Source organism: Mastigoproctus giganteus, chromosome 3 (genome assembly GCF_048544385.1).
Source record: "Mastigoproctus giganteus isolate SK-2022 chromosome 3, ASM4854438v1, whole genome shotgun sequence".
Classification (NCBI taxonomy): Eukaryota; Metazoa; Arthropoda; class Arachnida; order Uropygi; family Thelyphonidae; genus Mastigoproctus; species Mastigoproctus giganteus.
The window spans coordinates 191,838,874-191,983,052 of NC_143577.1; the positions used below are offsets into that span (position 1 = coordinate 191,838,874).

A 144,179-nucleotide genomic window follows, 5' to 3' on the forward strand; every position below is an offset into this window, starting at 1 on the left:
GTATCCCTATCAAAAACATGTAGAGGGGAGGGGCCGTTGATTATTATCAGGCCCCACACAAGAACACCGTCTCCACCGTGTGTCCCTTTCTTTGATATTGGAGGAATGGACCGCATTCCTCCTTGTTTCCAGATGAAATGACGTCTAGCATCTGTTTGTAGGCTAAAACGGGACTTATCAGAGAACAGAACAGATGATTGAGCCTTCTTAACACGGTCCTATTGAAAATGTTTTCACCTGTGGCCACCGCAACCTCAATAGACAGTTGATGACAGGACATCGTAGGTTCTGTCTTGCTTTTTGAACCAGATAGTGGTTTGTTCTGCTTGACGTAGCCCTCGGGCCACTTTGACCAGCTCTTCTTTTAATGGATCCTCTCTCCTGAAACTGCATGTGCAGTGCCGAGACGACAATGCATGATACATTAAGCCAACATGCCACTTTCCCAATTTCGCCTGCGATTTCCGGGCTCTAAATCGTCGATCACCTGCCATTTCAAAAAGAATCATCTAAATGACGATGAATTGTCAACTGGAGGTGTGGCTGTCCCACACAGCAAGTCAAAAACTGGAATGACGTGATGTGATCGCAACCCGTGTTTTTATAAGCATGAGTAACTTGCGGCTCTGTAGGGTAGTAGATCGATTTCTAATTGATGCTTAGAATTTGCATGCCAGGATGCCTATTATATCAGATATTCGCCTTCGGTGACTGTTCACAATAAAATATTACTGAAAAACATTTTGTTCTGTTAATTTTGTCGAGCAGCGTATTTGAATTCTATTAAAATCAGTATAAAGAATAAGTAAAAAGAATTACAAAAATGCAGACTGCATGCTACGATATACGATACGTATTACTATTTGCTTATTTTATTAAATCACAAAGGGTCCGGGAAACACGTGTTGCATTTAAATTTTTATTAAAAATCCAGGAAATAAGTAAAGAGTTACAAAAAGGTGAGTGAGTATTACATTGTGCGTTGCTGCTCCCTCTCCTGAGGATGCAGAATAAATACAAACCAGTACAGGGTAAGATAGCACCCGAATAGCTTGATGTGAGTAGAATAGAGCAGAAATCACTAGAAGTCCCAAGCCAAAATGGCTCTCATTTGCAAGGTACCTTTGGATTGCAATCCTTCATTGTTTCCCTGGTCTGAGTGGGCTCCCAGTTTAGGGCAAATCCCTATTTCTTCTTTCCAACCTCTTCGCTCCGCCGGAGAATGCCTCCTTTCCTCATTCTCCTCTCCTTTCCCACTTTTACTATTTCCCCCCACTCAGTCTCCTTTTTTTTCTCTCTTTTTTTTTTTTTTTTTTTTTTTTTTTAATACTTGGTCTGTGCCTGGAAGCTGAGGCGACCGTGGCGGAAACTAGCCGGAGAAAAATGGGCGGCTTGGTTCATCCACTAGGGCCCCTGCGGCCAGGCTGCCAGAGACCAAAAGAACAAAACACTATACAAACAAGATACACTTTTTCTGGCTTTTGCAGTAGTACTGCATTTCATCACAGAGTACATATAGTGCAGATATGGGAAACCACCAGTGGCGCTTGACACCTAATACTACACTTACTATGTGCAATAGTGCAGTGCAGCCAAATTAGTTATTTTTGTACAACAAAACTATAAAAATCAGGCACATTTTATATTAAGACAGCAATTCGACAGTCTTATCAACGATCGCATTTGTCTTTAAGAATACATGCAAAAAAAAAAAAAAAAAACTATTTCTTTATAAACTTTGCAGGATTATCTTGATTATAATTTTTAAAATAAAAGCATCTCACAGATAATGCAATTGTCTTAATTGTCACAGATCAATAAATTTGTCTTAGTATTGCACTACTTTCAGTTGGCCTCTATGAAAGGTTAAATGGCCATTCATTTAACAGATGAAACGGCTATGACAGCCTGCTTCAGGTTGGTCATTCATCAGATGTTCTCTAAAAAAAACATTATCTGAATCCTATCGCCTCAAAACTATAAAGAAATGTTTATAGGAATATTAAATTTTAGAAATATTTTTCTTACCTGAGATTTTTCCAGGAATAACTGCATTCAGGTAAGATGTAATTAGAATAGTATTGAAAGATCTGCCTAAAGATAAATGAACTTTGTAAGAGGACGAAGGAATGGAAGAAAGCTTTAACCCCCAAAGCCATGCATGGCGAATAATTGGAAGTATAAAGGGGGAAATAATTCCCGAAACTTTATGGGGGCTTTTCGTTTATACCATCTTCAAAAGGGAAGTAAACACGTGTTGAAGGCCGTATTTATAGCCCGAGCACGTTCCATTTCCGTATTTCAAAAGCGTGGTGGGGGGTTTGAGTAGGCGAAAGAAAGAGAAGAATAGAAGGGAAATTCCTGCTCCCTCGTATTTCGTTAATAGTTTGGGAATTTGAAAATTTAGAGATTTAGAACAGCTCAAAAGTTTTTTTTGGAGGAAAGAATATGAAAGTTTCCACTCGGAAATCCGGTGAGCGACTACCTGTCCCCGTTAGCAGAGGAACAGGATGTGGGGAGGGGGATTGTTATGTTTTGTTATTAAATTTGAACTTGTATGATATTTTTTTTTAGATCCCACTCCTCAGAAATTATTATTGGTCTATTTACGAATCTCGACTACACAAGTTCTGTCCAACATGTCCAGATCCAACATCCAGACAAAACAGGTGTTAAGAACTGTTCCACTTTTCGCTCGTATAGGAACTCAGTTTTCAAAGTTGTAATAACAGAGGTAGAGAATCTGTTTGGTTTGGTTTGGTTTGGGGTTTATTGGCGCATCAGCAACTGAGGCTATAATGCGCCAAATACCGGTCATATATAAAAAGTGAAAATATTCAGTGACCTAAGTAGTTAGGCCACCATGTCAAGATATAAAAGGAGTAAAAGTACAAAACATATGAGCAAAGGAATGCCAAATGAATTTTAAATTCGATTAAAAAGGTTTACTGATTTTAAAAAGTTAAAAACAGCAGACACATTGTCATTGTCGGATAAAATCTGACTGAGTGTATAAGGCTCAGCCAGAGGACTAAAAGCGGTAAAATAAAAATCACGTTCGTGTCTAAAACGTGGACACTCGGTTAAAATGTGGCGTATACTTAAATAGGTGTCACAATTCTCACACATAGGACAGTCATCTGCCCTCAGCAAAAAAGCATGTGTAAGATGACTGTGTCCTATGCGGAGCCGAGCTAAAACAACTTCCTCTCTGCGATTCCTGCGCAGACTAGACTGCCAATGTCGGATTACAGGCTTTATCTGATAGAGCTTGTTTGTGACTTGCTCATGCCAGGATTGTTGCCATTGGGACAGTAATTTATCGTGTATTAACTGCCTGTAGTCTGTATAGGGGATTAACAGGCAATAACTGTTTTGGGGTTAGGGTGACCTGGCCGCAGCATCTGCCAGTTCATTTCCCACTATCCCAATGTGGCTTGGAATCCAGCAGAAACGAATGTCAAATGAACACTCAAACAAGGAATGCAACGTCTGCTGAATCCAGGTCACAAATGGATGAGGATTATACCTCCTACCCGATAAAGCCTGCAGTGAACTTAGAGAATCAGTGTACACCATACACTTTTGGTACCTATGGGTTTTAATGTGGTCCAAGGCTAACTCTATAGCATACAACTCAGCTGTATATATGCTGCATTGTTGGGGAATCTTTCCAGATATAGAAAGACCTGGAAAGATAGCAGCACATCCAACAGACAACTCCGACTTCGAGCCATCAGTGAAGATAGGCAAGAAGTCGGAATATTCGGTCCGGTGGGCAGCGTAGAGTTGGTGGTAGACAGAAGATGGAGTTGTGGACTTTCCCCAATTTTTAAGGGAGAAGTCGCATGATGGAATGCGAGCATGCCAGGGTGGAAGTGATTGCCTTGGTGACTGGGCAACATTGTCTACCGTGATGTCGAGCTCTCTGAGCAGATCTTGGACACGGATACCAAAAGGCCGATTGGCAGTCTGACGAGTGTTATATAAGTTTTCCCATTGTGGCTTGAAAACGGACGTCCACGTAGGGTTGTCTGGCAGGGATTTTAATTTAACAGTATATTTTAAAGACAATTGCTTTTGTCGCAATGACAGTGGTGGTTCAGATGCCTCAACATATAAACTCTGGACAGGGGATGTTCTAAATGCTCCAGTAGCAATTCGGATGGCTTGGTGGTGGACTGGGTCCAGCCATCTAAGTACGCTGTTTCTAGCCGATGTGTACACTTGGGACCCATAGTCTAGTTTAGATCGGACAAGTGCACGATAGAGGCTGAGCAAAGTGGAGCGGTCTGCTCCCCATTTATTGGAGGAAATAGAGCGTAGGAGATTCAGCCCTCTTGTGCACCTTGTCCGAAGTTGACGAATGTAAGGTAAAAATGTCAACTTCTTGTCGAAAATGAGCCCCAAGAATTTTGTCTCAGGTGCTACTGGAATGATGTCTTGTCCGAGTTTAAGTTCTGGTTCAGGGTGAAGGTTCCGTTTGCGACAAAAGTGTACGCAAACGGTCTTCTGTGGCGAGAACCTAAAACCATTAGTCACTGCCCAAGAGTTGACGTGGTCTATGGCATGCTGCAATTGTCTTTCGATGACCCTCATATTGCATGACTGCAAAAAGATGCTAAAGTCATCTACAAAGAGGGCACTGTTTACGGTAGGAGGAAGTTGTTCGGTTATAGAGTTAACTTTGATTGCAAAAAAGCGTAACGCTTAAAACTGATCCCTGTAGAACTCCCTCTTCTTGGCAGAATGGTCGGGAGAGGGTGGATCCCACACGAACTTGGAAAGACCGGTCTGTAAGGAAGTTTTTGATAAAGAGGGCAATGTGTCCTCTAAGACCAAAGTTATATATATCTTTTAAAATTCCATATCTCCAAGCCGTGTCATACGCTTTTTCCATATCAAAGAAAACTGACACCTGGTGCTCACGTTTTAGGAAAGCATCACGTATAGATGTTTCCAAGCGGATTAAATGGTCAAGTGTTGACCGATTCCTTCGGAAGCCACACTGTATCCTGGAAAGGAGGTCATTAGCTTCTAAATACCACAAGAGACGAGCATTGACCATTCTTTCCAGGATCTTGCACAAGCAGCTCGTCAGAGCAATAGGACGGTAATTGTTTGGTGTTTTTGGATCCTTTCCTGGTTTCGGAAAGGGAAGGATAGTTGCCACATGCCACGAGTCCGGAAATGTCTCTTCAATATAGATTCTATTATAGAGACAGAGCAAACGATCCATGGATTCCGATGAAAGATGTTTAATCATCTCATAATGGATGTCGTCTGGCCCAACAGCACTCGCCTTGGAGAGTAAGAGTGCTGCTTTCAGCTCCCACTGTGTAAAGGGCTGATTGTATTCCTCGCGATTGTTAGAGGACAGCTTTAGGTGATGTTTTTCTGCTCTCTGCTTGTGTGCGAGGAACTCTGGGGGGTAAGCTGTTTCTGAAGACGCTTTAGCAAATGTCTCCCCTAGAGTATTTGCAATTGCAGTTAGATCTGCAATTGTACATCCATTATGTTCCAGGATCGATGAAGGGTGTGAGTTGTATTTGCCCTTCATTTTCCGAACTTTGTCCCAGATGGCTTTGGGATTGGCGGCCCGTGTAAGGGAAGATGTAAATTTGATCCAAGATTCCTTTTGGCTCTGACGTCTAATGTACCGTGCTTTGGCACATGCACGTTTAAAGGCTATTAAATTATCTGTGGTGGGGTAACGGCGAAATATTCCCCATGCTTTGTTTTGAGCCTTCCTAGCCGCTGTGCATTCTCCATTCCACCATGGTTTTGGAAAACGTGGAAAACGGGACGATGTCCTGGGAATTGCAACTGCTGCTGCCTGGACTATACTTTCTGTGACGAATTTTACTGCCTCATTAATTGGCTCCTGGCTGACTATGGTGGTATTAAACGTTGCCAGATGACGAAAGGCATTCCAGTCGGCATGATCGATCTTCCAACGTGGTATCCTCGACTGGTGACATTGTCTCCCATTTGAAATGGTGGATAACACGGGGAAGTGATCACTACCATAAAGGTTATCTTCAACCTCCCATGTACTCAGAGGCAGGAGGGAAGAGGAGCAGATGGAAAGATCAATAGCAGTAAATGTACGGGTAGCCGTGTGGAAAAAGGTGTTAGATCCCATATTTAGAAGGGCCAGATCATTGTTTTCAAGCAATCGCTCGATAATCCGACCCCTTCTGTTGATGTCAGAACTACCCCACAGCGGATTATGTCCATTAAAATCCCCTAATAATAGGAAAGGGGGTGGCAGTTGCTTAATGAGATCATCAAGGTCTGCCTGGGCGGTGTCGTTCCCAGGTGGCAAATAAATGGAGCAAACAGTTAGTAGGAACCCTACTGTAAGACGAACTGCTACAGCCTCTAGATTAGTGGTAAGAATCACAGCTTGAAAGGGGGTGTGGTTACCCACAAGGATAGAAACTCCTCCGTGGGCAGGTCCATCCCCAGCTCTGTCTCTGCGAATAACTGAGCAGTTACGTAAGTAAGGATCTTCATTTGCCGTTAAATATGTCTCCTGTAAGCAAAAGCAAGTTGGTTCATGCTTACTCAGGAGGGCCTTGATGTCATCTCTATTTCTACGAAATCCACGGCAATTCCATTGGAGAAATTTAAATGTACCCATTATTTTGATTTACTGGGTCCGTCTGGTGGCTTCCGAAGGGCTGAGGGCTTCATTTTCTCAGTCCTGGGTTTATCTCTCTTTGGAAAGACTGGACGTTGGTCTGTATCCATTTCTTCTTCGTCTTTCGCAAAGAGTTCCAGGACAGGGTCGTCCTGTACCTCCTTATTTTCGACATCCATTGTCTCTTGAATTGTAGATGCCTGCTCCCCTTTCTTCTTGGTTTCTTTAGTACTCTGTTTTGGAAGTGGTGGAGCACTAGGAGGTACGGATATAGCAGTGGCGGCTGACTGTGATTTTTGGGTGGGCTTTTCGGAACTTAATAAATAGCGCGCAATGGGGGTAAAAGACTCCCTTGGTGGAATACTCATATCAGTCTGAGTACCAATGGTACTTTTCCCAGAAGCTTTCTGGGCATATGAGGGCTTGGCGCTATTTATAGGTTGGATGCGTCTTCTGGCCTCCTGATAGGAGATGTTTAGCTCTGTTTTTAGTTTCTGAATTTCCTTCTCCTCTTTCCACCGCTGGCATGCTCGAGAGTATGCAGGGTGTTCCCCTTGGCAGTTTGTACAACTTGGCTTAGAAGCTAAACATTCCTTGCTCTCGTGGTCTTTAGCACCACAGCGAGCACAGGCGGGGTTGCCACGACAAGCTGTTTGGGAGTGGCCATACTTTTGGCATTTAAAGCACCTCAGTGGGTTGGGGATATAAACCCTCACTGGGCAGTTTAAATAGCCTGCTTTTATGGAACTTGGAGGCCGTGGGGTGTTAAACGTTACGATGAGAACTCGGGTAGGGACGAGATTCCCATCCTTCCGCATCGATATTCTTTTGACAGCCGTCACTCCTTGCTCTTTAAGTTCAGAGCAGATCTCTTCTTCAGAAACATGAAGAAGATCCCACTCTGATATGACACCGCGTGAGAAATTCAAGGTTTTATGGGGAGTAACGATGATCGGTAATCCCCCTAAAGATGTGGCTTTCAGTAGTTGCTGTGCATGTTTTTGGCTTGCAGCCTCAACTAAAATGTCTCCAGAACGTAGCCTTTTGACAGATTTTGGGGATCCTGTCAACCCTTCTAATCCTTTCTGGATGAAAAAGGGTGACATTTTCCCGAGTGCCTGCTCTCCGGTGGAATGGAGAATGAGGAAAAGCGGTGTGATAGATGGTGGTGTATCCTCAGTTCTGGCTCTTTTTGCACAAGTATTTTCTGTGGTTTCGTCTCGATTAGGTAGGGGCCTTGTTGGGGCCCCAGAAGAAATAGAATTTAAATTACTCATAAGAGTAAAGAAAAAGTGTCTGATGCCTAAGTACCTCACCCACCACGGAGCCCTACGAGGGGGCGCCCACTCGTGAACTAGCAGGTACTGCGTACACGAATGGGACGCCGAGTTCGCTTAGAACACCATACCCACGTTTCCAATAAGTCTTTATCCCGTCCCAGGACCAAAGGGAGGGAGACTTATTGGAACGCAGTTGACCCTAGCAGTGTAATACCACCCGCCGATTGATCCCAGTCGGGCCGGTCCGGGACCACCCGTCTCGTCGAAGCAGGGGCCAAAGTGGTGTATTAAGGCTGGGCCCCTCAACCACCAGGATCCCCCTTTCCGCTTCCACGGGTCGCGGCGCACGGCTGCACACGCCGGATTCCAATGGTGTAACCCTGGAACCAAGGTATGGGCGTTGGATCCCAGTGATGCTAATCTGGAAAACCAGCAGCGTCACTGGGAGGTCCCCTCACCACGTACAGGTGCCCACGTTGAGGGGGAGAGAATCTGTTGAAAGTAGTTCAATATCATGGAAACTTAGTGTAATGGAAAAGTTTGTTCTACTGTGTAAATTAAGACTATCACTTTATTCATGCTGTTGCAGTTTAAATTTTGTTGCCCACAAAAACGCAATGAAAGGACAAGATCGTAATACTAGTTGTATACAGCCAGATGCAAATTAGTTGTTGTTGTTTAATATTTATTGAAATATGTCCTCTTAAACTGCCCAATCACTAGGTATACTATAACTCTCTAAACTCTGACAATTCTCGATCCCTGGATTTTAAAGAGTTTATTATTAGTTAATTATTAGTATATTATTCATTAATCAATTCGTAACAAAGTAATTAGCTACTTACTTTTCACGTCTATTAATCACAGAAAAAAATAATTAAGAGGTAACTACCTACATACCAACTGATACACTATTACACCGCGAATATTACCTTTGTTATTAGTATCACGTTCCGCAACTTCTGCCAATACCATGCAGAACCCCCTCCTGCAATCATGGGACTGGCAGTTCTGGGTATTACCATATCCAATTATCATAGTAAAGGGGTGGCATGGCGACCAGGTTTTTGAGTGCTTTTTCAGATAGACCTAAGAACTCTTATATGCATGGTTAAGTGGGGCATAATCCCCCTCTGCTCCGCCTGAATACGCCCCTGGTTCTGGCAACGTGTTGCTATTAAAAAAAAGTGATAAACCCGCGAAATAAACGACTCTTTTTAAGTCATGATTACGAAAAATTCAATTAGTTTAAGAAATAAAAATCGAACGCGCCTGAAGCGTAATACCGGTCTCACAACTAAGCGGCCGGTCTGGGTTTCCTTCCCTATCAGCCATTAGAGACACTGAATACACACACACGTCCCTAATTAAGTTAGATAATCATTCTATATGCCCATGATCCAAGTAATCTTCTCCTAGACTTCTTCATAGAAATGATCTAAAGTGAGCTTACGATAAATATTAAGCGTTGCTATATAAATATATCCTAATAATGAAAAATGAAATAACAGACGTCTTCCATTTTAAGTTCGGACAATAAATTTTATCATATTATTACCAGCGTACGTTTTAGAAATAATAAATATCAATAGTTCGTACAGCTGTAATACCGTTCGGAAATGAAATGGATAGCAGATGTTTTTGGAAGACTACCTCTGAAACTTCGGCCAAGCCCTGAGAAAAGAAAACAAACAATTCCAGAAACTTTCTAATTGAATTAAGTGCAGCGATTATAATTGGATTCCGGAATTTGGTAATTTAAAATGTCTCGGCACAGGAATTATACTGACTAGAAACGTCTAACGGTAGCGTCGAAGAGATTTTAAAACCATAGAAAAATGTAATTCCAACTGGAGGATCAATTTTAATTTTGCAGAGTTTGCGGTCATTCGTGTTAATACAATCGAAAAATTAAACCATTTTGTTTAAAATCTTTGGTTACAAAGCAAACATTTTATTTAAAAGAGTGGTATTTCATTCGTGGAATGAAATAAAAGTTTCAGGGTTTTTTTGTTTTTTATGACATGTCCATGAATGATCTAAAAGCTGGAATTCAGAGTAAAGTCGTTATCATTAGTCATCGCGATGCAAAATTTAGGTTCTGTAAGGTTCTTCAGTAATAGCCCTGTGACACTTTTCACTTATCAGTCCTCGTTTTATTGGACTTGGTGTTTCCTAATCAGTCAGGAAAGCTGCTGAGAGCAACTGAAGCAAGAGTCCAATATAGCGGAGTGATCAACAAAAACATCAATGGCTAAAGGAAATAGTTCAGTTAAATGTCTACTGCTAGCAGAGAAAGAATGAGGAGCCATACGCAAAGCCTCATGCAAGCTACGCTAGTACATTCAGGATTAATAAGCACTCCATTAATGAGGTGCTTTTTTTTAATTTCTGATTTATAAAAGATATCGAAATATTTAAACTTAGCTTAAACTATCGTTGAAATTTATTTATAACTATTAACTTCAGAAAACAAAATATTAAACCTTAAAAAATATGGGTAACTGTTTCACGACTTATAATCCTAGTGTTTTATGAATTTATGTTTTATCCTAGTGTTTTAGGAATTTATGAATCTTTATTCATAAATTAATTTCAACAAAATATCTCAGCTTACTTCATTCATGATTCTTATTGAAGATAAATTTAGTTTTGTGTTCTGTTTTATCCGAGTGCTTTGTCGAACGTCTAAAATAAGAGAATCCTATCAATATTCTAGAACTTCAATTTGGTATTCTTGCGGTCAACGACTAAACGAGAAATAAAGATTAAGAAAGTCATAAAAGATAGTATGTCACTCTGCATTAACTTAAAATTTAACACCAACAATACCAAACATTAAGGAATAAACTCTGCCATATATAAAGTAATCAGAATAATTGGAACAGGAAATTTCCAAAATATCAATGAGACAGTAGGTCTCCTTTCAGGCATAAAGTCATCACAAATGAAGTATACAAATGGAGAGGAAGAAATTTCATAAACTCTGGAAAGCCAGAGAAATGATAAGTCTCCTTTATTGGTATGAAGCTATCAACAAGCTGAAATGATTTTAGAAATAAAATAAAACAGTCAGCCAAATGGAACAAGGATGGAAGTTGTGCATCGTAAATGGAAATTGGAAGAAACCAAGAGAAAAATTCTGCCACCGATGCCCTACAATTTCAGGGAAAGCTAGAAGACATTCCAGCGGGCAAAGGAAGAACGTATTGTTTCAGTAACTCCCCAACTCAGCAAGGTCTGAGAAGGGCAACTACAGTCCCTACATTACAGTAAGAATTTAAAAACACATATTTATACCTCGTTAAAACCGTGTACGCTCAACGATGAGACCGGTTTCAGGGGAAATGATAGATGGCTGTCACCAGGAGAAAATGTTTACTAACAGAAGTCAGAGTGCCTTGAAACAGCTGGTTGCCTCACCTCACCGCGAGACTGTATAAAATCTGAGTTTGCAGCTGCAAGCCCACACAGACAAACCGCAAGTGTTTCCAAGACACGTAGAGAACTGCATGCCACAAATACTGCACAGCCTCCAGGCCTTTATTTAAATATATATATAATAATAATAATAATAAATGCATACTATCGACTGGCATGGTGCAACGCACGCTGCCCGATCTGTGGATCAATGGAAATCGCTTGTAAGATGTAAAATCTTACAAATATAATATTTTGTGGAAGAGGGAGATTTATTTAAAGTAAAACTTATAATAAAGCAATATGGGGGAGCGAAACCATACGTCAAGAATATTACTAAGATCACTGGCAAGGATTAAATTAGACAACGTTTATGAAGGTCAGCGTTAAGCTTGACAAAGGCTAATGGCAAGGAAGGGGTGTACTTCGGTTCCCAGCGCACAGGAGCATCCAAAACAATGGAAACTGGTTGCAACTGTTATGAGTAAAAGGTGTCAACTCTGGTAAACAATAGAGCGGTGGACAATGTGCTGTCGGGACATTTCTTTAATCAATGACACCTGGATAGTAAAAACGGAAACAATGCTGGGAATTAGATGGAAGTCTGGCTCTGGCCGACAGTGATGGTAAGTTTTATAGATCGTGGAAAATTAGTCTGCTACAGTATAACTATAAGCGGCTGACTTCAAAGGTACTGACAGCCTGAGAAATTTTACAAATTTCTTAAATAAGAAGTTAGATCGGGCAATAAGGAAACAGCGTGAGAAAGATAAAAATTAGCGAATAAGAAGAGAGAGGAAGTTGATAAAATGAGTAAGATTGGTTAAACAGAAAACTAGGGCGTATTTGACATATGTAGGCGGTACAGAAAAGGAGATGAACAAAAAGTGAGTGGACAGGGAGAGAAAACACAGATGAGTTAGACTCAGTCACAGAGTTGAGTTTTATGTGTGTGTTTATGGAAATGAGTTAGAAGACACAGAGTTGAGAATTTGGGAGTGTTTTGCGAAGATGAGTTAGTGACAGATCCCCGAGTTGAGTTATGTGGGTGTTTAGGAAAATGGGTTAGTGGGATTCTAAGTTGAGTTTTTTTTTGTTGGTGCTAGGAAAAATGAAATAGTCAGCGGACACAGCAGTCGAGAATTTCGTCGATATAAGTAAAAAAACATGAGTTAGTAACATGGACAGTTGAGGGTTCTGTTGTGGTAGGAAATATGTGTCAGTTAACAGTGGAGTGTTTGGTCGTGGTGGGAAAAGAGAAGGGTAGCGCCCTGAGAAGTTTTCTTCTTGAAAGAGTTCTTAATAGGTGGAGCGGTAAAACGAGGGTAGCACCCTATGAGTTTTTCCTTGTGATAAGTTTTAATAAAGTGGAGTGGAGAAGGAGATAGTGTGAGATGCCCTATGAGTTTTCCTTGTGATAAGTGAATGGATGGTAGCCCGAATAAGGTGGAGAAAGAACGCCAGTCCCATGCAGCAAAGAGTTCCTAAAAACTACCTGTAGCAAATTCAGGTGTAGCAGATGAAGGAGATCCTCAGAGAGCCAAAAATGGAAGGTTGAAACCGCCCCGGAAAGCAAAGGAAAGAAGAAAAAAGATAATAGTAAGTACTGTAAGTTAACAAGGACAGTTAGTGAAACAGTATAGTGATTAATTAATGAAAAACAGAGATAGCACTAGAAGTAACTTGATAGATAAATTATCTCTTAAGTAAATTATATATATACTAACAGAGTTTAATTAATTCAAAAGGATTATTGTAAAATGCAAGAGAAACGAAAGATAAGTAATAGATTAAATTGTTGTTCAAATGAGAGAAACGAAAGATAAGTAATATACTAAATTGTTGTTCAAATGATTATAATATGTTAGAAGGATTTGTAATAAAGTTTATAGTGAGAATCTTGGAATGTTCTAAAGATAGATAATTGAATATAGTAAATTTTATATGAGAATATTTGAATGTTCTAAGGATAGATAATTGAATATAGTGAGAATATCTGAATGTTCTAAGGATAGATAATTGAATATAGTGAGAATATCTGAATGTTCTAAGGATAGATAATTGAATATAGTGAGAATATCTGAATGTTCTAAGGATAGATAATTGAATATAGTGTTTGTATTAATGGAGAATTGTTGATCTAACTGAAAGACTAATAACAAATAGAGACTTTAGGAAAGTTAAGATTAGTCTTCAGTTATTGTAACAGAATGGCGAGAACACAGATTATAATGATGAAACACAGATTATAATGATTATAATGATGAAAATAGCATATTGATGGTTAATATAAGAATAATTTATGCAAGGTATCCTTGACTTAACCTTGTATGCACATTACATGTTTTTTTATTCAATTGTATATTTTGTTGTATATATATATATATATATGTAAATAAACTTTGTTGTTATATATTAATGTGCGTATTGTTTGTCATACTGAACACTCAGCCTTTCCGAAGGGAATTATAAATAATAGAGAAGTTCCCTTGAATCTGGAATTCTCCTAGGAAGTAAAGTCAGATGAGTAAGTGGGGGAAATAAGAATAAAGTGGACAAACACATAATAGGGAACAAAACGAAATAAGAACAATAAAACAATAAATATATATAAACGAATCATCTTGTTTTCCACCCCCCCCCCTCATCACTCCACAGAAGCGTGTGGGGGGGGTGGAAAACAAGATGATTCGTTTATATATATTTATTGTTTTATTGTTCTTATTTCGTTTTGTTCCCTATTATGTGTTTGTCCACTTTATTCTTATTTCCCCCACTTACTCATCTGACTTTACTTCCTAGGAGAATTCCAGATTCAAGGGAACTTCTCTATTATTTATAATTCCCTTCGGAAAGGCTGAGTGTTCAGTATGACAAACAATACGCACATTAATATATAACAACAAAGTTTATTTACATATATATATATATATATATATACAACAAAATATACAATTGAATAAAAAAACATGTAATGTGCATACAAGGTTAAGTCAAGGATACCTTGCATAAATTCACTCTTCCAGCGTCATAAACTGCTTGATGCCCAGACACCGTTTGCTAGCAACCATACCTTTGTTATCCTAACTGTGAAGCTGGGAGGTGGGATTATGGTTTGAGTATGTTTTTGCGGGCAGACAAAGAAATAATAATTTCCAGATTTCTATTGGACTGATTTTAATGAAATTTGGAACTGCTCGCAAAATTTTCCAAAAGAGCAAAATATAAATTTTCACGCATATCCATCCACTGAAAGTTGAATTATTACATGCGGACCAACATGGTAAAGACAACAGGGTTTTACTGCATATTATGCTAATACGTCCAAAAATAGTGATGTTAGTGGGGGCGTTTTAAACAGAATCGCTATGACTTACAGTAGCATCACCATTTCATGGTCTGAATTACCTTTGTGACAATATTAATAATCCAAACCAGTAAAATCTTGCATTCAACTGGCTTTCAACTTTACATTAATGACTTTCTCTTGCATACTTTCGAACCGTCAGCGTCGATTTTGACCTCTGCCCATGCAAAAATCCAAAAGGTACCCCTCCCCCATTAGTACTACTTTAAATTGTACAAGTGCATATTTTTGAATTCATTTCAAGCAGTAAAGAGAGGCCATCGCGGTTTTTCATTAGAATAGTTATGCCACTACAGTTGTTGCAACGTAAAACACCACAATGCTGATTGGGTTTTTGCTCAAATGAGTCTCAACATGCAAGCTCGAAAGGCGACTCCGTAGCCAGGTGGGAAGGAGCAGCAGTGCATAGCACACGCTTCTTGATTAGACCGGGGTTCAATGAGTTTTCCTTGTGATAAGTGAATGGATGGTAGCCCGAATAAGGTGGAGAAAGAACGCCAGTCCCATGCAGCAAAGAGTTCCTAAAAACTACCTGTAGCAAATTCAGGTGTAGCAGATGAAGGAGATCCTCAGAGAGCCAAAAATGGAAGGTTGAAACCGCCCCGGAAAGCAAAGGAAAGAAGAAAAAAGATAATAGTAAGTACTGTAAGTTAACAAGGACAGTTAGTGAAACAGTATAGTGATTAATTAATGAAAAACAGAGATAGCACTAGAAGTAACTTGATAGATAAATTATCTCTTAAGTAAATTATATATATACTAACAGAGTTTAATTAATTCAAAAGGATTATTGTAAAATGCAAGAGAAACGAAAGATAAGTAATAGATTAAATTGTTGTTCAAATGAGAGAAACGAAAGATAAGTAATATACTAAATTGTTGTTCAAATGATTATAATATGTTAGAAGGATTTGTAATAAAGTTTATAGTGAGAATCTTGGAATGTTCTAAAGATAGATAATTGAATATAGTAAATTTTATATGAGAATATTTGAATGTTCTAAGGATAGATAATTGAATATAGTGAGAATATCTGAATGTTCTAAGGATAGATAATTGAATATAGTGAGAATATCTGAATGTTCTAAGGATAGATAATTGAATATAGTGAGAATATCTGAATGTTCTAAGGATAGATAATTGAATATAGTGTTTGTATTAATGGAGAATTGTTGATCTAACTGAAAGACTAATAACAAATAGAGACTTTAGGAAAGTTAAGATTAGTCTTCAGTTATTGTAACAGAATGGCGAGAACACAGATTATAATGATGAAACACAGATTATAATGATTATAATGATGAAAATAGCATATTGATGGTTAATATAAGAATAATTTATGCAAGGTATCCTTGACTTAACCTTGTATGCACATTACATGTTTTTTTATTCAATTGTATATTTTGTTGTATATATATATATATATGTAAATAAACTTTGTTGTTATATATTAATGTGCGTATTGTTTGTCATACTGAACACTCAGCCTTTCCGAAGGGAATTATAAATAATAGAGAAGTTCCCTTGAATCTGGAATTCTCCTAGGAAGTAAAGTCAGATGAGTAAGTGGGGGAAATAAGAATAAAGTGGACAAACACATAATAGGGAACAAAACGAAATAAGAACAATAAATATATATAAACGAATCATCTTGTTTTCCACCCCCCCCTCATCACTCCACAGAAGCGTGTGGGGGGGGGGTGGAAAACAAGATGATTCGTTTATATATATTTATTGTTTTATTGTTCTTATTTCGTTTTGTTCCCTATTATGTGTTTGTCCACTTTATTCTTATTTCCCCCACTTACTCATCTGACTTTACTTCCTAGGAGAATTCCAGATTCAAGGGAACTTCTCTATTATTTATAATTCCCTTCGGAAAGGCTGAGTGTTCAGTATGACAAACAATACGCACATTAATATATAACAACAAAGTTTATTTACATATATATATATATATATACAACAAAATATACAATTGAATAAAAAAACATGTAATGTGCATACAAGGTTAAGTCAAGGATACCTTGCATAAATTCACTCTTCCAGCGTCATAAACTGCTTGATGCCCAGACACCGTTTGCTAGCAACCATACCTTTGTTATCCTAACTGTGAAGCTGGGAGGTGGGATTATGGTTTGAGTATGTTTTTGCGGGCAGACAAAGAAATAATAATTTCCAGATTTCTATTGGACTGATTTTAATGAAATTTGGAACTGCTCGCAAAATTTTCCAAAAGAGCAAAATATAAATTTTCACGCATATCCATCCACTGAAAGTTGAATTATTACATGCGGACCAACATGGTAAAGACAACAGGGTTTTACTGCATATTATGCTAATACGTCCAAAAATAGTGATGTTAGTGGGGGCGTTTTAAACAGAATCGCTATGACTTACAGTAGCATCACCATTTCATGGTCTGAATTACCTTTGTGACAATATTAATAATCCAAACCAGTAAAATCTTGCATTCAACTGGCTTTCAACTTTACATTAATGACTTTCTCTTGCATACTTTCGAACCGTCAGCGTCGATTTTGACCTCTGCCCATGCAAAAATCCAAAAGGTACCCCTCCCCCATTAGTACTACTTTAAATTGTACAAGTGCATATTTTTGAATTCATTTCAAGCAGTAAAGAGAGGCCATCGCGGTTTTTCATTAGAATAGTTATGCCACTACAGTTGTTGCAACGTAAAACACCACAATGCTGATTGGGTTTTTGCTCAAATGAGTCTCAACATGCAAGCTCGAAAGGCGACTCCGTAGCCAGGTGGGAAGGAGCAGCAGTGCATAGCACACGCTTCTTGATTAGACCGGGGTTCAAGCCCGTCACCACCAAATACGGAGGATGCGGAAAGGTCAGGGAAATGACCACCGCATATCCCGGAGCAATATGGCCTTAGTTGCTAATGCTCCTAAAAACCAAATAACAAACAAACAAACAAACAAACAAGCTCGAAAATTCGTACTGGAGGGTGGGGGATTAAAATGTTAACCTCTCGATAAGTCTGAGAATATATAGAGAAAGAAATTAATGAAATATAATGTAAAGTATAAAGCACATTGAGCGTAAGAACTTACTTAGAAAACTATATGAACTTATAAGTGTACTTTTATGCAAAAAAGGAAAGGGCAAGATAAAAAAAGACCAGGACAAGAACCGGAGTTCTTGTCCCGGTCGCCTACTTTACGCCCAAAGTACAAGAAATAGGCCTTTTTTTTTAATGGCTCGAGTTAAGTGACGCTTTCTTGAACCTATCGTGATTTCTCCACATAACAGAAATAGATAAGTCATCCGGACTATTCACACAATTACGGGGCATATTAATCTTACACGACACAAATACTGCGCAAAAAGCAGGAATCTCACAGAGAACAACCGTTAACTAAGAACAGATCACACAGTACCTAGCTATATTCGAGGATTAGTGTGGAGCAAATTGGAGCAGTGTGGCATTGGAGGCAAATTGCTGCTATGGATAAAGGGGTGGTTGAGGGGGAGAAGACAGAGAGTGGTAATCAATGGACACTGCTCATCGTGGACTAATGTTATTAGTGGAGTCCCTCAGGGTTCAGTATTGGGTGCTATATTGTTCTCTGTATTTATAAATGATATTGATGATGGTATATCAAGCTTAATGTCCAAGTTTGCAGACGATACGAAGGTTGGCAGGGTTGTCAAGGACACTACTGACACTATGCTGCTGCAACAGAAGCTGGAAAGGTTGAGCAGATGGGCTGAGAGGTGGCAAATGAAGTTTAACATTGACAAATGTAAAGTACTACATATGGGAAACAGCAACCCCAGAGCAACGTATCAACTCTGTGATACTACACTGACAGTGGTAGAGAATGAAAGGGACATGGGGGTGGTTGTGCAGGCAGATATGAAGTTCTCTGAGCAGTGCAGACGGGCTGCAAGAGTAGCTCATGGTGTATTGTCAATGATATATAGGAATTTTTCTAGCAGGGATAAGGAGGTGATTATTCCCTTGTACAAGGCAATGGTCAGGCCACACCTAGAGTACTGTATACAGGCCTGGAGGCCTCATTCCAAGAAGGATGTAGAGCTGCTGGAACGAGTACAGAGAAGAGCAACAAGATTAGTGAATGGAACAAAGGGGTGCTCTTACGAAGAAAGGCTTAAGTTTTGCGAATTACAGTGTCTGGAGACTAGGCACCAGCGAGGTGATCTGATAGAGGTGTACAAAGCCTTGAATGGTTTGAGCATGCTCAATGCTGATGGGATTCTTCCTCTTGCTCAGAATAATCACCTGAGAGGGCATAAGTTCAAATTGAGGAAAGACAGATGTAGGATAGATGTGCGGAAATTTGCCTTTAGCCAGCGGGTGGTTGGTAGGTGGAACAGACTTCCATCCCTTGTCGTGGAAGTTGATAGCCTAAATAAGTTTAAGGCTCAGCTGGACAGGTATTTCGAACGAACAGAGGGGTGAAGTGGAAGTGGTTATTTTTTATTTATTTATTTTACTTCATTTTTTTTTGGCTGATGCTGCATAAGCTTGCTTTCTTGCATCAAATGCCTCTACTAATGCTAATGCTAATTACTGCACCAGAGTTGAAGATGCATTTGAGGTGACAACTTATCACATGATGCAGAGACGACAGTTGCCGATCACGTGATAAGGCATGGTGGTACTGAAACTGCGGCGTTGCCATGCATTTTGCCGAGAACTGTAGTTGATAATGTAGAGTAACTTGCTAATATGAGACCCTAACTGTAATTCAAAAATAAAAACCAATCGCCAAATTTTAATGCGATTTTCATGTTCAGCAGCACAAAATTACTATTTTCGTTTACATTTTACGTGTTGACTAGTGTAATTGCCTTCAACTCTTATGTTACGTTCATGTAATTATCGGTGGCTTATAATTTCATATCACAATTGCCTATTCGTTTGGTTCCTTTTCCTTGCTTCATTAACTTGAATACATTATTTTGCGAGTCATATCAAAAAGGGCAGTCATCCTGATGGAAGTGTCCTAAAATAATTTCGGAATACATTAAAAATTACATTTATAAAAAATACGATTACCATTTCAACATTCTAAAATATATATATATATATATATATATTTTTTTTTTTTTTTTTCCGTGCGAAACAAGACCAATAAATTCGAATTGAGGAAAGACAGTTGTACGACAGATTTATGCGGAAATTGGCCTTCAGCCAGCGAGTAGTTGATTCCTGGAACAAACTTCCATCTGTCATTGTGGAAGTGGATAGCTTAAATAAATTCAAGGAAGAACTGGACAAACTTTTATTGCAAATGGAGTGTGAAATGGGATTTTTTTTTTTTTTTTTTTTTTGGCTGATGCTGTATAAGCTTGCTTTCTTGCATCATATGCTTCTGCTAATTCTAATAACAATAACTTGAGCTACACGTTCTAAGTAATAAAACAATTCGCTTCATCTACATTTTAAAAGAATAGTCCCCCCTTGTTTACACAAGGGGGGACTATTCTGATTACCAGACAGAATTTCTGATTACTATACAGAATTAAATTAATCTGTCTGGTAATCAGAAATATGCATGGCTCTAGATTACATTCTAAATTCAAAGGAAATTCCTTCTAAATGGCTTTGCAAAAAAAAAAAAAAAAAAAAAAGCCAGAAGTAAAAACTTTTTTGTCATTTTTTAGTAAATGTACGTTCGAAAATGAATGCATATCTATTTTTTTTGCTTGGCACATAAATAGCAGACTAAAGAAATAGTAAGAAGTTGAAATTAAATTTAAAGCACCACAAATGCACTATCACTAAAAATAGCATGAATTTGAAAGAAATTTCTATGTACATAGTGTTATGTAAAATTTACTTGACTTTATTATTTACATAATGGCAAGGGATTTCATCAATTCCCAAATATATTTAATAATGAAATAGACGGTTGTCAACCATAAACAGTGCTCCTCTCTAAAGAAAAAAAGTACATAAAAGGCCACTGATAGTAATACAGTGTATGTATATATAAACCTTTCTTCCTACTTAACTTTGTTTTTATAATACAAATTAATCAACAAATAACGAAATGATGCGGCTACTTGGACGCGCTGCAAACAAGGAGCAGAAAAATAGTAATAAGAAATAAAAGTTAAATAATTTGGAAGTCTTTACACTAATAAGAATGACAAGAAAAGCGGTTGTTGTTGTTATTTGGTTTTTAGGAGCATTAGCAACTAAGGCAATATTGCTCCCGGGATATACGGTGGTCATTCCCTGACCTTTCCGCATCCTCCGTATTTGGTGGTCACAGGCTCGAACCCCGGTCTAATGCTGCTCCTGCCCACCTGGCTACGGAGGCGCCAAGATAAGCGGTGAACGAAATGCTAACTGGTCATCGACTTCAAAAAACTGAGTAATTAAAAACAAGTTGAAAATAACACTCTTTACTAGAATTTTGTAGACAATATAAACAAGCAAGAAATATCATAAAATATCACATTTATTGTTACGTTACTTTACCTGAATATTTACAAATGAAAATTTGAATATCTCTTTAATGTTTAATAAAACTAAGTGAATTGGCAATGCTCTACTGCACATCAGACGTTGCCTTCACGTATTTTGCTTGAATTAAATATAGATAACAGCTTTCCTCTTTATAGAGTTCAAAGGAAACTCATTCGCTAACATCAAATCCATCAAGTCCCGTATGTCTTACGAGACTCCGTTTCTCTGATCGACTACGCGAGAAAGAGGAGAGGGGGGGGCGAGAAAGAGAGAGATAAGGCACACAAAACTGAACCACGCACTAGGTTAAGTTAATTCAGATATCTGGGACCCAGTGGTGAATTTTTAATAACAGTTATATCTGCAGCCTTTTATCCACTACTCAATCGAAGTTATTATTCGCGAATACCATAAAGGTCAATGATCTCAGTCAGGTGCACCTACAGCAAGCACCCTTGCTAGCCAAGGAAGGAACAACATTAAAGATGCAGGTGTTATTATCATGTAAATGACAGCATAGTTGCTGTGCCGTTACTGCTTTTCGAGTTTATTTCAAAACTTCGTCTCAAGTTATTTATATGTGCATAAAAAGGAGACAACTTCATATCAAGCAGCTAAGATAAGGTGTAAACTCCGTTGGGACGTGAATGATTGACGATTTTCTAACTCGAACCTTCAATACAGTGGTAAAATTCTATCCTCCAGAGAAAGTAGCTGTCAAAAGAAACGCAGTTCAAGCATTTGCGCCTTTAGGGGGAAACAAATGAAGATGTATTTTGTGGAAAATAAGAAATAGAACATAATTAGCGCAAGACTGCTTATTTTCTCAAAAGCTTTGACTTTTATGAGCCACACTTAAAACAGGATAATAAATTCATTATTTTGAAATTCATTATTTCAAATTATTTTGGAATAGTCCATTTTCTAAGGAGAGCAAGACAAGGATTTGCATACTGTACTGGATTATTTTAAAATTCGTGACACAAATCTCGTAGAAAAGGTAAATTTTTTAAACCGAGCAACTACTTGCCAAGGTTATAGAAGCTCCCAAAATAAAGAATGAAATGCAACACAGATCATATATGCATATGTAATAATAATGTTTCTTTTATAAGAAATTTGGTGTTAAATCGATTTTCTAAAAGATAATCCTCAGAAACTAGTGAAAGTTTCTCCCAATTCTCTTCCAAACCTCATGAATACTGGACTTATTTTGAGAGGTTATCAATCAGTTACCTGAAACAATCACTTAATATAACTTACAAGATGCTGTATTAAATAAATTATATATATCCCAAAATTAGCCTTTAACTACAAACCTACAGGCAAGAGAGATGTTGGTCGACCAAGACAATGATGGTGAGATCAAGACCACCTCCAAGAGATATATACATTAGTATAAATGTCAGTGGAAATAACTTTCATATTAATTAGTGTAGGTAGATTTTTGTTCTTGTAAAAAAAGGATATACACAAGCACATTCAAATGCTGTATTGCTAACAAAGAATTCTAGTTAAAATATAATTTTAAGTAGGAATTTAAAATATATGTCAGTTATGGATGGCCATGCCAAGCCATTTTACTACCTGAGGAAAGAATGAAAAATTGCACCCTCCCTAAAATATTTTAGGAGAGGGCGCAATTTTTTTTAATAACCATGGTGGCACCCCAGATAGCGCTGGCACATAGAACTCGGTATCTGTACAGTGGTGCGACAAAGATTTTCGTCTTTGCAAAAGCAAGATGATAAAGGATTGGAATAATCAAAACATAAAATCGAAAATGTTGGCAAATATTTAATCTTTCTTTTGGCACCCCTTTCGGCTTTTAACCTGAGGCAAATGCCTCATTCACCTCACTCTCGACATGGCTCTCAAGCTAAGTACGTAAGTATAGTAGGCTGGCGTGTTCACTGTGCAGGATGCCAAACTAAAGGAAAAAAAGTAAACTAGAAATATAAGAAAAGATTTGGAAAGCAAAAAGGAAATTAGTTAGTTAGTTAGTTATTTGTTTTTTAGGAGCATTAGCAACTAAGGCCATATTGCTCCAGGGATATGTGGTGGTCATTCCCTGACCTTTCCGCATCCCCCGTATTTGGTGGTGACGGGCTCGAACCCCGGTCTAATCAAGAAGCGTGTGCTTCTTGATTAGACCGGGGTACGCACTGCTGCTTCTTCCCACTTGGCTACGGAGGCACCTGCAAAAAGGAAGTGAAATAACAATAATTCTAACAATGTATATATAATCAAAATGAAAAAAATATGTCTTCAATATTAGACATTATCTGCATTGATGCTTAAGTTTTTTTAGTTTTTTTTTTTTTTTTTTTTTTTTTTTAGCAAACAATGCTAAAATTATTAAATATGTATGACCAAGGAAAGGTGTAAAATGAATTCAAAACACTGATACTTAAAGATGTATTTTCTTTCCTTCTATTTCTACTTTCTTTTCCTTACTTCCTTTAGGCTGGCATCTTGCACATAAACATTTCAGCCTACTATACTTACTTAATACTTTATTTCTTACTTACAATTATACATATATATATATATATATATATATATATATATGGGAGATATAAATTTTGACTATTTTAGAACACACAATGTATCAGAAGAATAATTTTTCTGGGTTCTAATCTCATTTTCAAAATACTTTATTAAAATTAAAATAAAATACCTGAGTCTAGTTTTTTTTTTTTCTTTCAAAATACTTGGGTATTTTGTCAAAGTAGTCATAAAAGAGGAAGATTATATACTTCTATCTGAAACAATTTTACTCAATCCTCTATATGTTTTCGTACTTCAGAATTTTTGACTTGACATTGCTGGTAATGCAATGGATAATGTCACTATTTTCTCAAAAAATGCAGTAAAGCTTGGATTTCATTCTCACCACTGGCAAAAGTTCAAAATACTACCCAACAAGAAACATTCTTGGACTTCCTTAACCAATTTATGCCTAACTTCCTTTATATAGTCTGCCTAAAAAAATATTCATAGAAAATGGAAAACTACTATGCCCATATATTCTAGGAGTCTTTAGAGAAAATATACTCAGCGTTGTTTGTGACTTTTAAATTATAGGTTTTTTTGTTGCCGCTTTTCACACATATCCTATTCACACAGGTAAGTGTTTCAGTATTTGTCAGTTCTCAAATTATCATTTTTTAATGTTTATTTTAATCAAAAAAAGCATTAAATTTTAACCAGTATAAGTTTTAAGTTTACCAACTAAAATCTGCTTGAGTTATATGCATTTACAAATCAGTGTCCTATATTTCGGATGCAAGGTATTTGCATAGAAAAAATGATGGCAAGGATATTACAACCTTATGATTCTTTCGGTTTACACATGAATTTTTTAACCTGGATCCAGGGTCCTTGTATAGTGGAAGCCTGGGGTGACCTATGCCCCCATTCTCTGGACATCAGGATTAGTATACACAGTATGGAAGCATAGGCCACCTCAGGCTTCCACTACACAAGGACCCCAGATCCAGGATAAAAACTTGGTACCAGCAGCATGGTCTGATGATAGGTATCGGTAAGATCCTAAACCTGCTTCCACTACACAAGGACCCCAGATCCAGGATAAAAACTTGGTACCAGCAGCATGGTCTGATGATAGGTATCGGTAAGATCCTAAACCTGCCTGCACACTAACCCTGATGCCCACAGTACGAGAGCAAAGACCACTCCAGGCTTCCACTACAGAAGAACCCCAGATGTAGGATAAAAACTTGGCACTATTCTATTGGCTAATGGAGTTAACCCCTCGCCTATAAATTAACTGCTGGAAGCGGCTCTTGCTTGTATGAACATTCAAGTTTCTGGGAGCATCAGCAAGAAATCTTCAGTCTGTCTGTCATCAGACTTCAAGAAATCTTCAAATCTAATCTTTGTATTTACCTAAGATTTCCTATTTTCTATTGTAATGGCAATTCAAAACTTAATACTTTTTATATATGATAATAGCCTTTATGGAAAACAACCAGATAGCATCCTTCCCTAACTATAATACATTCTTACATTTTTTTTAGCAGAACAGACCCTAAACAGTTCTACAGCAGATCCAAAATTCCCTCAAAACTAAATGACATTTTGGATTCAACTGAAGATGGCTTTCTACCCGATAAAGAAAAAGAATTTTTTATTACTATATTATCACTGAAGAATGCAACTGGGAATATTACTGATGAAGATTCTGGTGAAGAAGATGGTCCAGGAATAACAAATACTGTAATTTGTCTGGAAGCATGCTTAATGCTCAAGCTGCTTTAGATAATTCTTCAATTGAAGATGAGGAATCTATATCCCCTCCAAAGAAAAAAAAAAAGAAAGGAGTGGGAGGAGTAGACCGAATGGACAAGAATATATCAAAATACAGAACTGGTATTCAAGGAAAAATATGGTATTCTAGCTTTATTACATATTTGATCGATGTAGCTGTGAATAACGCCTGGCAGCAACATAGAATATGCAATGGACCTATTAGGTTTTCGTAGAACTATAGATTTTATTTAGCAAGGAAGACCACAGTATAACTTGAATGTAAGTCGATTTGACATGCATGCACATTGGGTTATTCCCCAAGAAAATCAAACACGATGTGCGCACTGTCACATGAAAACAATAACAAGATGTGAGAATGTAATAGAGGGTTACATGTAAAATGTTTCAAGGCTTACCATATTCAGTAACACTAAAATAAAATAATTTGTTTTTGTAAGGTATTTTCCTAACATCCTATATATAGGACACCTTGTATTTTGATGAATAAAACTGCATTTCTCATGTCATTAGGTTCTAATTACCTGGGGTGAATGGGATCTATCCAGTTACATTAAAGGAGGCAGCAAAGATAGTAAGCAAACACTTATCCATAATTATGAGAGCTTCCTTGGACTCAGGGGAGGTCCCGATGGACTGAAGGTGTGCAAATGTATCACCAATTCACAGAGGGGGTTCAAAAGGCAACACAAGTAACTATAGACCAGTTAGTTTAACTTGTGTTCCAGTGAAAATAATGGAATCACTGGTTAAAGAAGCATTGCAGGATCATCTAGACAAGACTGCAGTAATAGTTAAGACACAGCATGGGTTTATCAAAGGGAGGTCTTGTCTAACCAATTTTATTGGATACTATGATGTGGTCACAAAGGAACTGAATGCCAAAAATAATTTTGATATCATATACTTGGATTTCAGGAAAGCTTTTGATACTGTTGCACATGGAAGGCTGCTATACAAATTGAAGAGGTAAGGCATTAAGGGTAAGTTGCTACAATGGATAAAGAGATGGTTGAGTGGGAGACGACAGAGAGTGTTAATCAATGTACACTGCTCTTCGTGGACAAATGTTATTAGTGGAGTTCCCCAGGGTTCGCTGTTGGGCCCATTGTTGTTTTGTATATTTATCAGTGATATTGATGAAGGTATATCAGGTTTAATGTCCAAGTTTGCAGATGATACAAAGGTTGGCAGGGTTGTTAATGACAGTAAAGACAGTATGCTACTCCAACTGGATCTAGGTAAGTGGCAAATGGGCTGAGAAGTGGCAACTGAATTTAACATTGACAAATGCAAAGTACTGCATATGGGTAGCAATAATCACAGAGAAACCTACCAACTGTGTGGTACTACACTCAGGGAAGTGGAAAAGAACTGGGGGTAACTGTGCAGTCAAATATGAAGTTCGCTGAGCAGTGCAGACAGGCTGCCAGGGCAGGTCATGGAATCTTGTCAATGATATATAGGAATTTTGCTAGCATGGACAGGTATGTGATTATCCCATTATACATGGCAGTGGTCAGGACACACCTAGAGTACTGTGTACAGGTCTGGAGGCTTCATTTTAGGAAGGATCTAGAGCTGCCAGAACAAGTACAAAGAAGGGCAACAAGATTGGTGAGGAGAACAAAGGGGTGCACTTACGAAGAAAGGCTTAAGTTCTGCAAACTGCAGCACCTGCGAGGTGATCTGATTGAGATGTATAAGGCTTTGAATGGTTTGAGTAAGCTGAATGCTGATGGGATTCTTCCTCTTGCTCAGATTAAGAACCTGAAGGGGCACAGATTGAAATCAAGGAAAGACAGTTGTAGAATAGATGTGCGGAAATTTGCCTTTAGCCAGCAGATAGTTGATTGGTGGAACAGACTTCCATCTATTGTTGTGGAAGTTGATAGCCTAAATAAATTTAAGGCTGAGCTGAGCTGGACAGGCATTTGGAACAAATGGAAGGGTTTTTTTTTGGCTGATGCTGCATAAGCTTGCTTTCTTGCATCGTATGCCTCTACTAATGCTAATGGTCCTTATTTCTCACATAAATTTAAAATTCATAAAAAATCCTGACTTTAGGCATAAATGGATTAAATAAATAAGTTTTCTGTTTTATGCTTCAGGATGGCCACATAGGTCAGAGAAATTTACAAGATAGAAAAAAATACAAGAACATTATTGTATTCAGCAGTCATGTGGGCTAGAACCACAGTCAATTCAAATGTTCTTCAGTGCATGCTCACACCTGACTTCAGGGCTCATGCACTCCTAAAAAGCCTCATAGGGCTGTACCAGCCCTGGGATTTTTTTTGGGGGTGATCCCTAAAGCATTGTTCTTGGGGAATCATTAAGTTTAATCATGTAGCATTAAAAAATGCACATTATTTTGATCATAAGTAGGGCTATAGCCCCTACAAATAAGAAAATGAAATCTGATCAGGAATGCTCAGTGCCACATTAGTCACAAGAAGTGATATTATAGTACACATTTCTAGGTGCCTAATTTGCTTGTTGCTGAGCTTATTTTTATTCTTATATCATATTGAATTACAACAGGAGATCAAATTTTTTTGCAAAAATTACACAATTACATTTAAAAAGATGATTAAACATATAGCTTCTGGACACGAGCGTTAGGATTTCTTATTTTCATTAACGGAAGTATAAATTTCAATTTATTTTACATATGCTAATTTTCCATGATTTAATAAATAACACATAGAAAATGTATGTATAATGCAAAGCTTTCCCTATATTTATCAGTATTTATATATTACAATTGCATAATTCTTACTTTTTTCTAAAAATTATAATGAATGTACAGATACTACTGCAACTTCATGTGTAGCATCTGCTCCTACTGCCACATAAAGTGTAAAGTGTGTTAGTTGTCTGACGGCACCAGGGGTTTCCCCCATCTCCGCATTGTATTCTTTGTGAGTGACACAGAACTCTCTGGAGGCCAGAGATTTAAAAAGTGTGTGGGGAGTGGTCTGTTGTGTAGCATTATGTTCTGTTGTTTCTCTGACCATTTAGCCATTAGGCCCATATTGGGACCCACCGTTGCCCACACTTTGCCACAAGGAGGCAGGTCAGGTACCCAGTAGATTATTTAAGTACTCTTTAAGTACTCCACCACCTAATTTCCAAGGATTTCAGTGGAAAGCCGAGGGGAAAAAAGGTGTGGGGTACACTAGAATTTGGCCGAAAGAGATTTACAAGAAAGCGGTAGAATTTAAGCACTGATTAGAATTTGGTGGCATTGTTAAGGGGCATACCCAGTCGGTCTAGTTAGAGAGAGGGGGGGAGGCTGAAGACCGGAGGGAAAAACAGATAGAAGAATAGGGACGATAGAGTAGGCATCCCCAAAGAGGTCAGTGGAGACGAGTTCCACCAGGCAAAGTACAGGGGGAGGCAGGGAAGGGAGGAGACAGAGACCCATCTCCTCCCTCCCCTGCCTGGGGATGGGGTTTTAAAAGGGAATCAGGTTAGAGTACCCAGTTCAGATCGCCAAATGGAGTGTCAGCAGCAAAGCCGCAGTATGTCTTCATCGGTGATGGTTATCAGGTCCATGTAGTGTCGAATCCAGTAGGAAGGTCAAACTGCCCATCCCGCTCTGGGGGTGAGACGTTAACCGGCAGTGGGGAACCCACCAAGTGAAGAGGTGGGAGAGAGACACATTTACTTCATTCACAATATGCATTCTCATTCATTTTTTTAATACTTTTTTCTTATATTTTATAAATTTTTTTCTAAGTTTATATATATATATATATATTTTTTTTTTTTTTCACTCACACTCATTCATCTCCTCCTCACACACCAGGGGGAGGATGCAATGATGTGTAGTGTAAATTTAAATACTAGTCAAAACTAGGGTTAGTATGTACTTAACTGTAGCATTTATGGTTTGTGTTCTTTTTATCACACTCTTACAATTTCATTCATTCTTCTGGCTTTCATTTCATTTATTCAACTCTTGCCCCTTGCACCACACTCCCCGGGCACCCGAACCCACTGCAATTCCTCAGTGGTGGCGCAGGTCCAGCTGCAAGTCCCCTGCAGGCCAGGGGAGAATGTTTGTTAGTATATATAAAGTAATGTAAGTTATTCCCAACTCTGTATTCCCTCGACCAACCACATTTGCTCTTCCACTCATTCCCATTCACTCTCTCTTTCCCTCATGCTAGGTCAATCTTTCTTCCACCAAAACTGTCATTTATTCCCTTTTACCATAATGCCTAGTTCACTCAGTGCCCAGCCTATTCATTCTCATTCATTCATTCATTGCATCCCCTTGCTACTAGCTTCCTGATATTTTTCAGCTAATCTACTTCCCTGGCTGCCTGTACGTCTCCCTCCCCTACATGGTTACTTATTTCTTGTGGGGTTCCTACACATGGCAGGGTAGTCCTGAGGAGTTTTGTCATGTCAAGTTTCTGTCAGAGCACAGAATACTGCTATCCTGACAGTTTTTAAGTCATCGTCTGGGCGTGGTGGGAGACTTAGGCAATTTTAATTATTGATTATTGTTTAATTGCTGAGGGGCTGAATTGCCATTCTTTGGATAGTTCTCCACATTTAGAATACTTTCTGTGTAAAAGATGTAAAGGCTTTATAATTTTCCTCTTCTATGATGAACAGATGTTCTTCTCCCCTGGGAAGGGGGCCAACCTGTGCTGTTAGCTCTTTTCTGGGGATGTCATATATTATACATTCATATAGAATGTATGCCCAGTCTTCACTCTTGCCACAGGTGCAGTTTGGGTTATCAGTCAGGCCTAAGGAGGTTAGTTTTGCCTTTAAGGAGCCATGATCTGTCAATATAAATGTTGCAAAAAGTCCAGGGGCATACCACAGGTTGTTTTGGGCTAACAATTGCCACCCATGGCAGAAACCTTTTGGTAACCAGACCTACTGCCACATAGTGAAGTTTCTATATAAGAACAGAATCTATCATTACATGATTCAGCATACCGGTATGCCATGTAAAGAAAGGGCCAGACACATGAACTGAGTTCTAATGGGAAATGATTGCTGGAGCCAGATCAACATGGACATAGCTAGCTTTGTCTAACATTCTTATACATCTATCCGTCTTGCATGTTCCAAGTACTGTGGAAGAACTGCTATCAGAGGTCCTATGAGGGCAAGCTTATTGAACAAAAGAGCAAGGGGAGATTCCAATGTGCTGTTCAGCAAAACAGATGTACCAGTGGAGAAAATTACCATTCAGTAAAATGATGATGGGATGAATTCGGATGGGTGATATGACCCATCTCAACGAGGACCGTGTATCAGACTAGCACTGTTGAGCTACCATAATCAACGCCAAACCCAAGTACATGTCTCTGCTTCAAATGTGATGGGCTATCAGAAAATGACACAGGGAAAGATGGAACCACTGGATGACTGGTCTGATGAACTGTATTTCCAAATGTAACATAGAGGTGCAGTTACAGCACATTAAGCTAACTCTACTGCACAAAAGGAGCCTACAGGCCAGTGACAGCAGTGTAATAGTCTGGTGCATATTTGGGATACCCCCCCAAACAGGTCCATTTCTGTTTCTGACCATGTGCAACCACTTATGGTGACCACTTTCTTGGACCATGAAGGCAACTTTTTACAACTGTCCTCTCTCTCTATCACAGGGATGCAATACTGACTGGTTCAACAAAAGTTCCAGTGAGTTCTCACTATAATGTTCATTAAATCAGGGAAGTTTACAAACTTGTCTAATCTCAGCGCAACTGAGCATGCGTGCGACATCATGAATTAAGCCATTTGAAACCTGGGTATCGTCAAATACTCGGAAACTGTTGTATGCTGTGTGATCAGCATGGGTTACCAATCTATGGATATCCTCTGGTACCTCATGGAATCAATGCCACAAAGCATCAATGCCATGGTGCATACTACAGGTAGTATACCTTGTAGCACGCAGTGTGCTACAATGTATACAAGGTACCTCCAAACCTTGTGCTCATGTAAATCACTGATCCTTGTTTTTGTTTTTTGTGCTGTGAATTGATGCCACAGTCCTTGACCGAGATTATGGTACTGGGTACCTGTTCCTACTGCAAAGCTATCTCATTGTATGTATCATAACTTTACTATGTAAATAAAAACACGTTATTTGATATGAAAGCAGGAAGGTGATTATTTATATAATCACCTTCCTGCTTTCATATCAATTTCCTCTATGGTGATTATTTATATAATCACCATAGAGGAAAGGAGAGTTTATAAATTTCAATGACACTGCATGTGTGCAGTGTCATTGCAGTTCATGATGAAACAGAAAACTTATCTGATCATAAGTTTTCTGTTTCACCATCTCACCATTTTTTCCCCCATGTCATCCGGTAAACCAATATAACCAACTGCATTATACAACTTTCTTGTGGTTGTGTAAGGTTTGTGTATTCTGTCTGGATAGTTAAAAAGAATTTCCTTACCCCATTGTTGTGTCTCTGAGATTAGCATCTTTGCTTAGCCAGATGTGCACATTTTATTGGTATTATGTGTGTCATGTCACAATGGTATGGTATGGTGCATACCTGGGCACTCTGCAGCCGGAAACCTGATATCACCTGAATTTGGGGTAACCCTAGCCCCTACCTGGCAAGGCTTGTGAGGGGGGTCACAGAGTGGAGGCAAGATGGAGTTCTTTCACCACCTCCAAACCTTGTGCTCATGTAAATCACTGATTCTTGCTTTTGTTTTTTGTGCTGTGAATTGATGCCACGAGCTTGTGGTACAATCCAGTGAACAACACAGCTGCAAAAGCAAGAAGAACAGTGCGCACACACACACACACCAGCCCCAAGCAGCATGAACTGCTAACAGGGCTTGATGCCAACAGGTGGCATACTACATGAACCCCAATATATGTTAAATTCCAAGACACTATTGTATGTTATTAACTAACCTCTTCGGCACGATTTACATGGAAAGTACTTTATAATATATCTATTCTCCACACAATGATGTTATTGGTGTTCATTCACATTAGCAACTTAGACCATATTGCACCATTGCGTATTATGTCTGTACAAGTGTGTGCATTTGTTCACAGGTTGATATACATATCATGTGGGCTGAAAAACTTGGAATAACTCACACCACCTGAGATCAGCTAATTACAGCCCTGACTGACGAGGTCTTCAAAAATTTCTTCCAGTCTGTGACAGAACTCAAACCCATACCTCGCCAAATGAATGAGGTAGGCTTGACATAGCAAAGTGGTCATGAGCAAGAGTGCAGTAGCACACAATCTTTTTGAGTGGACCGTTGTTCAAGCCTGTGACTGCTAAATATGATCAGAAATTGTATTCATGATTTACTGTAAGCTTCTCTGACCTGGTGGTCATGCTGCAGTATAAATAAGAACATTTTTTTTAATGATGTTACTATGCTGTCATGGAGGACTTCCAAACAATAAAGAGTAAACTGTCATATAATATGATCTTTGTAACCTCAGTTGAGTGGGTGTAAAAAATAAATGTTAAGTGTAAAGTTAAGGTGATATGTGAAATTAAGAACAATTTAAGTCTGCTGTAAGTCTCATTTTAAACTTATTGTATTGTACCAGTATTTTATTGAATTACCACCATTCAATAAAATACTGAGTGGTATGACCCATCTCAATGAGGACCATGCATTAGACTAGCACTGTTGAGCTACAATAATCAAAGGCAAACCCAACATGTCTCTAGTTCAAACGTGATGGGCTATCAGCAAATGACACATGGAAAGATGGAGCCACTGGATGACTGGTGCATACAATTTCAAAAAAGCAAAAGCAAGTTTGTATACATCAGTGATGATTAGGGTACACAATACTGGTCAGAATGCAAACAGCAGAAGATCACCAAAGGCATATCAAGCTTAACACATCGCTGCCACTTATATTTGAGAGGGTCCCTTATTTGTTCCTTGCGTGCTCCTGTGGGACACTAGAACAAGTGGGCAGTGCTTTTTAGTAAACAGATTTCATCTGTGAAGAATCATCACTCCAAGTCTGGCATCTGTTGTTTGTAGCATTTTAACATCAACAGATGCATTTAAATGAGATTTAGAATCTGCATCACTTGAACAGAATTCTATTTCAGTATTAGATGGCATAGTATAAAGAGCTGATTCAACATAATCAGCTTAAACATACTGTCCATACCTGTTCATTTTAAGTCCCTATGTCCCAGGCTGTGGATCCATTATAACAAACTTTTAAGGTAAAATTTATGAGAAAACACTTTTTATAGAAAATTTTATCAGCAGACACACACTAAGGATGATGTTTTGCTTTTCACAAACTAAAGAATTAAAATTGAGCAAGCATAATCTTCAAAAAATTTTATCTTTTCTTCTTGTGGAAAACACAAAACTAGATAACTTCAACATAAGCAAAGAACATACGAAACTGTGAAACAAATATACAGCTCGCACAGTGCTCTCTAGACAGTGCAATTGACACTAAGCAAAATCCAAGCCATAATGCAATAGCCTGTGGTTCAAGCGGTGTGCCAATATCACTCAGTTGTTCATTTCATGTACCTTTCCTTTTACAGCACTCATTTATTGACTGCAATTGAATGGACACATATTTGTGTTAAGGCACAAAAATTGCAGTTTGTTTTTATGCAAGTTTGCATTCTGGCAGCGAATCTAAGTTTTCAGATGATAACTATGTTGACAGGGTGGTTAAGACTTGATTTTTGTCATAAAGATGTAAAAAAATTCGTTGTCATTAAAATCTATGCAACAAGACCTAGAAAAATTAGACATATTAGCTGAGAAGTTGCAACTGTAACATTGATAAATGTAAGGTACTGCATACTGGTCAGAGTAATCCCAGAATAATAATAACTGTGTGGTCCACACTCAATTGCCATTATTTTGTTCTCCACCATCTTGAGTAGTGAAAAACAAAAAAGAGCTAGGAGTAATTGTCCAGCCTGACATGGTCTGTCTCTGCTGCTCAGAGAACTGAGCAGCACAGACAGACCATGCCATTTGTTTATCAAGGCAACGTTTAGAGAGATATTACATCAGTTTATACCTATGATAAACAATCCCTGTAAATTAATGTTTACTTAATTCTCTGAAATATTAAAAACTTTTTAATGCTTATAATAATGGAAAAAATCATTACAATAAGCATTTTAAAAAAAAAGTAAGAAAAAAAAAAGACAACCTACCTTATTTAAACAAAAACTGTTTCAGTCATAGTAAAATATATTTGGCAATTGGTCCCATAACTAACATTATAACTGAGTTTAACAATAAAAATCGATTCGAAAGAACAAGAACTGAAGCTCCTGGTCAAAGGAATTAGCTTTCATCAGAAGTAAGTGAATGAAACAATTTTTTTTTCCCCTTCAACTATGTTTGTTTATCAACCAATTTTTAAATATATTAATGGACTTCAGAGTATAAAATACTTAGAAATGCTCTGTATCTTTGTGTTAGTTATTTTTAAATAATTAAACACTATACTACAGAGAAAAGGCAACTGTAAACTTTTATACAATTATATTACACGTTTGCTGCAGTATTTCAATTTAGCATTTCTCAGCTCTGCTTCTTCTTTTTAAGTTTTTTCCCTACAAAAAAAATTTACAATAAAATTAATATTCAATATAAGAGTTACTTATTTAACTAATTACACAGAAATCACTATATTATTCAATATTTTATTTGTTGTTTGTTTGTTCATTTATTGGCTAAATTATACTTACCTATCCACCATTCGGTAAGAGCCTTTAATTACAGTGGTCAGCAAAAAAACAAACATTTTTTTTTGCTCCCTGTTAAAATTTAGGATTCTTGCAGATTTGACGTTACTAAATTTAAATATGGCAATCATATTACCATAACACCCACCAATTTTAAGGAAGAAGGGATTAAACTCAAAAACTAAGTTTCTAGTAAAAAACAATTTCATATATTTTAAGAAAATATTACATTCAATACTAAATATTGAACAATGGGTCCATTAACCAAAAATGTTTATCTGAAAACAAAACACTTATTTTGTCAATTTTTCTGTTTATAATCATCCAGTGAAATCTCCCATATGAGATTTCAACAGTAGTCTGCCAAAATATTTGGACTCCATTTTCACTGGTATTTTTTTTTTTTTTTTTTTTTTTCTATTTGAGAAATTCTATTATCTTTCACCATATTCATCAGAGACCGCTCCCTGAAAAAAGTCTAAACAGGAATGTAGGAAATGAAGCATTAACGACATATTGCATCCCAATTTTCTGTACACTAAAATTAGCTCATCTACAATTTCACTGTAATTTTGTGATTTTTCCTTGCCTAAAAAAGTTCTACCAGACATTTTTGAATGCCTTCCAGGTGCTTATTTCTGTAGCATTTAATTTTTTAGTGAATTCCTTCATCTTGGAATAACAGTTTGATTTGAGGACCCACAAAAATTCCCTCTTTTATCTTGGCCTCATTGATTCAAGAGAACATTTGCCTCAAACAGAAAGATCCTTCTTTTTTTTTTTTGTCCAATGCTTTCACAAATATTTTTATCAAACCTAGCTTGATGTGCAATAGAGGTAAATAAATTTAAGCCAACACGAGAACCACAGGAAACTTCGGGAAATTTACTGGTCAAAAGCATTTCCCGGTACAGCAGCTTCTCCCTGCATCCTGGTAAACAGATGGTGCGTGTTATCGGTAGTGGCAGTAGAAGTCGATAATAATGTATTGATTAGTTTTTTCTTATTATTAAAAGCAGATTATCGGAGTTCATGAGTGGGCTGAAATTTACTCATGGGTACACCCTCCAGACTGCCTCAGTATTACAGTGTTTATTCCCCTCTTCCCGCTGTTTTAACCTGATATGAAAACGACTTTTACAAACGGTTCGTGTTATCAGTAGTTGCAGTAGAAGTCATTTTCCTATCGGGTTAAAACAGCAGGAAGAGGGGATAAACATAAGACTGAGGTAGTCTGGAAGGTGTACCCGTAAGTAAATTTCAGCCGCGAAGGCATTACACTCATAAACTCCAATAATCTACTTTTAATAATGAGAAAAAAACCAATCAATACATCGTTATCGACTTCTACCGCCATTACTGATAACATGTACCATCTGTTTACCGAGAACGCAGGGAGAAGCTGCGGTACCGGGAAACACGTTTGACAGTTAAAAGTTTCCTGAAGTTTCTGATACTGATGCCGACCAGTGTTTTCAGGTCCAATAGACACAAAATTATATAAGTGAATCTTTTAGTACATAACATCGATATATGATCTTTCAGTATATAAAAACCTATTGTATCACATTTGTCATATAGCATAATAAATTAATTAAAAAATGAATCACAATATATCACATATTAGAGTGATCCTTTAGAGATAGCCTTCAACTTTTTTCTTTAAGAGAGCAAAAATCATATTTTTGTATACTATGGGGGAGGAGTTGTCTGCAATGTACTATGAAATTTTTGGTAATTTTTACGGTTAACTCACTCAGTATTTTCTTTTTTTAATGATCAAATTACAAGCATATATTACTGTAACCATTAAAATACAACCTTTTGGCAAATTTTGTTGTTGAATTTTTAACAAAAATTCAATGCTACAATTCAGTTTTCAGTGGCAAACTGTTTGGCATCTATCTCACTATTCCAAAAGTGAAAAATGTTTTTAAACATGCATCAAGAAAGCCCTCTCAATGTTTCTCTACAACTAGCATAGGGGTTACATCCCTTTCTGTACTGTCATTTACCATTCGGATTATTGCTTACATAGCAAATCTGTAATAATCAGCGATTCCATGTCTCTTGATCAGGCTGTAGAGCCTCTTGGGATGCTCTAATCATGGATAATAGCCATTATATCTTGAAATCACTATATTTTATTTATAAAATATTGATAATATAGTGTTCATGATTTTGATAATATATTGATGAAATCTCTGATTTTTATATTACCATATTTTGCAGAATTCAGTTGTATATGCAGTGGAAACAAAGTTTGTTTGTTTGTTTGTTATTTGGTTTTTAGGAGCATTAACAACTAAGGCCATATTGCTCCGGGGATATGCGGTGGTCATTCCCCGACCTTTCCACATCCTCCGTATTTGGTGTTCATGGGCTCGAACCCCGGTCTAATCAAGAAGCATGTGCTACGCACTGCTGCTCCTACCCACCTGGTTACGGAGGCGCCTGGAAACTTTATGAAAAGTCCTCTTTTCATAAAGGACCTTCAGCACTGCTTGATCCTTTGGAGTCTACTTGATCGATATACCTTGATAAAAAAAAAAAAGACAGTCAAGAAGGGGGAAAAAAAGTGTCAAAAAAGACAGTCATTAAACCAGTCCCACATGGAGATAACCTGCTGATTCCATGCCCTGTCAACTGTTTGGCAGGGTTGTTAATGACAGTAATGGCAGTGTGCTACTGCAACAGGATCTAGATAATTTGGGCAGATGGGCTAAGAAGTGGCAACTGAAGTTTAACCTTGACAAATGCAAAGTACTGCATATGGGTAGAAGTAACCCCAGAGAAACGTACCAACTGTGTGGTACTACACTTAAGGTGGTAGAAAATGAAAAAGACCTGGGAGTAATTGTGCAGTCAGATATGAAGTTCTCTGAGCAATGTAGACAGGCTGCCAGGGCAGGTCATGGGGTTTTGTCAATGATATATAGGAATTTTGCTAGCAGGGAAAAGGAGGTGATTATCCCTCTGTATAAGGCAATGGTCAGGCCACGCCTTGAGTACTGCGTACAGGTCTGGAGGTCTCATTTTAGGAAGGACGTAGATTTACTTGAGCGTGTACAGAGAAGGGCAACAAGATTGGTGAGGGGAATGAAGGGATCCTCTTACCAAGAGAGGCTTAAGTTCTGCAAATTGCAGTGGCTGGAGACTAGGCACCTGCGCGGTGATCTGATTGAGGTATATAAGGCCTTGAATGGGTTGAGCACGCTGAATTCTGATGGGATCCTTCCACTTGTTCAGATTACGAACCTAAGGGGACATAAATTCAAATTAAGAAAAGACAGATGTAGAATAGATGTGCGGAAATTTGCCTTTAGCCAGCAGGTGGTTAATTGCTGGAACAAACTTCCATCTGTCGTTGTGGAAGTTGATAGGTTGAATAAATTTAAGGAGGAACTGGACAGGCATTTGGAGGGAATGGTGTGATTTTTTTTTTTTTTTTTGGCTGATGCTGCATAAGCTCATACATTTGCTTTCTTGCATCACATGCCACTACTACTACTACTACTACTACTACTACTACTACCTGTTAAGAGATTTAACTTGACCATAAGATTCTGCAGAACTCCTTGATTGAACTCTTCTAAACTTAAGTCAAACAAAAGTCCTCTACTTTTCTTAGGGAAATTCTATGGTTTTTTCAGTAATACAAATGACTAAATGAACTATACACAGTGGAGACTTTTTATTTGGCTCATCAAAGAGAGGTCTCAAAGGTGTGTTGCTCCACAATGGAAATAAATATGGATCAATTCCAGTAGCTCACTCTGCATTTGAAAGAAACATATGAGAACTTGAAGAAGCTGACAAATATTAAATATGAAGAACACGGTTGTTTGGTCTGTGCTGACTATAAAGCAATAATCATGTTACTTGGACAGGAATCTGTACACAAAAATGCCTTGCTTTTTTGTGTGAGTGGGACAGTCAGGAAATGAGTAAGCACTGGGAAGGCAAGATCTGGCCAAAGAGGGAAAATCTGTTGTCTGGATCAAAGAACATAGTTCATAAACCACTAGTAGACTCCAAAACTGTCCACCTTCCACTCTTGCACATCAAACTGGGTTTGATGAAACAGTTTGTGAAAACTTCAGCTGAGGAAGGTCCCTAAATTCCCATTGATCACCTAAGAGAAGCTAAAACAAGGTATTTTTGTTTGACCTCAAATTTGCAAACTGAAGAGGGAGTGAGATTTTGAGTGAACTATGAATAAAGTAGAAAAACAGGCATAGTTTAGCATCAGGTCTATCATTGAGAACTTCTTAGGGAACAACAAGAATCCAGACCATAAGAATATAGCCTAAAATATGTTGGCAAACTTCAAGCAGCTGGGCTGCGACACGTGTCAAGGTACGTAACTGGTGAAATCAATTCATTAATACATAAATTTATTACTTAAAAGATAAACTGATCCATTTATTAATCAATTTATATATCATAAGTAAGATGGTTTAGTAAGCTCAAAATTAATAAAGAAAGAACTCTAATTCAATTACCACCTTTTACCTGTTTTGCTGTCTTTACAGCCACTGAAGAAGTGGTACAGGAAGTACCACAAAATGTCTAAGAATAATCAGTATTCCTTTAAAAAATTAAAAGACAGATAATACTCTAATGTAGGTTTAATTGCTTAGATTTTCACTATTCTCCAATCTTCATGATGATAAATGTCAAACATAAAACCAAGAAGCTCAAAAACAAAATTGTTTCCTAACAGAACTATTAATAATTAACTAACATTATCTTATATACTGCAGAATGGAAGCCTGTTTTTTTTCTCCTATATACATATACACAGCAAAATTTTAGAAAAATGTGACAGTTAAGGCTTACTTGGTAGAAACAGAACTATTAATAATTAACTAACATTATCCTATATACTGCAGGATGGAAGCTTTTTTTTTTATCCTATATACACAGCAAAATTTTAGAAAAATGTGATAGTTATGGCTTACTTGGTAGATTATCTGGTTCAATGCCTTTGCATCCGCTACTAGTAGTAGACTTTTGCCTTTTCATCCTCTTTTTCTGTACATTTTGATTTACTTTTAAGAGATGTTTATTGAAATCAGAAGTATTTGGAATCCCAACCACTTCCATTTGTTGCCAGGTATCATCTATTTCTGAGTCATCATCCTCTATCTCATGTGCACCATTTATATTTAACTCATCGTTTTCTGTTTTCTTTAGTAAATAATCAGAGCACATAAGAAGGCAGTTCAGCCGGGATTTCAGGTACATCTGTTAAAAAACAGTCTTAAATTTTTTCAAAAAAGGTTTTTTTTTTTTTTTTTTTTTGAAAAATATATAAACATTACAGAATCATAACAGAATACTCCAATAAGCATGGGAATAATATTATATCCCCTTAGAGACAGAATAATACAATAGCTAATATGGAAGCATTGCAATGCCTCAAAAAAAAAAAAAAAAAATCCTGTGTATGATGCCTTAGCCAAAAAGAAATACCACAAAGTATAGTAAAAATAATAGTGGATCACCAGACAGGTAATTGCAATAGTCATTATGTACTTTACAAGTTCTAATAAAAAATTAAATATTCAAAACAAGCTGTGTGTTTTACACCTTTTATTTAAAAAAAAAACACACACACACACACACACACACACATTATATATATATATATATATATATATATTGGTCAATTTTATTTAATTAAATGGTATTTATCTGTAGGGAATTAGGTGTATATGGACCAGGCTACCAAGTTAGCAAATGTAAACTAGCTTTAGTCTGGGAGGCCTATAAACGTTATATTAATGAAATGGTATTAAAAATAATATGATGCTAAATAATGAAAATAACAAAAAAATTATAATAAACAATGTAAATTGCAAATAACATTCCCTCACTTGGCCATCTGTCTGCTACTTCATCGGGGGCTTTCAACAGAATGATAGCCAGACTAAAGGAATGTCTCATACCTACTCGTTTCTGTTGTCCCCATACCTGTTATTAATTTTTAAGTGATAGTATTAAACTTAAAATTCAATGAGAAAGGATAATGTTTAGTTTAATTTTCATAAATTTTTTAAATTTTTAAATTTTACCAACGTAGTGTCAGAAACAGCAAACTGGGATAGGCGACACAAAGCCCAACGGGTATGTATCAGAATAAATGAGAAAGGTTCTTACTTACTTCTTGTTCTGTGGTGGTCAGACAGAAAAGGGGTCAATTCCTGCCTTCAGGTTGTTTTATATGTTGATAAGATTATACTGCGCAGATGCGCCTTTTGTAGATTATGGTGTGATGGTGAAATTGCTGTAGGCAATATATCCTGTGTCAATGCGAGTGTTTTGAAAGCCATGAGACGGTTTATATTTGTGTTTGTGGGGGGTTTGCTTCTGATGTCAGAAGGAACCTATATAAATGAAATGATGTGTTTATATCAGTACAAAATGTGTTGTAAAATACAAGAAGTATGTTAATAAAGATGGGTTGCTATCCCCTGGACAGGGCCGGTATAGCTTTTCTAAGGCATAATGACCCGTGTTTGTCCGGGGGGATAGCTATGTACATATTTACAGCCTCCTTCAATGTGAATTTTCACCCTGTGTCACTAGGTTTTATACTATATTAAAATGAAGGGATATAAACGTTATGTGTATAGTATATCTTAGGCACAATTATTTTGTTGTTGGGAGTTTGTATCCGGTGATAATTTCCCATTATTTAGATTGTCTGATTTAGGAAGGGGGGAAAGTGTTTGGTAGGCCGGGTTACAGTGCGGTCAGATGACGAGCCTCTTCTGAGCGCAATTCTAAGATGGACTTTTGGGTGGTTGCAGGGCAGAAGGTAAAGGGTTGTGATTAATGGATATTCTTCAAAATGGTGTAAAGTCCCCAGGCATTGGTTCTTGGACCACTGTTGTTTCTGATTGTCAAAAAACACATCGACAATGGGATAGAAGGCTTGATATCAAAATTTGCAGATAACGTAAAGACTAGTAGAGTAGTTATGATCAGTACCAAGCAGCACTCCTTCAGAATGACTTGATCAGGCTGCAAGATAATCAGAAAGAAAAGTGGCAGCTATGTTTTAACAGCAAAATGCAAGGTCTTACACTTGGGGAATAGCAACCCCAAAATAAATTATACACTTGGTAGAGTTGAATTAAACACAGCAGAGGAAGAAAGGGATCTGAGAGTTATAATACAGGCAGATATGAAGTTTTCTGAGCAGTGTAAACAGGAGAGCCCATGGGGTCCAATTCATGATTTATCGAATGTTATCATGTAGAGATATGGATATCATAGTCCCACTGTATAAGGCAATTGTAAGACCACATTTAGAATACTGAGTTCAAGCATGGAGACCTCATCTGGAAAAACACATTGAGCTTCTTGAAAGGGTTCAAAGATGGGCAACTCGCATGGTGAGATCAGCAAAAGGGCAACCATATCAAAGGTTTGTCAAATAATGTTAACTACAAAATCAATTTGTAGTTGGGAGGGGGGGGTATGCCACTATGGATGAAACATGGGTGCACCACCAACCCTAAAACAAAAGAACAATCACAACAGTAGAATCATCCTTCTTTTCCCCTCCTAAAGAATTTTGAGTGCAGAAGTCAGCTAGAAAATCTTGGCATCCATCTTCTGAGATGCAGAAGGAGTGATCATGGTTGATATCCCGGAATGAGGTGCTACTACCAATGCCGAGTATCATTCCTTCAAAACTACTGAGATGTTTCCACAAGGAATTGAAGCTCAAAAAAGTGCAGAAAACTGGCCAAAGGAGTCATTATGCATCAAGACAATGGACTGACACACACAGTGTTTGTGATTCAGGCAACACTACGTGATTGTGGGTTTAAGCTATTACAGCATCTACCCTACTCATCAGATTTGGCCCCAATGGACTATTTTCTATTTCCAAATGTCAAAAAGGACTTGAAAAGGCAGAAATTCAACAATGACAATGCTATGATGGATGTAATCAACTGGTATCAAAATCTTTTAAATTTTATTTCAGTGGGTTACGAAAGCTAGTGGGGTCGTGTCAGAAAGTGTGTTAACTTGAGGGGGGAGGTTGCATAAATTTCCAGTATTCCTCCTATGAGAGGCTAGAAACTTTTAAACTCCCCTCCTACAAGATGCACAACTTACAAAGAATATAAACAAATAAAGCATGTGATAATGTTTAAACAGCACATTGCACAGCTTATGTTGATCAAATTACTTAAAATGAAAGCATTTCACCTATGTAGGGTTTACAATCTATTTATTACTAATATATTAGTAATAAATTGATTCTGAACCCTGCACAAGTCAAGTGTTTTCATTTCCAATAATATAAAATACACTATAATCTCGAAATTTAAGAAAGACCAGAATGAATAACATGGGGGGTGGGAGGAATGATGTCCAGAAGCAGTAATTGATTAGGCACCCAACAACCAAAAAATACAATGCAGAAGTTATCGTGCTGTAAATCAGTAGACTGCATAATAGGGTGAATACAAGATCCCTTATTACAGTTCACGATGGAACCTGATAAGTTTATGAAATGCCTTTGAGCCAATATCAAAACCAAAAACTGTATGCATGGATGATAATTGCAATGTTCCAAGGACTAATGAGTAATGGTTGTGGGACAGGTTGCGCTGGTATCTTACTACACTGTAATCTTTTCTTTCTTCTGCCAGAGCCAATAATTATATTCTGTATTATAATCACAACTATTAATTAATGTAACTTTTTATATAAAAAAATTACTAATTTGTTAATTTGATTACAACATCATAATCAAATTAAAAAAACAACTACTATTTTTTTTTAAAAAGTAGTATTAATTTCTGAAAAAGAAAGAACTTACTTTTAATAATAGTTTGTGTGTGTTAAGATCATGGATTCGTAAGTAACGGTCTAATCCACATGATGCTACTAGAGGTAGTGAAGGATGACAGTAAATAGACCGAATACTTCCAGCAAAGCCTTTGTACACATGAACCATGGCTCGCTTCCTCAGATCAATGAGAGCCATGCGACCCCTTGTATTACCCACCACCACCTGGCTGGAAAGAAAGAGGGGGAAAAACAAACAAACTATTACTCAGTTTTGATAAGATTTAATAATCTTTCCACTATGCATAGCAATATAACAATGTTAAAATTTAATAATAAACCTTGATTATTGATTATGGAAAGACAGCAATACCTGCTTTAAATTTTCAGTCGGACATTTTGTTTACTAAAAACAATTCAGTGATATATACCACATACTGCTGCAGCCGGAATAATACAGAAATGCAGAAGTCTGGCAAAAATTGGGAAAACCCACCTTTAGAAACATTTTGTGATCAGCAGCATGCTTATGAAGAAACTGCTACTAATCAACCATAAGTATCTATGCATTAGGGATACTTATTCTGATAATGCATTCTGATCACATGCTTACCTCCTCCAATGGGAGAGCAAGCATGTAATCAGAACTTAACAGAAACTACTTGTGGAATGAACTAATATTTCCATTAGGTCATGCCATACAATCCTGCAAGAGGCAGGACCTTGCATGTGCATCAACGTTTGTGTACTGAGTCACGTCAGCTCACTCCTTAACAGATATAACAACAATGCAATTTGTAATGGCATCATGATGAGGATAATAAAAATCCCACTTTTCTGAATTATCACAGACAACAAGATATTTTGTTTCCCCAGTATAACTCACAACCAAAGAGACAGCTGGGAGGAATTGAAGTGGCCCATACAAAAATATCCCATACCAGCTTGTTAAAATATAAGGTTATACTGGAGGTGTTCTATAACTATCAAGGAGTATTGTAAATTTAAAACTCATCATATATCCCAGCATAACTCCTTGATTCATCAAAATAAGGCTTGAAGCTCAAGAACAGAAAAAGGCACCTAAACAGACAACACCAGCTAATCAACAATTCAAATGAAATGTAAATAGCAACGATGATTACACTATAGTTATAGTGTCTGAACAGCTAGAGTTCCAATAATACCAATTTTAATCCAATTATTTATATGACAGAAGCTCAATATTTTTTTTTTTGGAACACCTGGATGGGGGGAAAACTGTGAAAAATCAAAAAAGTCAAACATAAATTGCTAAAGAAAAGCAAGAGTGTAAAAGCTGTTACATTCTTGCTTTTCAAATGCTTTGTGAGGTACGCTGAAAGGACAGAATTGATGGGATACCTGGTTTCTAGGCAACGTGACGCTGTCATCCCTCTTGCTAGTGGACGAACCCAACCCTTGGCAAGTATATAGGTACACTGTATCACTGCATTCACATAGACAGTAATTCGATGTCAGTATGGATAAATGTAGAGTTAACTGACTTTGAAAGAGGGATGATAGTGGTTGCCCGATGCATGGGTCACTCTATCGCGTAAGTGGTACAGAAATTGCACTATCCTCATTCGACAGTACCTTTGGAACAAGCAAGCAAGTGTTTTATAACTTTATAATGATTATATAGCATTAACATAGAATAAAAATTTTGAAACATGAGAGGTTGTAAACTGGCATAGTGTAATAGGAAGGTAAAGAAAAGTAAATGAAATGTAAAAGAAATAAACATCAGCAACTGTCAAGAAGCTATAGAATAAAAATGTGTGACACCACGGCCTGTCTTGCTTAAATAAGTCATGTAAATATGTACATTTTTAAATCAGAAGCATCTAATTTAAAATAATGATAATTTTATGTTATCACATTTTCAAAACTATTTTGAATAGCTCCCATTTATGCTCACAACTGAGAGGGGCCAATATCAGTCAAAACCACAGATTTGGTTTCTTAAATTCATTTGTCTAGGCTTCTTGGTTGAGGTATGGTAAACTGCTCCTGTAGCTCCAGATTTGCCCAAGTAAATTTTATAAAATATTTAGTTGTACACCAGATTAATATCACAGACATCCATTCAAGAATCCAATCAAGCTTATAGCACTAACTATTTTATTAATATAGTAGCTCTGATATGGTAATATTTAGGCAAATAAGTTTGAAATGATGTATTCAAAAACACAGTGCCACATTTATCAGTGACACTCTAAGCCTTGATAGCATTCAAAATGCACACTTCATTATTCTTAACATTTTGTCAGCTGAGGATAATTAGTGGCAAATTCTTCTTAACATTCACTATATCTCTTACATCTCGTGCCTCCGCAGCCAGGTGGGCAGGAGCAGCAGTGCATAGCACAAGCTTCTTGATTAGACCAGGGTTCAAGCCCATGACCATCAAATACGGAGGATGCAGAAAGGTCAGGGAATGACCACCGCATATCCCCAGAGCAATATGGCCTTAGTTGCTAATGCTCCAAAAAAACCAAATAACAACATCTTACATCCACTGTGATAGCTAATTCAGCACAATGTCGCCACTCGCTATGTCACTTGATTTATAGTTAGTATTTAGAGAACTGTCCTTTTATTTGAGAATGGGAATAAAATCTGGGTTGGTGGACATTTAAATTGACACTTTAATGACATAAAAAAAAACAAAAAAGGGAGGCCTTGAGAGCTCCCTTTACAAAAATGGCAAAGCAGATGGAGTTGTTCAGAAAAGGTAGAATAACATTCATTTTTTGCTAAGCTGCATAGTCTTGGAATCCCAGAAAGATGCAATTGTATGTGTGGTGATCTAGAAACATGGGAACATGTTATATTTTACTGTTTGGAGCATGCTGATTTATGTCTGGAATTTGATAATGTCGTTGATGTTACTTGTTTTGTGGATGGGATTGGGCTGTTACTTACACAAGGGAAAATTTTACTGCCTTTCAAAATTTTGCAAATTCAGTTTTTGCAAGAAGGAATATTCTTTTGCAATTTGGAAGAGTTCAGATTAGGTAAAAGATGTATCGGTGGACTGTACCCTTTATTAACATGGATAAATATTTTATTTTTTATAGAAAGAACAGAAAACTTTCTTTGAAGAAGTGGACAGGATGTTAGTACTCTGTTTCCTTCATGGGTGGGTGTCCACTTCTGCTCCTGCCAACACTGTTGGTAAGAAGCCTTAGCTGTTGTTTTTCTTGGGTTTGATCCTGAAATAACACCTTCTTCCAGCTTGGTTTTGCTGGTTAATATGGGTAACTTCTGTTGAGCTCTCTGACAGCTGGTGGACTGCTGTTCCTTGAACTGTTATTCATACAACTTCTTGTGCTACAGTGGAATCAGAAGAACATGTTGCCTTGCTGTGCAGTTCCTTGTGCTCTGCTGCTGTTGGAGTAACTTCAGTATTCTATCTATCCTGCTTGTCCAGCTTGTTGTGCTGTAGCTGAGTTTGGGATGACAATTGCACAGTATACAGTTGGTTCATCATGTCGTGCTAAATGAATTACTTGGTGATGTACAGTGTTCTCATGTATATAAGATATTGTTATTATTTGTATATTTTACCATATCTATAATATGTATAGCAGATTTTCCAAATTATTTGGCTAGGGGCTGCTTTACTCACAAAATGAAAAAAAAATTAATGCCAGCCACTTGCTTGGAGAGGTCTGGGTTTGATTCCCAATGAAAACTGATGGAATATTTGCTAAGCTGCATAGTTCTAAACCCGGCTCTCTCTTTAAGTGATGCTGTAATTAGCCAATTTCAAACAAAGGTAGAAGGGGTCCTTCACCCTTTGCTTGAGCAACAAGTTTAGTGCTGTTAAGAATAATTTTTTATATCTTTTACATTCAATAAGTATCATTCAATAAGCTTTACCAAATAAATTTTTTCTGCAATAAGATGAAAAAAAAATTTATTTGGTCTTAACCTAATATACCTAACCATATCTTCTACCACATTTCCCTTCACTTCTGATTTTTAACATGTTGTATGAATCTGGCTTTGAAAATTTCATTTCAGAGGCATATATTGGCAAGGTTCTACTTGCAACATCAAACACATTCACTGCTTCCTTATGCAAATATACAGAATCAGGTTTTTAATCCATTTGGAGGGGAACCACCTTGCTTTTAATAAAACTTTTTCTTCCAATTTGACAGAATAAAAACCAGAAATTTTTGGCAAGAAACCTTCATTGAAAGCTGATTAATCGTAAAAAGAAAGCCCAAAAGTGTCTCTGCCCTTTCCAATCCAGATTGACTCAATCCCGTGGTTTTCAACCTTAGGTCATAAAGATCATCAGCATCAGAAAAGCCAGCAGCAAAAGTGTTAAGAGATGTGTTTTGATATCCGTAATCTGATTGATATCCATCAAACACAAATTTGATATTCATGATAAAATGAATGGAATCTATAACACTTTATGTTCATACATCATGAACAGTTTTTGTCTATACAGAAAGATTAAATGAAAAAAAATTTAATGAATGTAATTTATGAAAAAAAAGTTAAAGAAAATGAAATCAAAGACTGCATTTTTAACAGATGTAGCACATTTTCAAGTAAGAAACATAAAAAAAGATTTATTACAATAAAATTACTTACTTGGTAATAAAATATTTAATTAATGTCCATGTTTAGAAGGAAATTATAAAAAAAAAAATAACAGGAAGAAAATAACCCCCCCACCGCCAGCAGAAATGAAATTTTCTGAGTTACAGAAGGTGCACTTCTGTAACTCAGAAGGTGCACTTCTACAAAGGTGTACAGTTCTGTTTCAGTTGCACACTGAAATAGAACTTAAATGAGCAATAGTGCATTTTAACTCATCTCACTATACAAAATATATATTAGCAATTCAGACTACTTTTAGTTTAAAAAATATATATATATTTTAATTCAAATTACTGTTCAGAGTGTGTAAGTGACAATGCAGTAAGGGGATACTCATCAAATTCCATATTAATAACTGGTCGTCTCTGAGGTGTACTTGGATCATAAACTCGGATCTGAAAAGAAATAATGAATTACCTTCAGGACAGAATTAAAATCTACAGTTAGTGCCAATAATAATAATAATAATAATAATAATAATAACAACAACAATGCATCTGAATTGTTCTACGTCCAACCTTGCCCTCAAGTTTTGCATCTATAAAAATTATCATATAATTTGAAAGGTCATAAACATGAACCAAGTTTATGACATTAACTAGAAGTTGGATTCCCCAGGGATTGGTAATGGAAATGCTTGTTTGTTCTTAAATGATATACAATTAAAGCTCTGTAACCAAGTCACAAAGGAGATTAGGCAGGCAAAGGCAGATTATGAGAAATCTTTGGCAAAGGATGCAAAGAAAAACAGCAAAGAGTTCTTTACCAATGTAAACTCTAGAAGGAAAGGGATGAGTCAGATTGGTCCACTGGATATTCATGGTTCAACTGTTGATGATCCTGCTCAGGTGGCTAACAAACTAAATGAGTATTTTGCATCTACATTCACACATGAGGAGTTATTCAGGGAGGGGAATGCCAGAAGTGAGTTAAACTCTGGCAGTGAGCTAGATGATTTTGTAATAACTAAGAGGAAAATGGAGGAGAAATTGTTGAAGATAAACATAAAAAAGGCACCCGGGGTGGATGGGATCTATACAGTTATATTAAAGGATGCAGCAAAGGAAGTATGCAAACCCTTAGCCATAATTACGAGAGCTTCTTTGGACTCGGGGGAGGTACCCATGGACTGGAGATGTGCAAATGTGACACCCAATTCACAAAGGAGGATCAAAGGGTGAAACAAGTAATTATAGACCTGTTAGTTTAACTTCTGTTCCACGAATATTAATGGAGGCACTGGTTAAAGAAGCACTGCAAGATCATCTAGACAAGACATCAGTTATAGCTCGACACAGCATGGTTTTGTTAAGGGAAAGGCTTGCCTGACCAATATGGTTGGATACTAAGATGTGGTCACAAAGGAATTGGATGCAGGGAATAACTTTGATATCATATATTTGGATTTTAGAAAGGCTTTTGATATTGTTGCACATGGAAGACTGCTGAACAAATTGGAGCAGTTTGGCATTGGAGGCAAATTGCTGCTATGGATAAAGGGATGGTTGAGGGAGAAGACAGAGAGTGGTAATCAATGGACACTGCTCATAGTAGACTAATGGTATTAGTGGAGTCCCTCAGGGTTCAGTGTTGGGTCCATTGTTGTTTTCTGTATTTATAAATGATATTGATGATGGTATATCAAGCTTAATGTCCAAGTTTGCAGATGATACAAAGGTTGGCAGGGTTGTTAAGGACACTAATGACAGTACGCTGCTGGAACAGGATCTAGAAAAGTTGAGAAGATGGGCTGAGAGGTGGCAAATGAAGTTTAACATTGACAAATGTAAAGTACTACATATGGGAAGCAGTAACCCCAGAGTAACGTATTAACTTTGGGTACTACACTGACAGTGGTAGAGAACGAAAAGGACCTCGGAGTAATTGTGCAGGCAGATATGAAGTTTTCTGAGCAGTTCAGACGGTCTGCAAGAGTAGCTCATGGTGTCTTGTCAATGATATACAGGAAGGAATTTTTCTAGCAGGGATAAGGAGGTGATTATCCCCTTGTATAAGGCAATGGTCAGGCCACACCTTGAGTACGGTATACAGGTCTGGAGACCTCATTTTAAAAAGGATGTAGAGCTGTTGGAACGAGTACAGAGAAGGGCAACAAGATCAGTGAATGCAACAAAGGGTTGCTCTTATGAAGAAAGGCTTATGATTGGCAAATTACAGTGTCTGGAGACAAGGCACCTGCGAGGTGATCTGATTGAGGTGCATAAAGCCTTCAATGTTTTGAGCATGCTCAATGCTGATGGGATTCTTCCTCTTGCTCAGAATAATCACCTGAGAGGGCATAAATTCAAATTGAGGAAAGACAGATGCAGGATAGATGTGCGGAAGTTTGCCTTCAGCAGTGGGTAGTTGGTTGGTGGAACAGAGTTCCATCCTTTGTTGTGGAAGTTGATAGCCTAAATAAATTTAAGGCTGAGCTGGACAGGTATATGGAACGGACGGAGGGGTGAAATAGGAGCTTTTTTTTTTTTTTTTTTTTTTTGGCTGATGCTGCATAAGCTTGCTTTCTTGCATCATATGCGTCTACTAATGCTAATGCTAATAACAACCCCGTAGAGCAGTGGTTTTCAACCGGGGTTCCACGTAATTTGGGTTTAAGTTACTTAAACTTATTATTATTATTTTTTTATTTATATCTTTATTTCATTATAAAAAGGTGCACAGTATCTTTTTAATTTTGTGGTGTTCTATAATTGATGTATACTTAGTACCTCTATATAAAGAATAAAATTATTATATACTGTATATAATTTGTATTATGAAATGTAATTTTTATAATTATATTATTGTAATAGCTATCATATAACATATATATTTTTTAATATTTTACATATATATATGTACACACACACACACACACACACACACACACACAGAATCGGATCTAACAGGCAGAAAATTGAGCAGGGGTGCCGCAAATTAAAATAAATGACTTAGGGGTGCCATTATTAAAAAAAGGTTGAAAACCACTGCAGTAGAAGAATGAGAAAAATGGTCGTTATATCAGAAGGACGTTATATCAATCGACCATAAAATCAGCAACAAAACAAGTAAAAGCTTGAAGTTTTAAAGTAATGCTACTAATACAATATAATACAGTGGATTCCAGTTATTTGGGCCACCAGTTTATCGGGGCAGCCGGTTATTTGGGGCAAATCTTAAAAATACCAACTTGTTTAATAATTTAATAATAATCTTTTTTGTAATTTAATTAAACTTTAATTAATATTATAATTATATTATTACAAGGGCTGTTCAATAAAGAATGATCGCAATATTTTTTAACAACATACTTTATCAATCATCCATATTTTTATGTTCCTTTTCAAAGCAGTCCCCATTTGATGAAATGCACTTACTCCAATATGTCTGCCAATCTTCAAACACATGGTGAAAGCCAATTTATTGACATGCATCTGACAAACACCTCCAATGTTTTTAAACTTCTTCTAATAACTGTAAACATTTTCCTTGTGGCTCCTTCTTTAACTTTGGAAATTAAAAAAATATTGCAGGGTGCAAGGTCAGGGCTGTAGGGCAGATGAGGAACACATTTGACATTAATGCTAGCTAAGTACTTGATGACAGTATGAGCAATGTGAGGTCTCACATTGCTGTGATGCAGATCCACCCACCAGTGTGCGGTTTTGATCATCTGTGACAAATGTGATCCTGCAAGGTGGGTTGAACCAGTGAAGATGTAATAAAACTGCATTAGATCCAGAATACTTCGGCATGTTTCCAAAGATTGAAGTAAGAATAGAGATTTGGGTAGAAAATCTGGTGGTAAAACATGGGATTATGTCTGGAAAGATAGTGGATCAATTTCATTTGCAGGGATTCAATTTGCTGTATCAAATATGTGTAGTGTGGTTCCATATAGCAGCAGTGAACTCCAGTATATGGAGTATAGTTGCTTTGAATAAGAGCATATAGAACTAAGGATCTTGAAATCTGTACATCTGCTGTTAAATGAAGCCAATTTGTTTTTTCTAACTGAAAAAACAAATTGGCTATTATATAATATATTCCTAATATGTTTTTAAAACCCACATCCAGCTGTAAAGGTAACGTCTAGATCTTTAACTTCAACAACTATGGTAATCGGAATATCCTTAATATAGTACTGAAGGGACAGGCAGCCACTGGCCTGCAGACATGAGTAATCCAGCCTGCAGTCATTTTCAAAAAATATATATATTTTTGAATTAATGGAATTTCTGACATAATATTTCAGAAATACTCTTCACATTACTAGGACAAACATCGATCCAGATATCAATTCACTGATAAAAATAAACAGTATCAAATCTCTCATTAAATATCATAAAAATAAAAATATTGCAATGAATTTTATTTGTATTTTGTTACTATAATAGTATTTTTGTAATTTTATCTTGAATTTGTATTTGGTTTATCTTATTAATAAAATTAATAATATGTAAGTGTATGTAAAAATATTACAATAAATAACATAAAACTGTTTATGACAATTTTTTCATTATACACCCATTTTAATAATCCTAAAAATTGTATTGTGGAAATATATAAAAAAAAATTGGCCTGCATGTACCTCGTGGACATTTTTTTGGCCCACCATTCATAAAGGTTGCCCACCCCTGTAGTAAAAAAAAAGTAAACTGCAGCCATTATCAACTCACTGCAGAATGGAAGCTTCCTCAACAATTCATGCTGAGGGAAATGGACCATAATCTACCACGCTGGTCCAGTGCGGGTTGGCAGATCGACCGTATTTAGCAGTCAGGGGCTTGAACCCCGGTCTACTCAAAGAGCGTGTGCTACTGCACTCCTGCTCCTGACCACTTGGCTACGGAGACCCCCCCTGTGGTTACTAAAATCATAGTTTTCCTCAAACCAGTAAATGAAATTGAGGTACAATTCCTAGGATTAATCTCCAAACCGTTTAAAGCAACCCAATTAGCAAAAGAATTGAGAGCAGCTTGAAGGTTATCTGCATTAGAAAAGTTTCACATCTATGGCAAATATTAAGATCTTAATACCATCTTCACAGTAGTGGTTGGAGCTCCAGAACTGCTGATTTTTTGATTGAATCACATCCATCTTTCTAAAATACTTGCAAACTGTGCCATGTTGATTCACCATAGCCTCTTTTAACATTTCATATGCTTCAGCTGATGTTTTCTTGAGAGAGAAACAAAATTTGAGAGCAGCATACTGTTCCTCACATGTCACATCCATTGTTAGATAGGCAAAGGTGAACAGGATTAAACTTGACTGACTGCAAAGGTCACACTGTGCATATGAGTCAACTGTGCATTTGCCATGTAATGCAACTCACAGCTGCATCACATAGCAGCGTTAGTTTGGTTTTAAATTCTGCAGTCAGATAGAAATAGCAAGTAAATAAATAAATTCTTTATTGCTGATAAGTACAGGACATGTACTAGAGACAATAATACTCATCACGGCGACATGGCCAGGAGTTTTACATTATAATATTGAGATTAATTGGCAAAACATTTTTTTACCATTACATGGAAATTATTAGTTACACAAATTAAACATGTAAAAATGAAATTATAATAATGAAAATATGAGGACTGAACGTCATATGGAGGAAGTTATCCCAGTTCCACCGATGTAATCCACTCGAGGAGCATGTGACGGTATTTGTAGTCGGTAGCCATTTTTTGTAGGTCGACTCCAAGACGGAGCAGTGCCTGGGCAGGTAAGAACCGACTACACAGTTTCAGCCGGTTGTATTTGAAGGTTAGTGTGGGCTCTGACCTCAAGGATGGCGGAGGATTGTGCCACTGACAGAAATCCCAGATGTTTGGGGCGTTTATCACTCCTGTGTACATTTTTACTGAGGTCATTAAACGCCTGCTGTCAATTAACCTCGGAAGCCTGGGTACATTTAGCTGCTCAGCCATGTCAGTTGTTCTCAAATGAGGGGGTCGGCGATGCTTATTTGTGGCCCATTTCAGGGTCCAGTATTCACACGAGAACACCGGTTTTTGAAGAGAGGGCGACGCAGATGCCCAGATCTCAGCTGCATATAAAATAGCCGGATAAACAGTGGCTTGAAGATATCTGGTAGTGGTTGCAGCATCATTAGAATGAAGTAGGTGTTGTTTCGCTCTCCAGCGTAGGGTGTTAAATCGCTTCCGGAGGTATTCCGTGTGAACATTAAATTTCAGCTTCGGATCAAAATAGATACCGAGATCCTTATGGCAGGTAACTACTGGGATGAGAGTACCTAAAACTGAAGGTTGAATTATTGTTGGTTGGTGTTTCAATGAGTATATCATTATTGCAGATTTTGAAGGGTTAAGGTTTAATTCAAACATCTTCAAGTAAGTTGAAAGGTCGGTCAAATTCTCTGTGATGGAAGACGTAATTGCCATTGGGTCTGCAGACGGTGGGATTAAGGTCAGAAACTTTATATCGTCGGCATATATTATAGCATCATCACGAAGACGCATAAAAGGAATCAGAATGGCTGAGAAAAGAAGGCCAGACAGGACACCACCTTGTGGGACTCCTGCATTGATTTTTCTTGTAAAGTGGGTCTTCTTCAAAGTGAGGTGGACACTTCTATTCTTCAATAAGGCGGTGAGGAAAGCTAGAAGGTCTCCATTAATCCTGAAGAAGAATTGTAGAAGACTGAGAAGGGCTGTGACGTCTAGACAGTCAAAAGCAGCTTCAATATCGGCGTACACTATAGCTAATTCAGATTTATTTTCGAAGGCTTGAAGAATTGATATCTGTGCGGCCATGAGGTTTGTTATGGTGGATCTATTTTCGACTGCGAAATGGAACTGTTTCAGCTTCTGTGGCATCAGCTGTTTGTTTAATGCTGGAAGAAGTGCCTTTTCTAGAAGTTTCAGGAGGGTGGAAGAAGTTGAGATTGGTCTGAATTCTTTTAGGCTTGTTGGTGCTTTAACCTTAGGTAGTGGCCTCACAGAGTATTCATTCCACTGAGCAGGGAAAACTCGTGTGGAAAGAACTGAGTTGTAGATTGAGAGTAATGCATCTAGGATATAGGGGCTAAGGCATTTAATTATGAAATGAGGTATCTTATCACAGCCTGCGGTACTAGATGGACGCAGGGAGTTAATTGCATATATCAGTTGCTGTCTTGTGATGGAAATTATGGAGAGGTCATCAGTAGCAGCAAATTGAGAGTTTTGGAGAGGGATTTCGGCAGAAGCGGACTTGGTTTTGAATCTTGAAATGTAGTTCATATGGTTGCTCATGAAAAATTATAATTATTCATTATTGAATAGCCCTCATAATAATATCATGATTTTAATTTAATTACTTTTATGAAAACAAAGGTGCATTTCTGATATCTGGCCACAGGCATCAAAATTCTAGTTACACTTCTGGTGGCAAGGTTTCGAATGATGCATTGGTATTTATGAACTAACAGATACCTGAATAATTGTATGGGTTTAAATTCACATTAGTTATACTTAATGTATACTTTTTACAGATATTTTAATTTGTGGTTTTGGTATATTCAGTGGTCAAGTTTTTCACTGATATCATAATAAATAAAAATCTTTCCCCACCCGAAACACTTTGTCAACCTTTCTCACCAGTGATGAAATCTGAAATAGCCCAGGGTTCCTCAAGGACTCTCCTGAAACCAGACAGAGTTCATCTGCAAGTTTGCTTTGAACCAATCAATGTGCCAGGTGCTGCTAAAATTCTTTATAATATTTATTAAAAAAAAACCAGGGGTTTGTGGATGCAGAGCTTAAACTGCCTAGTAAATGCAAAGGTCTCAATGCTTACAGCAAAAACAAACGTCATGTTACGATGCCTTGCACTGGTATTGAGCTCTTTTAAACATGGAATTACTGAGAGTATAATTTGCCATTCACTTAAAAAGCTGATACACTACTATAGCAGCTATTACTTAAATGATGATCAATAGTGGCCTGTTACAGCCATTACTGACCACTTATCAGATTGACAACTCTCTGAAAAAACAATAGCAATGAAGTTAGAAGATATTATTTTATGACACAGAGGAACAATTCAGTAAGCAAATCACAAAACAAGTCATTTAAATTAATTTTTTCCTAATTTGAATGTTACTACACTCACTCTTCTCACAAGGTCTAACACTGATGACAATAAGATCAATGATCCAGATAAGACAGGCTGAGTGTTCTTATTATTTCAATTTGTTAAATAGTAGAATATGTGTTTCCTCATTTTATTTTATATATTCAAATAATACAATCTGGATTACTTACATGATGATGGCCAGTACTGGCCACAATTTTTTCGGTGTCTGGAATAAAGTGCATATCTAGTATCCACACTGGAACTCTAAGGTCCAGAAAATCATTTCTTACCTAAGAAAAAAAAAAAGAAAAAAAAAAAAAAAAAAAGTTAAATACAGGGTGATTTTCAAATTAAGTCTCAATTTGAAAAAATTATAACTATGCAATGAACAAAGGTACGGATAAGAAATAAGGTGTGTTATGTTCATTAAGGCATAAAGTTTCCATATTGACCATTTCAGTTTACAGCATTTCCTGCTGATGACACTGAAAAGTAAAGATGGCAAATTTCACTGGCAGTGTGCAAGCATCATACATCTTGTGGTTTGGTCATAGTCAGTCTGCAACCACTGTATAGTGATGTTTTCAATGAGAATAGGAAAAACAACCACCTGAGTGCAAGACCATTGTATACTGGTATAAATTTCTAGTCTCAATTAAACATTGTAATAGCCCACAGAGAAGTTTACGAAAACAGGAAGCAATCATAAAACTTTGTGTTATATCATGGAAATGACACCCTTAATTCAAAAATGCTCCAGAGTATTTGTGTTTTTATTCCTCAAGCATTTAATCTGTTAGGTTTTCATACACAATTTATTGTACACCCCTATATGATTTCAATTTGTTAAATAGTAGAATATGTGTTTCCTCATTTTATTTTATATATTCAAATAATACAATCTGAATTACTTACATGATGATGGCCATTACCTTCAAATTTAGTTGAAGGTAATGGCCCGACATTACCTTCAAATGAGCATTTATGCTTATTTTGTTTTCATAGTAAAATGTTAATTTAGTTGTATTGTGTTTAAAAATTATGTAATGTTTTTCAATGTATCAAATCTTTAGATCCATAAGAAAGAAACAATATAACTTATAAAGTCTGCCCTGATAACATTAATTGCTGTAAACTTTATTAAATGTTAAACTATAAATTTCTAATTCTAAATCCTATAAGGTGTCTTAGTATTATGCATGCATTTTAATTTTTATTTACTTTTGATTTCCGGTTAGAATTAGATCAACTTTTGGCCTGGTAGGCTCATACAGATTATCCAGAAATGCAGCCAATAAGAATTTTTTTAGCAAGGTGATCTAATTTTGGTTTGATAACTTTATGAAAATAAATAATTTTTTTATATAAAGTGTTTCTCCCAACTTCATTTTACATTTAGGTCATAAATTATAAGTTTGATACTTACATTTTTAGCTCTAAAAACAGGTTCTTTAGGATTCTGCAAATCCCATATTTTTAAATCATTTTCTTTACCACCAGTTGCAAACAGCTGAGGTTTCTGCATGTTTTGTCGCATTTTGCAAATATCTTCTCCAACATTGATTTCAACCTAAAATCATGGCCATATAAATATTTCAGTTCATATAATACTCTTTATTAATCCTTAATACCTTACTTAATGCCTGCAGTATTAAGTGAGGTTTTACAAGTGATTTAAAAACTAATTTCAGACAAAATGATATATTATTAAAGTAGTTAATCATTTTAGATCTGTAATAGGAAAGAAGCAATGTAACTTATAAAGTCTAACCTGAAAAAAGATTGGCTACATAAACTTTTATCATATTAAACTAAATTTCTAACTCCTATCAGGTATTTTCCAGCAGATGGATTTCTGTACATCAATAAAGTCAGAGCAACCTGTAAAAACACTCACAAAATAATCTGACATTTAACAAAATAATTTTAATTTAATAAAAATAATTTTAAGCAAAATAGATTTCATATTAAACCAGACTCAGAGCAAGATATTGCTGCACCTGAGGGGCAAGTAATTTGCTCCAAGGCAGCTATTCAGAAATGTACTGAGTTCCCTTCCACTAACCTATAGCACATGAACTTACATTATTAAATCCATTAACTTTTGCATTCCTTCTAGATTCATTCCTGAGGCAATTGCTTTAGTTGCCACACCCTCATCCCGGCTTGTATTAAATCTAACTGTCAACTGTGAGTGTCAGAGTTTTAAGTAAATTAGCTTTCCAGTTCATTTCAGTTCCAAATACACTAAATTGTTTAACCTCCTTTTAAAATCACAAACAAGAAAATGAAAAAACACTGCTGCAGGATCTCAAGTGAGCATAAGGAAATGTGCAATAATACTTTAATATAATCTCTCACAAACTTATTAAACAGAGATCAAATTTAATACACTAAAGGGCAGAAGTACAAATATTTATTGAAAAATTCATACAAAAGGAAATTATCTAGTATAACTCCTAAAAATTTCAATAATGTTACCAGTTTGGAAAATTCAATAATCCAACATCTGAGTAGGCCAACCTTGCTATACATTAGAGACATTTCCATTCCTCTTTCCCAAGCTACCAAGGCTGGACCGGAGTCCAAATTATAAACAGGTATTCCCAAAATCATTCATAAGCCAGTTGTTTAGAACACATTCTGCCATAGAAACTGTTATATATAATGGTACACAAAAGCTTCTTTCTTTTGAACCCTTTGGGCACCTCCATAGCCAGGTGGGCAGGAGCAGCAGTGCATAGCACACGCTTCTTGATTAGACTGGGGTTCGAGCCCATGACCACCAAATACGGAGGATGCGGAAAGGTCGAGGAATGACCACCGCATATCTCCGGAGCAATATGGCCTTAGTTGCTAATGCTCCTAAAAACCAAATAACAACATAACAACATCTTTTTAACCCATTTGATAATGTAACTAAAATACTATCCATTTACAATGAAAAAAATAGAAACAATACTGTACAATAATACAGTACTAATAATTAAATAAAATAAAAATAATAAAAAATACAGAATGTGCTGTATATTTGTTAGTTTGGTTTTTTTTTTTTTTTTTACATCACTATATTTTACATCATCATATAGAGATTTAACTTCAAAGCCATGCTTTTCCCACACAGTAATATATAAAATTTATGTTGTTTAATTAATTTTTGGCATGGTGAAGTTTGTTATGTAATGGAATTACCTCTTACTATTTATAAGCAAGAATAGCAACTCAGCGATAATTATCAATGCTTAATAGCAGAACTACTGAGAAACTCAAGAGTTTCTCAGTAGTTCTGCTATTAAGCATTAGGCTGAGATAATGAATTCACTGACCACAACTTTGAAAGGAGACAATTTTATTTGTATAGTCCATTTGCGAGTAAAAGCACTCCAAATATATGGGGAAATCTATTCCATAATATGAAGGGATTAAAAAAAAAAAAAAAATTTAGAATATTATACAATATAACTGACTATTCTATAAAAATAGCAACCAAGGAATAAAAATACTCCTGTTAATAACAAGAAAACCTCAGCATTCAGATTGACTATGATGACATCTTTATATCTCCAGGTTATTTCATGCCAGAATATTAACAACAAAGTTAGCTATAAAAGGTGGGAAAGAACAGAAATATGGAGGGGGGAGTTTGGTCGTTTGTGCAATGCCTTTTCAGCTTCGAATGTTTTAAATTCGAATGTTTTAAATGCAAGGGGCCAGTACAAATTACATGACTGATAAAGACAGGATAAACCTGTTGAAAGCTTATCTATTTTTATTATTTTCAACTTTATTCTTTTATTATAAATACTAATATGTGAGCTTTTTATTCAACAGATTTTATACTTTTATTATAGGGAGCAGTTTTCAGTTTACAGTCAATAAAGCTTTGGTATTTTTATCTCAGAGTTGGTCATCCTTCTGTTATCCACTATTACTAAAGAACAGAAAGATTTCAGTAATGAACAAATCTTTCCGTTCTCTAGTATTACTACAGAAAAGAAAGATTTATTCATAACTCAACCTTTTCTACAAAATTCTTATAGCAAAAACTTTCAGGTGAAAGATTAAAGCACTTCCAACTTTATATTTTCCATTTCATTTATCATGGTCATTGAAAAAAAAATTGTTCTGCAGGTAATCACTAAATTTGGCTTGAAATACAGTGTCACCTTAGCCCTACCATGTGCTTTCTATCTTTCCCACTTATAAAATTTCAGCCCAGTTGCTAAGAAAGGTCTATATCTGTGAACAGACTATAAGCAACTTCATACAGTAGCAAACAGGCAAGATAAAATGTTATCTTGCCTGTTTGCTACTAAATTATAACATAATTAAGTTTAAGTTTTGGACACTGTTAAACAGGCAGATGGCAATCAGAAACAGATAGCTCTGTTAATTATTGGTAAGATACATTGAGAGGGTTAGCCCTTGAAAAAGTCCCTTTCAATGTATCTCTACACCAATAGTTAACTACATAATCATCATTGTATTATATATTTATATTTTATTACTAATTATATGTTTACTTCCATGGTTTGGCCATGTATGCCTGCATGGGCTATTTTATTTTTATAAGTTATTTTGGCCTCATGGCCTACTGCAAGCTGTATACTGTTGTGTTCATATACATGTTCAGCATCGGTATAGTACTTATTGTGCTTTTACTATAATAACTAGATTATAGACTGATGTAATGTATAGTACTCATTGTGCTTTTACTATAACTATATATATATATATAGCGGATATGGCCAAAGGGTATATATATATATATATATATATATATATATATATATAGCTGTTGAGGTGTTGACTGACATTATGATACATGTGTATCTGCACGAGTGTCTTTAAAAATAAAAGTACAGTAATAAAAAAATAATATTTTGTTAATAAACAATTTATGCGCTAGTCCACATGATTCTAAAGAAAAACGGTTAGGTTACCTTACCCCCTCCATTTCGGAATGGGTTCGAGCTCACGTGGGATTCAAGTGGAGGTAATCTGACCTTTTTTCACCATTGGGGCATATTATTGAACAAGAAAATAAAAATACGGTCATAAAAAAATTTATTTTTTATGAATGTATTTCTAAATATGTTTGTGATTCTAAAGAAAAAAGGTTAGGTTACCTCCACTTCGGGAGGGGTTCAAGCTCCCATGGGATTCAAGTGGAGGTAACCTGACCTTTTTCACCATAATGGAAAACATTCATTAGAGCAAGTTACCATTAGTGCTTCTGAGTGCTACTAAAATGATACTAACCCGATGTTATCGTGTGTTGTGTTCGCGCACCAATCAGTGCACATTTGCCACACCTACCCGTCAATCAATATATCGTTCTTACTTTGCTCCAGGCCGATAACACCTACCATCTGTTTATCGAGCGAGTAGCGCTAGAGTGCCATATCGAGAAACTAATTTTCCGCGTAAGCTATCTGACGTTTCTCATCGTTCTGGTGTTGCCTTTCTTTACCTTCGCCCATAATGTAAATTAAATTAAAGTAGGCCAGTAAGATGGATAAGTACCGTAAAAAGTGAACCCAACTAAAGCATATCAGGAAAAATAGAAATGGAGGGGAGAGATTGAGAAAATGAGTACCATGGAAACAGTACATATCTAAAATTTTTGAACACTGAGGCCAAATAATGTGAAATATCATGACAATGATACAATAAACTATCCACAACAAAACAAATAAATCAAACAACTAAAAATAGAGATAAAAATAATAGTAGTAATAATAATAGACAACTAAAAATGAAAAAGACAACTATTGAGTCCTATCTCATCAGAAGGCCACAGGACAACAAAGTCGTGGAAATTGGTGCATTTCGAATGTTATAGAAATCCATGGCAACTGACAAACTACTCAACCCAGCAATGCAATAGTCCTCCAGGGCAGTGGCCCAAAATACAAAAAAAAAAAAAAAAATTACCCAAGAATAAGGCAGCTATAGCTGGACACCAAAACTACTTATAAATTTGATTTATATCAATATGATGAGTTTATATATATTTATACTTCCTTTACTTTTTTACTTTTGTATATTCTTCCTTTTATTTCTCGTGAGCCAAAAGTTTTATGAAAGCATAGCAAGAAACTATATTCTTCCTATATCACTTTTTTTCTCTTTCACAAAGTTTTAGCACCTTTTTCTTGCCACTGTGTTACTTTCTTTTCTATTCTGAGTTGTATTTATCACAAATTTAACTACATTTAATTTTTCCCCCCTCATTCCACTTGAGGTTGCTCATTCAAGCTATATATATATATTAGTATTAATAAAGTCATACGATGCAAGAAAGCAAAATTATGCAGCATCAGCCGAAAAAAAAAAAAAAAAAAAAAAAAAATCTCCCGTTTCACCCCTCCATTCATTCCAAATGCCTGTCCAGCTCAGCCTTAAATTTATTTAGGTTATCAGCTTCCACAACAAAAGATAGAAGTCCGTTCCACCAATCAACTACCCGCTCGCTAAAGGCAAATTTCCGCACATCTATTCTAACTGTCTTTCCTAAATTTGAATCTATGCCCCCTCAGGTTCTTAAGCTGAGCAAGAGGAAGAATCTCATCAGCATTCAGCTTGCTCAACCCATTCAATACCCTGGTATTGAATGGGTTGAGCCTTTACTTTGTCTAATACCAGGGTATTAGACGATTTACTTTATTAGTTTAATACCAGGTATTAAACTAATACCCTGGTATTAGACGATTAGTCTCGCATTAGATGCTGCTACACTTGTTTATCTTCGCATGTGCACGTGCCACTGCCTGTCGTAATATACGTTAGTTTTTTGAGGCAGTAGCACATGTGCATGTGCTACTGCCTGTCGTAATAATGTTAGTTTTCATAATTTGTTTTAATTGTTTTAAGATGTGACCTTAACAAAATGGATAAAAGGAAGATTCCTTCAGATAAAAACACTACGAGCACAAAAAAGAAGAGGCTCATTATTAGATTAGAGCAAAAAATTTATGTGACTGAACGACATGAATGCAGTCATAGCAACTCTAAAATAGGACGAGATGTCCGAATGCCTGAATCGACGGTACGGAATATTACAAAACACGCAGGGAAAAAAAATGTAAAGTTGCATCAGCTTTTTGGTTTGCAAACACCTACAAGGAATAGAAGTATTACTATGATAGAAATGGAGCGTCCTTTAACTGTATGGATTGAGGATTGCAATCAAAAACGCATTCCCCTTAGCAGAGCAGCCACTCAGACAAAAGCTTTAAATTTGTTTAAGAGAGCGAAAGAAAAAAATGAAGAAGTAGAAGAAATGTTTAGTACAAGTGCTGGTTGGTTTGATCGATTTAAAAATAGAGTTCAGCTGCATAATGTTAAAATTACGGGTGAGATGGCCAGTGCAGCTGAGGATGCATATAAATATCTTGATGTTTTAAAAAAAATAATCGAAGATGGTGGATACACTGATCAACAAATATTTAACATGGATGAAACCGGTTTATTCTGGAAAAGGATGCCTTCAGAACTTACATTTCTAAGAAAGAAAAAACTTAACCTGGATTTAGAGTGTCTAAAGATCACCTAACACATTTATTGGGAGGCAATGCTCAAGGCAATTTTAAATTGAAACTGATGCTTGTTTATTGGTCTCCAAATCCTCGCACTCTAAAAGGCTACAACTATAGATCACTTCCAGTTATTTGGCGATCTAATAAGAAAGCATGGGTGACCAAAGCTGTGTTCACTGACTGGTTTTCAAGTTATTTTTGCCCAGCTGTTGAAAAATATTGCAAGGAAAGCAACATTGCATTTAAAATTCTACTAATTTTGGATAATGCTCCTGGTCATCCAACTACACTCGGTTCATTATGTGAAAATGTAAAAATCATTTTTTGCCCCAAACAACATCTTTGTTGCAGCCCATGGATCAAGGGACCATGCAACATTTAAGGCCTACTACATAAGAAAAACATTTGAACAGGCAATTGCTAAAACTACAGGAGACAATGCAATTCCCTTAACAGAGTTCTGGAAAAATTATAACATCAGACATGCAATAGAAAATATTCAGCATGCTTGACAACAAATAACTGCAAACAACATGTGTGGAAGCACATTTTGCCTCATTGTGCAAATAGTAGTGGTTTCGAAGAAACTGTTATAGAAGAAATAACAAATATTGGAAGAGAACTTGGATTTGATGAACTAGAAAATGACAATGTACAGGAACTGCTCAATTCACACTCGGAAGAATTGACTGATGATGACCTCCTACTTTTAGATCAACAAAGAGCATTTGAAGAAGCTGACAATGATGCCAAAGAACGAGATAATGTGAAAGTGAAGGAGTTCACTCTCAAGGAATTCAAAAATATCTTTTGAGCTGTAAAAGTCGTGAAGCAAAAAATTATGGATGCTGACTCTAACCTCGATCGAAGCATGCAAATTTGCCGAGATGTGGATAAAGCACTCTGCATCTACCAAGAGAACGAAGATTTAAAGAAGGAGAAAAGAGTTCAGTCTACGCTGCTAAAATATTTCGAAAGACAATAAAGATGTTTTCTTCAGTGTAAGCTTACCTTTAGGAATGATATTTAGAATTTTTTTTGTTTTTATTTTGTTTTCTATAATTACAATACTATATGACTTTGTTAATAATAAATTTAAATTATAAGTATATTCTTTTTATCCTTTACTGTAATATTTCATTAATAAACATATAAAAACTTATGTTTAAAATTTTTCGTTACCTATTTCTATCGAGCTGGAACCAATTACCATATTTTACACATAATCATAACTTCGAATAGTGCGAATTCGAATAATGCGACTACTTCATGGGATTCATTAGTCGCACTAATCGCAACCTAGCTGTATATTTCCCCCCTTTATATACATTTGCTTTTGGCTTTCTCTTTAATGCTGAATTATTAAATTTATTCCAAATTCACCATTTTATTTTCATTAAAATGGCGATCTTTATACTTTTGATATACAGTAAACCCCCGCTACTTGCGGGGGTTACGTTCCTGAGAAAAAAAAAAAACACGAATACTGAGTTATGGCTCCCATAGTAATAAAGGGGTTCCGTTCCAAAGTATGAAATATATAAGAAAAACTAGCCTAAAATTTTGTCTATGTATGTATTATATGTACCTTCATAATATGACTATGTACATAGACAGTACATAGTGAAATGCAAGCATAAGGCATTGAAATGAAAATAAGAAACAATTTAATATTAAATGTAATATTTATTAGAAATTTCAAACAAATCCTTCAATCCAGCGCCTTTGCTATAGCTATAAAACTTATCCCGCCAGTGCTATCACCAGTTTTGCTAAAGTGTTATAAAGGTGTTTTGCCTTTTCACGAATGATGAGTGAATTTAATGGAATTTTATTTTGAGTTCGGTCTTCTATCCACAGATTTAAAGCTTTTTTCATTTTTTCTAATTTAACATCACGAGTTACAGAGCAAATTTTTGAAGCAATTAGCGCGTTTTCACGGACACTACGGCGGATTTTTTCTTCCGATTTCTTGATTGATCGTACCGTTGACTTATTGATTTTATAATGTTTTGCCACTGATGAGACACTTTCACCATTAGAAATTTTGTCTAATAACTGAATTTTACTCGCTAATGTCATCACCTCCTTTGATCTTTTCACAATTCCCTTGTTATTCATAGCCATATTTTTGTAGGGGTTAGAAAAGAATTTGTCCTCAATAAAGTCACTTTCTTCTGTTAACACACTCGAAAAAGTCTGTTTACACTAACACACTGCAAAACAGCAGATTTTTCACTTTTGTAAGCATATCAATTCATAAATTGATAAATTTATTCAATTTATAAGCATATAAATTAAAAACAAACGACAAAACCTTCCATGGCAGGCGCACAACACATACTGAACAAGGATTAGCGAGAAACATCCACACTCGCGATTTTGTCACCCCTCTCCCCCCACCCACTGAGCGCTGTTTTGACCGGGAAAGATAATTTTAGCCATGCCCATGTTTTTTTATGGCAGAAAATGTTCACGGTGCTTTAAAATTCACATTTTTTTTAGGTTTCATTTTATATTAAATCAGCGACCGCGAATAGCAGGGGTTTACTGTATTCAACAATGAAAATAAAATGGTTAACCTAATGGTTTTCACCATTTCATTTTCATTAGTTTTAACTGAACAGTATGTGCTTTGCATCAGAAATGGAGATTTGATATTGTTGTCTTCTCATGCAATCTCGGAGGCTGCCTCTTGAAATAGACACCAGGGTTGTGCGTTATATGACACTACAGCCACTCCCTGATTTAAGTAAGGGTTATGTTCAGTGGAACTCTACGTAAGTCGGAATGTCCCTAAATGCTTATGCAGCACTCACAACTATGCGCGCTGAATTTGATTGAAGCAAAAAAGACATGTTCGACGAACATGTAAATAGAATTATTTATTCAATTTTTTTTTTTATCTCATATGCAGAAAAAATTACAAAAGTGTACAAAATTACAAAAATTTCAAAATTATAAAATTACAAAAAGAGAGAGGAGACGGGCATAACATCAGCAAGTTTTACTTTTCAAGCATCGTTGTCAAAATTAACTCTCCAGCTGATAAGTACGCCACTGAAGAAGTTGAGAGCAGAAGTTGGTGGAGATTTAGAAGGGGCTTTTTCCAACAAATCGCAAAATTTCTGTGCAGCTGCAGAATCAGCACTGGCGACTTCACTGCATACTTTAATGTTTTGGAAACCAGCACAATGCTTGAACCTATTAAACCACCTGTTGCTTGCCATGAACTTGGCTTGGGGTTCGCCGTACTTATTCTTAATATCTTCATAAATACTTGATGCGTTTGCTTGAATGCCCATTGGACTCAGGGGCACTCACTTCTGAATCTGATTTTCCATTCTTTATTATTAAAAGCTTTTCCATCTTCGATACAACATCTGAACGCTGTTTTGTGATCGCTGTTGAACTTAAATGCATTGATCGTTTAGCATGTTCTTTTATACATGCACTGTCCCTTAAAATAGTATTCACTGTTGAAGCAGCGAGACCTAATTCCCGTGCAATAGATGACAAACTTTGTCCTGCTTCGTACTTCTTAATTAATCATCTTCATTTCTAAATAAATTTTGTTTCGTTTCCTAGCACTGCCAGCATTTGCACTTTCCATTGGTCCCTTTCCCTTCACCATTGTAATAAGTAAATAGGAATGAAGAGAAGATTCTGAAAATTTATTTACATTTTTTTATATGATTGAAGATTTCAGTGAAGAAATAAAAAGAAGAAATAACAAGCAAAGGGGTGAGGTGAATTAAGTTTATTAATAGAATGGTGAATGCAGAAACCTACACAGCTATTTTGAAAGAGTGCCTGAAACCCGTTATTAGGGATCACAACACAGACGTCGAAAATTGCATTTTTCAACAGGACTCAGCACCTTGCCACACAGCAAAATTGGTAAGTTTTATGCTATTTAGATTTAATGATGAGTTTGTCTTGTCTCACAAGGCTTAAAACATACTTACACCTATGTTTTCCCTTGTTTTTCTCCCTTAAGGTGAAGTCATACCTCAGAAATGCTGGCATTACAGTGTTGGATTGGCCCGGCAACAGTCACATTTGAACCCTATTGAAAATTGCTGGTACATAATGTCATCTAAAAATTGCTCAGAAGAAGCCAACAAGTAAGATTCAGCTGCAGGAGAGCATTGTCAGGGTGTGGTACCATGAAATTTGGCAACCGTATATCCAGAAGTTGATTAACTCTATGCCAGATCATTGCAAGGCTGTAATTGAAGCTCGAGGAGGAATAACAAAATATTAAGGATTTATTTTGCTGATTTATAGTACATAATACTATTACATTAACTTGTCATTTAAGTTTGTACATGTAAATGCAATAAAATGTTTGGTTGTCATGATTGCTACTTGCATGATTTCTCATATTTCCATTAATTATGCATTTTACCCTTTGGGAAGATATTTAATGCAATTAGGCATATCAGGTGAAGTCTTTTTATTGGATTTCATTCACAGAGATATATCACATAAAACAAATGCATTTCAAACATTTCTGCAACCACAATGCAGCACAAAACACATTATTTGCAAAATTCACAAGTGATGCAGTTTTTTTTGTCTGCCACTGTATATATTTAAGTGTTACATGGTTTTGGTTTGTTTCATCTCTTTATGCTGACATTTTGTGGTGAGTTCATCTTCTGTCCTCTTTTGTATGCACTTCCTCTGTTGTGTCAACTGTAAGCCACATGCTTACTACTACTTGTACCCCCCCCCCTTTATAGACATTCTTTTTGGCTTTAACCTCTTTAATGCTGAATTATTAAGTTTATTCTAAATTCATCATTTTATTTGTTACTTATTCTCACTGAGTGAGAATAAGTAACAATAGCGTTCTCTACCAGGGTAGCACTACCTATGGTATAATGAGGTAGACAACTCATTGGGAAGGAATCCACAATATGAGATGTTATGTAATGATACCACTGCACAACTTTAGTTGGCTAGTGATCTGCGACTTACTCTCAAAAAACCTAAATAATAATTTTTTTAATAATTTGAATAATAAAACTGAATAATAATTTTTTTAAGTGGTATAGTGCTAATCATTCCAAAGGTGTGCTAACATCTGGACTATTGCTTACTGAAAAGCAAAAATGCCTCAGATAGTTGTAGACTTAACTGATGAATGTGTCTCTTCTGATGGATGATTAACGAATTTTATAGTTCAGCATGGCATAAAAAAAACTTGACATCTCAGGTGAACAAAAATCAGTTGACACTGAAGCTGCTAAAAAAAAACAATAAAATTTTAGAAGTTTAGTTAACATTCATAACATAACCCTTGACCAAATTTAAAATCACAATGAAACAGGTTCACCTTATAGCACATTAGCTGATGGTAAGGAATCTAATACTCATATCTTTAAAGTTAATAAAGATAGGCCAGCTGTTCTTGTTAGTGTTAAAGTTGCAGGTACACATTGACAAATTTAATAAATCCTGCACTTTTAAAGGCTTCACCTCCTTGCTTGTTATGAATAAGGCTCAGTAAAATCCTTCAATGACTGCTGATATTTTAGGTTATAGTTTCACCACAAATTTGTGTATAGGTAATGAGCATTTCAAAAATAATTGTTTGTCACTAGATAACTGAAGAACCCTCTATATCAGTTCAGGGAACTCTATATTAGTTTTAGGGAACCCATACTACATTCCTGCCAATGTTACTTCTTCAATACAGCAAAAAAGTGAGGTGTGATCCAAAATCTGAAGTGCCACTGCTTTTGTAGTCTTTTGTAGAAAATTTTTAAATTCTGAAAATTCTATCAAAAATGTAAAACTCAATACAGAATGAAGGATAACATTTCTCACTTTAGCCTTGAAAGACGTTTAAATGTTATTTAAAAAGACTTTAAGAAAACTAACTTGGGATTATTTTTGGTAACTATTCAGATGGTGGGGAGGAATTTGAAGCTTTCATGTTAGACATATGATATAATTAAAGTTGCCAATGACGTTCCAGCAAATAATCCATTCAATGAGCTAACTGAAGAGGAAGATGAATAGACACTGATACTGCTAGTTTGTCTTGAGAAAGCTAAAAAAAATTCAGAGAGGAAGAAAATAATGTTCAAGAAGGGGAAATATACAGTGTGCCAGTTGAAAAACGAGAATGAGACTAGAAAAAGAAAATAATGATCCATGTATGAGTAAACTAACCTTGGTTTATTCAAAGTAACTTCCTTCCATGTCCACACACCATATGCAATGATCATAAAGCAAAAGGAACAACTGGTGAAAGGCTGTGACTGGCATACTATTCAATGTTCTCATTACAGCTCTTTGAATGGTGTCAACATCATGAAAATAACAGCATTCAGCAGTGCTTTAAGCTTCACAAACAAAAAGAAATTGCACAGGACTAAGTCTGGTGAGTACGGTAGGTGCACACTTTTTTGCTAGCCAAAACTCCTGAACGAGAGCCTTGTGGCTTGGTGCATTGTTGTGCAAGAGGAACCAACTTCTGTCTTCTCCATACTGAGGCCATATGCAACGGACTATCTGCAACAAACATTTAAAAACATTCAGACAGTAGGCATCAGTAATACACTTTGTCCATTGGGCACAAACTCTTTGTGCACAATTCCCTTGCCACCATTGAAAGTGATAAGCACGGTTTTGATTTTTGACCTTTTTTGACAAACTTTTTTCACTTTCTGGAGAGTTTTCCTGCTTCCACTTGCAGAATTGTACTGAAAATGTCACATCTCATCACCCATAACAACAGGAAGTTGGTTTGCTTTCAGCAGCCTCAATGAGTTCTCTGCAATGTTCAACTCGTGCCGTTGTTGACTGTCTGCTAACAAATGTGGAACAAACCACGCACAGACCTTCGCTTTCTTCAAATCCTGGATTATTATTTGTCAAATGGTTTCCTTATTAACATACAGATCTTAAATCAATCCAAGCGTTGCACGTCAGTCATTAGTAATGATTTTCCACCTTTTCAATAAACTATGGCATTCAAACCATTTTTGCTGTGTACGGATATTCATCATCTTCCAGCGAGTCTCTTCCATGAGACAGATAATTCTTTCCATATACTTGCTTCATCATTTGAAACATTTCTGTGGCATTTTTGCCCAGATAAACAAAACTTGATGTTTGCTCTTTATTCCATTTTAAATTAACTGTACTCTATTTCTCCTGTGTCTGTATTTGTCCTCACACTACATTCTGAAATGGCAGCAATTTCTGCTGACCTTACATCATCAAATTAGTAGTACAGTAAGCCTTTTGAAATTTAATATTAAATGATAAGTACAGAATCTAAATTTAAGAACAGTATAGTTAATTTAAAATCTAAAGTTTATTCTGTTTCCATACTTACAGTTTTATATGTTTTAATAGGTAGATAAAATTTTAAAAAAATAGCACTCAGACAAGTGCAGCTACCTGAATGCAAAGTGAACTGTCATTCCAACTGCTATCAATAATGGATGTCCATATGTTATATAACTATAACCATATGTTATATGTTATAGAACATATGGTTATATTTATATATATAACATATGTACTATATTATATTTATATAACATACGTACTATGTCCACATGTTATATAAGTTATGTGCCAACAGGTGCATAATTCAGATGAGGTGGTGGAGCTCTCCACCACCTCATCTGTCCAACATGAGCTACTGCATGCTGCAGAGACCCAGAATACAATAGCTTGTGCTGAGAGACCCAGTCTCATGTGTGACAAGAAGTGGCTGTATTACTCTTATTATGAAGGTATTACTGCACTGGTAATCCTCTATGATGTGTCTTCTGCCAGTACCTGGTTTGCATTTTCCCCAACAATTGGGGATGCTTATGCACAAAGTGGTGTGCCTGAAGATGAGCATTCATTGTAGATGAATGCTTCAGGTAGCGTTCATCTACAATTCTTACACTTAACACTACTCAAGCTCTTGAATGATATTCAACCAGCCATACATGCTCACTTGTAGCTTATACATCATATATAGTTCATAAACCTTAGTGCTCTATGTTTTACTCACAAGATGCACAAAGAATGCACATGCTAAACTGACATTTCTGACTAACATTTATCCTGAAGTCAATCCTCTAAAACTAATATATTTAAAAATCACTTTGTATAAAGGTTCTGCTAGAGTGATTTTCTTTGCATTGAACCAGTGCTAAATGAAACATTCAAGTGCTATCTTATATATTTACCTGTTCATCCTGATTACTATTCCAGAGTTTTACAAGTCCTGATTCAACACAAGTCAGTAAATTTCTGCAAAAAAATTAATAAGAACATTAAAATTAAATGTATATTTTGTATTTGAAACTTTTATTAAGGTTTACATTTTATGCAAAAAAAAAAAAAAAAGGTAGTTATTAATAGTTGCAATATATCTTTATGGACATAATGTCTCAAATCAGATCTGGACAACTCATACCCAGGGGGTATGAGTTGTCCAGATCTGATTTAAGACCATATGTCCATAAAGATTCAACACAAGTCAGGTCAGCAAATTTAGAGATGCAAGTATTAGTTGTGGCAAAAGATGCAAGGAAGCAAGCTTATACAACAATAGCCAAAAAACAATTCCATCTCAACTTTCCATCCTCTTTCTCCCAATTTGCATAATTCTTTCTCACATTTATCTAGACTCCCCATTTTTACAATACCAGATGGAAGTTTGTTGCAACATTATTCTCTGGCTGAAAACAAATTTTTCCCATCTGTCCTATAACTATCCTTTTACAATTTAAATGTATGCCCCTGTGTGTGTGTGTGTGTGTGTGTGTGTGTGTGTGTGTGTGTGTGTGTGTGTGTGTGTGTGTGTGTGTGTGTGTGTGTGTGTGTGTGTGTGTGTGTGTGATTATCAGCCATATGGTGCAAAGGAAGCCTGAGACTTATGCTGCACCAGCCCAAAAAAAAAAAAAAAAAAAAAAAATTCCCGAGTTACTCAGAGAGAGAGAGAGAGAGAGTCAAAAGTAGAAAGGAATCACCGAGAAAGAGAAGATGCTGGATATCATCATTCTTCAGATAACAGCCCCACCACCACCCCTGGGGGGGGGGGTTATCCGAAAAGTAAGAATGCCACAGCATTTAGTTTACTCAATCCATTTAGACCTTAAACACTTTAATCAGGTTTTGCAAGTGTCTAGTTTCAGAGAACTTCAATTTGCAGAACTGAAATCTTTAAGAGTAATCTTTTGTGTCCTTCACTATTTTTGTTGCTCTCCTCTGCACCTGTTCCAATAGTTTCACATCCTTCTTAAAATGAAGCTTCCAGACTGCTGTAATTAAGATTAGATCTAACTAACCACTGCCTTATACAACAGAACAATCAGCTCATTGTCCCTGCTTGCAAAATTCCTGTATATCATCAAAAGAATCCAATGAGCTGTCCTAGCAGCCTGTCTGCACTGTTCAGAGAACTTCATGTCAGACTGTACAATTACCTATAGGTCTCTTTTGTTCTCCACCACCCTGAGTGTGGTACCACCCAATTTGTATGTTATTCTGGGATTACTGCTGCCCATACACAGTACCTTGCATTTATCAATGTTAAACCTCAATTACCACTTCTAAGCCCATCTGTCCAATTTTTCTAGGTCTTGCAGTGGTATGCCTTAATTCCTGCCATTAACCACTGTACCAACCTTTGTATCATCAGAAAACTTAGACAACAAGCTTGATATACCTTCATTGGTATTGTTAATAAATAGCAAAAACAGTAAAGGGGCCCAGGCCTGGACCCTGAGGAACTCCACTAATAACATTAGATCAAGAGCAGTGCTCATTAATAATCACCCTCTCTCTTCTGCTATTCAGCCATCCCTTTATTCGTACACCACTCCAATTTGTACAGCAGTCTTTCATCATCAAAAGTATCAAAAGTTTAATTAAGTCTATATCAAAATTATTTTTTGCTACCAGTTGCTTTGTTATTATGCCAGAATAGCTAACAAGACTGATCAGACAAGATTCCTTCAAGATGGTCCTGCAATACTTTTTTTAATCACTGACTCCATTATTTTTCCAGGAACAGAAGTCAAGCTTACTGGTTTGTAATTATTCAATTTGCACTTTGATCTCCCTTCCCTTTTGTGAACAGGAGAGATATACGTACTGGCCAAAAAAAAAAAATACAAATCTTTATTCAGTATCGAATCAGGCTACTTTTGTTTTGAATAACAGGAAGTGTGCAGTGCGGAATGAATTCCATAAGGTCTTTTAGTGCATTTTAGTCTAATTGTAACTGTTCTTCCAAAAGCAAAATATTGCACAGCTGTGACAAAGTTGAAGGAAGAAGATTTCACTGCTGAATAGTTCTCTCCAGCATATCCCACACATTCTCAACAGGAGGACTGAGATCAGGTGAGTGGCCACCACCTTTGGGATAAAAGTGTAACTTGCAGGATGCAGTAGATATGACACAAAATTCAGGCACTCCCTAGATAACATTTGACCTTCAGTATCAACAGACCCAATCAGTGCTAACAAAACAATCCCTATATCATAATACCACTTCCAGATGCTTGGGTTGTCTTAACAAAGCAAGCTAGGTCCACTGTTTCCTGAGGTTCTCACTACACTCTGCCTACCATCAGTGCAAAACAAAGTGTATTGTGATTCACCGGACCACAATACACTTTGTAGTCAGATGAATCACAATACATGACTTGCTTCCATTGTTCCGCTGTCCGATCTTGATGTTCTCAGCACCACTGCAAGTGAATTTTTCTGTTTTTTTTTCTCTGAAAAAAGTGACTTCTGAATGATTGCCAATACCCAATTTCTTCAATTCCCTGTGCAGGGTATGAATTGAAATAGCATAGTTCTGGGCTTGGTTGAATTAAGATGTTATTTGCTGCATACTGGTTGTTCTATTTTTCTGTATAGTACCTCCTTAGAGTACAATGGCTTCGCTCTTGAAGTATTGTTTTTCTGCAACATTTACGCCTTTGAGATGTGGAAGAACTACTTGCTTTTCAGTCGTTAAAACCTCTGAGATGGATGCTTTTGAAAAACCAGCTGTGTCTTTTGTTTCTTGAATTGTGGCTCCTGCTAACTATGCACCCATGATAAGACCTTTGTCAAAGTCTGACAGATCACACATTTTTCCCATTCTTACTGCAGTCGAACAGCCTGTGCAGTCCCTATACTCAAAGAGGCAACACGTCATCACCCCACATGCTTCCACTTTCTTTTCAGTTATAAAATCATTTAGCTCCTAGTATAACTTGGTAAACCTCTGATATTCCCAATTCTAAAATGTTCTTCATATGAATGTAGTTGCAAAATCTTTATTCATTTTGTCAGCAATCTGACACTGGATATGAATCAAACATCAGTTATGTGATTCATATCTAGTAAGGCCACATAGTTCATCCCTTTCCTTCTACTGTTAACATAAACAAAGAATTCTTTGTATTCATAACCAAAGATGTCTCATAATCTGTCTTAGCTTGCCTAACCCCCCTCTTAGTGATTTTGTTGTTGATATGGGGGTTTGATGGCGCATAAGCTACTTTGGCTATAATGCCCCTCTTAGTGACTTGATTACAGATTATTTAGTACTTACTATAGATTTCTGTCTCCCTGATAATTTATAATCATCCTATGCATTTTATTTCTTGCCACTATTATTATTTATTACTATAGATTTCTGTCTCCCTGATAATTTATAATCATCCTATGCATTTTATTTCTTGCCACTAGTTTCATCATTTCATCTAACATTCATTTAGGTATAAACCATGAAGAATACCTATTAGTTGGTACAAAAAACCTTAGTAGCTTCTGTGATTACTTCGCTAAATGGTTTATATTTAAAATTGGGCATTTGGTAATGTCATCAGTTGGTCCCACTAAAGAATTTAAAAACTGTCAAAAGCCATTATAGTCACCTTTACAAGAGCAATATCACTTCCCTTTACATCAAACATTCTGACATCAGACTTTCTAACAAACGTCCTATGTCAGAACTTTTGGTTCTACTCCATGCTCTGTAAGTTCAGAAGCAATTTTATTATTTGAACATGGCAAACCATGGAAGCAGTGCCCTTTTTCTTCCATGGGATTCATAAGTTGTTTTAATTATTTCATACAATTTTAGTTTCTTCACTATTTTTAATAAACCATATAATCAGGAAGTGAGGTTTGACAAAAAAATAAACATAGCTAATATAATGAGAATGTCAAAAAATTGTATATAAAAAATGACTGGCTTTATAAACACACTCCAGTAAGTGAAAATTTGGAAAATTAAATCATTTACAATAGTTTCTAATTCTTCTTATTAACTCTTTCATGAGTACATATGTAAATTTACATTTTCAATGGTGTTTCTCATACGATTCAAATAGGGCATCCATTAATATTTTAAAATCTACCAGTACATCTGCTGCCATCTCTTATTTGTGCTTTCAATTAATAGTAAACAGTTTTAATAGAGAGGACACAATAGTTACTTTTATTTTCATTTAATACTTTAGTAGTCAATACATATAAGAAAATATGCTTTCAAAATCAAAGGAGGAAGTCGTGCATGTTGATAGTTTCCAATTTATGTTTAAAAATGCCAAAATTCTCTATAATTCGCTTTTACAATTTAATGACACTGAATTAAATGATAAACAGACAAATACAGAGAATACTACTAAAGTAAAAAATAATAATAACCAAGAGTTATTTTTATGATTTTTTATGAATTCTTTCCAATATTTTTCATTTGGTTTTTGGGAATAATTTTAATCAAATGCCATGCAATTAGGTTAAAATAAGAAAATTAAATAATATTTAAAAGCACTTAGTACAAAGTTTTCATTTATACAAAACTTCAAAATTTCATGAAGAAACACTCCACTCACCACTACTGGGAATCCACATATGTACAGCAAACTCACTCATGAAAGGGTTAATTGAGTGCTGTTATATTAGTTAGTTAAGTGCTGTTATATTAGTTGTCATAAGATAATCAATTATAAAGTCAACACGCAACTGAGTGGTTGTATTAAATTATAAAAAAAACTTTTAAAAAAATTCTACATAAATCACAAAATATACATACTTATTATAAATTCCTAATCCTTTTAGAGGTCCTTTTCCACCTTGGACATTTATTAAGTTATTAAAACATTTCAGTTTTCTATTATAAGTTTTCACAACCTGATTCCTCAAACCTAAAAGTATCTTCAAAAGAAAGGAAATATAGATTATTACTTACATATGTATCTTATTTCCATAGCAAAGTAATAATACTCTATTCATAGAAAGGAGACAGTGCATGTAAACAAAAGCATGTGAATGTTCAAGAAAATCAAGAGCTGAGGGGTCAAAATTGAGCCAGTCTTCCTACATAACCCTTTGCCTCACTAAGGTATTAATTCTACAATCTAACTGGGTACTGGTAATTCAATAAATGATAAACTTGCCCTTTTAATTTGTTTACAACTACTGTCTTCTTCTTTCTGTGAACAGACTATAGTTTTAACAACTTTAAAAAGTGATTAACTATGCCCAAAGTCTAAATAAAAATAACAATCTCAGAATATGATAATTTTATCAGACACTGGTTAGTCCTCCAAATGCTGGTTAAAAGCAATATATCCCACATTTAACTGATCTTACACAGAAGGAGTGAGGTCCCCCCAGTGAGTTATACTGGGAGTTTTTTTTTAACCTTTGAACACACACAATACATATAGTCCCCAACCCACAGACCTATGATCAATATTCCACCCATAAAGGAGGAAACCAATGGTCCTGCAGTGAACTAGAAAAGGCTAAAGAAGTAACAATATCAGATTTCAGCCTCTTAACTATAAACCAGTGATAAGCAACAGAGAACCTGGAGCCATGCATTAAGTATCTTGCCTTATTTGTGCAGCCCCTCAAGGACTTGAAAGACAATTTTATTTCACAAAGATGAAGAATGAGATTAGCATTAGTAGAGGCATACGATGCAAGAAAGCAAGCTTATGCAGCATCAGCCAAAAAAAAAATGCTCCGATTTCACATATTATAATGTTCATTTGAAATACCTGTCCAGCCTTAAATTTCTTTAGGCTATCAACTTCCACAACAAAAGATGGAAGTCTTTTCCACCAATCAACTACCTGCTGGCTAAAGGCAAACTTCCACACATCTATCCTACAACTGTCTTTCAATTTGAATTTATGTCCTCTCAGATAATTATTGTGAGCAAGAGGAAAAATCCCATCAGCACTGAGCATGCTCAAACCATTCAAGGCTTTATACACCTCAATCAGATCACCTCGCAGATGCCTAGTCTCCAAACACTGTAATCTACAAAACTTAAGCCTTTCTTCGTAAGAGCAACCCTTTGTTCCATTCACTAATCTTGTTGCCCTTCTCTGTACTCATTCCAGCAGCTCTACATCCTTCTTGAAATGAGGCCTCCAGACCTGTATACAGTACTAAGGTGTGGCCTGACCATTGCCTTATACAAGGGAATAATCACCTCCTTATCCATGTATATCATTGACAAGACACCATAAGTTACTCTTGCAGACCGTCTTCACTGCTCAGAAAACTTCATATCTGTCTGCACAATTACCCCAGGTCCTTTTCATTCTCTACCACTGTCAGTGTAGTACAGAGGTTCCCAAAGTTTCTCGGTTCACAGTGCCCTTAGTGTCTGAGTAATTTTTTCACGGCACCCCTAGGCCAAAATAAATACTTAACACAGTGGTTTTTGACCATTTAATAATCTGATTCTGTGTATGTCTGTGTGTGTGTGTGTGTGTGTGTGTGTGTGTGTGTAATATTAAAAAATATATATGTTATATGATAGTTATTATTATAATATAATTATAAACAAAATTAAAATTCATAATGCAAATTATATACTTAAATAATAATTTTATTCTTTATATAGAGGTACTAAATAAACATCAATTATAGATCACCACAAAATTAAAAAGATACAGTACAATGGATACCGTACACCTTTTTATAACAAAATATATAAATTTCAAAAAAAATTAATAATAATAATAATAATTTTAAGTAACTTAATCCAAAATTACATGGAACCCTTGGAATGTTGTTGCGGCACACCGGTTGAAAACCACTGGTGTAGTACCAAAGAGTTGATACGTTACCCTGGGGTTACTGCTTCCCATATGTACTACTTTACATTTGTCAACGTTAAACTTCATTTGCCACCTCTCAGCCCATCTGCTCAACTTTTCTAGATCCTGTTGCTGCAGCGTACTGTCATTAGTGTCATTAACAACCCTGTCAACTTTCGTATCATCTGCAAACTTGGACATTAAGAGTGATATACCATCATCAATACCATTTATAAATACAGAAAACAACAATGGATCCAACACTGAACCCTGAGGGACTCCACTAATAACATTAGTCCACTAAGAGCAGTGTCCATTGATTACCACTCTCTGTCTTCTCCCTCTCAACCATCCCTTTATCCATAGCAGCAATTTGCCTCCAATGATGCACTGCTCCAATTTGTGAAGCAGTCTTCCATGTGCAACAGTATCAAAAGTCTTTCTAAGATCCAAATATACGATATCAAAGTTATTCCCTGCATCCAGTTGCTTTGTGACCACATCATACTACCCAATCAAATTGGTCAAACAAGACTTCCCCTTAACAAACCCATGCTGTATCCGAGTTATAACTGACGTCTTGTCTAGATGATCCTGAAGTGCTTCTTTAACCAGTGCCTCCATTAATTTCCCTGGAACAGAAGTTAAACTAACAGATCTAGAATTACTTTGTCACACTTTGATCCTCATTTGTGAATTGGGGTCACATTTGCATTTCTCCAGTCCATGGGTAACTCTCCCCTTAGTCCAAGGAAGCTCTCATGATTATGGCTAAGGGTTTGCTTACTTCTTTTGCTGCCTCCTTTAATATAACTGGATAGATCCCATCCACCCCAGGTGCCTTTATGTTTATCTTCAACAAATTCCTGATTTCTCCTCCACTTTCCTCAGTTATCAGTTATTATAAAATCATCTAGCTCACTGCCAGAGTTTAGTTCACCTGTGGCATTCCCCTCCCTGAATAACTCCTCATGTGTGAATGTAGATGCAAAATACTCATTTAGTTTGTTAGCCACCTGAACAGGATCATTAACAGTTGAACCATCAATATCCAGTGGACCAATCTGATTCATTCCGTTCCTTCTAGAGTTTACATACGTAAAGAACTCTTTGCTGTTTTTCTTTGCATCCTTTGCCAAAGATTTCTCATAATCTGCCTTTGCCTGCCTAACCTCCTTTGTGATTTGGTTACAGACCAGCTTATATCTATCATAGGCTTCCATGTCACCCATTAATTTATATGTATCCCATGCATTTTTCTTCTCTGCCACATGTCTCATTAGTTAATATGACATCAATTTAGGCCTAAACCTTGAACAATATTTCTTAGTTGGTTTGTAAAGCCAAAACTATCCTCAACTTTTCTACTACATGCTTTCTAAATGGAGAATGCATGCACTCAGTCAGCCCTCTATCAATAAGGTTTCCCTCTATGTGCATAGTAAATTCAGAATGCATATGTGCTCAGCTAGCCCCTCTACTGACAAGGTTTCTCTATACTTGCATGCTACACAGAGAATGTATGCACTCAATCAGCAGCATTCCAATGTTTGTGATGGCAAAATGCAAATGAAGGTAAATAAAGAACATGGGTGCTTGGTCAGTGGTGTAACTTTTCACAAAATGAATAGCAATTGATCCCGTTGGCAAGCAGTCCTGCAATAAGAGAGAGCAAAGTAACATCAGCAATGGCAAAACTGCTCATTCGTGCAAAATCCAAATGTATTCTAATAACTGACCATTTGCAAGTTTCTCTCACCTATCTTAATGTAATAAAACATTTTTTTCATGCTGCAAAATGGCTGTTGAGCAGGAACATTCATATGGTTGTTTGAAGACTTACATTAAATGAAGAAAATCACAGAAAGCAAATAATTATGTCTGTTTTGGTAATTTAAACATGCACAAGTCTGAAGCATAAAACTAGTACTTTGTAATAGCTGGGCATCCTCTTATGCTGTTAGTAAGCACAAATCACTACAATGACAGTTTGGTATATCACCAGTCAGCATATAGGTACAACTTTCACATGTAAAAGAGCCCTAATGGAAATCAGAAAGTCAACTGTAGATCTCTTAATACCCTGCACATACAGACAAAAGTTAAAATTCAGTGCATAAAGTAAATGTGGCATGATGAATTAACAATGTCTAAACTTTAAAAAGAAAAAAATAAAAGGACTCATACCAAAAATCAGTGGTGTCCAACCTACGGCCCACAGGCCGGATCCAGCCCACGAATAATTTTTATAAGGCCCGCACAGAAAGTGAACTAAAACAGCATTGATTGCCACTGCGTGTATAGGCATGCAAGCAACCAGCTCGACTGTATCAAACATGTACATGTGGTTCAGTGCCGTCATATATATACACTAAATACAGTTATGTATTTTGATATAGCTTGTTCATTGCATTGAATTAATTATTAATTTGTATTGAATTAAAAAAGATCATTCTTAAAAATGTTCCAAAAGGGGAAATTCGATTTGGAGTGTTGTGTTTTTGATCCAAGATGGACTGAAGACTATTTCTTCATTGATTACGACGAAAAAGCAGTGTGTTTGGTATGTCAGGAGACTGAGTTCTTAAAGAATATAATTTAAAATGACACTGATTCCAATCATAAATCTTATGATCAACATAAAGGAGTGCTGCGAAAAGAAAAGTGTTCAAAGTTACAAAATGAATTAAAAAAACAACAAAACATACTGAAAATGAATCAGTCAAGAAATTTATCTGCTGTATGTGCCAGTTATCAAGATTTTATAGATCTTGTTGCACATTTGATCGCTTCTCAAAGTAAACTGTTCAATGATGGTGAATTTAAGTGTTGTTTGTTAAAAGCTGTGGAAGAAATTCGTCCGGAGAAACGAACAATAATACAAGACATTAGTTGGTCTCGACAAACAATTACGCGAAGAGTAGACGATTTTGGAAAGAATTTGTTTGAACACCTTTTGGAAAACATAAACCAAATGAAATATTTTAATGTGGCACTGGATGATAATACTGATGTAAATGACACAGCCCAACTCCTCATCTTCATACGTGGAATTAATTATTTTGTACCAGTTGAAGATTTAGCTGATCTAGAGAGTATGCACGGAACAACTACAGGTGAAAATCTTTTTGAAAATTTTTGCAAATCTATCAAAAAGTTAGGATTAAATATTAAAAACTTGGTAGGAGTCACAACTGGCGGAGCAAAAAATATGATTGGTAAAAACATTGGGTTATGGGTAGAATAACCAAGAAAATGATATATCGGAGTGATAGATAGATAACTTCGATTGGAATTCATTGCATTGTGCATCAAGGAGCTCTTTATGGGAAAGTATTGGATCTCCAACACATTATGAATGTGGTTATTTCAACTGTAAATTTGACAAGATCACATGGCCTTAATGTGGCTGTTGAAACATCACCGAATGTTTCAACACAGAAAAAGGGAAACCAATAAAACAACTATCAAATATGGAGTGGCTGTTTGATCTTGCAATTCATACATACATTTCTAGTCATTTAAATGCTCTTAATTTAAAACTACAAAGGAAAGGAAAATTGGTCTGATTTGTTCAGTGACATCAGATCATTTCATAATAAGTTGTTATTATTTAAATCTCAGTTGAGCTAGACAATTTAGTTCACTTTGAATGTTGTATTGAGCTAAAGGAGAAACACATTTCCAAAGAATCTTTGCCTTTCATTATTACAATTACTTTTTGACAAGTTTGAAAGTCGATTTTCTGATATAAAATTCCATTAAAAAACACAAGCTTTTGTTTGAAAACCCATTTACTTCTATGTCTGAAAACTACAACCCCAGATTACAACTTGAAATTATTGATCTTCAAGCCAAAATATGTTTCAAAAAGTATATAGACTGCAAAAATAAACTATTTGAATTCTACAAGGCTTTCCCATCTGAAGATTTTCCGCTAATAAAAGAAAATGCCATGAAAATGACTACTTTGTTCGGATCAACGTATGTTTGCAAGCAGATTTTTTTGAACTTGTAAAATCAAATAAATATTTAAAAAGAAACAGAATACTGATAATAACAGATGAGCATTTTTTTTTTTTTGAAAACCCCAAACACGAGAGGTATTAAAACCTATAGTACTTAGTACCGTGCATGGGTTTGAGGTTTAGAAGACGAAAGATATTTGTTGACATTACACTTGAACTTCTGTAGACTGTAATTTTTAGGAAATACGTATGAAGAAAGGTTGTTCCAGAAAACGGCAGTTGAATGAATAAACGAGGAAGATGATTGTTTGTTTACTTGGTTTTTAGGAGCATTAGCAACTAAGGCCATATTGCTCCGGGGATATGCGGTGGTCATTTCCTGACCTTTCCGCATCCTCCGTATTTGGTGGTCACAGGCTCGAACCCCGGTTTAATCAAGAAGCGTGTGCTATGCATTACTGCTCCTGCCCACCTGGCCATGGAGCTGCCCGAGGAAGATGAAAAGTTGGTTCTGTGAGTTTGAAGTTGGACAGTAAACGGATGTTGGTTGGTGGCGGCACGTGTTCAGATTGTTTTGAAAGAGAGAGCAGGAATTATAGAAGCCAATTCAGAAGAACAGTGCCCATGGAAGTATTTGTAGAAAAGGCATGCATAAGAAACAGTACGTCTATGAGACAGCGAGTGGAGACACTCTGTTAGAGATGAGTAATTAATTAAACCCAACTGCCCTCTTCTGAATGGAATCTAGAAGCCTGAGAGAGGTTTTGGGGGCACCGCCCCAGATGTGGGAACAATATTCCATGGTAGGACAGATTTGCAATTTGTACAGAGTGAACGGCTGTTTGGAAGAAAAGTAACGCGGAGAGAGAAAGAGAAAAACCAAGTTTTTTAGATGCAGAGAAAGCAATATTTGTAATGTGCTTGTGCCAAGAGAGATTAGAAGTCAGGGTAATCCCCAAAAGAAATATATCAACATGCCTGGAAATCGGAGCGTCACCAAAGATAAGCATAGGATCAGAAGAATCCTTTTTTGCGAGATACAAGACAGGACTGAGTTTTAGAAGGACTGAAATCAACTAAGTTGTCTTTGCCCCACTGGAGAATTACCTGGAGATCGGCATTTAAGGAATTGATTGCGGATATTCGAGAAGTTGAAGCTGATTGAGCAGGGCAAGGTTTGTCAAACTGGAAAGTGGAATGCAATGTGCTATCATCAGCAAAACTATGGATAGGATTTCCGATCAATGAAAGAAGGTCATTTATATACAAGAGGAAAATAATGGAGGGAAAGAACTGAACCTTGGGAGATACGAGCATTAGTAGTGAAGTTAAAAGACAGAGAGCTATCTATCATCACCCTCCATGAGCAGTCAGAGAGAAAACTGGATAAACAATTACAAAGAACAGTTGGCAAACCATAAGACGGAAGCTTGTTTAGAAGATCTTTATGCCAAAAACGATCGAAAGTCTTTGAGATGTCAAGAGCAACTGCTTATGTTTCACCAAACTTTTCCATAAATTTGTAACATAGGCCAGAATATCACCTGTGGATCGACACTGACGGAATCCATACTGGCGATCGTTGATCAGACTGAAGGTTTCTAGATAGTTTAAGAGTTGACGGTTAAGTGATTTCTCCATTACTTTAGAAAGAGTAAAAGTAATTGGATGGGAGGGTTTTGTCACCCTTTTTAGGAACTGGCTGGATATGATCAAATTTCCAAGCAGAAGGAAAAACACCTGTGGAATAAGAAAGTGAATAAAGGTGGCATAGAACAGGAGTAAGTTGAGGAGTGCAGGTTTTGAGAACAAGTGGAGAAATACTATCAGGATCTGGAGCTCCATCGAGAAATACCATCAGGACATAATCTTCATTATGTATTGAGATTGGCATCACAAATTTGCAACCAAATTTTGAATAATTATTTAAAAATATCCAGCCTCAATCATCTCATTAAACGTTAAGTTTTGTCCAGTAAATGTTATTGGGTATTGTACTTAATAAAATTTTCGAATATTTCAATTTTAGGTTTATCACTATATTTATTTATTCACCTTAATATGAAAAGCATTGATTCTTTTCAGATTGTAAATTTTCTAAAATGAGCATTTAAAAGCAAAAGTAAAGTATTTTTTTAAAACAAAAGTGAAGTACAGTATTTCAAAGAGAAACAAAAGTAAAATATTTAAAAAAAAAAAAAAAAAAACCCATATTTTAATAAAATCTAAAAAATAAATTACTGAAATAGATTTGTTGCACATAAAAGTGCTGAGAATTTGCATTTTTTTATATATAGCTTGAAAAGAAAAAACGGTAACATGAAAATAGAAACTTCTTTTTACGAGTAACAAGATATAGAAAATGTGACGCACAATTTTTTCTCGAATCACTCTGTGTGGCCCACGAAACAAATCTAACTTTGAATACGGCCCCCATACGGGAAAACGTTGGACACCACTGCCATAGATGAAAATTGCTGCTGAATGCAGAGTTAGAAACTAGGTATTTATCTTCCATGCCATTGGAGAACATTTGACAACATTCAGCAGCCAATATAACTATCTGAGAGCAAATGTTTTAACAGCCACTGAAGAAACAGAAAAGCCCTGACCCCCGAATCAAACATAATACAGAGAATTTATACTGCAGGTAAGAAATATCCATTGTCAAATCCAGTTGGTTGCTTATTTTTGCAGTTCCTCCGCATATCAACTATTTGGTCATGGTTGCCAACTCACATGGCACTCTTTTTCATCGTGTCTATATAACTATATAGGCAATTACTATATAGTGTACAACTATACAGTACTTGCATGTGCACAAAATAAAAACAAACACAGAAATCCCAAAATAACTCAAAGGGAAGCAGCTCTACTCTCTGCAATCAGCTAACTACAATCCAATTGAATAGGTTTAATTTGACAGTAGCACCTTGTCTGACAGACCATTCTGCAAAATACCTATTTCACATTAGACAGTAGTTCAAGATTAGTAGTTCTTACTACGTACTTTCCTAATGAATGAGAAGGAAACATTTTTGTATAATGATTTGCTGCACTTGAAAATCCTATGAAAAAAAAAAAAAAAAAAAATTGGCAAAGGTAAAGAAAGCCAACACGAGAACGATGAGAAACATTGAATAACTTACACGGAATATACGGCACTCTAGTGCTGCTCACTCGGTAAACAGACAGTAGGTATTATCGGTCTGGAGCAAAGTCGAGAACGATATACTGATTGACAGGTAGGCGTGGCAAACGATGTGCAGATTGGTGTGCGAACACAACACACAATAACATCGGGTTAGTATCATTTTAGTAGCACTCAGAAACACTAATGGTAACTTGCCTTAATGAACGCTTTCTATAATGGTGAAAAAAAGGTCAGGTTACCTCCACTTGAATCCCATGGGAGCTTGAACCCCTCCTGAAATGGAGGGGGTAACCTAACCTTTTTCCTTTAGAATCATGTGGACTAGCACAAAAATTGTTTATTAACAAAATATTATTTTTTTATTACTGTACTTTTATTTTTAAAGACACTCGTGCAGATACACATGTATCATAACGTCAATCAACACCTCAACAGCTATTCACTATATACATATATATATATATATATATATATATATATAGAATCTTTCTTTCTTTTCTTATATTATTTCCTAACGTAACGTTTAAGGTTAGGTCACTAAATATAAGGAAACTGTTTATATTATTTCCTAACCTACCATTTAAGGTCAGGTTACGAAATATAATGAAAAATAAAGAAACCTTTTCCTTTTTTCATAACCAAACCTAATTCAACAGTATAGTAAAAACACCCATGAACTCCAAAATCTGCTTTTAATAATGAGAAAAAAACATAATGAACATAAAAATGAACAGAACGAAACTTTTATTAATTTAGTTTTCATGAAAAAATCAACAAATGTTTTATTTTCCTTACAAATTTCTTCCATCTTTAAAAGATTCATCGCTAGTATTACCTGTTTACCGTTCATTACAAAACTATTATGCACTGTTCTTTACTCCTAAATGCATTATAATGCCAACCAATGACTACACAGTAGCTTGTCCTCTGTTGCGCCCACCACCAATCATTTAATCATTTCCCACGCCTGTCTGTCAATCAATATATCCTTCTCGATTTCGGCTCCAGACCGATAACACCTACCATCTGTTAACTGAGCGAGCAACGCTAGAGTCTGGTGTCAGGAAACTAATTTTTCGCGTAAGTTATCCAACGTTTCTCGTTGTTCTATGTTGGCTTTTTTTACCTTAGCCAAAAATTTTAGCATAAAGTGATGCTTGATGGTGACTATCTACAAAAAAAAAAAAAAAAAACTCTTCACAGGTGTCACACACCAGTAGTATAAAATACCAACAATTTGATTATGTCTTTTCCTCAATGTGTCACCAGTAGGAATTTTATAATTAGACTTAATGATGATGTACTACATTATTTGTTTAAGAAAAATTAACACAATACTTAAAAAAAAAAAAAAAAAGTCTGTGGGCATCAGAAAAGTGAACCATCAATTAAACTATGTTGAATTTACCTCACTTTCTGTACTGTCAGCAAAGCACAACGATGTAATTTCCTGATCTCTGCTTAGATTTTCAATTGTATTCAAGTTGTGAAAAATTTTCTTTTCAGTATTTATACCTAATTAAAGAAACAAAAAATCATAAATAAATATAAAAATGCAAACAAAATCTAGGCAAATTATGTAATTATGTTTATACTTTATGCATTTCATATTCTATTTCTTAACTGATATACGTGAATGCAATGAAAAGCAGGCCTCCAGATAAGATGGTTGGTTGTTAGACTTCTTGATAGAATAATAGCAATTTAGGCCACAACACCAATCCAAACAGGTTTAATCTGTTTTGGGTGCATTAAGTCGCTTTGGTCCCCCTTCAGGAATAATTTACGGTGATTCCTAAAGTAATTTTTTGCCATAGTTTGTCTATTAAAAATTCAAGAAGCATCTATTCATAAGTTAATAATGTTCATCACAGATATTTAATTTTAAAAAAAACTTAGTTAAAAACATTGGAGGAAAAGTTTCATTCTGAAAACAAAACTTTTTGTAACTAATAGTTACTGAAATACAATATGTAAATAAGCATATGTGGGCTGTAGGTTTCCTGCAAATAGGCCGTAAATTTGCAGTAATGAAAACTTTATACATAAATGCTTCTTGATCAGAATTTTTTTTAAAATTCATTAAAAAAAATTACTGTTACTTCTTTTTTGATGAATAATATCTTCTTCATCTATATATCTCTTGATTTAATTTTATGAACTTCTGGATCTGAATTTCAGAGAATTTTGACTCTTGTCGATCAAAATTTGAAAAGGGACAACAATGGCTGACAAGCAATCTCCTCTTCTAATTTTAAAAGTTACTTTCATGTTTCCATTTCTACAATTGCTTGGAAACACAGATAAGAGGGGTAGCAGCAGTTACTGAAAAGTAAGTGCTACTCAAGATAATTCATACCAGAACAGATATTATTTAAAACAAAAGTTGATGAAACCTTAGCTTCTGGCCCTGCTGCTGTGATGAGCATATCATAGTAATACATTATAACCAATAATATGGACCCTCAATACAGATTATTTATTTATATATATGTGCACTCCAGAAAAGGTAAAGAAATAAAAACTGCAAGTGTATTCAAAAGTAGCAAGTACTACATTGTGAGCCAGAATTATGGAAGAAGAAAAATACTATGGAAGCTAAATTTGTTAAAACAAAATCAATCTACTTATTTATATTTTAGTACTGTGTGATTAAGAACATAATTTAGAAAATCTTACTTACTCTTTCCCTGCAGGTTTTCATTAAGGAAAACAAACATTCAGAGAAACAAAATATAAACAGAATATGTATTTTCTTTTGATATTTGCTGAAATATCAAACAGCCCAGGCCAATACTAGACACCTGGCAACATTAGTCTTGCATAAAAATAAAAAAACAAACAATATGACAAACTGTGTGTGAGTGAGTGAGACACTTTTTTGCTAATCATTTAGTCACATCCTATTAAATACGTATTAGAAGTGCTAAAGAAGTACAAGTCTAATACAAATAATGGGAAATTGGTGATAATAATACTTCCTTGGTAATAAATTGGTAATACCAATTTATTACCAAGACTACTACAAGTAGTAACACAACATACACATAATAGACCAAGTAACGATGTAGGAACAAGATGGTTTGTTGAACATAACATGCCAAGTATTCAGAAAACAACAGTCACAAGTACAAAAAATGGATACTATAACAAGAAACAAATGGCATATCTTGAGACGGCTGAAAGGACACAGGGAGTTTACATTTCAACAAAATGAACACACAACAAAGAAAAAAATATATATATTAATGAAAATAACAATATGAACAGCAGTTTTCAGCTAGTAATACTATGACAGAATCAGATCTAAGTTAAACAGAAGATATGCACTGATATAAAACAAAAATTAAAATGCAAAGTTCCAATGTCAGATAGAGGAAATTAAATTGCCAATCTAATGGTTGACATCAAAAATGTGAAGGCTTTGGGGAGATACGTTAAATGTTACTATAATTATTAAAACTACACTGAGTGAACCGAAACGATTATTTTACAATTCATATTAAAATAATTACATGAAAGAATGACAGAATCAATGTTTCGGGGTCTCATGCAGGAAATCACGCAAAGTAAGAAGAGCATGTCAATTCAATGAAGTACGTTGAGAAGAAAACCTAGCTTCCTTTTTCATATACGTGATCTGCGAAAAATCTGATACCCAGTTACTTCCTCAGAGCAGAACAATCAATTTTTAAATGATGGCCTCGAATGGTCATATGATTGAGTGGTGTTTCAGATGATTCTGATTCTAGTATGGGTTAACTATTAAACATGTTCTTGTATTTCCGCTATCTTGTAAATTCCTCTAACCCTATATGGCCGTCCCAAAGTTTATTTATTTGTTATTATTATTATTTTTTTTAACCTATGGAGGAATAAATTTGTCATTATGTCAAATTCAAATGAACAGTTTAGGATTTGGCCAGCCAAAGTCTCAGTCCTTCAAAACTGGCTTTGAAAGCGATCCATTTAGAGAACCAACATTCAACTGAGGATGGTTTTAAAATAATATCTAGCAACTCAAGAACAAACTGTGGAAGCAGAGCTTTACAGCAAGGGCTTTACGGCTATATTGAATAATGAACTAAGGAGTGCATACACGTTTGATGTAATTTTAAAATCCAAATGATTTCTTCCATTTAAAGCTTAGTCATACACACTGTTCAATTAATATAATTCATTTTAAATATAACCAAAAAAAAAAGTTTACAATTTACTCATACTTTACTACCTTTAAAAATGCCAGTTTCCGCAGCAGCAAACACGTTATACCTGCTACCCACCATTTTAATTCTGACAGTTAGCGCCCTCTATTTACCAACCTTTTGTTTAATTTCAATTTTTGAATTGTAAAACAATTTTTAATTTCAATCTTTCCCTATCACAAATTATTATTATTATTACTATTATTATTGTTGTTAGCTATATGGTGACAGGAAGCCTGAGGCTTATGCTGCACCTGCCAAAAAAAAAAAAAAAAAATTCGGAGTTACCCTGAGAGAGAGAGAGAGTTAAAAGTAGAAGAGGAATCACCAAGAAAGAGAAGAATGATGATATCCAGCTCAGGATCCTGGGTGTGCCAAGCCCATACTCACCAGATGTGAGCCCCTGGGTTAAGGGTATATTCTCCGGATAAATCAATCTCCATTTTTTTAGAGTCATATTTTATATTACAATTGAATGTGATATATTAAAATATGTTTGACAAATAGTTTAATAGTCTTAGTACGTTCGTTAGCTTATTTTTAAATTTAGCTAGTAATTACGACTTCTTATTCGTACCGCTATTGTTTCTGTAGTGCAATGGAATAGTAAGGTTCAATTGTGATAAATAAGTAGCTCGAAGGTTCTAACACTTATTATTATTATTATTATTATTATTTATTAGCCATATGGTGCAAGGAACCCTGAGGCTTATGCTGCACCAGCCAAAATAAAATTCCCAAGTTACCCTGAGAGAGAGAGAGTCAGAATTAGAAAGGAATCACCAAGAAAGAGAAGAATGATGATATCCAGCTCAGGACCCTGTGTGCGCTAAGCCCATACTCACAGGGTGTGAACCCCAGGGATTATTTGTTAGGCTTATATTGTATATTTTCCCCAAGAGGCTAGCATCTGGTGAATATGGGCTTGACGCACCCAGGGTCCTGAGCTGGATATCATCATTCTTCTCTTTCTTGGTGATTCCTTCCTACTCTCTCTCTCTCTCTCTCTCTCTCTCTCTCTCTCTCTCTCTCTCTCTCTCTCTCTCTCTCTCTCTCTCTCTCTCTCTCTCTCTCTCTCTCCGGGTAACTCGGAATTTGTTTTGGCTGGTGCAGCATAAGCCTCAGGCTTCCTTACACCATATGGCTAATAATAATAATAACGTAAAACTTGATAGCATAAGACATATAGCTGCATTCAAGAATCTATTAGCTTAGAGCAGTATTGTCAATTAATCAATTAAATCAATTAATTTTAATATAATTTCATGTTGATCAATTAAATTGTACATAAACGGAAATAGTGCCCCAGTCTAGAGCAGCAAAACAACGCACAAAGCAGCTGGAGTGCTGGCCTCAGGGTAGGGAAACTGAAGGGGCAAATTTCCTATGCATCAAGACCTAACAAAATGTACAAGTTGTGTAATGATCGCCGATCATTATTATTATTATTATTATTATTATTATTATTAGCTATATGGTGCAAGGAAGCCTGAGGCTTGTGCTGCACCAGCCAAAAAAAAAAAAAAATTCCCCAGAGAGAGAGAGAGAGAGAGAGAGAGAGAGAGAGAGAGAGAGAGAGAGAAGTAAAAGGGGATCACCAAGAAAGAGAAGAATGATGATATCCAGCTCATCACATGATACAGCCAAGGGGAATTCCTTTATACAGGGCCGTGCAAGTGGGAAGAGGTACATTGCAGAGAGACTGAATTGGGCCCCCGATCTAGGGGGCCCCAGTCAAGGGAATCATCAAAGTCTCAACATAAATAAACGAGACCCATAACTCCTTTTGCATCTGGACCTTCACGTACCTTTGCCATACATATGTTTAGTGCATAGAATGTGTGAAGAAATTAGGTGCCAACTCAACGTTTGGTTGGTGTTAGGAGAGTTGGAAGAATAAGGTAGTTGTCCCTCGAAGGAATTAAAATGGAGACCAATTTTAATTCCTCTCTCAGCTGTGCAACTCAATACCAGGCCTAATACTAGCGCCGCAGGCAACACAGCGGCAACCCTCAAGGTAGAATGCGCTGGTGACTCCATTGTAATGGAAACTAAATATATTGAGCAAGAAGGATTGTTAGAATAGTACAATGATATCTCTGCCAAAGAAGAAAGCATGTGACGTTATAGAGCAGATATCTTTTAAGGACACAAAAGGTGATATCGTTGTACACATTAGCACTAATCATCTTAAGACTAGATCAGAGGACTTAACAACACAGCGAAATGTTGGATAAAAGTTGTTAGTTAGGATTGAATTTGAACCATCTACGATAGGAAAGAATGCACGTTGAGAACTTTGTCCATGAATTCCGCCCTCCTCATGTTAAAGGCACATGAGGTAGATTTTTCTTGGGGTGGTCCGTGTTTGTTAACAAGAGGGACTGCTTTTACAGGGATGAAATACAATTAAATAGAAGGAATGCGAGAATATTTACCTATGTTATAGAGGCAGTGATACGTGGGTCGGAAAACTGCTAGCTTGGGAGTATACACAGACTAATAGATAAATCACAGCGGTGGGGGCAGAGATGAAGGTGATTCTTGCATTGCTTCTGTTAAAAATTCAGCACCTTCGAAACCAAGGTGTCGAGAATTTCAGACCTTGCTGTGGATCATCAGGAGAAAAGTAAATACATGGAGCCCGCTGCAGGGCCGTGCCGAGCCATTTTAGTACCTGAGGCAAGAATGAAAAACTGTGCCCTACTGTTAATGATGGCAACGTTGGCAATTATTTGATCTTTCTTTTGGCGCCCCTTTCAGCTTTTCATGTGAGGCAAGAGCCTCGTTCGTCTGACCCTCGGCACGGCACTGAGATGGGCTGTGTAAAGATAACTAAGACTAAGAACATGTGCATGTATACTTGCAGGTAAACTAATGCTAGGAGCAATGTAAATAAACTTGATAAATTTGAAGTACTGGTGAAGTCATCAAATGTAGACATTGTGGGGAATTAAGTCATTTAGCTCCTCGTCTACGGAGGAGTTAAATGACTTTGTGCTAACTGAAAGGAAAGTGAAGGAGAAATTCTTGAAGATGAACATAAAAAAGGTACCTTGTGGGATTCTCTCCAATTATATGAAGGGAGGCAGCAAAGGAGATAATAAAGCCTTTAACCATAATTATGAGAGAATCCTTGATTCAGGATCCCCATTGACAGAGCAGGGGAACCGGTTTCATGTGCCCTAGGCGAGACTTAAAATTTGCGTCCAATTGTATTCTGTACGATCCTTCAATCAATCCCCGGGAGCTCACATCTGGTGAGTATGGCCTTGGTACACCCAGGGTCCTGAGCTGGATATCATCATTCTTCTCTTTCTTGGTGATTCTCTTCTACTTTTGACTCACTCTCTCTCTCTCTCTCTCTCTCTCTCTCTCTCTCTCTCTCTCTCTCTCTCTCTCTCTCTCTCTCTCTCTCTCTCAGGGTTACTCGGGAATTTTTTTTTTCCTGGTGCAGCATAAGCCTCAGGCTTCCTTGCATCATATGGATATTAATAATAATAATAATAATAATAATCTAATTACCCTGCCTACCAACAACTTACATATTCCCACCCATAGTCTGCGCATGTAGCACAGTGGTATCGTCACCGTTCTCCCCACACCGAGTTGAAAAGGCCTGGGTTCGAATCCCGTCGATGACGTGAGGAACTTTAATGGGCTTTTTTCACTCCGTGGCTGAGTTAGTTGGTCTCAGGCGTAGATAGCAAGTTTTTTTCTCCAGTAACTGGGGTTTTTTCGTCCAGCAAAACAGGCAAATCAACCATAGAACATACGCAATTTACAGACACAAATACGGGTTAATGTATTTAATTACGGGCAACCCTAAAATAATAATAATAAAAATAATATTCCCACCCATTGTCTGCGTGGGTAGCACAGTGGTATCGTCACCGTCCTCCCCACACCGGGTGGAACAGGCCTGCAGCCCATGTATTTACTTGTTCCATGATGACTCCCAGCAACTTGTTCTCTAGATTTACTTGTTACATGATGACTCCCAGCAACTTGTTCTCTATAGAAGCAGTGCAAGAATCACTTTCGCCTCTGCCTGCGGCTACCGTTAATGTTTTAGTCTATGATTCCCCCCCCCCGCCAATCTAGCAGTTTTCCAACCCACCTAACACTGCCTCGATAGCATCAGCAAATATTCTTGCACCCTTTAAGTGTATCCCATTCCTGTAAAAGCAGTCTCTCCTGCACAATCTCTCCAGAGCCGAATTGATTGACAAGGCTATCATCATATAGTCCCTCCTGTCGTGTCTGGGCAGAATTGCAGACGCTTTCAAATTTAACCCTAACTCGCGACTTTTTTTCAGCATTGTGTTTCTTCTAAAACGCGTGATGAAAATGTAAGACTGCAATGAACCGATGATCGTTGCTGTGGTGAAGAACTTCGTTGCGTGTAGAAAAGCATTAACGTTAGCAGAATATGCAGACATTCATTCACTTTGTGTAGGGTGTATGTGAGGGAAATGCTAAAGCTTCAGCGACTGAATACCAGCGTCGTTTTCCAACAAGGCGATACCCTAATTGGCGCGTGTTTATGAACGTCCACCGTAATTTGAGGGAATGGGGATGTTGTGAAAGGGCACTGCGACAAAGGCCGGCCGCGATCATATTTTACACAAGCAGAGGGTCTGCGCATGTAGCACAGTAGCATTGTCACCGTCTTTCCCACACCGGATGGAAAAGGCTCGGGTTTGAATTCCGTAAATGACACCAAGATCTTTTATGCGCTTTTTTCACTCCTTGGTGAGTTAGTTTGTCTCAAGCGTAGATAGCAAGGTTCTTCTCCCCCCCCCCGCCACCCGAAACTCGAGTTTTTCGTCCAGCAAAACAGACAAAATCGACCAGAGAACGCATGCAATTCACGAACACAATACATCTGGGCAATTGAAGTAATGGTCCGGGTTACCCTAGTGTGACATTTATTATTTATACAAGCAGAGGGAGTGGTGCTGGATATCGGGACATTAGATCCCTCCACCAGCACACGAAGAGTCGCAAAAACGGGTCATCCCAAAACTTTCGTTTGGCGCACAGTGCGTGAACACGGCCTGTATGAATACCATATGCAGAGGGTTCAAGAATTGCCAGCAGGAGATTCATTTTGGCGTAAGCAATATTGTTTATGGATACTTAATCGTATCAAACAACAACCCTTACTTTTTGTCAATGTCCTGTGGACAGACGACACAAGATGGGATCTTCAACATGTACAATCTGTACATGGTATTATCTTTATACATTATTGAATTTCTTAGTGTTCTTCAATTCATAGTTAAATTTTAATCAACGAACATATATCGTTCTGGATTTATTGATAACTATACAGTACAAGTAACATTATTCAGATGCTTAGTAATAATTAAAATAAAAACAATTTTACATAAATAAAACGTTTCTAATCAAAATAAGTTTTTTTTATAGATTGTTTTTTTTTAATTTACTATTATACCCAAAACGCTAGAAGAGGAACTGACGTCACTAATCTGATACACTGATTCAAAACCCGTTGCCCCTACTTCAAACTGAGTACAGTATAGACTTTTCTTCTTGTATTTTAATGAACCATTTCCTCAATAAATATCAACGTAAAAAAAAAAAAAAACATATGAAACTTTAGGCCTTTAAATCCCCTCTAGGCTTTGATCCCCTTGCCGTTCGGTGAATAGTCTTTTAAAAATTTGCAAAAGCATTCGAACTCTGAAAACAAAAAAAAACTATCTTTAAAAATACGTACACAAATATTGCTGCCTCAATGAGCTAATTAATAACTGAAGAAATATTTAAAATTTGATTTGGAAGATCGATTTTTTAAAATATAAAAAAAAAATAAAATTGACTATAAGAACAAAGTCTGTCGAATTTATTTGTTGCCAATGTTTTTTTCTCCCCTAACTTTATCGTTCTGTTATCAATGTTGGAAAACATGGAGAAAGGGGGAGGGGGTAGAAAACGAGATTATGTTCTTTCAAGGGCAGCCACATTGTGTTCTTTGCTCTAATAATGTGCATTATATCGGGATATGCATACCCATTGTCCCAGATATCGATACATGTTATCACATGGCACCTTAATGCAGTGTGCAAAAACATTATTGCTACTTTATGCTGGAAAATTTGAAGAGTGAAAGCAGAAATCAAACGAAGCTCAGGACATCCGCTTGTGATAATATTCGAGGAAGGCAAAGCTTCCGTTTATATCACTTCTTTGTTTTGTTTTCGTCCATCAGTAGAAAGTAGCTACTGCTGATTATAATATGACAGAAAACTCTTCGACCCACAGTATGTTTACCGAGCTCAAAGACACGTATGTGGTGAAACATTTTCCAGCTATTGTAATTGTTAGTTTAATGTCATCAGTGATACTAAAATATGTCTGGGGTAAGAGGAGAAAAATCACAAATTTAAGGAACCGAGCGGTATTCATTACTGGTTGTGATTCAGGTATTGGTTGGGAATGCGCAAGACGTTTGGATAAATTGGGATTTCTGGTATTTGCTGGTTGTTTTTCTCCAACTAGCGATGGAGCTCAACGACTCCGCTCAAAAGCTTCAAGTAAATTAAGAATTGTAGCCGCAGATGTGACTAATGATGAGCAAGTGAAAAATGCTGCAGAATACGTTGACAAAACGATAATTGAAGAATGTGGAACTAAAGGTGAGTGTATTTTCTTGGGGATTTAGATACTGCACTAGATATCAGATGAATGTTTAATTAAAAATATCATCAGTACTGAACGTAGTGTGATACTTGAAAAATATTTTTCTGAAAAACCATATTTTAATAACTAAAAGATATGAAGAAATCGAATAAATTCGCTGTATTTCTTTCAACTAAGTTCTCATATTACCTTGTATTTTTAACTAATTGAGCTTTGACGAGTGTATATTCTTCACAAGCAAATTTATTGAACTATGGTGGTAACCAAAGCACAGGCGCAACTGGGGATGGTGCTGAAGGGGCTAAAGGCTGCCCCCAGAACATTGTTTGTACTGTGTAATTGTATTGTCACATGATGACGATGTAAAAGCTATCAATATGAAAGGAATGAGTGTTCCTTCCACCCCCAAACCAAAATTTCTGAGTGCGCCACTGAAATAACCCGTTGTCGGACTGCTAATAAGTAATTGACGGGCGTTGAGTGAAGAATTATAGGGTTGGGAACAACCCCCGAAAGTAAAATCGTGTTTTTAAAACCAACATAACATTCACGATTATTTTAAGCACTGTTAATTACATTAAAAATTCTGTAATTCGGAAAATACCACCATGATTTGTTCTGGCGCAATTGCTCTTGTGTTGTATTAGTTTTACGTCTGCGATTTCGCTTAATTTCAATTACTTAATTCCTTGAAGGCAGGAGTACACTTAGCAGGGAAATTTAACAATGGAGTCGCACGAGCCCCATGTTTAAATTTTTGAGAGATTATCCGAGACCTTTTGAAAAGAAGTTTCATAAAATTTAATACAAGCTATTTTAATGGGGATGAAAAAAAAAAAAAAAAAAAAAAAAAATTCTTCTTGAACGAGCTCCTTGTTAACAAAGTGACAGCACAACCCGGCTTTAAAAAAAAAAATTCTGTTTATACTCCGGCACGACAACCAAGTCAGTGGAGTTTACAATAAATCGTCAATACAAATATTTATCGTATTTAGTAGTCACGGGTTTGAACCCCGGTCCACTCAAGGAACGTGTACAATGCACTCTCGCTCCTGAGGCGCCTCCGTAGCCAGGTGGGAAGGAGCAGCAGCGCGTAGCACACGCTTCTTGATCAGACCGGGGTTCGAGCCCGTCACCACCAAATACGGAGGATGCGGAAAGGTCGGGGAATGACCACCGCATATCCCGGAGCAATATGGCCTTAGTTACTAATGCTCCTAAAAACCAAATAACAAACAAACAGCCCTACTCTACATTGTGAAGAGGCCCGGAATATATAATTATAGATTTTTATCCTCAGAAAAGGAAAAGTGCAAGAACAGGTCCCCAACCGTGACTTATTTGACTTAGGGTTAAATCTGGCACTGGCTGAACCTCTTCGTTTATTTGCATTTCGCCATCTGAAGCATTAATTGACAGAATGCCGACCCGGAAAGCTTTTTTCAATTCACTCGTAATCCAATCTTTTAGTGCTCACCCGTATGTATTTTTCGCAAAAGTATGAATTACACTATAGAGGGAGATTAGACCTGTGTATTAAATATAAATTAAACGGATGTAATTGCCTACTTGAGAGAGAGAAGCGGAGGAACTGGCGATTATTACAAGGATTTTCCCGTACGCCATAGGGATAAGGACAATTCAGCTACGGTACTATCGTCAGCATCCGCATTCACGGTAACTTTGGGACCGTACACGGATCGATGCGCAAGTTTATTCATCGTTAAAGGGCATTATAAAAATTACCATTGTTCGTCGCCATTTTAACATTGACTAATAAACCAGTACTATTCGCTCGTGTCATTAAGACAGCGTTTCTCAAACTGTGTTCCGTGAGATGTGAACAAGTGTTCCGCGAAAAATCGTAATTAATAAAATAAATAAATTTTGCATATTTGTAGCGTACACCACTTTTGTATCATTATAATATTTAACAATTTTTTTTTTTCGGTTATTAATATACTGGAATAGACTAATAATCAATAGACCGCGGAACATTTTATTTTGGCGGGCCTAATGACACCTACGAAAAAGTAGCAATGTAGTGAACTAGCTCACTTCCTTGTATAAATTTTTTTGATAATTATTAGCATTTCGAAATATTATTATTAAAATATGTGACCATGGATTTGTGGTTGAAAAAAGGAACTTTAAAAGGAGAAGCAAACTACTAGTAGTGCAACTGTGGTCGGTGAAAACGAACACAATATTGTCACACTTTAAAGTGAGGATGAACAATCGCGGCCTTTTTGTTCGCCAAAAATTCGAAGTGAAAAAACAGGAACCAACTAATAAAAGACCAAAACGAAAGTATGATGACAGTTATTTGAATTTCAGCTTTACCTGTGTTCGAACTAAGGATGCTCCTGATGCACAGTGCGCCATATGCAAAATATTAGCAGCAGTTCTCCCACTAAACTTATGTTCCGTGAACATATTGTGAGATGAAAAGTGTTTCGCGACTAAAAATGTTTGGGAAACGCTGCATTAAGAAATGGACTGCGAACTTTGAGGAAGCTGGATTTTCTAACGAAACTTCCAGTTAAGAAAGAAGTGCACGTACGCCAGTAAACATAATCGCTATAACATCACAGCTCTCGAACATACACTGGTGTGCAAAACTTAAAGGACCAACACTATTTCTAAAGGTTACAACCCAAAATCTTTACTGATGAGAGTAGATTCAGTCTCATCAGCGATTCTGGACGTCAGCTAATCTGGCGCGAGTTGACACACGGTATCACCCCGCAAACATCACTGAAAGAGATCGATTTGGCGGTCGAAGTGTTCTTGTCTGGGGAGGCGTTATCTTGGATGGACATACACAACTCCAGATACTGGAAGGCGGTACTGAGGTAATCCTTCACCATGTGCGTCTGTTCCGAGGTGCCATTGGCCCCGAGTTCGTGTTTCTGGATGATAACGCCACACCCCATCGCACTGTAGCTGTTGATATGATTTTGGAAAGTGAGGACATTGTTCCTATGGATTGGCCTGCCCGTTCCAGCCATCGAACACATATGGGACGCTCTGGAGAAACGCCTAGCGGCACGTCCACACCCACCAGAAAATGTTCACCAACTGAAGATGGTGCTGACAGAGGAATGGAGGATGTTACTGCAAAAACTTAACAACATTGTTCTAAGTATGGACAGGTGGTGCAAAGCCTGCATCGACATTAGCGTGGTCATATCTCCTACTGATGACCACCTCTTCCCTTCGTTCCATCTTTGGCAGTGATGCATCTGTATCATGGCAGCTAGTACTATGTTGCCATTTTTGAATAAAGTCCCTCTGCGTTTTGTTTCCGTTGTTGTGTCGATGTCGTTTCCTTTATTCCTGTACCTCACGAGGTTCCTTTGGTATGGATATGGGAAAAGCATTCCCATATCTGAGGTTCCTGGATATGGGAAAAGCATACCAAATGCTTTTCTCATATCCAGGCCACTCCTATGAGAAGCTACAGGTGAAAACCTGACTGGTCCTTAAATTTTTCACACCACTGCAGTACATGACACGACGTTTTGCTTGTCGCCTTTTGGGTAAAGATAAATTTTCTCCCAATAAAAATATAAACAGATGTTGAAAGATCGCGATTACATTCACCCCGCAAAAATATTGTCATCAATTCCTAAGTCTTCTGGTCTAGAATGAAGACTACTCATAATCTGCTTATGACTGACGAGGCATATTTTCATCCTTCCTGATTTGATAATACTAAAATTTTCGGTATTGCTCCAAAGAAAATCCACATCTAGAATTACCGTCGATTCCCGCCTGAGATCGACTAACGATCTCAGGCGGGAATCGACTATAGAAATTCCTGAATCGAGGAATTTCTATAGGCTCTAGTTAGCCGATCTAAGGCGGAGGATGTAAGGTTTTCTGCCCTGAAAGTATACAAATCGGCCTGTGCACACAGACTTCTATAAATATAATACACTTAGGATTATGACGGCACGCTTGTTGGGCCATTAATACCAATTTTTATATCCCTACGTACACTCCTGCCTAAAAGTTTAGAATCAGCGTATGACAACAGTTTTCGTTAATTTTTTTGATATTAGATATGAACGATGTAAGGGTTAATGTAAAACACATCACACTACAAAGTATATTTTAAGACTTTATATTAAAAATTTAAAAAATTACAGCAAAAAAAAAATATTGAAATGATTAATATTAACAACTATTCTGATTTTTCATCAAAATATCCGCCCCGAGATTTTATCACTACATTACACAGACGTGGCATTCTGGAGATAAATTTTCTGTTTATACTCCGGGACGACTAAACAGTCAGAGGAGTTCATAAGATAGACAAATTACAAGAAACAGCACCGTATTCAGCAGTCACGGGCTTGAACCCCCGTCACTCAAGGCACCTGCGCGCCTGACCACTAGGCTATGGCGGCCTTTATAATAGTCTTGACTAACATTATTCCAAGCGATCTGCAAGGTTCCCTATACATTTTGTGAAGATGGGCAGACTTGACGGTCTAGATGATTCCATAAAAACTGTCTTTTATCTGGCGATTGGGGTGATTACACCATAAGTTGCAATATCCCTCTTATTGTTTAGTTGCTGTAAAGTCCCTGCACAACTAAGAGCTGCTTGGGATATAAAAATTTCTTCCACAAAGTCGAAGTCCAGAAGATATTACATTATGTTCAAGAATGTTTTATAGCCTTCTTTTCTTAAAATTCCTTCAATTCTGATTATTTCACCTACTCCATAAACACAGAAGCAAGCCCAGAACATAAAGGAACCACCACCGAGCTTAACTGTATGTACAGTGGCACATTTTTTTTTTTTCTTCAGTTGATCGCCTCACATAAACTCTAAGCTTGCACCCAAAAATTTCAAATTTAGATTCATATGTCCACACAGTACGTTTTTCGACTCTTCAATTGTTCAATGTTGATGGCTATTAACCCAAGTCACCGTTTCTTTCGATTTTAATAAGAGTTTTCGGACCGCTACACGACCATAAAGGCCTGCTTATTTAAGATAAAGTTTTACAGTGGATGCAGACACGGGAGCTTCTCTGTTCCTGTCGAACTCTGCTCGTATTTGAGGTACAGTAAATCTTCAATTGCATTTAGAAGTCAGCGTTATCGTCTTATCTTGTGCTTCCGTTGTTACTCCCGGTCATCCTTATCGTGGTTTGTCCTTTAAACTGTAAGTCTCCTTGAATCGTCGAATGGTAGTTTATACTCCTTTAATGAAACGCATAGGTTTTTGCCAATACTACTCATGGAATAACTGTCTTTATATAGAGTAATAATAGCGCTTCTTTTTTAACACTCAATTTATTATTTCTTGACATATTTATCACGAAACACACACAACTTACACCTAACGCTCTTTCTGAATGACGAATGTTCGATTTTATGTTACAAAGTACAGCATTTCTCAATTTGTATTATTGCAAAACACTCTAGAATCATCTACAACCTTCTGTAATATTGAAACAATACTCCCATTTTTCTGGAATATTTTACAATGTTCGACCACAATCAGGAGTCTTCTACAACTTTCTGGAATAATCTAGAAATTTAAGTATTATTTAAGTTTTTTTTTTTTATTCATACTATAAAACGTTTCAATAAAAAATTGAATAAACAAGTTGATCCTATTTTATTCAAAACTTTGAAAATTAAGAAACATGATTCCAAACTCTATGCAGGAGTTATATACACATATAACCATCTGTTATATCACGTAATTCTAATACAATAGGGAGTACTCCATTTCATGAAAGGGTAACTAATAAAGTCTCCACTCAGTGCAAAGTAACAGAATTTCGTGCAATACTCCATCTACCATAGCAAAGGGGTCCAAAAGCTTTTGGATAACTTCTCACACAGTACAGACTAAATACTCTAACAATCAGGGCGAAGAAGAGGAATTTTGGAGCCGAGCAACTATTCAGAAATTCGTCCTTCAGCATCCGAGGAAGCTATCTAAAATTCAGGCACTTCCTTCTCCCAAACTATATCAAATGAATTTATATCATTCCTGCAACCCTACCGAACTTGTGCCCAAGGTGGTCGCTACACTCATCCTGGTGCTACTATACCTTAAGAATCATTATATCGCACCTTCTCCAGAAAAATGACTAAGTCAGAATTTTGAGTTTTTCAGTTCAGTGGTTTAAAGGAAACAGAAAGCTGTATTCTTTTACTTAGAAAAATGTCCCAAGCCAAACTATAAAAGTTGATAAATTTTAAAAAATTTCTTCTGTTTCTACTATCAGGAATAATTATCAGGCTTTAAAAATTTTATTTTGGCGTTTCTGTAAAATTACTATTTTGACTTGTAATTTTTCTAATGAGATAAGATTTTTATTGTTATACGTTATTCAGCAAACATTAAATAACAGCTCAACTACAGGTAATACGTACAGATTTTGAAAAAAATTTTTTTTTTTCCATAGAATAACCCAACTGAACAGCCAACGCGCACTAGACGAAATACTTGGTCTTATGAAGAAGTACGAATGCAAAGACTGCAAATGCTTGCCATGGAACTAAAGGAAAATTATCAAAGGAATGTGAGATTTAAAACCTAAAAGCAAGGATGCTCTTATGTTTTAAATCTCACAAACATAAGAGCTAGTAGTTTTCGTGATGCAAGTGGTCTTTAGACTTACGTAAGGTTGCATTCCTGGGAAAGGACGCGGTAAGGCTAAACCAATTTTCCCATAGGAAGAATGTTAGGTGAGTGGAGGGGGGGGGATGACCTGCCTGATCAAGAATCCAATGTGTGACCTTTTACAGATAAGCATCTACCACAGATAAAACACATAGATAGATATACAGATATATCTATATGTATATAGATATAACAATTAACTGGGAACGTGATTCTTTGATTGGTTGGTTATTTATAAGAGAGAGCCGAAGCAACTAATGAGGCGTGGGCAAATACAGTAATAAACAAATATCTGTTCATTTTTTATGCCAGGGAAATAAATAACCGAGTGGAAACAACATGGGAGTGCATGAAAGACTTCACCACTTAGATGTGGTAGATGACTCTCATCAACAGGTGCGATACCAACACTTTGCTTATTGGAAGCTTGAAGTGGTGAAACCCATGTTTAGTCGCCAAAGCAAAGTTTCCGGCATCCCCTCCCTCGCATCTCCTTCAGCCCATGCACGGCACTGAATACTATAGGTTTTGATACCTTTCATGTTTGTGGTTTTCATAAAAAAAAAAAAAAATATATATATATATATATATATGAAAAGCAGGATGTAGTTTCCATGGCCAACACTGATATCCACACACATATGCTGGGTTGGGTGATCAGGCCTGCCAAATTTTATATAATGAAGAAGAAAAATTCTTATGAACGTGGGTCTGAAAATTTATAAGTAGCAGTGTTTGGAAACTAGGCAACTTTTTGATCGAAACGTTTAAGTAAACTGAATGTTGATGCATCCCTTACTCTTCTTCAGACAACACATATAAGTGGGCATAAAATTTAAATTGAAGGTTAACTGTAAGATCGATGTGCAGAAATTCTTTCAGCAAAGAGGGTAGTTGACTTTTGGAACAAATTGCCCTGTAGTGTTGTGAAAGTGGGTAGTTTGAATAAATTTAAGGAACAATTAGACAAAATATTAGAGGGGATGGACAAATGATGCGGAAAGGTTTAACTTCTTGAGTTGAATCTGATTTAAGTTTTCTGTCATTATAGTGGGGTAGAGTTGTGTTCATGGCCAGTTATTAGGTTAGTCCATGTTAGTGGACAATATTCTATGAGAGGAGACTCTTAATGTGGGTGGGTGCAGGCTTACCAAATTTCAGTAGCATATAAGATAGAAGATAAGTTTTAATGTAGAGAAGAATGATGACTCGGTTGGAAACATTAAGGAGCTGTGGTCTCAAAAGCGACATCTTACAGAGAGATAGAGCACATGAATGAAAAATAAGTTTCATATCGAACTGTAACCCAAGGTCTTTATAACAGAGAACTGATTTAACTTTCTGAGAACGAATAAGAAGGGTTCAATTAAATAGAGATTTTCTTGGAGAAAAAAAATGTGGTCATATTTATCAAGATTAGTATAAAGGCCAAAAAAAAAAAAAAAAAAGAACCAAAACAACAGCGTTGTTTTGCTGTGTTTCCGGAAGTGAGGTGGATATACAATAGTCAAGATTTTAATGTCACCGGCAAAAGCGATGAGGGGGAGGGGAGACTTGCAATAAAGACGGAGAAGAAAAGGGCAGAAAGAGTACCACCCTGTGGAATTCCAGGGAAAACTTCTTTTAATTAAAAAGGAAACATTAAACTCTAATAGAAGGGTTCTAGTGAGTAGGGATTACTATATGAAAAAAGGAAAATTACCTTGTACATATAAAACAGTGGTTCTTAACCTTTTTTTTAAGAAGCGACCCAGATTGGAGTAATAATTTGGTCTCGCGACCCACAATTCAAAAATGAAAAGGGAACTGCAAATTAAATCACAAATGAATAAACGTAAATGCTAGATTTTAATTAAATGAAAATTCGCACATATGTACATGCATTATTTGTACATAAGGAAATTCTCCAAAGGTATCAAATATAAAAATACATAATTCATTGCTTGTTAATGCGAATCTTGACTCAGCACAATTTTCGAAGCTTCTTCAAATCGCGGTCTAAAGGCAGTATCTTAAATCATCTTCTGGCTGTAATGGGTGATTCATTAGTACTTCATTTCCCAGGATGATTTTCCTTTTTTACTTTCAATTAGAATGCATTCAGGAAGTTAGTATGTTTATTAAAATTATAACGAAGTCACTTTTAATTTCGATAAGTTGCTTTTGCAGATATTTACGAAATCATCATATAAATCATTTGCATCAAAATGAAATGGGTTTCGCACCCAATCGTATTTCGAGATATCTTCTTACCCCATTATGCTTACCCCATTTACTGAAATAACTATCATATATAACCATAACTATTTGTATAGCTTACGGAGATTTAGGGAGGAGCACATCTTGATAGTTTTTTTTCTATATGTAGATGCCGGTCTGAAGTGATCTCGTGGAGTTTAATGCCTGTAGGTTTTTTGAAATGCGGGTTATTTTTATATTGGGCAGTCACTTGAGACTGCTCAACAAAAATAGGGGTAGAGCCAAATAGGATGAGTTGGCAAGTTCCAAACTTTGGATGCGAAGTTCAAGAATAAAATTTTACTTCTGAGATGAGTGAACCTGTAAAAAATGCGCAAAACGGCCAGAGAACACATGCAATTTACAGACAAAATACACTTGGGGGAGGCTGAGCTAATTGCTCGGGTAAGCTGAACTTGAAAATGTGACTCCATGTAATAGAGGGGACAAGATACTGAACAAATCGGAGCACTTTTTAGTGACAATAGTAAGAATTTTTGCGCTATGATTTAATAACACAGCAATAATTTTGAAAATATTATTCATGATTGTGAATAAGTATGAAAAAAGTAAATTTAAGCAAGGGGGAGAGTAGGAGTTACATCGCTGGTCAGTGATTGATTTGAAGAAAATTAATAATTAATTAACGCATTTACAATTTTCTTATAAAATATATGCGACCAATGTTAAATATAGCGCAATAAGAAGTAAAGATACTGCATTTTGTGTTTCGTATTGAGGCATTTACACGATCTTCTATATTAGCCAATGAAAATTTAAAATGCAAAACATGCTCCAACGTTTTATCCAACTAGCCTTTTAAAGATAAAAATTGAATACTTTTAATTTTCTCTCTCTCAAAAACGATTCACATGAAAAAAAATAAAACTTTATTAGTTTATTAACCAATTGCTATCATGTTCCGTAATACTTTTTTATTGTGTTTTTGTAAAGCACATTTTTGAAATGGTTAGATATGTTTTCTGGACAGTGAGTCACCTTGATGCAAACACAGTAAACGGCACTGGCTACACTGATAAAAAATAATAATAACAAAAATATCTATTAATATCTATGAAAGGAGGTGTGTTATCGGTATGTTTTTATCTTTGTATAGAGGATAATTCATCAGACAGTGTCCTTGTCTAGATTTGGAAAATAACTTTATCAGACGAAAAGGGCAGTTTCAATCAAGGTTCAAGACGGCATTGAACTCTGATGTTATTGTACAAAACAAGTAGTCGTCTCGATGAGTAGACGAAAGGTGGGGAAAAAAGCGCAAGCACAACCACATAATTAGCCGCGACACGTGTGCGCACACATATTCGCCTGCTTTCGTGAGAAATGCAAGTAGGTAATATTGTATTTTCAACAGAATCTTTCAAAGCAAGTAGCGTTTTAGTATTAGTAGTGGCAACTTATGAAAGGAAGCAAGATTATGCATCATTAGCTAAAAAAACTCCTCCCACATCACCCACCCACCCATCCATCTATTCCTGCTAAGATTTTTTCTAATCTTTCCTTAAATTTCTTCAGACTATTTCCACAAGAACAAATTTCCACCAGAGAGAAGTTTGTTTCAACGATCATTACTCTGTTTGCAACGTTTTTCGGCCCTTCTATATTACAACCATCCATTCTAAATTTCAAAAATGTCCCATTACGTATGTTGACTGTGGAAGATAAAGATTTCATCAGCATTTTACTCAATCCATTTTGAAGTCTTAGAAGACACCTCAGTCACTTTTCCTCACAGATGCCTAGTTTCCAGATGCTGAAATTTGCAGAAGTGAAATTTTTCTTGATTAAGAGTACCATGTTGTGTTCCTGGCTAATCTTATTGCTCTTCTCTGCACCCGTTTCAAATGATCCACATCCTTCCTTCCTAACGACTTACGACTTATGAACTTAAGACGATGCCTAACTATAGCATTATACAATGAGATTTTCACTTCCTTTTTCCTACTGGAAAAGTGTGCAAAATTTAAGGACGAGTCAGGTTTTCACCTGTAGCTTCTCATAGGAGTGGCCTGGATATGAGAAAAGCATACCAAAGAAACCTCGTGAGGTACAGAAATGAAGGAAACAATACGGAAACAAAACGGTATAGAGGGACTTTATTCAAAAATGGCAACATAGCACTGGCTGCCATGATAGAGATGCATGACTGCCAAAGTTGGAACAAAGGGAAGAGGTGGTCCTCAGTAGGAGATATGGCCACCCCTAATGTCCATGCAGGTTTTGCACCACCACCTGTCCTTACTTAGAACATTGTTGTTAAGTTCTTGCGATAACATCGTCCATTCCTCTGTCAGTGCCATCTTCAACTGGTGAACATTTTCTGGTGGGTGTGGATGTGCCGCTGGGCGTCTCCCCAGAGCGTCCCATATGTGTTCGATGGGATTTAGATCGCGGGAACAGGCAGGCCAATCCATAGGAACAATGTCCTCACTTTCCAAAAGCATATCAACAGCTGCAGTGCGATATCATCCATAAACACGAACTCTGGGCCAATGGCACCTCGGAACGGAGGCACATGGGGAAGGATTACCTCAGTACAGTAGCGTGCACCGGTTACAGTACCGCCTTCCAATATCTGGAGTTGTGCACGTCCATCCAAGATAGCGTCTCACCAGATGAGAACATCGCGACCGCCATATCGATTGCTTTCAGTGATGTTTGTGGGGTGATACCGTGTGCCAACCTCTCGCCAGATTAGCTGATGTCCAGGATCGCTGCTGAGACTGAATCTACTCTCATCAGAATTTGGGGAGAACAACGTCTACAGAAAAGATAGACTGGATAGGAAGGGAGGATGGGTTATGCTATTAGTTAAGAAATACATAAAATCCAAGGAAGTGAAGCCAGTGGACATCGCTGGACAGTGCAGTGTTGAGTCAGTTTGGTGTGACATAAGCATTGGGAGATCAAAATTGAGAGTAGGAGTGTGCTATAGGCCTAATGACTCTGATGAGTATAATAAGAAACTGTACAGGGAAATAGAGTGGGCCAGTAAATCAGAGAGTCTTATAATGGGAGATTTTAATTTCCCAGATATTGACTGGAATTTGTGGGCTGGTCACTCACACACTAGCAAGGCTTTTGTGGATTTATTGGATGATTGTTTTCTACATCAGCATGTTCGGGAGGCAACTAGAGGGAGTAATACTCTTGATTTGATTATCAGCAGTGATTCTTCATGCATTAAGAATCTGCAGATAAATGAACCACTAGGTGGCAGTGATCACAGTGTGCTGAAGTGGGATTTACTCAAAGAGGTAACTACCATTAGGGGTAAAGGGAAGGGTTATTGCTTTCGTAAAGGCGACTACGATGGACTGAGACAGTATTTAAATTCTATACAGTGGGACCAACTGATGATGTTACCAACAGTAAATGCAAAATGGGAAGCATTCAAAGAACTTATCTTGGAAACTACTAGACTTTACATACCAACTAAGAAATATTGTTCACGGTTTAGGCCTAAATGGATGTCAGATGAACTGATGAGGCATATGGCAGAGAAGAAACATGCATGGGATACATACAAATTAACACATGACACAGAAGCCTATGATAGATACAAGTTGATCTGTAACCAAGTTACAAAGGAGGTTAGGCAGGCGAAGGCAGATTACGAGAAATCTTTGGCAAGGGATGCAAAGAAAAACAGCAAAGAGTTCTTTACTTATGTAAACTCTAGAAGGAAGGGGATGAATCAGATTGGTCCACTTGATATCGATGGGTCAACTGTTGATGATCCTGCTCAGGTAGCTAACAAACTAAATGAATATTTTGCATCGACATTCACACATGAGGAGTTATTTATCGAGGGGAATGCCAGAGGTGTATTCAACTCTAGCAGTAAGCTAGAGAATCTTGTAATAACTGAGAGTAAAGTGGAGGAGAAATTGTTGAAGATAAACACAAGAAAGGCACCTGGGGTGGATGGGATCTATCCAGTTATATTAAAGGAGGCAGCAAAGGAAGTAAGCAAACCCTTAGCCATAATTATGAGAGCTTCCTTGGACTCAGGGGAGGTACCCATAGACTGGAGATGTGCAAATGTGACCCCAATTCACAAAGGAGGATCAAAAGCTGACACAAGCAATTATAGACCTGTGAGTTTAACTTCTGTTCCAGGAAAATTAATGGAGGCACTAGTTAAAGAAGCACTGCAGGATCATTTAGACAAGACTTCAGTTATAGCTCGGACACAGCATGGTTTTGTTAAGGGGAAGTCTTGCCCTTAGTACTTGCCCTTAATAGTATCCAATTTGATTGGATACTATGATGCAGTCACAAAGGAACTGGATGCAGGGAATAACTTTGATATTATATACTTGGATCTTAGAAAGGCTTTTGATACTGTTGCACATGGAAGACTGCTGCACAAATTGGAGCAGTGTAACATTGGAGGCAAATTGCTGCTGTGGGTAAAGGGGTGGCTGAGGGGGAGAAGACAGAGAGTGGTAATCAATGGACACTGCTCGTCGTGGACTAATGTTATTAGTGGAGTCCCTCAGGGCTCAGTGTTGGGTCCATTATTGTTTTCTGTATTCATAAATGATATTGGTGATGGTATATCAAGCTTAATGTCGAAGTTTGCAGACGATACAAAGGTTGGCAGGGTTGTCAAGGACACTACTGACACTATGCTGCTGCAACAGGATCTGGAAAGGTTGAGCAGATGGGCTGAGAGGTGGCAAATGAAGTTTAACATTGACAAATGTAAAGTACTACACATGGGAAACAGCAACCCCAGAGCAACGTATCAACTCTGTGGTATTACACTGACAGTGGTAGAGAATGAAAGGGACCTGGGGGTGGTTGTGCAGGCAGATATGAAGTTCTCTGAGCAGTGCAGACGGGCTGCAAGGGTAGCTCATGGTGTATTATCAATGATATATAGGAATTTTTCTAGCAGGGATAAGGAGGTGATTATTCCCTTGTATAAGGCAATGGTCAGGCCACACCTAGAGTACTGTATACAGGCCTGGAGGCCTCATTTCAAGAAGGATGTAGAGCTGCTGGAACGAGTACAGAGAAGGGCAACAAGATTAGTGAATGGAACAAAGGGGTGCTCTTACGAAGAAAGGCTTAAGATTTGCAAATTACAGTGTCTGGAGACTAGGCACCAGCGAGGTGATCTGATAGAGGTGTATAAAGCATTGAATGGTTTGAGCATGCTCAATGCTGATGGGATTCTTCCTCTCGCTAAGAATAATCACCTGAGAGGGCATAAATTCAAATTGAGGAAAGACAGATGTAGGATAGACGTGCGGAAATTTGCCTTTAGCCAGCGAGTGGTTGGTTGGTGGAACAGACTTCCATCCCTTGTCGTGGAAGTTGATAGCCTAAATAAGTTTAAGGCTCAGCTGGACAGGTATTTTGAACGAACAGAGGGGTGAAGTGGGAGTGGTTTTTTTTTTTTTTTTTTTGACTGATGCTGCATAAGCTTGCTTTCTTGCATCAAATGCCTCTACTAAATGCTAATGCTAATCAGTAAAGAGGACCTTAAGTAAAGATTTTGTGGTTGTGACCTTTAGAAATAGTGTTGGTCCTTAAGTTTTGCACACCAGTGTATTAGTGACGGAACTCCATGAGCTGCATTAGAAGCCTGTCTGCGCTACTTAGACAACTTCGTGTCAGACTGTGCAATTATTATTATTAGCTATATGGTGCTAGGAAGCCTGAGGCTTGCGCTGCAGCAGCCAAAAAAAAAAAAAAAATTCTGAGAGAGAGAGAGAACCGGCTCAGGACCCTGGGTGTACCGAGCCCCTGGGGAATTATTCCCAGGTCTTTTGTTATCAACTACCTTGAGTGTGGTACAACTGGGTTGGATTATTGCTACCTCTATGGAGTACTTTGCATTTTTCAGTATTGATCCTAAAATCCAGATCATGTTCTAGTAGCATACCCTGATTCCTGTCATTAATCACCTTGCTACCCTTCATGTCGGCCGCAATTTTTTCTTGACAATGAATAGAATCGTCAGACGTTAGCAGTCGCATGTGCTTCAACTAGGGTCCATTCAAAGCAGATGTGCTTATGCACCCTCGCGCCTGACCGCTTAGTTAAGTCGGGCCTTCTGCAATCTTAGTAACCATGATATGCCTTCATTAATAAATACTGAAAACAGTAAGTGACCTAGCATTGAACTGTGTGGTGCAAGAGCCATAATTTATAAGACATATTATATTATGTCTGTAATTTCCGTATATTCTATAGCCAATTTGCCTATTTTTGCTGAACGAAAGGTTTACATTTTATATTGTGAAAAAGCAGCCCATAAAAATTTCTCTCGTCATCGATGGGATTCAAACTCGGGCTTTTTTTTTTTTTTTCGTCGTTTTGTGGAAGAAGCTTATATTAGCAGAGGCATATGATGCAAGAAAGCAAGCTTATACAGCATCAGCCAAAAAAAAAAAAAAAAAAAACTTCCCATTTCACCCATCCATTCCCTCCAAATGTTTGTTCACTTCTTCCTTGAATTTATTTAAACTATCAACTTCAAAAACGACATTTTCATAATAACTGCACAATCCTACACCAACCGTTATTAAATAAAATAAATAAATAGCGTTGTGTTATATTAAAATAATAATGATGCCAATAAATGAAACAAATAGAATGATATAATTCCATCGGATAAAACTAATAAAAAGGTAACTGTCTGTACAATAAAATATGAAATTTTAAACTGCAATGAATAAATTACAATAAACAATGAACATAAAACACAGGATAACAAAACCGATAAAAGCCCTAAAACACCGCAGATTTTTATAGGCATCCCCTCCTTTTTCAACAGTGTGGTTCAGCACGTGTTTCTATAGGAGCATGGGCAGTATTCCACAACGACAGATGGGAGTTTGTTCCTGCAATCAACTACCCGCTGGCTAAAGGCAAATTTTTGCACATCTGTTCTACAACTGCCTTTTCTCATTTGAGTTTATACCCCCTGATTTGTAATCTGAGCAAGAGGAAGTATCCCATCAGCATTGAGCCTGCTCAAACCATTCAAGGCCTTATACACCTGAATCATATCACCTCGCATGTGCCTAGTCTCCAGACGTTGAAATTTGCACAATTTAAGCTTTTCTTCGAATGTGGACACCTCCCTAATTTTGCCCTTCTGTACACGCTCAAGCAACTCAATATCCTTCTTAAAATGAGAACTCCAGACCTGTACGCAGTACTCAAGGTGTGGCCTGACCATTGCCTTATACAAAGGGATTATCACCTCCTTGTCTCTGCTAGCAAAATTCCTATATATCATTTGCAAAACTCCATGACCTGCTCTGGCAGCTCGTCTGCACTGTTCAGAGAATTTTATATCTGACTGCACAATTACCCCCAGTTTTTTTCATTCTCCACCTCGCTGAGTGTAGTACCAACGGTTGGTACGTTTCTCTTGGGTTTCTGCTACCCATATGCAGTACTTTGTATTTGTCAATGTTAAACTTCAGTAGCCACTTCTCAGTCCATCTGCCCAACTTTTCTAGATTCTCTTGCAGCAGCATACTGTCATTATGAACCCTGCCAACCTTTGTATCATCAGCAAATTTCGACATTAAGTCTGATATACTGTCATCAATATCATTGATTATTATACAAAACAACAATAGGGCCGAACCCTTGGGGACTCTACTAATAACATTAGTCCACAAAGAGCAGTGTCCATTAATTACCATTCTCTGTCGTCTCCCATTCAATCATCCTTTTATCCATTACAGCAACTTGCCCTTAATGCCATATTGCTGCAATTTATACAATAGTTTTCAAGTGCTACAGTGTCAAAAGCTTTCCTGAAATCCAAGTATATGATATGAAAATTATTCACTCTGCTATCGCGAGGGCGAATCCTGCGGGACTCTGTTAATAACACTGTTCCATGAGGAACATCACCCATTAAAAACTATTCCTTCTCTTGTTCAAGCATCCTTTTATCTTATCCCCAATTCCACGCTCCTCCAATTTGTATGGCAGTCTTTCATGTGGAACAGCATCAAAAGCTTTTCCGAATAAGTATATAATGACAAAATTATTTTTTTAATTTAGTTCTTTTGTTAGTGTGTCATAATAGCTAATCAGACAAATCCACCTTAACAAGCCCGTGCTGTGATTGCCATATAACTGCATTCCTATCAAGATGATCTGCTTTACTTCTTCAACCAGTGACTTTATTATTTTCCCCCTAGAATAGAAATCATAGTTACAAGTCTGTAGTTACTTAATCCTCTGATTTCCCCTTTGTGAATAGAGAAAGCGTGGGTGTTAAGTGCCAAAGCAACTAAGGCTATGACGAGTCGATATACTGACTCCTCACAGCCTTAGTTGCTTAGTTGCTCTGTAAATTACTTACATTGTCTTGTCGATTTGCGTTTTCCAGGAGGGGAAAAAAGCCACTCAGCTCTCGCCTGAGACCGACTAACACAGTGTTGTTGTTGTTGTTGTGAAGAAATTCCAAACGTGTTTCTCGTCAACGATGGAATTCGAAGCCACTGGAACAATGATGTAATTCGAACTCACCCGATATGGGAAGGATAGCCATTATACTTACTGTGATACCTAGGGTTTGAATAGGCGAGAGATTTGTACATCTCCAGTCTATAGGGATCCTTCCTGAATCCAAAAATGCGCTCTTAATTATTATTATTAGCCATACGGTGCAAGGAAGCCCGAGGCTTATGCTCTACCAGCCAAAATATTTCTGGGACAGAGAGACAGATAGGGATGTGAGCCTCTGGGGGGGAAATTTATGGCTAAAGGTTTGCTCATCTCTTGCCGCTTTCTTTAATATGATTGGATAGATAGATTGTCAAAATCTATCTGGGACCCACTGCAGAAATGACTACTGTCCAGGGTAAAGGGAAGGGTTACATCTTTAATTGGTCCTACATAAATATGCTGTGATCATTGTCATCTAGTGGTTCCTTTATCTGGACATTCCTAATGCACGAAGATTTACTCATGATAATCAGATTAGATAATCATACTTGTACAGTATAATGAAGATCTTCATCACGTTGGTAAGCTTACCAATGTAATACTGCACCAGATTCATTATTATGGTAGTATCCTCACCAGTGGAACAACAGACTCATATTGATTAACTCTGATGTATTGGCTCATCCATCAGATGCAATATTACATGCACTGCCCAAGAAAAGTAATCTCTTCTCCAATCCAAAGAAATCTTATCATCCGAGATTCCTTTGGATTGGAGAAATGACAATGTATTGCTAATACATAAAGGCAGTTCTAAGAGCAAAGTCGGTAACGACAGACTGGTTAGTTTGATTTCAGTGGTAGGAAAAATCAAGAGTACAGTCATGGGATATTTAGATAGAAATGGCATTCTGAAAAATAAACAACATAGTTTTCTTAAGGAAAAATCATGTTTAACTAACCTGGTAGGCAATTTTGACATAGTTACTGACGAGCTAGATGTAGAGGACAATTTTGACATAAGTTTATTTTGATTTTAGCAAGGCATTTGGCTCAGTCCCTCATGAGAGGTTACTTTATAAGCTGAAACACGTTGAGATTACTGGAAAGATTCTAAGATAGATTGTATGGTGGCTGCAGGAAAAAGAAAGTAGAGGGGGTGTGATTAATGGATATTCTTCAGAGTGGTGTAACATTAGAAGTGGGTCCCCAAAGGTCGGTTCTTGAAACACTGTTTCTTATTTTCATAAACGACATCGACGAAAGAGGACATGTCAAAATTTGCAGACGCGTAGACTGGGAGAGTCGTTAATAATCAGTACAAAGCAGCGCTCCTTCAGGCCCTCGTGGGTATGACAGTTAGTAGAATCGCCGTCTTCCCCACACCCTGTGGAAAAGACTCGAGTTTGAGTCCGGTCGATGAATTATTAGGGACATTTTTCACAATGTGGCTGAATTAGTCGGTCTCAGCCTAGAGTAGCATGGTTTTTTCTCCCCTAAACTCGAATTTTTAGTCCAGCAAATAGAAAATCAACAACGCAATTTACAGACAGTATATGCGGAGCAATGTGGCCTTAGTCGCTGATGCTCCTAAAACCCCACTGCAACGACAACAGTGCTTCTTCATGATGACCTGAACAGGCTTAAAGAATGGTCAGAAAAGTGACAGCAATGTTTTAATGCAATAAAATGCAAGATCTTACACTTGGGGAAATAGCAACCCCAAAATAACTTATGCACTTCGTGGAGCGCCCTTAAAAACATTAGGGGAAAAAAAAAAAAGGAATCCAGGAATTACGATACAGGCAGAGATTTGTAAGACCGCATTTGGAATACTTTGTCCAAGTATAGATTTGACCTCATCTGAAAAAGATATGGAACATCTTGAAAGGGTTCAAAGAAGGGCCATTCGTATGGTAGAGATCGGCAAAAGGGCGACCGTACGACGAAATACTTGGGATTATTCCCGATGATCCAATACATCCCAAAGATGCTCGATAGGGTTCAGATCAGTACTTTGGGGTGGTTTCAAACCACTCTGTTACGAGCCAAGCAGTGTGGCATGGCACTTTGTCTTGCTGATACAGTTACCAGCAAGACAAAAACGTGCAAGCCTTCCCCAAAGTATTGCCATAATGTTGGAAGTGCATAATTGTCCACGCTGTTCTGGTATTGCACAGCATTCATGGTTTTGTTGATAACGACTGAGCCCAAGCCAAACCATGAAAGGAGCCTTATGCCATATTGCCTCCACCAAACTTCATTGTTGGGAGAGTACAATCAGGAACTGTTCCCCTGGCATTTGCCACACCCAGGAATGGCCATCATACTGGTAGAGTGTGAACCCCGACTTGTTTGTCTATATTACTCTTTTCCACTGCTCTTCAGTCCAGGATTCACTCTCCTTACACCATGTTAGTCAGCGTATAACATCAATGGCTTGTGAACAGCTGCACGACCATTGTAACCGATATCATAGTATTGTACTAGTGCTGATATTAGTTCCAATACTCTCAGAGGGTTTGTGCGACTTGAGACAATGGTAAATTACGATTTGGTGCAATACTTCACAAAATTCTCATGTCCTGTTCTGTTAGTTTTCGGGTTTTACCAGGCCATTTTTTGGCAAATTCAGTCTCATTCCTCTTCCATTTGCATATGGCATCACCAACCGTTGATCTAGGGATATCCAGAGTGACTGATGTCTCATACAGAATGCTTGCTTATGTGGCATCCTACTCTCATTCCACAGAAGTGTTAATTCTGCTGAACGTGTCATCTTGCAAGCCCACTTTTGCAATTGTCTGTTCGAAGCCCAGTGTGCATATTTATAGCAGGTTTTGTGATGTTACATGCATAGGACCTGTTTCTCCATCCATGAAGGGGTGTGTGCAGATATTAATGGTAGGGCAGTCTATACACGGATGAACAGCGCCTCCATAGCCAGGTGGGCAGGAGCAGCAGTGCGTAGCACATGCTTCTTGATTAGACCAGGGTTCGAGCCCATGACCACCAAATACGGAGGATGCAGAAAGGTCAGGGGATGACCACCGCATATCCCCAGAGCAATATGGCTTTAGTTGCTAATGCTCCTAAAAACCAAACAACATAACACCGATGAGCCAAAACATTATGATCAGCAAGTCGTTATGCGAACTACAGCACGTGCAGGCAAACTACAGCATGTGTGCGGGTCGGGACATGGTATAAAATACACCTGAGACTGGGCTCCGTTAATCAGTGTTACTCTTGTTCTTCAGATGGGAGAGGCAGTGGACTTAACCGAGTTTGACAAAGGCTAAATTGTAATGGCCAGATGACCGGGTCAGAGCAAATCTGAAATGGCATAGCTGGTGGTAAGCTCATGGTCAGCCATGGTTAGTACCTACCGAAAGTGGTCTGAGGAGGGAAAACCCACAAACTGCTGGTGAGGTGTTGGATGACCATGGCTCATCGATGCTCAAGGTGAGTGAAGGCTCTCCCAGATGGTACGTGGCAACAAAAGGATGACTATGGCACAACTAGCCGATAATTGGAATGCTGGTGACAGGAGTACTGTGTCACAACACAGTATATAGAATCCTGTTAAAAATGGGACTGCGCAGCCACAGGCTGCTCAGTGCCCATACTAACCACGGTTCACCGCCAACAGCGCATACAATGGGCATGCGAGCATCGAAACTGGACCTTGAGTGATTGGAAGGTCGCCTGGTTCGATGAATCATGTTTCCGTTGCACCATGTGGATGGCCGGTTACATGTGCGTCGTTTACCTGGGGTGGTGCCTGGATGCATGAGACGAAAACAAGTCGGTGGCAGCAGCGTCATGCTTTGGGCAATGTTCTGCTGGGATACCCTGGGTCCAGTCATCCATGTGTTGGGCATTCTGTCTACCACCTACCTAAACATTGTTGCTGAGCCGGTACACCCTTTCAAGGTAATGGTCTTTCCCTCTGGTGGTGCCATTGTTTTTTGTGGTGGAAGTGCTACTGCTGCTTGTAGAGAATACTGTCGACAGTTTCTTAACCACAAAATACCGGATCCAAGAGCATTTACTGGTATTTACATAAACACGAAACTACATGAGACTGGTACAGTCCCTGCACTTCTTCTGAAAGTGCAAATGAACAAAATGTAGATGAAATAGAACACATTCTTTAGTCAGTGGAATGTAGTCCTATTAGTACATGAAAAATTTCTATGCATATCATCAGTGCTCTACAGACAGGAATATGGTGAACATTACATGAGCACAGCTTGTCCATTTCACATACAGTGGGTGCAGCACCTTCAAGCAAGAGAAGACACCCGGCAATTCGAATTTTGTCGGTGAGTAAATGCTAATTTCCGGTTAATTCCATTAATACTGTTCAGTCTACTTTCACCATTGACGGTATCAACAACACCCATAACTCTCATAAGTGGTCGGATGAAAATCCACATGCCACTAGAGAAACAAATTTTCAACACTGCTTCTCTATGGTGTGGTATCATTGACAATCAGTTGATTGGGCCTGTTGTGTTACAAAATCATCTTACAGGGCCCATTTACCTAAAATTTCTGAAAAACAAACTTCCACTGCTATTGGAAGATGTTCCCTTGGCTATATATGATCCTGCATTACTACCTTAACCAATGACTCCATTATTTTTCCTGAAACAGAAGTTAAGCTAACAGGTTTATAATTCATCACCCTTTGATCCTCCCTTGTGAATTGGGGATGCATTTGCACATCCTCAATGCACAGGGACCTCCCCTGAATCAAAAAATGCTCTCATAATTATTGCTAAGGGTTTGCTTACCTCTGCTGCCTTCCTTGATATGATTGGATACATCCCATCCACCCTAGGTACCTTTTTTTTTATGTTTAACTGAGCAGATTCATCAGATTAAGCCTATGACATCAAGTGGACCAATGTGATTGATTCAACCCCTTCCCTTTACTTTTAATATAAGTAAAGAAGTTTTTGCTGTTTTTCTTGGCCAGATACTTCTCATAATTTTCCTTGGCTTACTTTGTGACTTGACTGCAAACTATTATTATTAGACAGCCATACAGTGTAATGAAGCCTGAGGTTTATGCTGCGCGCGCACACACACACACACACACACACACACACACAGAGAGAGAGAGAGAGAGAGAGAGAGAGAGAGAGAGAGAGAGAGAGAGAGAGAGAGAGAGAGAGAGAGAGAGAGAGAGAGAGAGAGAGAGAGAGAGAGAGAGAGAGAGAGAGAATATCACCAAGAAAAGAAAGATGATATTCAGCTCCAGGACCCTGGGTGTGCCAAGCCTTCTTCTCTGTACTTGTTACAGCAGCTCTACATCCTTCCTAAAATGAGGCCTCCAGACCTGTATACAGTACTCAAGGTGTGGCCCGACCATTGGCTTATACAAGGAATAATCACCTCTTTATCCCTGCATCTTTAAGTAAATCCCACATCAATACACTGTGATCACTGCCACTTAATGGTTCTTTTATCTGCAAATTGTTAATGCATGAAGAATTACTGCTGATAACCAGATCAAGAGTATTACTCTCATGTTGGTGTAGAAAAGTTGTCCAAGTTCACAAAAGTCTTGCTAGTACATGAGTGTCCACCCTTAATCAATATCTGGAAAGTTAAAATTCCCTTTTTATAAGACATTCTGATTTTACTGGTCCACTTTATTTCTCTGTACAGTTGTTTGTTGTACTCAACATAGTAATTCAGCCTATAACCTACACCTAGTCATATTTTTGTTTTCCCTGTGCTTATGACACACCAAACTGACTCAATGTTGCATTGGTCTCCCATGTCAACTGCCTTAGAAGCTTTTTAACAAGGAGAATAACCCCTCCTGTTCTTTCTGTGTACTTTGTACTCCCCATATTCAAATTTGGCATCCCCTATATCTGAGTAATGGCACATCTCTGATATCCTCAAAATGTCTATATTTGATACTTGACCAGCATTTCAAATTAAACATTTATTTACTATGCTCCCAGCATTGGTGTACATGCAAGTATACCTGACCCTCTTCTTGCTCTTAGTTGCCCTAACACAGTGCAGATAATTCCTTGTTCCATGCTGACCCATAACAGGCCTTGAAATCCCCAGTACCTTGTTTGCTTTCACTTCTGGCTACAGTTATTGTTAATCAATGTAGTGCATGTGCAAGTGAAACATATAATTAATGTGTCCTGTAAAACACAATCGCATCTGATTTAGATATTTGTGTTGCTACCATTAGCTAACTGATAATTTTACTTGAACTAGAAATAAAATTAGGGTCTTTTTGTTTTGATACCTTATTGTACTGTTTTCATGTCTCAAATAATCAAGCAAGCAGAAGTCTTTTTCATAATAATTGATAAATTGGAGTATTAAATAATTTATTTTCTTCCAATTCAGTAAAATTTCTATAACTAAATACTATGATTATAAATATTCAAAGAAATTGGCATTTAACAACAAAAAAAAAAAAAAAAAATTCCACTGATAACTATGTTGAATGCACAATATGTATCATTTTTAATTTAGTGTCCATGCATAAAAATTTTCTTAAAATAAAGAAAACAAAATTGTAGAGGCAAAACTAAATTCTGCATCCCCTTCCCCTGAGAGAGATATACTCTAAATGAGTCAATCATTTTGGGCACTTTGATAATTAATACATGTTTAGGACAGATTTTGTATCACTTTTTTTTTGTGAAAATTGCACAGCAATGCTAACAATCATCAGAAATGAATTATCATTTTTAACACAATCTAGATCATGGAAAACATTTTTGGCATCTCTGCTAATTCAAAAAACAACTTTTTAAAAGGCAATTTTTTTTTTTCTCTCTCATTTGTCAACAGACTTGTGTAACACTGTAAGATATAATAATGATATTAGAATATCCAAAATCTATTATGAGAATTAAAGTACTATATAAATTAAGTTGTAAATATTAGCATTAGTTGAGGGATATGATGCAAGAAAGCAAGCTTATACAGCATCAGTCAAAAAAAAAAAAAAACCCTTCCCATTTCACTCATCCAGTCGCTCCAAATGTTTGTCTAGTTCGGCCTTAAATTTATTTAATCTATCGACTTCCACAACAGATGGAAGTCTGTTCCTTGTGATCAACCCACAAGTTCCAGTCAATATCTGGAAAGTTAAAATCCCCTATTACAAGACATTCTGATTTAGTGGCCTATTCTATTTCTCTGCACAATTGTTCATTGTACTCATCGGAGTCATTAGGCCTATAACATACTCCTACTCGCATTTTCCCTTTCCCAGTGTTTATATCACCAAACAGACTGAACATTGTTTGCACTCTCCACCCGTGTCAACTAGATGCACTTCCTTAGATTTTGTGTTTCTTAACTAACAGCATAACCCCTCCCCCTTCCAACCCTGTCTGTCCTTTATTGTACACATTGTACTCCCCAAATTCCAATTCTGCACTGCTTATATCTGTGTGACATCAGGAGCGGCTCATCTATAGGCACTGCAGCACCCCCAGCTATTTAAATCTAGATATACAATGAACGGAGTTATATGAAAGTTTTTGAAGAACAATGCAATGCAATGAATATTTTTATTAACAGGACCCACTTATTTTATGTGCATCCTCTTATTTCCAGTAATCATTTCAATAATAAACGAATAAAAACACGAAATCATTTCCAACTTTGAAGTTTAATTAACCGTAGGCCTCACTGTGCCAGGCAGTGACACATTTTGCATTCCATTGAATATCTGGTACTTGGTTGCCATTGGCAACCAGTATATTGGCAACTTCCCAATATACATTTTTTATTGGTGAAACAAATCAGTCACTGTAAAGTGCACAGTGCAGATTTCATCATTGACCATAATGGGTGTGTAGCCACAATGTTGGTGTCTTTTTGTTATTCGCCCAAATTCCCATTAAGTAACTAAATATCAGTGTTAAGTCAATACTCAACATTGAACAGTGTAATTATGTGATTACAGCTTAATTGAGCTTGAACTTGGTAAGTTGAAGTTATATTATGAGGTGATGTGTAAGTAAAACATTATTTCTGCAACACATGATTTTTTTTAATTTGATTCAATCCTGGCCTCCATGCTTGCCCATGAAGTAAATCGCATGACAATGAATAAACTTCAGCAACTTAGTTTTTCACAATTATCTCTCCAAGAAAAAAATGCCTCCCCACACCAAAGATTCAAATTTCTCGGCGGGGAATAAGTAATAATAAGAAATATATTCTCAATTTTGAAACTGAATGGTACCAAAAGAAAAGTTGGATTTGTGGTTGTGAAGTTAAAAATGCATTGTTTTGTTTTCCATGTTTACTGTTCGGAGGTGACTTAATGTGGATAAAAAGTGGCTTTACAAACTTAAACAGAATGAAAGAAAAAAACTCTAAAATATGAGTTTGAAGAAACATATTGATAATGTGATTTCACTATCGCTTTTAGGATGCATAAACATTAAACAGCTTAGTGAGATCTACAGACTTTTGATCTGCAAACATAACAGAAAAGTTACCAAGAATCGTGAGGTATTATCTAAAATTATAGACCGCATTAAATTTTGTGGACAGTTTGAAATTCCTTTACGTGGACACAACAAAAAAGAAGATTCAAAACATCCAGGAGTATTCAGAGGATTAATAAATTTCACCTATACATTAGATTCCAATTTAAAGAACTATTTAGAAAGTAATGCAGCATTTAAAGGCATTTCAAAACTATTCAGAGTGATATTCTTGACTGTTTGCTGCAAATATGCCGGGATGAAATAAAAATAAATTAAAGAAGCTTCATTCGTGGCTGATGACACAACAGACATTTAAAAACATATACAAATGGTAATTGTTCTGAGGTATGAACTGAATGGAGACATTTCTGAACTTTTTTGGGGGTTTTTCACTCTGGAAAACCAAACGGCAGATGGAATATCGAAGTGCATTCTAGATCAGTTAGACGTAATCCTCGAAGGAAATCGGTTGCTCAGACATTTGATGGTGCAAGTGTGATGAAAGGCAAGAAAGGAGGAGTTCAGGCTAAAATAAAAGAAGTGTACAAAAATGCACATTTTATTCACTACTATGCATACCAACTGAAACCGATGAGAAATGCAGCAAGTAGTACCCGAGATTCAAGAATATTCTTTTCGAACCTCATGTCGATACCAACATTTTTCTCGAGATCACCACAGCATCTCTCTGTTCTCAGAAAGCATATGGACAGCCGTGTTGCCCGACCTTCCCCTACAAGATGGAACTTCGATATACGCACCGTGAACAGCATCTATGAAGATTTTGAATCCTTAAAGTGCATGGAGTGATAGAAAGCGACAGCAAATGGAGAGGTGATGATTTCAGAAGCAACTGGAATTTTTGCACATCTTGAGTAATGAAAAATTCGAGTTTTGGTTAGAACTTTTCCATCAGATAATGCCTCATGTGGAAGTTATTTATAATCAAATGAATGCTGCCATTCGACATTAAAAAGAATAAAAATATTTTTAAGGAGCACTCTGAATCAGGAAAAGCTAAATGCTCAAGCAATGCTTTCAATAGAGAAAAGTCTGGTCAACAGTGCACCAAACTTGAATGAAAAAGTTATTAATCTATTTTCAACAAATAAAAACCAAAGAATGGATTTTGTTTTTAAATAAAAGTTCAAGTCTGTTAATGGTAAATGTCTAGTTAATGTTTTGTAGTATTTTTAACTTGCTTATTATTATTATTACTGTGTATGTCTACATGTCTTATAACCAAGGCAATTTAATGTAACTTTAAGATGCAGCACCTCCAAGCATCAGTCACGAGCCACCACTAGACACGTCTCTGATATATCAACAATATCTGCCTTTGATGTGTTCTTGATCAGCACTTCAAATTTATTTACTATACTTCTAGCATTAGTGTACATGCAAGTATACATGCACCTGTTCTTACTCTTAGTTACCCTAACACAGCCCATGTATTTACTTGTTCCATGCTGACTCCCAGCAGCTCTTGAAGTCCCCAGCAACTTGCTCTCTAGGCTGTTGCTCATTACAATAGAAGCAGTGCAAGAATCACTTTTGCCTCTGCGTGCAGCTATCATTTATCTTTTAGTCTGTGAATCCCCCCCCCAATCTAGCAGTTTTCCGACCAACCTAACACTACCTCGATAGCATCAGCAAATATTCTTGCACCCTTTCTATTTAAGTGTATCCCATCCTTGTAAAAGCAGTCTTCCTGTTAGCAAGCACAGACCACGCTGAAAAAAATTCTACCCCGTGAGCCTTGCACAATCTCTCCAGTGCTGAATTGTTTCACAAGGCTCCCATCATATACTCCCTCGTATTGTGTCTAGCAGAATTGCAGACATTTTCAAATTTAACCCTAACTCGCTACTTTTTTCCAGCATTGACCTTTACTTGTTAAGTAAATCTTTTTCTCTCTCATTTGTAAACTGACTTGTGTAACACTGTAAGACAGAATAATGATACTATAATACTCAATCTATTATGAGAATTAAAGTACTATATAAATTAAGTTGTAAATATTATTCTCTTAAAGGTTTATACTGCTTGATTAACACTATATCTACAGTACTAGCAGGGGATTTTGATTGGTATACCAGCGAACAATGCAAGCAGATTGTGGATGTTAATATAACGGGAACCATTAGAGTTACTAAATGGTTTCTACCACTCCTTAGATCCCTTCCAGGTGAGTACAATTTTTGTGTAAAATGTTTTGTCAATATAATACAGATAATCACAATTTAACTTTCTTTGTAAAATATACTTTTTTTTTTTTTAAATGCATGACTTCACATCCATCATACTGATGCTCCACCATTTCTGATACCTCTTTTTCATCTTCTTGATAAAATCATTCCCCTAGTTCATTAACAGCTTCAAGGTTTTTTGGGAAATAGTCCAAATGTGAGGTTAAAGTGAATTAAGTTTTGAGTTCTTGTTTCAACTTTGAATTTATTGAGCATGCTTTTGGCAATGTGGAGTTTGGTTCAAGTGGAGAAGCAATCTTGCTGCAAAGACCACTCCCACAGGAGGTTGAGTGAGTGAGAGAGAGATCCTTATTGCACAATTAGGAAAATTCAGGAATTAAGTTAAACTTAATTATATGCACATCTTGAGTAGCATTTTTCATTTTACAATTATTGAGAGTGGGCTGGCAGAGGCATTTATCAATACATTCTTTCCTCCAATCAGTAATGCTGTCTGCTTTGTGTCATTTTAGGAGCATCCAGAATTAAACTGATTGTCAACAAACATGTTTCATGCAGTGGCACTCCTCTTCATGACAGGCAGGTGTCCAACTGCATGTGTTTGTCAAAGCACTTGGGATTTTTCATTTGCATTTCACTTTCCAACAGGTCCAGAGGGAATTTCAATTTCAAAAATCATTAGTGCATTAGCATCATGTTTATACATAGTGAATTACTGAAAATAGTAAAATGATATTGTTTTTATCATCTCATATTGTAAATATCCTCACGAGTTGCCTAATATTGTACTACGTTGAATAAGTAATGCTTCACCAATGAAGAAGACATCGTTACTTATTCTCAGTGAATACCACACCCAAATGGCCTTTTCAAGGCTGTTTGAATAGTCCCTATTAGACTTAGAAAGCAAAAAATGAGAGGAAAGTGACAGTGGGAGGGGAAGTAGAAGAAATGCTGTCGAAAAATAAAAGGGACAGTAACTCCTCAAAATTGCACAACTCATAAGCTCCTCAAGTAGGCAATGCTTCCTCATTAGAGAAGATTATTGTTACCTATTCTCAGTAACTCTGGGAAACATCAAGCTCCCCCTGGCCATTAGCATTAGCAAAGGCACATGATGCAAGAAAGCAAGCTTATAAAGCATCAGCCAAAAAAAAAAAAAAAAAACCTTATTTCACCCATCCACTCACTCCAAATGTTTGTCAAGTTCTGCCTTCAATCAAAATAAGCTATCAACTTCTACAACTACAGATGGAAGTTTGTTCCAGCAATCAACCACCCACTGGCTAAAGGCAAACTTCCGCACATTTATCCTACAACTGTCTTTCCTCAATTTGAATTTATGCCCTCTCAGGCAATTAGTCTGAGCAAGAGGAAGAATCCCGTCAGCATTGATCATGCTCAAACCATTCAATGGTTTATACACCTCAATCACATCACCTTGCAGGTGCCTAGTCTCCATACACTGTAATTTGTAAAACGTAAGCCTTTCATTGTAAGAGTAACCTTTGTATACAGTACTCAAGGTGTGGCCTCATTGCCTTATACAAGGGGATAATCACCTCCTTATCCCTGCTAGAAAAATTCCTGTATATCACTGACAAGACACCATGAGCTACTCTGGCAGACTGTAATCTGCAGGATCATATTGTCTAGATGATCCTGCAGAAAACTTCATACCTGCCTGCTCAATTACCCCCCGGTAATTTTCATTCTCTACCACTGTCAGTTTAGTACCACAGAGTTGATACATTACACTGTGGTTACTGCTTCCCAAGTGTAGTACTTAACATTTGTCAATGTTAAACTTCATTTACCACCTCTCAGCCCATCTGCTCAACTTTTCTAGATCCAGTTGCCGCAGCATACTGTCATTAGTGTCATTAACAACCTTGCCAACCTTTGTATTGTCTGCAAACTTGGACATTAAGCCTAATATACCATCATCAGTATCATTTATAAATACAGAAAACAATAATGGACCCAACACTGAACTCTGAGGGACTCCACTAATAACATTTGTCCACGAAGAGCAGTGTCCATTGATTACCACTCTGTCTTCTCCCACTCAACCATCCCTTTATCTATAGCAGCAATTTGCCTCCAATGCCACACTGCTCCAATTTTTGCAGCAGTCTTTCATGTGCAACAGTATCAAAGGCTTTCTAAGATCCAAATATATGATATCAAAATTATTCTTTGCATCCAGTTCCTTTGTGACTACATCATAGTATCCAATCAAATTGGTCAGACAAGACTTCCCCTTAACAAACCCATGCTGTGTCTGAGCTATAACTGAAGTCTTGTCTAGATGATCCTGCAGTGCTTCTTTAACCAGTGACTCCATTAATTTCCCTGGAACAGAAGTTAAACTAACAGGTCTGTAATTACCTTTGTCTCCCTTTGATCCTCCTTTGTGGATTGGGGTCACATTTGCACATCTCCAGTCCATGGATACCTCCCCTGAGTCCAAGGAAGTGCTCATAATTATGGCTAAGGGTTTGCTTACTTCCTTTGCCGCTGCCTTTAATATAACTGGATAGATTCCGTCCACCCCATGTGCCTTATGTTTATCTTTAACAATTTCTCCTCCACTTTACTCTTAGTTATTACAAGATTCTCTAGCTTACTGCCAGAGTTTAATACACCTCTGGCATTACCCTCCCTGAATAACTCCTCATGTGTGAATGTAGATGCAAAATATTCATTTAGTTTGTTAGCTACCTGAGTAGGATCATCAATAGTTGAACCATCAATATCAACTGGACCAATCTGATTCATCCCCTTCCTTCTAGAGTTTACATAAGTAAAGAACTCTTTGCTGTTTTTCTTTGCATCCTTTGCCAAAGATTTCTCGTAATCTGCCTTCACCTGCCTAACCTTCTTTGTGACTTAGTTACAGACAAGCTTATATCATAGGCTTCTGTGTCACCTGTTATTTTATATGTATCCCATGCATTTTTCTTCTCTGTCACACGTTCACCTGACATCCATTTAGGCCTAAATCTTGAACAATATTTTGTAGTTGGTATGAAAAGCCTAGTTGCTTCCAAGATTAATTCTTTGAATGCTTCCCATTTTGAATTTGCTGTTGGTAACATCATCAGTTGGTCCCACCGTATGGAATCTAAATACTGTCTCAGACCACCGCAGTCACCTTTACAAAAGCGAAAATCCTTCCCTTTACAGGCGCCTCCGTAGCCAGGTGGGAAGGAGCAGCAGTGCGTAGCACACGTTTCTTGATTAGACCGGGGTTCGAGCCTGTCACCACCAAATACGGAGGATGCGGAAAGGTCAGGGAATGACCACCGCGTATCCCGGAGCAATATGGCCTTAGTTGCTAATGCTCCTAAAAAAAACCAAACAACCTAAACAAACAACCTTCCCTTTACCCTTAATGGTGGTTACCTCTTTGAGTAAATCCCAGTTCAGCATGCTGTGATCACTGCCACCTAGTGGTTCCTTTATCTGCAGATTCTTAATGCATAAAGAATCACTACTGATAAGCAGATCAAGAGTATTACTCCCTCTAATTGCCTCCCGAACATGCTGCTGTAGAAAACAATCATCCAATAAATCCACAAAAGCCTTGCTAGTGTGTGAGTGATCAACCCACAAATTCCAGTCAATCTCTGGGAAATTGAAATCCCCCATTATAAGACACTCTGATTTACTGGCCCACTCTATTTCTCTGCACAACTGCTCAATATACTCATCAGATTCATTAAGCCTATAACACACACCTACTGTAATTTTTCCTTTCTCAGTGCTTATGTCACACCAAACAGACTCAACATTGCGTTGTCCACCAACATCAATTGGATACACTTCCTTAGATTTTGTTTCTTAACTAACAGCATAACCCCTCCTCCCTTCCTGTCCTGTCTGTCCTTTCTGTACACATTGTACTCCCCAAATTCCAATTCTGCACTGCTTATGTCTGTGTGACACCATGTCTCTGATATCCCAACCATATCTGCCTTTGATGTCTTGACTAGCATTTTAAGCTCATCGAATTTATTAACTATACTCCTAGCATTGGTGTACATGCATTACAAGGTTTATTGGCCTCTTGTTGTTGGGTGGGTAGGTACCCTGGTATTGCAATAAGTGAGAGCCCAGTTATGAAGTATAACTTCACAGGATATAGCCTGAATGCAACAATATAGCCCGAAAAGATTCAGGACTAAAGCCTCAACTTACGGAAAGTTCACTAAATGTAACAGGTTAGTGCATTAGCATCATGTTTGTACGTAGTGAATTACCGAAAATGCTAAAATGGCATTGTTTTTATCATATCTCATTGTGAAGGTATTCACAGTTATGATAAAACTCATTGTGAAGATATAACATATCAGGCAACTCATTGTGAATACCTTCACAATGAGTTGCCTGATATGTTATACTTCATAACTGGGCTGTCACTTATTGCAACACCAGAGTACCTACCCACCCACCAATGAGAGGCCAAACAGCTTTGAAACAGCCATCTGGGTGGTGGTATCCACTGAGAATAAGTAACAATAGTCTTCTTCACTGGTGAAGCATTACTTATTCTAGGTAGTACAATATCAGGCAAGTGGTTGTGAAAGTATTCACAATACGAGATATGATAAAAACTATGCCATTTTACCATTTTCGATAATTCACTATGTATTAACATGATGCTAATGCACTAAAAAAAAAAAATTATTTTTTTAGTGCAAGATAAAGGTGCAAGATTTAGTGCAAATCAATAAAATGCACAATTTTGAATTATATTCTGCTAATTTTTCAAATACACACACGAGATGTTTAAGTGACTCCACATGCAGAGGAAGAACAATCACTTTTGCAACTGCTGATAGATTGATACCTCTTGTTGGAAATTTTAGAAGGAAGAAATATACTCAGATAGACTACCAGCATAAAATGAAGGTATTTGAGGATGTCGGATACTGATAGTTTAATGCATTTTGAATATAAAATCAGTAAATGCAAGAACTACAGTTATTTCTGTTTATGCTTACATTCTATTTCTTATAGAAGAGTCTAAAAGTTCATCAAAATGCCCATCTCTTTTGCTAGATAAGGTCAATTGAAAAGGCAAAAATTTTTAAAAATATATGGAATATATTAATGCCGAGACGACTGATCTTTTTATCAGTTACTACAAAAACTTATCTGCATACCTTAAAGGTCTCTTTCTAGCTAAGAGTTTCACGGTTTAGGTTTTTGTGGGATAGGCTAAACTACAGAGTAGTAACATACAGAGTGGACACTCCCATACACGAAAATGTTAATTCCAGTTACATGTTAAAATGAATAGACAGTGGAGCTACCAGTTTCAGGACATAGAAACAGGCCGAAACATTGCGAAGATTTCCTGGAGCATTTTCCAAAGTTTTGTAATTGCATTGGACAATATATCGATTCACTGATTATTAGTATGAAATTTTCATAATTAATTGTTATTCCAATACAAAAAAAAAATTGACACTAAAAACGGCAGAAGAATAGCGAAATATAACATAAGTAAAGGTTTCGGCAAGTTTATATTATCGGTTATAGTAGCTGTGTGGTACGTCAAATGCTGCCCTTTTCTAGGTTCAAATCCCACGTTTTCACCCCCCACTTATACTTTCAATTCACTTCTCCGTATAATATTTACTTGTTTTCACATAAATAAAATTATTTCATAAGTAATAATTCATTTTTTAATGGTTTTTATAATTAATGGCCAAACATCCACTTGAAATGTAGCTTAGGAGGAGGTTAAGGTGCCAGTTGCAATTAACATTAATAAATACAGATTTTTATATACTACTGGGTTCAGGTGGCTAATTATAACAGGTTTCAGTACAATTCTGAGTACAATGAGGCCAGTGCACCTGTCTCACTATATTGAAACCTTTTATTATCACCCACCTGAACCCAGTAGTGTTTACATAAAATTCTGTTCATTGCAACTAGCACTAATCACTGTCATCTTAATATCCTTCTAGGTTGCATTTTAGGTAATATCTGGCCATTATATTTTAAAATATTACTTATTTGACCTTAAATCCATAAATTTACATCTGTCATTTTGATTAATTTCAACTGTTGTTTTAGATTTTGATGTAATGAATGAATTGAACTGCTTTTAACTTTGGTTTCTGATTTTTATTTAATTATTTTGCTCTATTTATTTATTTATTGTTTTATGTCTGACATCCTATGAACACTGCCTCATTTACCTGCTAACCAGAGCCACTAATACATTTTTTTTTTTTTTTAATACTTCACAGAAATACAAAGAATCTGGAATGAATGAAAAATTTGGAAGACAGTTCTCTGTGACTAAATTTTGATTGTTTTTTTGCTGAGTTAGTTACGTTAACAAAGGGAATTTAGCATTCTTTCATTTAGATCACTATTTGAGTTGGCATTACAATAACAAAAAAAATTTAAAAAACACAATTGCACTATATAATTAAAATTCTTTTTATTTATGAATTTTCTCATTACATATGAAAGATATTTGAATTACATGTAGTCCAATGCAAATTGAATTAGTAATATCTTCACATGAAATGTCCTGTAATATATATAAAAAGAGCATGCTGGTTTAATTCATAAAATTAAAAGCAAGACTAAAGACTTGTATGCTCAATACAAGAAACAAAAATAAATTAATTAATAATAACCCCACAGACTCCAGACAGGCCTATCAGTTGTATCCCAATGATATACAAGATTATGACCAGCTGCATAACCAAGAAGATATCATGCCACTTGGATAGCCAGAATATAATAGCCGAATGTAGCGTATAGTGTTAATTGTATGGTGCCAAAGATCCTAGCAGCACTAGGTCTCCCAGAGAACACTTACAAGGAACTCCAGAAAGTTGCAATCCTGAATACCTGTAGGATAGTCAGAGTTCCTGGATCAACAGTAACACGACACATAACCATCCTGTGCACTTGGTAGCAATACCTGTTGGGGGTAGATCCACCCAATCAGTGTAAGATTGGGTGGATCTACTCCCAGCAAAATGTAAGAACAACAATACTAATAATAATAAAGAACTGTGTCCCAGTCCATAATCCAATCATTGATCACAATCTGTAGAGATAACATCACATTTTGTGAAGTATTGCACTGAGTGGGATAAAAGGTTTAGAAATCACTTGGTAGATGATGACACTGTGGAAACGCTGCATTATATAGCCTCAGCCTCAAGAGTAATGTGACCCTACGTAACAGTCTAGCAGCAATAAGTACACAGAACAGATACGTACATATACACCGAGTTAGATAAATGGTTCAGACTTCAGTTGATTGATAATGACACTGTGGTAAAATTGCATTATACAAGAGCAATGTGACCCTTCATGACAGCAATAGGGTTCTCAGAGAACATGTACATACAGCGCCATGCCATATATATTGGCTGCCTGTGTTCAAAGGAAAAACATGCCGCCTTGGAACATTGTAATCTACCCCCCAAAATAAATAACTTTTTTGTAATAATATTTTATCGATATTAGAATTTATAAATAATATTTACATTTTTTATTTTATTTCCTTATCACGCTTTATTCATGCTACACATATTTGAACATGAAAAGGTAACATAAAATTAAGACAGCTTTGTGGAATAAATTTTATTGAAATTTGATATGTATATTTTAAATAATATCACTTAGTTTTGAAAAAAATCGTGAAAACAGATTAATAATTGTTATAAAAATACATAAATATATAATAATAACCTTTATTTGTAACTAAACATAATTACATGTATAAATTTAATTCATGTGTTATTACATATTTAACTATAAAATAAATTGAAATAAAATGACTAGATATTAAATAAATTGAACTTTTCGGGCTTTCAGTTCTGAAAATTTTATCACGTTGTGCATATCTAAACTTTCAGCTAAATTGTGTTCTATTGAGACTAGTGCTAAATTATCCAAGCTGTCTTGGGACATTGTACTACAAAGATAATTTTTAATTATTTTTTAATTTGGAAAATGATCTTTTCCCGGTAGCTAAACTCACTGGCAATGTAAGAAGTATTCTTAGAGCAACCACTAGGTTTGGAAAAGTGGTGCATAAATTATTTTCAAAAATATATTCTAATATTTCGGTTACTCTCAAATCTGGTTTTAAAATATTTTTAAGTACTTTTAATTTGTTGGTCATGTCAATGGCATCAATATCCTTTTCGTTCTTGATATCATCTGTTGATTTATTTTGAAAATCTTTACATTTTAGAATTTCTTGATCGGTTACATGCTTTAAATTATGTATGTCATATAAAAAACTGAAATCATCACTGTGTTCCTGTCAGTAAGAGAATTTATTGTTGTCTAGTATTGAAAAATAAAAATTAATTTTAAAATTTAACTGTGCATCGTTTATGCCTTCATCTGGATTTTCATAATCAAATGATTCAAATTGAATTTTCTTTATATGTTGACATATAAGAGAAACATCAGGAAATTTAGTTTCGGTTTCCAATATTTCGGCTAACTGTTTTGATTCATTTAAAAACTAAAAATCCACTATCAGATCATTTACTTTGTTAAGTAATTAAATAAATTATTTAATTGATCAAGCCAAGAATTTATATTCAATTTTGGATATTGCATTGTCTTACTTACTGCATTCACATTATTTAATATTTTGTGCCAAATTACTACAGAATATATAAATTTAAATGATTTTAATTTCCAGGCTAATCATTTTGACTGGTGTCGTGATTTAACATCTTCATTCTTATCTTCCATTATTTCTATAAGGGCATCATAAATTTCGCCAATTTCTTGTCCTAATGGCCTTATTGCGTCTATACAACTTTCCCATCTTTTTTTCACTTACTGGTTAGTTTTGAAACATTTTGAAATTATTTTTAAAAGTCATTTCAAAATGTTTCATGCTTTTTCAAAATGTCCAAACGTTGTGTGGATGAAGAAAAAAATATAAACAATTCTTGAACTGAGTTAAAAAAAAATCTACTGTTTCAAAATTTAATTTTGGCAGCATCATTAACCACCAAGTTGAGACTGTGTAGCGCAGGGTAAAAAAAAAAAAAAAAAGCACTGGGGTTGATATTTAAAATTTTTCTTTGTTGTCATAACCTTGCCAATGCATATCATTATTATTAATGCCTAATTCATTAAACTTGTTTAAAATAAATACACTTAACACTTCTACCATTGAATTTGTTATAGGGGAGAAACCTAAAGTGTTCTCTTATATATACTTTTTTTGTTAACTTCATTTAAATTTACAAATCTAATTATAATAGTAAGTTGTTTCGTTTGGCTTACATCAGGCTTACAATCTAATATTATAGAAAAATATTTACATTGTTTTGCCATAAACAATGTTGTCTTTAATTTGGGTAGCAATTAATGAAATTATTTCATTCTGAATTTTGTCACCCAGCTATATTGGCATACATGTTTGAGAATTTTGTATTCTTCGAAGGTGTTGTGAAATAGTTGGATCAAATTTTGAAATCATTTCCACAGCTTTTAAAAAATTGCCATTATTTGAGTCAAACAAACTATTACTCGTTCCCCTAATGGCTAAATTTTGTTGTGCCAAAAATCGAATTATATATATTATCCGTTTTATTACTTCATACCAATGAATTTTTTCACGATTACAAATTTCTTGCTCGTGGTGATCTATCATGGTTTTGTTTTCTAATGCTTTTCTAAGATCCATCCATTTAGTATAATTTTTAATGAGTTTCATTCTTGTCATGTCTCGATAAAAATTGGGACAAATGTTGCCAGTCTGAAAATCCATTTGTACCTAACAAATTCTTGGGAAAACCCAAAATTTTACAGGGAAAACAAAAAAACATTATTCAAAGATAGAGTAGAGCAACCAATTTCTTGAGGTTTTTCCCCCATTAGGTAAAGTATGTTTGTAATATGAATCGGAATATTTCTTTCCATTGTCATCAACAGGATAATTAATATTTTTTACTTGTACAGGTTCATTTTGAATTAAAAGTTGCACTAACTTATTAGACAGCCTTAATGGCCACATACTGGGATCGTCACTTATTTCATCTACTTCAATATCCTTTATTTGTGTTTCAGCAGAGTCTTTTTTTCAGCACTACTTCTATCTTGACCTTCATTTTTTTCTTCAAATTCATTTTTATTCTTGTCGTCGGAACCCAAACCACTTTCACTACTTTCTGCTATGGTTACTGGACACGTTGAAGATGTTGACAGTTCTTCGAGACTTAGAAATTATTTTAAAATAGCACCTTCTGATTTTTTATTTTTTTTTCATCTTTTACTTTTCGTTTTTTTACGATATTGCACACCAGAAAATCTTTTTGTTTTTCGGCAAGTCTGGTTGTCTTTAGGCATAGCTGAATATAAAAAAATAATATATATTTTTCAGTTACAAAAACTCACCTGCTGCAGGGTAATTATTTAATTTATAATAAACTTAATGCTGATAATATTTATTAAATTTATTTTTTAATATTCTTATGTAATACACTGCACTTTAAAAATAAAACTATTAAATTTCAGTTCATTATCTCTGTAAACGATACTCGTAACTGACAAAAGTTTTTAGTTGGCAGCGACTAGGTACAAATGAGTAATTCCCCTAAGTTTGATCCAATTGTCTCAGCGAATGCATCCCTATCGTTAAACGAGGCCATACTGTATAATGGGCTCTCAACAACTACTAATATATGAATGAAGAATCAAAAAAGTTATAGGTTCACTAACTAATTATTTTTAAAAAGTTTATTATGACAATTTCTTTATTTGTATTTTCTTTATTTAAATTATGCATAGATTCTACATCATTTTGGCTGCACGTGTTCGTTGCACACTCTAACACAGGGTTGGCGTGGCCCTACATACATATACACTGAGTTGAATAAAAGGTTCAGACTTCACTTAATTTTTAATGACAATGTGGGAACATTGCATTATATAGCTTCTCAGACTCGAGAGAAAAAAGTGACCCTACATAACAGCTTAGCAGCAGTAGATCTCCCAGAGAACACATACATACATATACACAGAGTTGAATAAAAGGTTCAGACTTCACTTGATTGACAATGACAGTGTGGTAATTTTGCATTATATAGTTACTTAGCCACAAGAGCAATGTGACCCTACATGACAGCAATAGGGCTCCCAGCAAACACATACACACACACACATGCATTGAGCGTGATAAAAGGTTCAGACTTCACTTGGTTGACTATGACACTGTGGGAATGTTGCATTATATAGCTCCTTAGACACAGGAGCAATGTGTCGTAGATACCAGAAATGTTTAGTTTTTCAATGAGTTGTTCACTAGGTACTTTATCATATTGCTTAATGATGTCAGCAGTGTCTAATTTAAGATGGCCCTAGAGAATTTTGGATGTACATTGCCAGAAGGGTATCAAATTAGCAATTGCTGACTTTCCACGACCAAAGTCATGTTGATTTTGATGTATATAAGACTTGAAAAAATTGAAGAGTTGTTTATGCACTACTGTGTCAAATAGTTTAGAAAGGCTTTTTTTGCTGGGCAGTGGTCTGAAATCTTATACAGCACACTTGTCACCTTTTTTGAATACCAGAAGTATGTTAACCTGATTGGAATGCTTTGGGTAAATGCCCAGTCTCAGAAGTTGCAAATATGAAGCATGATAGGATTAAGAGCAGTGATAGACTTTTTCCAAAATACGGTTGGTGAGTCATCTGGATCTTTTGTATTGTCATTTTTCATATTCTTCAATGCTGAGTTTTGGTCGTCTTCATCGATCAACAGATCTTTCAGCTATGCAGAATTCATCAGACAATAAATTCAAACCAAATTATGGAGCTATATGTTATTTATCATTAAGGTATATGTAGTTCAGAATGGTCAGTTAATCCAGTATTGATCAATTAAATTGCTTTGGTACAAGTGATCTCTAAAAAAGAAAAATCATGACACAATTTTCCCTAGAAAAATCATGACAATTTTCCCATCTATTTTTCACAGCACATGCTTAACATTTCTCAGTTACATGTGTTTAACATGTTTCAATAGTTTTTGAAGGGAGTTTCATGCTTGACTGGACAGGAAAGCCAAATTCATATTTTTCGCTTTTTGTTTTAATATAATTTCCAAGATAGACTGAAATAACCCCAGGGGCTCATCAGGTGAGTATGGGCATGGCACATCCAGGGTCCTGAGCTGGATATCATCATTCTTCTCTTTCTTGGTGATTCCCTTCTACTTCTAACTCTCTCTCTCTCTCTCTTACCCGACCGGGCTAGCCGAGTGGGTAAAGTACCTGTCCGGCAACCCAAAGGTCGCGGGTTCGATTCCCGCCTCGGGCTTGGATCAAAGTACTGCAAAAACGTTGGGAGGTGCAATATGGCCACAGAAGCCGATGCGCCAACAACTACCAAATCAAAAAAATCTCTCTCTCTCTCTCTCTCTCAGGGTAACTTTTTTTTTTTTTTTTTTTTTTTTTTTTTTTTTTGGCTGGTGCAGCAAAAGCCTCAGGCTTCCTTGTACCATATGGCTAATATTAATAATAATAAGCACTTTTTGCACATGTGCTTGGTACTCCAGGTTCCCAAACCACTCTAAGTCAATAAAACTTGTTTTAGCATAAAGTTTTTGTAGAACTTTTTCCTTATGAAATACCAAATACACTTCAGAAAAGCAAAATATTTGATACCACTTCTCATTGTATTCAACAATTCCTTTGATGGCCATTTCAATCCATACTCTCCTCACATTAACATCTTTAATACAACAATTTGTCTGGTGCCTCGGTGGGCAGGAGCAGCAGTGCGTAGCACATGCTTCTTGATTAGACCAGGGTTCGAGCCAGTGCCCACTAAATACGGAGGATGCGGAAAGGTCAGGGAATGACCACCGCATAGCCCCGGAGCAATATGGCCTTAGTTGCTAATGCTCCTAAAAACCAAATAACAACAACAACAATTGGTCCATATTATGATATTTTGGGCCTAATAATAAATCTTTACATGTTTCACAATTATTGCTCTTTAAAATATTTCTAGCTAGGTAACCTGAGACATATGCCAATACAACTTCATAATAAATATCCATATCCTCACAGTACCTGGGTGATTATAACTCTTTCACTCTGTCAGTGAGACTCTGGCTGACTTGACTTGATTTCAGAAACAGTAAAGATGCTATGACATATTTCATGAAGTTTTTTATGAAATAATTTAATTATTTCATAAACTGTTACTTCAATTAATATCAATACATTATGAATTAGTTAATTAGCTATTCAGAATTTTTTTTTTTTTTAAAAACATTTCCTGGTTCTATTAATTCTGATAAATTACCTTAGATGTTCTTTCAGAAATCGGTACAATAGAACTCCAGATTTTTCGCACACGAAACACTTATTTCTGTGCATGACAGCAGATAAAATAATAGAAAAACAAATACACAAATAATCATAACAATAGTAAAAAAAACAGCTATGTAAAACAAAATTTCTACGTTCGATGAACACTAGAACTCAAGACATGGAAGCAACCATGTGGTAGCAATTTTATTAGCGTTGGGCATGTGCGTTATTACTCTGTGGGTTTTGATGGCCACAGATCGCGACGTTAGTTTCATGTTCTCAAACTGAGGGTGCTGGGAGTATTGAGAAAGTGTCCACTCTGTGTCTTACTTCTCTGTGGACTACACAGTCCCTGAACTCTGCCAGAGGCAGTATTTAGTAATTATTGAAATGTTTGGCACTTCTTTCATTTACTGGGGTTTCATAAAGCTTGTGGAAACAAGTGCTATCTCTCTATCTAACTCTCTCTCTTTATATCTAACTGTTCATAGAATTTTCTCCATCAAGATTCAAATTTTCTTGAATTTAAGTGTGCTTAGTCAGCATTATATTACTGTCTGCCACTCATTTGAGAGATCTGTGTTCAATTCGAAAAACCAACTGAAAGAACTTCTAAAGTCCTCTTCAAAAAGGCTTAAATTAGCTAATCTCAGATGGAGGGAGTAAGTTTTTCGGCCTGCACATTCAAATCAGCCTATGAACACACACACTTCTGCAGACACAATACATATATGGTTAGGAGCATACAATTGGGGCTGTTTCAATACTAATATTTATACATTTTATTGGTTTGCTATTTTTCTTTCTTTCTTACTTTTTTTTGTTTAGGCATGACATAGTTCTAAAATTAATGCATTTGTAGCAATTGGTGAAAAAAAAAAAAAAAACACTGAGATATCTCTAAGTTTATTGAATATTATGTTACTGTATTCAATGTCTAAAAATTTAGGCATAATGAAATTTTCAATTGCACTTAACTAGAAGAGAAAGCCATTTCAGCAAGCATTTTTGATTCTCCATAAGGAATGCAGTATAAATCTAAACACAAAATAATTCATTTTGTTTGGTATGGTGGGGAGGATCACATTGAAGGTTATGAAAAGGGAGCCTAGCAACGCAGAAGTATAAAAAAAAGTTCCTGTTTATATTCCACCATGACTGCTAGATCAGAGGAGTTTACAATTAGTTACTTTTACAATGAATACAATTATTAACTATATTTAGCAGTTACATGACTTGAACCACAATTCACTCAAATGTATGTGCATTACTGCACTTTACGTGACCATTCGTGGCTATAATTTGGGGAATTAGTTTCTATAAACCATATGTACTTTGTTAAAATTCAATATACCTCAAACATATTGGTGAAATAACTTCTATATCAATTCCATCAGCATCTTGGAAGTCTAAGTAAACAATTCTTTACCTATTCAAGTTGTGTAATTTTTTTCTTAATATGGTATCAACAGAATAGTGAAAAAAAAATTTTGTTTTCATTCTAGGTCGCATAATCAATATTTCAAGTATCAGTGGGCGATTTGCTTATCCCCAGCTATCTATGTACTGTGCTTCTAAATGGGCAACTGAAGGATTTTTTAACAGCCTCAGAAATGAAGTTCACAGCTTGGGTATCAAGGTATCAATTATAGAAAGAGAAGACTGTACTCCTACCACAATGAAATTGGTAAGATGATTAGCAAAACAAAGCTATCTAAAATACCAGATTAAGTGAATACCATCATTTTGTAAGACATAAGCGAGAATACCAAATGAAGACAGAAAATAATATCTTGATTAAAAATATAACTTATTTTGGTTAAAAAGTAAAGGAGGAGGTAATAAAATCTAAATAAAATTGCTCATTTATATTAAATGTATCCCACAGCATTAAATATATAACTATTATTATAGTAATGGAAGAAGGTGATGCAAGAAAGCAAGCAAGCATATGAGCTTATGTAGCATCAGCCAAAAAAAAAAAACAACAATTTTGCACATCAACCTCTAAAAGTTTGTCCAGTTCTTCCTTGAATTTATTAAACCTTATTAAGCAGGATGTGTGTGGGTCTTCAAGACCCTGCACAATTTCAGCAGTTTAATGCTCTGTCTATTCGGGCCACAAAGCTGAAACTCTCGATCCTTTCCACAAAAGTTTTTTTTTTTTCTCTACTGAAAAATTTCAGAACTATTATTAATCAAGCAAACAAATAAAAATGCAGGATCAAATCAATCCTAGTCTCAATAATTATATGCATATGCAGGATAGATATGCGGAAGTTTGCCTTTAGCCAGTGTGTGGTTGATTGCTGGAAGAAACTTCCATCTGTCGTTGTAGAAGTTGATAGCTTAAATAGTTTCAAAGGAGAACTAGACAAACTTTTGGAGCGAGTGGATGGGTGTAATTAGAAGGCTTTTTTTGGTTTATGCTATATAAGCTTGCTTTCTTGCATCATGTGCCTTTACTAATGCTAAAAACATGAATTTAAAATTGTGTCATCTATTGCATACAGTGAGTTTTATGGCAGCGTATCCAATTATTATGCTCAGAGGCTTTGCATCATGGAAGATTCTGGCTAGTGTACAATTCTTGAAGCATGCAAGTTATTTATAATTTTAAAATAATAAGCAGCCAAATAAGAGAGCTGATGAAATATGTCTAAAGCACACCTGAAGTACTATACAGATTTTGTTTAAAAAAAAAATAATAATAAATATGTTTTTAATATAAAAAATGGATTTTTCACAGTTAAAGGTGGCATCAAAAAGTAACAATTTTGAATTATTTCATGTCAGTTTTTAAGATTTCAGCTATGTGAACTAAGCAGACAAAGAGCACAATTTCTGAAATTGTGCAGGGTCTTGAAGACCCCATATACACAGCTCCAAGTTAAGATTTAAAAATATTGTTAATATAAATGAACAAATTTATTCAAAGATTTTGTTAAATCTTCTATTTGTTATATGGGGTAATTTTCACCCCATTTAACTGAGTGCACATATGATAACTCAAAAAACAATGGTACAACCAATTATAAGTTAAGTTCTAATTAATTCAATTAAGCCTTATTTATTATGCTAATTTTTAAAAAATAAAATTATACATGATTTTTACTTTCACTAATAGATCAGCTGCTGGGAGTCAATTTTTATGGGTAGATTTCAAAAATAATTCCTAAGTTCACATCACCAAATTTCTCCATATACATACAGGTTTTTTGTGTTTACCCAAAATATGTATATCTTAATACAGTCTAGGGAAGTAGATATGACACTGATATATTATTTATCTGCTGTTGTTGTTATTTGGTTTTTAGGAGCATTAGCAACTAAGGCCATATTGCTCCGGGATATGCGGTGGTCATTCCCTGACCTTTCCGCATCCTCCGTATTTGGTGGTGACGGGCTCGAACCCCGGTCTAATCAAGAAGCGTGTGCTACGCACTGCTGCTCCTTCCCACCTGGTTACAGAGGCGCCTTTATTTATCTGCAAATAATAATGTCTGCATGGGTTCATAGATGGCAGTAATATTGTGAGGGTTAACATATTCAACTTGTCTGAGTCCCATCTCTCTCTCTCTCTCTCTCTCTCTCTCTCTCTCTCTCTCTCTCTCTCTCTCTCTCGGAAGATGGTTGTGAGTATGTGTACAGTTTATCTGCATACTATTGCTGTGTTTTGCTTAGCATTGTATTGTTAAAATGTTTAAGCAGAAGCATAGGAGTGATTGAATTACCCTCACAATTTCTGGTGTGTGTGTATGGACTGTTTACAATAAAAACTCAGTCGAAGGAAATCTACAATATCCCTAAATGTGCATAACTTTGTACTTGCAAGTACAAAGATTACGATTGCAAGATTGGCGATGAGGACAAAACTTGGACCTCACATATGTGCTATGTTACCTACACCACAAAACTAAGGATGTGACTAACTGGGAAAATGACTAACTGGGAAAAGTATGCCTTTTGCTGTTTGTATAGTGTGGCAAGAACAGTCTGACCACACTAATGGTTACTCTTTCTACATGATAAAAATATCAGGGATATCCCAAAAAAGTTAAGTGCAGCATCAAATATCCTAACATATCATCTTCAATAAGACCTTCCACATAATGAAAACCTGTTGATTTCAGATTCTCCAAAATCATGGAATAAAAATAATGTGTCTTAGTTTGTAATTTAAACTTATTTAAACAGAAAGCAGAACTTGTTTGTTCTAGGTTACAACAATAGAAGTTACTTGAAGGCAGAAACTAAAATTATAGTATATTACATAGTGTTTTCAAATTCATCACAAAGCATTTTCAAAATATTTCATTGTGGAAGCTGGTATGTGGTTCTGTAAAGATATCAGTGGGCTTGTGAACAAACTGGGCATTGAATGCAATCCTAATGAGGGCATATTTATATATGCTATTCATTAGCATTTTTATTTTGCAGCAAAATGAAATGCAATAGTTTTGCTGCAAAATGAAATGCATTCCCATCTTTATTCTACTTTATGTTGTTGTCTTGAAAGAAACAAATGAAAGTATATCCAAGCTCCTAAGCACAATAAAGTACCCTGACTTTGTTTGGACTCTCTCTGGTAATCTTAAGGTAATTGGATGACCCACTGGTCTACAGGGAGATTTCACAAAATACTGTTGTTTTCTATGTTTGCGCAACAGAAAAACATTATATTGTGCAGTAGTCGAAAAAGAGGGAGCAAATTTTTTATCAAATTTTTTCTTCCACCTTTGCATATAAAGCTTGGAATTATGAAGAATTTTGTTAAGGTTGTAGATAAAGAAGGGAGTGGATTCTGCTACCTAACTAAGGGAAGCGTTTTCCAATTTAACAGATGTGAAATGAAAGAAAATTTTCTTTGGGCCTCAAATAAAGACTCTTCAAAGACTAAGTATTTGAAATAAAGCACAAGATACTGAACATGCAATTCTTCAAATAGTGAACAAGCAATTCTTCTACTGAACAAGCGGCTTGAATTTCTTGGAAGAAGGGAAGAAATTAATTATGAATCTCTGGTGTAAACTTTACTGCAATGTTTTAAAGATGCAGACTGCCAAATATCTTTTAAAAATTTATTCCCACCTTGGTTTTTTAACTCAAAATTTGGAAGATGTAAGTGATGAGCAAGGGAATGCTGTCATCAGGACATATCCACAATGGAAAAGCAGTATGAAGGTTGGTAGAATATTGCTGTTTCTTAAGAGGGGAAAGCAAAATTGACTATAAGAAACTCTCTTAGTGGCAAACATTTCTAAGGAAATAGAATATATGTAGTGCATTATATGTTTGATTAATATTAATGAATAATACATATGCTATCTTAATAATGAATGTCATTTTTAAGATACCATATGTATTTTTTTGACATTTGAAATTGAT

The 144,179-nt window shown here is 36.5% G+C and overlaps 2 protein-coding genes across 2 annotated transcripts in view; one reads left to right on the plus strand and one right to left on the minus strand.

Moving 5' to 3' along the window:
- Positions 1 to 35,015: 35,015 nt before the first annotated feature.
- On the minus strand, positions 35,016 to 90,799 carry l(2)k09848 (WD repeat domain 74 lethal (2) k09848). Its single transcript, XM_090370217.1, has 10 exons — positions 90,745 to 90,799; positions 87,922 to 88,028; positions 77,366 to 77,487; positions 72,510 to 72,573; positions 58,185 to 58,328; positions 56,947 to 57,048; positions 48,971 to 49,071; positions 44,061 to 44,259; positions 40,177 to 40,462; positions 35,016 to 35,080 (listed from the first exon to the last, which is right to left on the minus strand). The coding sequence occupies exons 1-10, from the start codon at positions 90,797 to 90,799 to the stop codon at positions 35,049 to 35,051; spliced, it is 1,212 nt and encodes a 403-aa protein (XP_090226343.1). The 3' UTR covers positions 35,016 to 35,048.
- A 5,921-nt stretch (positions 90,800 to 96,720) lies between these two features.
- The window catches only part of LOC150088526 (short-chain dehydrogenase/reductase family 9C member 7-like), a 53,679-nt gene continuing 6,220 nt past the window's right edge, over positions 96,721 to 144,179 (plus strand). Inside the window, exons 1-3 of the mRNA XM_090370789.1 lie at positions 96,721 to 97,383; positions 125,274 to 125,426; positions 140,297 to 140,478. Coding sequence (XP_090226915.1) covers positions 96,984 to 97,383; positions 125,274 to 125,426; positions 140,297 to 140,478 — 735 coding nt within the window. The 5' untranslated portion in view covers positions 96,721 to 96,983. The remainder of the gene's footprint in view (positions 97,384 to 125,273; positions 125,427 to 140,296; positions 140,479 to 144,179) is intronic.